This window comes from Meles meles, chromosome 19 (assembly GCF_922984935.1).
Source record: "Meles meles chromosome 19, mMelMel3.1 paternal haplotype, whole genome shotgun sequence".
In the NCBI taxonomy this organism is placed as follows: domain Eukaryota; kingdom Metazoa; phylum Chordata; class Mammalia; order Carnivora; family Mustelidae; genus Meles; species Meles meles.
In genome coordinates, this window is record NC_060084.1 from 46,082,794 (window position 1) to 46,219,956 (window position 137,163).

Below are 137,163 nucleotides of genomic sequence, written 5' to 3' on the forward strand. Positions count from 1 at the left end.
AGACATGGTTTGCCTTTTACTTCGAGCCAGGCCCACAGTTGTTACTCATAAATCTTTGCTGAATGAGAGAAGGAATGAAGGGAAAGAGGGAAGGAGGAGGACAGCTCTCCCAGGTGTCTAAGGGGAGAGGATGTGTGTGTCATGGGAGGGGGTCCCCGTGAATGTCCCCGGAGGGGAGCCAGCCTGGGGCGTGTCCTGGTGGGAGCACAGAGAGGCTCTGTGAAAAACCAGTGCCAGGGCTGGTGGCTCAGCTAGGAATGGTGTGGGCCCTGGAATCTGCTGGCCGAGGACCTGTGGCCTCTTGGGGTTGAGCCTGAGGGCGGAGGGGCACACTTGAGCCAGGGAGCCTGCACAATCATCTGGGCTCAGACAAGGGGACAGTGGGGTAGGCCCTCAGGCTTGAGCTGCTCATAAACCTGAGGGTTTCAGAGGGAAGGGACTAGTACTGATCTAACCCATATGGTGCTTTTATGCAAAAGGCCTGCCCCTTCCCCAAGGCACTTGACCTCCATCTGCTGGGAAACTGTTGTAGTAAATATGTAAATGAATGGTGCCTGAAACATGCATGGTAGCCCCTTAAATATGGAGTTTATGTTTAGTGCACAACCTGTGCAACCTGTCTGCAGAGGCTCTGGGGAGAACGGGGCATCGCTGGCCAAGCAGGCACGGGGGCAGATGGGAGCATCGTTGACAGATGGGTAGGCTGTCTGCAGCAGCATGTATCAGATTATCCCCCAATTTGGCACACAGAGACATCAGAAACAGGCTCCCAGAGTGTTGTAAACAGAGTGCACTGCTGACCCCACACTGGGGTACTCCTTGGCCACTGGACAGACCTCAAGGGAACCTAAGGCAGTGGCATCTCAGCCCCTCAGACTGAGCACCAGAGGGCATTGCTGAGCCCAACACCCGAACTCCCAAGGTCTGGGTCCGGGTCAAAACCGAGTCTGAGTCCCACTGCCCGGGAGCTGAAGTCACCAGGTGTTGGAGTCAGGCACCCGGAAGACCCTCAGCCACCGCCTCAGCTTGATTCGGGCCATTTCCACTCCGCCTCCGTGGGCCGCCTCAGCCACTTCCAGAAATGGGCACGACTTCCTCTCCTCCTCCAGGAAGCTCCACTCTGCCCGCCCCTTCCCGGCCCAAGGGGCCGCCGAAGCTGCCCGCCTCCCCCAGTTCCACCCCAGCTTCAGCCTCCCTGGAGCTTCCGGCCGGAGGGTAGGGCCTGGGGCCCAACGATTTTGATGTCCCCTCGCCGGCGTCTTCCCTAGTCGAGGCCCAGTGGGCCTGGCAGTTCACCGTCCGGCCCTCTGCTCCTCCCGGCACCCCCCCCTCCCTGCCTCCGCTCCCCGCAGCTTTCACTGTGCTCCTCCCCTCCCCCTCCGCCGCACCCCGGGCGCTGCCCTGCCCCCACGGCCGCCAGGAAGGACGCCGCCTGGGTCCCGTGCCAGGCCTCTGAGTGTGCAGCCCCTCCCAGCCGGGCCAGGAATGCGGCTGGACCGCGGGGGCGGCGCAGACACCCGGCGCTCAGGCCAGCCCGATCACATAAGCAGTCGGGCAGGTGGCCCTGGCTCACAGGGGCCTGGGTTTCTTCTAGAAGGAAAGCAGGACCGCCTGCCTTGCGGTCAAGCCACTAAACCGGGTGGCTTTATTTTGCAGCCCCCACCTCCAAGTTGCCCTATCCCCTGCCCAAATGCAGATTTGAGGCCCCGAGGGTTTTTTTTTTGTTTTGTTTTGTTTTGTTTTGTTTTTTTAACTTGCTGGAGTCTCCTTGTCTTTACCCATTTTCCTGGAGAGCTGGCTCTCCATGCTCTTTCGGGAAGCTCCATCCAGACTCCAGCTTTGGGCTTTTCTTTCTGGCTCGTTCTGAAATCTCCCTTTGGCCCCTATTCCCAAGACACAGAGGTAGATTCAAGTGGCTTGCCCCCCCCCCCCCCCCCCCCCCCCCCCCCCCCGCATTATGTACCCACTGGGCACATCAGGGAAACGTGGCTGAGTACATTCTGGGGAGTTTTCTCCAGTTACCAGAGCTAATCCATCTGCTTCTCAGACGGATATAAGGCAGTGAAGTTCATGGTCTGAAACCCACATCCTCAAGGGATGACATGTTGGAGCCTCAGGTTTCTGGGCTGTCAAGTGGGGATAGTAATCACGCCCATCTTGTTTGGGGGATGGCAAGAGTTAGCACTGTGCCAGGTGTCCAATTCCCGGCTCACTAAATGCTGGAAGTTACTATGTTGCCCTTAACCCAGATACAAAGCACACAGACTTGAAATTTCCCAGGACTGGTTTTAATTTCCACAAAATGGTGTGGTCTCTCCCCACATCAGGGAAAAGACTCCCAGGCTTCAGCCCCTGGGGTTTCAGTCCAGCACAGGGCCTGGTCCAAATCACCTTCCAGCCACCAGGCCCTGTCCTCCCATCCCCACGTCCAATCCCAGCTTCCCCCAGCCTCCCCTCACGAGTCCTAGACAAGAGGACAGAGGTGGAGTTGCTCAGGACTGGATTCTGTCTCTCCAAAGCCTCTCTCTCTGTTCTAGGGAAGCCAGCTGTGTCTTTCAGAGGAGAGCTGGTCTAGCCACCAGGTTCAGTTGGGACACCAGAGTACCATCCCCGCTGTGGGCGTCAGCGCCCCGGACCCGGCGGCCGCTCCAGGGCCTGTGTGCCCACCAACACGTCCAGGAGGTAGTCCAGCTCGGCCTCATCCAGCTCCAGAGCCTCCTCCTTGCCAGGTCCGTCCTCAGGGCCAGGTTTGAGGGCCTCGGAGGCTGGTGCCCAAAGTTCACTGTCATACATAGAGGTGTCGATGTCCTCAAACAGGCCCTCGAGCTCATCGTCCAGCAGACAGCCAGTGGCTGGGCCCAGCAGGTCCAAGGCACCCAGGCTGGGTGGGGATCCCCCAGCGGGACGGCCTGGGGGCCCCTCGTCCACCAAGGGCTGGGGGGCCTGGCTCAGGCCCTCAATATGGCTGAGGTCCTCCAGCAGGCTGGCCATGGAGGCTGAGAGGGCGGCGTCGGAGCTGGCCAGCAGGCTGTCAGCCACAGAAGGGGCCGCAGGGGGGATGGGCACCGGTGGCAGGGTCGGCTCGGGGGCCATGGATGCCTGGACGCGCCGCAGCGTGTTCACTACCAGAACCAGGTGCCGCAGGTCCGGCTCACTCTGCCGCAGGCTGTGGTGGAGCTTGAGCACGGAAAGGTCAAAGAGGGAACTGGAGGTGGCGGGTGGGGGGGCCTGGGCCACTGCAGGGAGGCTGGGATCCAGCCACCAGGTGTCCACTGCCAGGGTTTCCTTCTCCTGCTCCTCCTCCCGCTTGCGCTTCAGACCTTTGCTCAGCATCATCTGCAGAGAGAGAGGAGTCAGTCATTTCGTTATAGAAAGTCAATGTGAAGTTCAAACCCAGGCTCTGGTAACTGATGTGCAGGTGTGATCTTGGGCAGGCCATTTAATTTCCCCAGCCTCTGCTTTCTTAGGGAAACTTTAAGATACGAATGATAATAGTTATCTACTTCAAAGAGTTGTTTTATGGAATCAACGCGATAATGTACAAAAAAGCACTTACAACAGTGCCTAATACATTGTAACTCTTCTGATTAACAAGTACTCTGAATAGCTAGTATATTTCTTTAGCGAACCAGGTGAAGCGCCCAATATTCAGGAAATTTTTTTAAGCTGGGAAAGCAGCTGTTTCACATAGTTTGACATTTATTGAGTGTCTACCACCCATCAGACAAATAAATACAGGAAATGTACGGATAGTGCTAGGAAGACACTAACAGGTTCTCTGGAGAGTGGTCTGGGAAGGCTCCTGGGAGGAGGTGATATTTGAGCTGAGCCCTCAAGCAGGAGTCAGCCACGGAAGAACCAAGGGGAAAGCATTCAGGTAAGAAAGAACAACAACAAAGGCAAAGAAAGACTTGGAGGCTGGATGAACTTGAACTTAAAATAAAAATAAAATAAAAAGCACCAGTGTTGTCAGCGCACAGAGTGATGCAGGATGGGACCGGGTTTGGAGAACAAGCAGAGGCAGAGTTTGGACTGCAGTGTGTCATTGAAGGATTTTTTTTTTTTTTTAAGATTTTATTTATTTATTTGACAGACAGAGATCACAAGTAGGCAGAGAGGCAGGCAGAGAGAGAGAGAGAGAGAGGAGGAAACAGGCTTCCCGCCGAGCAGAGAGCCCGATGCGGGGCTCGCTCCCAGGACTCTGGGATCATGACCTGAGCGGAAGGCAGAGGCTTTAACCCACTGAGCCACCCAGGAGCCCCTCATTGAAGGATTTTGATCAGGGAATACAGTGGCGTTGTGAACTGGTTAGGTTTCCAGAAGATCCCCCTAAGCTGCTTCGAGGAAGATGATGCGGGAAGGAAGGGAAACCGGAGAAGAACGTGGATCCTCCGCTCAGAGGCTACTACTGCACTCTGGGGCGGGTGATGATGGTGGCTTGGAGAAGGGTGGCAGTGGACTTGGAAGAAAGTTGGTTGATTCAGGATTTATTTGGGAGGCAGAGCAGACAGAGCTTGCTGGGAAATCCTGACGGGCATCGGGGGTCACTGAGAGAACTTTTAAAAACCCACACTTTCCCCGGGGTAAGGGCCCCTGGAGTTCCGGACCCCAGGCTCAACTTGTTTTTTTGAGTTTGGTAGCTTGCAGAGTTCAGTCCCCGAGCCCTTGCCCAACAGGACATTAAGACTGACCCCCTCACACTACTCAAAACGGTCCTTGCCTCCTTCCCCGAAGACCCTGAGTCCAGAACTCAGGAATTCAGCCCCCACCCGGACTCCTCCCCCTGGTCCCGGCGCCCCCTAGCGGCGCCAGGACGGCTTCCCCCGGGGATTCCGGCCCCTCGGACCCCGGGATCCTCGACACTGCCCCCACGTTCTGCCTGTCATTCCTGCCTGCCTCCCAGGGCGGTGCGGGCCGGGATTCCTGGAGGGCTCCTTCTGCCCTCTCGGCCCGTGCTCGCTTCCGGCAGGCAGTGGAGGCGTTTCCTCCCGAAGCGGCGGCGGCGGGGGCGGGTGAGTCACGCAGCCGGAGCCAGAGAGCCGGCGCCTCCGCCCCCTTCCCGGGCTGCGGCGTGATTCACCCAACCCGGCCGGGCGGCACTTAGGAGGCCGCGCATCTCGATGCCGGGCAGCCCCGGTGCTCACCGGCCGGACCCGGGGATCGAACCGGCCAAACGACCCCGCCGCGGGTTTCCCTTCTCTCCTCAGGCCCCTTTACTTCATTTACATACCTAGCTGACCCGCTGCCAATCAGAACGAAGAGGGATCCACGCGCAACCAATCAGGAACCGGCGACGGCAGCATCGCTCGCTCGCTCTCCTTCAGCAACCGACGCTTGGGTCGGGAGACGCAGTTCTGACTTCGGCGCACGACTCCGTGCTCCTGACTCCCCTTAACTACCGCCCACTCTTGTAGTGGCCCCGCCTTCCACCCGGGGATTGGCCTGGGACTGTGATGGGCGGAGCCTATAGAAGGAAGGCTCGAAGGGAGAGGAGGGTGGCTTCAGGGCGCATGCCCAGCGACTGCGTGAGGGTACCCGGCCAGGTGGGTTGGCTGTTTCTGTTGCGGGACAGTTGGGCGGGGGGCGAGGGGCCCGGTGTTTCTTGCTTCTCGAGGTGCGGGCCCGCACACCTGCCCACACACTTGACAAAACCCAGCAACTGAGCTCCTTACAGACCTAACCCTAACGGGGATCTGCACTCTAAATCAGATAGGCATGGGTTCACATTCTGACCGCTCACTGGGTGTGCGATCTTGGAAAAATGCTTGGACCTCTCTGAGCCACAGACTCTGTTAAATGGGCATCTTCTTGCCTATTGAGAGTTAGAAAATTTAAAATAAGGTTGTGTCTGTAAGAGCCCTGTAGCACACTGAGCAAATAGATGCCTGGCAGCTGGACTCAATGGCGGTTACAGGAGCGGGAGGAGGAGCGGGCGGAGTTAGGAGTGGAGCCACGGGAGTCACATCAAGGGCTCCATTCCCTAAGTAGCTCTGCGACTTTGGGCAAGTGTTTTAATCCTCTAGGGTCTCCGGTTCATCACCTTTTAAAAATGAGATTATTTGGGGGATTAAAAAGAATAATCGCACAGGGGCGCCAGACTGGCGCAGTCGGAGGAGCGTGCGACCCTTGATCTCTGAGTTCTGAGTTCAAGCCTGCGATGGGTGTAGAGATTACTTAAAAATAAGCTCTAAAAGAAAAAAGAAAAAATAATAATTGGGGGAGCCTAGGTGGCTCTGTCGGTTCAGCGTCTGCCTTCGGCTCAGGTCATGATCTCAGGGTTCTGGGATGGAGCCCTCCATTGGGCTCCCTGCTCAGCGGGAATCCTGCTTGTCTCTCCCTCTGCCGGCCGCTCCCCCTGCTTGTGCGCAGGCTCGCGCTCTCTCCTCGCTCTCTCTCTCTCTCAGATAAATAAAATCTTAAAAACAAAAAAGAATAATTGCACAAAATGCTCAGAATGGTGCACAACATGTTCTTTTGTTGTTAGTAACAGCTGTTGTGGTTATGGCACAAGCAACTCGGTGGGGGGGAGGCGCACAGAGTGGGGTATAGGTAGACAGGAATTTAACACTTGTCTGATAAACTGACAATGGGACTTAGCTTCTCCAAGTAGCTCATTTGCTAACTTTTCTGGAGTTGTGGGAAGAACTGTCGGGAGTAAAGCTCCTGGCCAAAGTAAGCTCCAGAAAATTTTAACTATATTAGTTGATTCAGGCAGCAGTTATCAATGGATGTTCATTCAAAGCTTACAGTGAAAGGTTAACCGGATCTTGGCAGGCTCCAAGGCATTCCTCCACAGGTTGCTTGCTAACTGCCAAGAGGCAAATAGCCTTTTATGATGGGGAGATGTGCTGCTCACCATCTTAACCATGTGAGGAAACCCTGCACCCACAATCATGGGACACCCCGACACTGGGTGCCACTCCATGTGATGCGTTAGGAAGCATACAACATTCCCTTTGGGGTCTCCCTGTTAAATTTCATAGACTGAATCTTGTGAAGCCTCCAGACCTGAGCTTCAGTTTCCAGAAAACAGAGAGGAACAAATTAAACGTGAACACAATCAGACAAATACAGAATGTGGGACATCTATGAGCACAACTGGGCTGCTCCACCAAAAATTCAATTTTGAGAAAACAGAAAAAGGGATTGGTGGGTTTGGTAGTGGGGAAATTTCTGGAATGAAAGTTACTATATAATTTATTACGACTAAATAAGCACATGAACTCTCAATGAATCCTGATTTGGGGAAGAGGAGACAGCTACAAAAGATATTTGTGGCAGGGGGTGGGAAGAAGGGGTGAGGCCTGGGTGGCTCAGTGAAGAGGGAGCTCCATCCCAGGACCCCAAGATCACGACCTGAGCAGAAGGCAGACACTCAACCAACTGAGCCACCCAGGTACCCTGCCCCTATCTTTTCTATATGCTTAATTAAAAATTTTTTCCTAATAAAAAGAGGGTAAAATGCTAATTAGAACCACATAATTTCCCCTATAACCCATCCTTATGGCCTAGGAAAAAACGTGGCTTGCTCCAGATCACATGCTGGAGAGTCAGGAACCTCAAGAATTTGATGAAAATGTGTTTATTGAGCACCTACTATATCATGGACGCCGTTGTAGACACTGGGGGTACAGCGCTGGATAAGTCTCACAGTGGTCTCTCTTTTCATGGATCAGGGGAGGGGGTAAACAGAAAAGAAGTATGACAACAAAAACATTCATGGATTGAACATCTGTGCGCCAGATAGGGCAGTAATTATAGATACAAATCCCTGATGCGGGGGGGTGGGGTGGGGTTGTGGACAATACACTTAATATAATAAATAATTTAGTATCTTAGAAGGTGACAAGTGAAAAGGAAAAGAATAAAGCTGAGCGAAAGGAGAGGAATGAAAGGGTATGCGGTAGATTGGGCGGGTGCTGATGCTGGTAGAAAGTTCCTGGAGTAGACGTGATGAAAGAGAGAGGTAGTAAAGCTCTGGGAGAAGAATGCTCCAGCCAGAGGGAAGGGCCAATGCAAAGGGCCCGACGGAGTCTGCGGGGCAGTGAGGCCGGTGTAGCTGGACTGTATGTTGCGGAAGGGGCGGTCACAGGAGCTTTCGGGCCGCTTAAAGACGTCTAGAGAACGTTGTTTTATCCGTGTGGTTTGAGACCCTGGAAGATGAATAAAAGAGGAAGGTAATTTCGGCCTTTCTTCGGTGCCTTGAAGAAAACAAAATAGGACGGGATAATAGGGAGGCCTGTGGCAGGGTGGTCCGGGAGAGCGTCCCTGAGGAGGTGACCCTGGAGTTGGGACCAGAAAGTGCAGAAGGAGCCAGGAATTCAAAGGGCTGGGGGGAAGGGAGAGGGAGAGAGGTCAAGCCTTGGGAAATGAAACCAGAAGCAAGCCACCGGGGCCAGCAGGCCTGGGGAGGAGCCTCCGCCCGCAGGGGAAGGGGGTGGGGAGGGAAGCGCCCCGCCCCCAGCCGGCCGCCCCAGCCTGCTGCCCCACCCGGCCTCTGGGGAGGGAGCAGGCGCCGGGCAGGCTCCCGCCACCGCCGCCGCCTCCGGGGTATTCCACAGCCTGGCCAGCTCCGGGTGGGGGTGCAGTCTGGCAGGTGGGAGGGGCCTGCCCCGCCGGCCACGCCCCACGACGGCCGCGCCCCAGCCCCCCCACCACACCCCCGCAGGCCGGAGGAGGGCAGTTTGGGGAAGGTGGACTCTGTCCTCAGGCCCGGCTCGTCTGCGGGCCAGCCTTTACACTTCTCTCATCAATTCTTTAACCCGGCAGGAGCTGGGCCTCTGTTAGCGTTTGTTTATCTGGAAAGTGGGGGTATTCCTTATTCTGCTTTCATTGTGGTACTAGCAAGCTACAGGATTCCTTTTCACTCGGTTATCTGTACGGCAAAGAGGGCCTAGTAAAAGGTGAGTCAGGCCTCATCTCTCCTCTGCTCAGCAGCCTTCCACAGCTTCCATCAAATTCAGTAAATTTAGCTCACTCCTTCCCGTGGGACACCCATCTTGTTAACCTCAGCTCCTAGAATGCTCTCTTCTTGTACCCTCTGCTCCAGGTACACTGACCTGTGTACTCTTCAGGGTCCTGCAAACATTCCACTCGTGTTCTGACCTCAGGGCCTTTGCACAAGCTGTTACCTCTACCAGGATGGATCCCCCTCCCCACACACCCCCTCAACTGATAATGACTCACTTCTCACCTCCTTCAGATCTTAACTCAAATTGTCACCTTGTCAGTGAGGCCTTCTCTGGCCATCCCATTGAAATAACAATGCCCCACCATTTTCCTGCTTTCTTTTTCTCTACAGCATATATCACATCCTGAGGGACTGCACATTTTACTTTTTTTTTTAAAGATTTATTTATTTATTTATTTGACAGACAGAGATCACAAGCAGGCAGAAAGAGATGAGAAAGCAGGCTCCCCACGGAGCAGAGAGCCTGATGCAGGGCTCGATCCCAGGACCCTGGGATCATGACCCGAGCTGAAGGCAGAGGCTTTAACCCACTGAGCCACCCAGGCGCCCCACATTTTACTTATTTTTGTGTGTATTTCAGCCTTCCCCAAATGCATTGCTGTGTGAGAGCAGGAGCTGTCTATTTTATTCCCATGACTGGAGGAGTACCAGGCCCACAGTAGGCACCCAATAAATGTAAGCAATTATTGGAATCCTTAGGGTACACTGGGTCTTCCTTTTCACAGGTGACACAATCGCTGGGTGAGGTGGGTACTCCTGGAGGCCTGCTGGTGTGTTCGAAGAACTGGAGAGCACAGGAGTGGCAGGGTGGGTAGTGTGAGGAAGATGAATTCAGAGAGGTAAGAGGGGGGGTTGTCCATCGCAAGGTGGGAGTTCATTTTTTCAATAGGAAAACAAAGTTTGTTTTTGAGTGCACACCTGTACTGAGCATAGTTCTATGTACTGGGGCATACAGCTGGGGTAATACCAACAAAACCCCTCCCTCTCCCAGTTGCTAATAGACCAGAAGCCTAACAACCATAAATAGGTAATAAATAACTTGAGATAGAATAGGTGCTAGTAAGAAAATCAAATAGAGTGTGGTGGGGGAGATGGTGCACCTGGAGATCTGAGAAGGGGACATTTGGAACAGTGAAGCTGTGGGAGAAATGTCCTCTGGGCCATTAACAAGTGCAAAGGCCCTGGGGTGTATGAGCTTGATGTCAAATGAGACCTGTGTGACTCGAGGTGAGGAGTAGTGGAAGATTAAACTGCAAAGGTAGGAGCAAGATTGCCAGGTCTTACAGAAGTTTGGGTTTTATTCTGGGTGTGAGAAGTCACTGAGAGTTTTAAGTAGGGGTAAGGCACTGAGAGTTTTAAGTAGACTCTGATCCAGTGGGCATCCATATTGAGATGTGAAACACATGTGCCTTGAGGTTCTCATGACCATCTCCTCTCTCTCTTAACTGGCACCCACCCATTGGTCAGCTACCTCACTTTTAGGTGTGTGTGTGTGTATTTTTATTTTATTTTTTGCTTTTAGGTGCAAAGCCCCTCTTCGGGAGAGAATCTTGGCTTTAGGCCAGAGAGCACAGGCGAAATCCCCCTCCTTTCCTGGCCAGTGGACTCCACTCTGGTGTGGTTCCTCTTTGCAAACCTTCCAGAAAAGTCCCTAATGCTGTGTAAACTCACCTGGTGAGCCTTCAGAGATCTTTGCAGGCCCAGCCAGGGCAGCAGTGTTTCACATTCCATCTTCCTGGGCCTCCCCTCTTCTCTCTACTCACCAGCCTGGGCTTGTATCTCCCAAATAAATCCTTAGTACTGTAACTTCAGCCTGGTCAACAGTTTTCTAGATCTTTTTTAAAATGTTTTTTCAAGGAGGTTTTTTGTTTTTTTTTTGAGAGAGAGTGAGAGCACACAGCAGGAGGAAGGGTAGGAGAGGGGGAAGTAGGCTCCCTGCTCAGCAGGGAGCCCTACTCAGCTTCATCCCAGGACCCCAAGATCATGACCTGAGCTGCAGGCAGACGCCTAACCAATTGAGCCACCCAGGCGCCCCTAGAAAGATCTACACTTAATGCTATTTTTGGGCATCTTCCTTACCCTTTGGGTCTCAGCAATACATTGCATACAATGAAAGGGATGACTTTTTAAGCACTAAGAGTGACCGATCCTTTTGGTAATTCATGGTACTGTTTCTCCTCCTGTATGCATCCATGTGGCTAGAGATATAAGTTTACCAAGTAGCAAAGACACAAATAGTTAAGAACCAATGGCTAGAGGCCAAACTTAGTTTTGAGTCTTGCTCCCTGGTTCTTGCTTTTTTTTAAGTATTTTATTTATGTATTTGAGAGAGAGATTGAGAAACAGCATGAGAGGGGAGAGGGTCAGAGGGAGAAGTAGGCTCCCAGCTCAGTGGAACTTGATCCCAGGACCCCAGGATCATGACCTGAACCGAAGGGAGTTGCTTAACCGAGGCACCCAGGCACCCCATGGTCGTTGCTTTTCTTGCAGTGTGACCTGGGAGCAAGTGATTTAGCCCCTCTGAACTTGAGGTTCCTCCTATGTAAAGCCTGTTTACAAAATTCTATATAACCATTAAGATTAAATGACTTAATTCAAACAAAGTGGACAGAATAGTACTCTTAAGTACTCAGTAATTGTTACGTTTAATAATATGCCTGCCCCCACTTTGGCAGGTAAGGGGTGCAGGTGTCCAGGGAACTTACCGGGTCCCTCCCACTGACCCACTGAGGTTTAGAAACTTCGGGCAACACCAGCCCTTCCAAAATACTTTTATTAAAAAAAAAAAAAACAAAAAACAAAACACACACAACAAAAAAGTCATTACAAACAAGCAAAAAACAAACAAAACCCACCCAAAACCCGCCTTTCTTTTAAATAACGCGGCATGGAGCGGTTTGGTTTCCACCCTATTGCACGTGGTCCGGCCTGGTTATGAATCAGGAGACTGCTGGGATGGGGTCTTGCCAAAGAGGTGGGGTTCAACCTTGGGGGAGAAGGCCAGCCCCTCCTGCTCCCTTGAGGTGCAAGAAGCAAAGTCTGCGTTCCCATAGTAACCAGGCAGCACATCCCTGTCATCCTCTGACAGGCCCAGCTTTATCTTCCCTGAGGCCCCAATGGTCACAAGAGGAGTAGGAACTGGAGGGAAAGGCAGAAGCAATGTGGGAAGTGGGAAATCAGACTCCCAGAAACAGAGTCATGTTAAGGCATTTGGAACAGATAAATTAACTCAGGAAGACCCACCTTCACAGAAGGCTGCGGTAACCAGACACACACACACATGCAAGATGGTTTGTGGAACCCTGAAATGGGAGGAAAAGAGGCCACAGTCACTGCTTAGAGACCCCACCAAAACACACACACACACACACAGTTGCATCCAGGGATCCAGCCCACCGAGGCTGAGATGAGGAAAGAGCCCCCAAAGTTTTAGGATCCCAGAATGATTTCCATAATGTGATCTAGTTCATTCCATTCCCAGGACCCTGGGGCACAGAAGAGGTTGTGAGGAGGCTCCGGTGGGGCCAGGGCAGGCTCCTTCTCCACAGCTGATGTGTCAATGTCCAGAAAGAAGTCATCCAGACCAGAGTCCCCCAGGTACCGGGAGCTCAGGGCTTCTAAGAAGACTGGATCGGGCTGGGACAGTACTTCGTTCTGGGGACCTGGGGGAGCCACTGGATTCTGAGGGGGCTCTGTCTCGTCCATGGACGTCTCCAGTTCCCTGAGAATAGAACCGATCGTGGCTGACAGGGAGAAGTCCTCCTCGCCCAGGAAGAGGGGCTCAGGGGGCAGGGTGGGTGCCGGAGCCAGGCAAAGGGCGGCCTGGAGCTGCTGGAGGGTATTGTGTATGAGGACATGCCTGCGTAGGCTCGGGGCTCGGGGGCCCAGGCTTCTCTGGACTTTGTCTAAGGAGATTCGAAGCAGGGCTTGCTGGTAGCTCCGCAGGCCTGCTGGACCCCAGTCCCACTTCTCAACCTCCTCTTCCTCCTCCAAATCCGAGTGTTTCCTCTTCAAGCCTCCTACCATGGTGCCCTGAAGAGAGCAGAGGAGCAAGTCAGACATAGCAGGGCTAGTTCAAATCCCAAATCTATAAAATGGACATAGGAGGAATCCCACAGGGCTGCGGAGGAAAAAACTAGATCTGGACAGATACATAGCTGGCTTTGCATCCCACTTACTTGCCTGTGTGGCCTTGAATAGTGAATCTGCCTCCTTGAGACACAATACTCATTTCTTCAAAAGTGTCACATATAACAGGTGTGGAGTATGGGGACCTGGCCTGGAGGCAGGGAAATGGGTTTAAATTCTACCTTTGACACTGCTCAGCTGTTTGATCCTTTAAGTTATGTGATATCGCCTCTCAGTTTTTGTTTTTGTTTTTGTTTGACAGACAGAGATCACTGAGAGATGCAGAGAGGCAGGCAGAGAGAGAGAGGAGGAAGCAGGCTCCCCGCTTGAGCAGAGAGCCCGATGTGGGGCTCGATCCCAGGACCCTGAGATCATGACCTGAGCCGAAGGCAGAGGCTTTAACTCACTGAGCCACCCAGGCGCCCCCGCCTCTCAAGTATTTTATCAGGTCGCAGTTTCCCCATCTGTAAAATGAGGACTGTAAAATTTCTCACGATATTCTCAAGGAGATCCCACCTGTAAAATATGCATGGGGCCCACCTACAGTTAACTTTAACAAACGAGAATTTAATTGCCATTTATTCATTCAATAGTTTTATCTATTATATTCAAGCCACTTGGAGCCCCGTTAAGACACCTATCTGTTGAGACTCTTCTTTCACAGGAAGTGTATCTTCTTTTAAAAGATTTTATTTATTTACTTTAGAGAGAGAGGGCGCAAGTGGAAGGGAAGGGCAGAGGGAGTGGGAGAAGCAGACCCCCCACCGAGTGCGGAGCTATAAACGAGGTCCATCCCAGGACCTGGGGATCGTGACCCTAGCAGAAGGTAACCGCTTAAGCGACTAAGCCTCCCAGGCATCCCAGGGAGTATATTTCTTTCCACGTCCTCTTCCTAGCCCACTGGAAGCACACCCAAAAGCTGGGAAGGAGCCTCCCTCCTTCCCTCTTCTACTCCTTCGGCCTCTCCCAAAGCGCACTCCACAAGAAAATTTACTAAAACTCGACTCCTGCCAGGCTCCGCCCCCTCCATGGAACGCCAGTCAGCATCCAGGCAGGCAACAATTTAGCCCAGAGGCTTCTGGGAAATGTGGGCCAAGAGCTGCCTGGCACGGTCGCCAACGATGAGCGTGCACTACAATCCCCACAGGGCTCCGCACGCCGGAGGGCGCACCCTCCCCCCTCCTCCCCTAGGGCATGCGCACAGGGCCCGCGGCAGGTGGGGGAAGGGAACCCGGACGTCCAGCTGCCCGGCGCCCGCCGAGCCCCGCCCTCCGCTGCCTCTAGGGCGGCGGGTCTGAGCTCCACGCCTGGAACTCCCCTCCCCCACCCCAGACTCCGGCCCTACAACCGCTTTCTCCTGGTCCTTCGGACCCCAAGAAGGCCCCAGATTCTTCCCCCAAACTGCTCTCGGGTCCACAGACCCAGGCCCCAACACATCACTCAAAAACTACAAATGCGCTCCGACCTACTCCATTCGGGAGCCTAATTTATTACCCTCAGCCGTCAACTTTCTCCTATTCTCCCATCTTTCAAACGCCTTTCGACTTAACCCCCCAACTCTCCCTCTGACTCCAAGACCTGAACATGGGATTCTCTCCAGCACCTCCTCCACTGCGTCTCCCTCACCAATATTCCTTGCACGTAGTTCTCTCGCTTTTCCAAATGCCCAGAATCCCAGCCCCAACCCCTCACACCGTTTCCAGAACACTGGAGCCCCGAATTCAACCCGCACGGGACACGCGAATTGTCCCAATCTTCAGATTTCCTGCCCCAAAAGTTCCTTCCTTGATTCTCTCGCTTCTCCAAACACCCCAAGTCCCAGCTTCAAACTCCGTCCACTTGAAGATCCTGCCCTACCAACTTCGCCTTCAGTCCGGGATCTCGCATTCAGTCTCCAGTCCCCAAACCCCACCAACCCCATCAGTCACCCTTATCTGCACCCCCTACCCACGTCCAGACCCCGCCTCCACAACTCTCGGGGGGCGCGCCTCCACCTCCCCTAACTCAGGGCAAATCTCAAGCCGGGTGGCTTCACTCTCTTTCTCTCACCTTAGCTGCCAGGTTCGCAGTGACCAAGTCCTGGAACGTCCGCAGCTTCACGACCCACCAGCGCCGAGTAGGAGACTCACTCACCTCCCCAGGGCCTCTCGGTTTGGCCTCCGGCCCACCCAGCTCCGCCCCCGGGGCCGAACCGCGAGCCGTGATTGGCTGGAGTCCTGCCCGCCGCGGGGCAAGGATTGGCTGGGTGGAGCCACCGGCCGGTCGCCAGGAGACGCCCGACCGGCCCTCCCTTTCCTTACTCCCCGGACCTTTTAAAGGATTCCGACTCGCCCGGGGGCGGGGCCACGTCTCGAAGGCGGAGCGTGGCGAGGACGTCAGAACCGTTTCCTTCAACTCAGCCACTGTCCTCGCTCCAAAATCGTCAGCATTGCTCTCTGCGATACTTTTATACCAGGTGAGGACCCGGTCGGCCGGGAGGCGGGGGGGGGGGGGGGGGAGGGGGGGCGGGGCGAGGCTGCTTGGCACGCCCCTCCCCACCCCGCTTTCCGGGCGGGTGGGGCTGAGCCCCTCGCGGAGGCCGCGCCCCCGGCGTTCCGAGGGCGGACGCTGCGGGGCGGAGGATGACGCGGCTGAAGACCAGCCAATGGTTCGGCGCGGCCTGCGTTGCCTGGGCGATCGCCGCTCGCTTCCTGTCTTCGTGCCCGGCCCCCCAGCTCCGGCGGGCTCTGTACCCCGCGGCCCCTTTCTCAATCCTCAGGATTTCTCTGCAAGTCCTGGGGTGGTCTCTCCAGCTCCCCTCCTCTCGGCGCTCCGTCCTTCCTCTCAGGCAGGATGCCACCTCCACTGCTGGGAACTCATTCCTTGCTTGCTACTGCCCCGGGGACAAAGTCCCAGCTCCTCCCCTTTTGCCACAAAGCCCTTCACCGTCTGGCCTAATGCACACTCCTCCTGGCTCCCCAGGATCCGGCCACAGTGATTGAATTTCAGTTTTTACAAAATGACTTTATGTGCCCGCCGCCTCCATAAACGCTGAGATTTTTGTCTGTTTTCTTCCTGCCTAATCCCCAGTCTTTTATGTACCGTAGCAAGTACTCAAAAATGCAGTAGATGACCTCTGGATCTTTAAACTTGTTTCCCCACCCTGAAAATACACCTTCAGTTCTCCCTTGACGCTCCAGAATGGGTGAAGTGGCTGCCTTAGTGTCCTGGGCTTCCCCTGCCCTGGCCCTGACCCCTCTGCCCATATGCCTGCCATTCTGGCCCCGTGTGCACTCGCCGTTGGGACTGCAGGCCCCCCGGAGGGCCGGTACCAACCGGGACTTGGTCCATAGCGTCACCTAGCACATGGCTGGACACAAGGAAGGCACCGAGTGAAGTTTTGTAAATGCCCAATATGGCAGAAAGAGCAAGAGAGCATAAAACAAAACAAAAGAAAACAAAAAAAAAACAACAGCAAAACAGGGCTAGTGCCCAGAAAGCCTGAACCAGTAGTGCCCCACCCCCACAAGTTTCACCAAGAGGTGGGAGTAGGTTTAAGGCTCTTCAGACCAGTTCTCATCGGTTGGAATTTGTCAACCAGTCATCCTGCTGCTTGCAGAAACAATATAGGAATGGAATGGATTTTTTTTTTTTTTTTTTTGGAGGGGAAAGGAAAAGGTGTTGGGTGGGTAGGTAGGGGTGGTGGAAGCTGGAAGTAGGGAGGGAGGGGTGGCTCACTCAGAGGTGGGAAAGGTGCCTCTGGAGAACAAGGGCAGGGGACAGTAGATATCAAAGAGGGACATGATTAGGAAGGGGTCATTCCTCCCCCTCCCAAACCTGCTCCTTTTCCAGCCCCCCCGCACCCCCCTTCATGTTAGAGTGGCCCCACTGTAACCCTGTCTCCAGGTTCTAGCTCTTTGCTTCTTCCTCCATCTCTACCCCCCACCCCCATCATGGACTGTCCACTCTACTCACGCCCACTCTCTTGTCCGGCTCAAGGCCTCTGTCTTGGTATCCCTTGACCCAGCAGCCAAAGGCAGCTTTATAAAACACAAATCTGATTGTGCCCCCTCCCCACCTCTCTCCTGCTCCACTCCTTACACAGAACCTCAGAATAAAGCTCAACCTTTTTATAATGATTCTGCCTGGTTTAGCTTCCATGTAATAGCCTCTTGGGGCTGACCACTTCTCCCCTCTGAGCGGAGTATTATTAACTTGTTTGCTCCCCAAGCTTGAAATAGTTCTCTCAGCCATCTGGGCTTCCTCCTTTAGAGCTGTGGCCTCTCTGGGTTGTCACTTCGCAGGCCAGGGTGTCTTCCTCCCTGGACTGTGAGATCTGTGAAGCTCAGGTCCCCCCTGGGTCTTCATACTCCTCACCTGGTCTCTAGCACCGGGCCAGACAAATACATGAATGAAAACCTTCCCCAGAGGCAGATAGAGACCCCGAATCATCCACACAAAGCCAGACAGAGGAAGAGTTACAGAGTTGGGTCTTGTAGAATAATTTGAGCTCTTGGCTCAAGGTTTATTTACTTCTTTCCTCTGTACTCCATTTCCCAGAATGCTGTCCTCCTGGACAGGGTCACAGCCCTAGTCATAGTGGTGGGAGGGGTAGGTGTTGTGCCCGTCGTACTTATCGGTGGTGAGGCAGCTCAGCATGAAGTGGCCCAGGTCGTGTTTGGAGATGACCCTGGAGGGCCCTCGTCCATCCAGGGTCACCGTGTAGGCCCCTGTCAGCGGCTGGTCTCCTGCAAGGTAAGGACACAGGATGGGTGAAGCCCATGTCTTTTCCCATCCCCACAGCACATGATCATTCCTGGGTGCTTACAGCGTCCCCAGCCCAGAAGGTGTAAGAGTCAATGATGTATGAAACCCTTACAAACGTGGAGGACGCCAGTCTATACCCTTACTTCATTCATTCGACAAATCTTTATTGATGGCCTATTATGAGTCAGGTGCTGAGCAACCAGCAAGGGACGAAACATACTAGAACCCCTGCCCTTTGCATGCAGAGGTTCCCTGGGAAAAGGCAACAAATAAGAGTAAAATAGACAATATGTTACAAGGAGAGAAACAAAGCAGGGACTAGGCTAGGAACGATTAATAACTCAATGCTACCCATGAGCAAACTGAATCCGCCAGAGAGAAATTCAACCCGAGGGTTGCAAAGGGTGGCTTCCCAGTGGCAAAGGCTAGATTTGCTCTGGGTCCTTACATCTGGAGGCATAACCTGGCCGTTAGGAGGGCATCTGTTGGCTCCACTACGATAGTTAAAAAACTCTGACAGTGACCAACTTAACTGAGGGACTGCACTCAGCCTACCTGTGCAGGGGCAACCTGAAACCATGTGCACGAAAAAACGCACACCCTCTCTCAAGTAGCATGCCTGCCAACAGTGTTTAATCTGAGCCTCAGAGAAAACAAACAGAGAAATCCAGAACATGGCATATTTAGAAAGATACCCGGCTTGGCTAATTTTATGAGACATATTTTAAAAAAGAGATAGAGGACTGTTCCAGATTCAAGGTGACACAGCACACAACCCATGATCCTTGGTTGGATCCTGATTTTGTAGGGAGGGAACATTGAAGTATATATATATATATATATATATATATATATTTACATTTTTTAAGGATTTTACTTTTTTTTAAAAAAATATTTATTTGACAGAGAGAAATCACAACTAGGCAGAGAGGCAGGCAGAGAGAGAGGAGGAAGCAGGTTCCCTGCAGAGCAGAGATCTCCTAGGAGTAGAGTGTGGCGAGGTCTGGACCTTACTCTCAAATGGTTCGGCCAGAAAAAAAAATTTTTTTTAATTAAAATTTTTTTTTCAGGGCACCTGGGTGGCTCAGTGGGTTAAGCCACTGCCTTCGGCTCAGGTCATGATCTCAGGGTCCTGGGATCGAGTCCCGCATCGGGCTCTCTGCTTAGCAGCGAGCCTGCTTCCCTCTCTCTCTCTCTCTCTGCCTGCCTGTCTACTTGTGATCTCTCTCTGTCAAATAAATAAATAAATAATCTTTAAAAAAAAAAAAAATTTTTTTTCAGAAAAAAGTTTAAAAAAATATATATATATTTATACATATATACCCCCTTTTTAAACATACATATATTTAAATAGATATAATGGTACTATGTGTTCAATAATTTTTAGGCATGATGTCTTTGGGCTTCACGTCAAACCCAGGAGGTCAAGATATGCACAGATGCTCTGTAATATGAACTCTGTTCAGAGACAACAAAACCAAGGCCAGAGGCCATGGGCCCGAGGTCCACCTGGTGCCAGGGCTGGGATTTCGACCCAGCTTCACCCTGCAGCCTCGCCATCGCCGCTGAGTCAAAGCTTAGGATTCTGGTCCCAGGAGGGCCCTGAACTGAACCTAAACACTGAACTTTATTTGACTCTCTAGAAGGTGTGCAGGCCTCCTCCTGTCAGGGGTCCCAGGAGGCAGAGGGCAAAGTAGAACTGCTCAAAGCAGGGGCGCCTGGGTGGCTAAGCAGGTTAAGTACCTGCCTTCAGCTCAGGTCATGATCTAGAGGTCCTGGGATTGAGCCCCATGTCAGGTGCCCTGCTCAGCAGGGAGTCTGCTTCTCCCTCTCTCTACTGCCCCCTGCTCATATTGTGACTGTGTCACAAGGGCACACACTCTGTATGCAAGGGACATCTGTGAAGGGGCGCCTGGGTGGCTCAGTAGGTTAAGCGTCTGCCTTCGGCTCAGGTCATGATCCCAGGGTCCTGGGATAGAGCCCCACATCCGGCTCCCTGCTCAGCGGCGAATCTGTTCCTCTTTCTCTGCCTGCCTCTCTGCCTACTTGTGTGCTCTCTCTTTCGTCAAATAAATAAATAAATAAAATCTTTAAAAAAGAAAGAAAGGAATGATATGCTCTGTGTGGTAAAAGGGAAGTCCCCTTCCCTTGAAGATGGGCTAGCCCCAGTAACTCACTTCAAATAATAATAATAAGCGTTGTTTTACATTTCTGAACTTGGGGTGGTTGGTTCAACAGAGCAAGGCAAAAAAGGTGTCAGAAATGAGACAAAAGCAAGCAAGACGGAGAAGAGAAAGTGAAAGGGCAAGGCCTGCAATTTTAGAGCAGCTGGGGAAGCCCTGGCGGACCTCCGCCACAGACAGGAGGGGGCGAGCTGGTGGCGACCCTGCCACCAGGTCCCAGCCCCACTCACCTATGTGTGGTGGCATCACAGCCACGTACTTCAGGCCCGATTCCTGCAGCACCTTGTGCATCCGGATGTGGTCATCAGTCACGTCCTGCAGTCGTGGGGGCACCTTGGTTGGGTCCCACAGAAGGAAGGCTGGGGGGGGAGGGAACATAGGGCATGGTGAGCCAAAGCTTGAACACGGACTGCCCAGGCCATACAGCCTGCCAGCCTTAGGCCAGGACAAAACCCTACAGGGGCTCTCCATGGCCTTGCATTTGGCCCAGCCTCCTGGCTTCCTGACGGCCACCCAAGGGCTGACCACTTCTCTCCCCACCTGCTCCTGTCCAGTTACCTATCTGCCTCCTCCCTGGTCTGCCCACCCAACACTCCCTTTCACATACTCTGCCCCTGCCACGCTCCCACCACAGAGCCTTTGCGCCTGCTAATCCCTCTGCCCACCCCCCCAGGTTGCTTCCCTTCCTGGGGAGGATGAAACACAGGGGCAAGGCGTGGAGACCGTGGAGACACAGCCAGCCAGGAGCTGTACGAACTCAGCACAGCTGGTGGGCCTTCCTCTGCCTTCCATGCAACGGGGCATAAGAACTGCTTCTGGGGGCGCCTGGGTGGCTCAGTGGGTTAAAGCCTCTGCCTTCGGCTCAGGTCATGATCCCAGGGTCCTGGGATCGAGCCCCACGTCTGGCTCTCTGCTCTGCGGGGAGCCTGCTTCCTCCTCTCTCTCTGCCTAGTTGTGATTTCTGTCTGTCACATAAAAAAAAAAAAACCTGCTTCTGTTCACTGAGCACCTAGCATGTGCCTCTGTGAGCGTAGATACTCAGAATTTGGTGAGGATTAAGTGGCATTCCTACCTTAGGCCTCAGATGGTGCTTGGCACACGGTCAGAGCTCAGTAAATGCTGTTCGCTTTAGCTGTCCCTGTTATGAACCCTGTCCTTTGGACGATTTAAGGCAAGCATTTGTTTAATGTCCCTCTCCTCATAAATGGGGTAACTCTGTGAGAGGACAGACCTGGTCTGTGTAAGCCAGGCTCTGTCCTTTCCTGCAGAAGGCTCTCCCTGCCCCCCTCCTGGGGTGGGTCAGGGGCCACCTCAGGGTTTCTCCTGTTCGGGCCCTTTTCCCTCTGCCTGTGTTGCTCCATCCTGGCCCCGACTTCTGTGGCCTATCACTGTGCGGCAATGGGGCTGTTCACCACTTCCCTCCCACCTATGAGACCCAGGAGTACAGGGCCCAGGGATGTATTGGTCACCACTGCGTCCCCAGCATCACCCAGCAAGGTTCATGCACACAGTTAGTGCTCAATAAATGCAGAGTAACTTGGGATGGCTCCAATGCCACCTTGCAGAAGCCCCTTGGCTGCCTGTCCAAGACCTACCCCGGCCCAAACTTTCAGCCCCATCCCTATGACCCGCCACCCACCCGAGGTGCACGCCACGACCTTGTCCACGCCATGGGCCTTCATGGCCACCACAATGTTCCGGGCGCCTTCGGACATAACTGTGGTAGGACCTTAGAGGGGACAGAGAGTGGCTGTCACTAGCAGGCGGCGGTGGTGGCAGGGGTGGCAGGGGTGGGGCCGGGGGCGGGGGTGGTGCTGGGGGCCGAGGTCCAGGGGTGGGCCGTGGGCAGAGGGGGGGCCCAGTACTGAGGTCATTGCGGGTGCCCAGCAGCACGATGACGGCATCCTGCCCAGCCACGGTCTTGTCTACATCGGCCGCATGCAGAACGTCACCCACTACCACGTGGGCCGGCCGGGGCCCCTCTGGGGGCAGCCTGGAGGCGTCCCGCACCAGCACTGTCACCTCATAACCTGTGGGCAAAGAAGGACAGAAAGGCACGTCAGTAGGCTTGTGGGCTGTTACCCACAGGCTCCAGGAGCTGGGTCCTAGAGGGTGCCACGAACCCCCAAATCACCCCCCAGACCCCCTGTGAGGCTGCAATACCTCATGCCAGTTTGTAAACAACCTGCCTCCAAGGGCTTCCCCCCGCACTCCCAGACTGCTCCACTCTCCAGCAACTACAGGGTTAAAGCCTGGCATCCCACTGGTCTATGCCCCCTATCCTTGGTCCTGGAGGAAACTGAGGTATAGAGGAAAACATGAGTTGCCCAAAGGTTGCTCAGTGATGCGACTGGTCCCCCAGGCTTACTTCTGCAGGTCTGGGCTCAGTCTAAGTGGTCATTAAGACGGACATACCATCTCAGTATGTCCCCTCCCGAAGAATTTTTAGTAACTCTGTGTCCCCATACATACACATCCGTTTTATAATTTTTTAAAAGATTGCTCAGTGGGTTGGGCTGCTGCCTTCGGCTCGGGTCATGATGTCGGGGTCCTGGGGTCGAGCCCCGCATCGGGCTTTCTGCTCGGCGGGAAGCCTGCTTCCTCCTCTCTCTCTCTGCCTGCCTCTCTGCCTACTTGTGATCTATCTCTGTGTGTCAAATAAATAAATAAAATCTTTAAAAAAAAAAAGATTTTATTTATTGGATAGAGTCAGAGAGTGCATAAGCAGGAGGAATAGCAGGCAGAGGGAGAAGCAGGCTCCCCACTGAGCAAGGAGCCCAATGCGGACTCAATCCCAGGACCTGGGATCATGACCTGAGCCGAAGGCAGATGCTTAGCCAAGTGAGCCACCCAGGCACCCCAAAATAAAATCTTAAAGAAAAAAGAAAGAAAGAAAATAAAACGAATAAATAAAAAGAAAGTGGAAGAGAGACCAGCACTCTCTGTTCACCAGGTGAGGCACAGCAAGAAGACAGCTGTCTGGAATCCTGGAAGAGGGTCCTCACCAGAAGCCAGATCTACTGAAACCTTATCTTGGACTTCTCAGTCTCCAGAACTATAAGAAATAAATGTCTATTGTTGAAGTCACCAGTCTATGGTATTTTGTTATGGGCACCTGAGCTGACTGAGACCGCTCACTGGAAAAATCAGGGACAATATGATTTATCCAAACAAGTATGGACCACAAAGATCTGAAACACATGAAGTACTTAAAAATCTGTGAGTTCCTAATGATAATAACAAAGAAACCTCACGGGTCATCAGGACAGCCGTGAGAGGATTCATTCATTATCTGGAAAATGAGAAAAGGAAAAACAACATTGTTCCACTTCTGTCCTCATGTATTTCCTAAAAACAAATGACGGGAAAGGGTCGCATGTGGGATAACAGAGCCCCCCTGCACTGCTGTCACCATGCCGGACAGCTGGGACAAGGACAGGGACCCCAAGCCCCAGTGCCGATGCTCGCACCTCACCGCAGACCTTGCTGCCCAACCCTGTAACCTATTTGACGAAGGCCTTTGACCTCCTTGCAGACCTGCCCGTAACCCTAGTGAGAGTTTATAGAGAAGCGGCATGCAAGAAAACAGGTATTACTACTACCACTGAGAGGTCCACCATGTGCTAAACATCACTGGACGCTGGGAAGAGGATGTCCTGTGCATGTTTGAAACAGAAATGCAATGGAGGGGCCCCTGGGTGGCTCAGTTAGTTAAGCGTCTGCCTTCGGCTCCGGTCATGATTCCAAAGTCCTAGGATCGAGCCCTGCATGGGGCTCTCTGCTCAGTGAGGAGCCTGCTTCTCCCTCACCCTCTACTGCCGCTCTGCCTACTTGTGCTTTCTCTCTCTCTGTCAAATAAATAAATAAAGTCTTAAAAAATAATTAAAAAAAAAAACCAACATGTTTAAAATAAATAAATAAATAAATAACAAATGATGGGAGATTTGAACACTCTGGGGCAATGATGATGATAATAAGGATAATATTTATACAACTTTTCACATATATTAATTCATTTAATGCTCAAAGTAACCCTGGGTTTGAACTGTGGCCCCACCACTAGCTAGCTGTATAACAAGGGGCAAGTCACTTAGCCTCTCTCAGCCTTAGGGCCTTCATTTATAAAGCCACACTAATAATAGTCTCTACCTTACAGGATTAATGTAGATTTAAATAATGTATCAAGGGGCGCCTGGGTGGCTCAGCGGGTTAAAGCCTCTGCCTTCGGCTCAGGTCATGATCCCAGGGTCCTGGGATCGAGCCCCGCATCGGGCTCTCTGCTTGGCTGGGAGCCTGCTTCCTCCTCTCTCTCTCTCTGCCGGCCTCTCTGCCTACTTGTAATCTCTATCTGTCAAATAAATAAATCTTTAAAAAATAAATAAATAAATAATGTATCAAAAGGCTTAATGTGGTCAGGTGATTTTTGGCAAGTGTGCCGGGAAAGTTCAACGGGGAAAAGAATAGTCTTTTCTTTTCTTTTTTTAAAGATTTTATTTATTTACTTGACACAGAGAGAGAGAGGTCACAAGTAGGCAGAGAGGCAGGGAGAGAGGGGAAGCAGGCTCCCTGCTGAGCAGAGAGCCTGATGTGGGGCTCGATCCCAGGACCCTGGGATCATGACCTGAGCCAAAGGCAGAGGCTTTAACCCACTGAACCACCCAGACACCCCAATCTTTTCAACAAATGATGCTGGGGCAACTGGATATCCATCTGTAAAAGGAATGAAGTCAGATCCCTACCTCACACCATATATGAAAATTAACTCAAAATGACCACAGACCTAAATATAAGAACTAAAACCATAAAAAAAATCTTAGAAAAAAAAAAAAAAAACAAACACAGCTGTAAATCTTTGTGACTTTGGATCAGGCAATAGTTTCCTAGCTATGACATGAAAAACACAAGCCACAAAAGAAAACACAGACACACTGACATCATCAAAATTAAAAACTTGTTTGCTTCAAGGACACTGTCAAGAAAGCGAAAAGATAATCCACAGAATGGAAGAAAACTTTTGCAAGTCATACATCTGATAAGGAACTTGTATTTAAGATATATAAAGAAGGGGGCACCTGGGTGGCTCAGTGGTTTAAAGCCTCTGCCTTTGGCTCAGGTCATGATCCCGGGGTCCTGGGATCGAGCTCCGCATCAGGCTCTCTGCTCCGTCGGGAGCCTGCTTCCTCCTCTCTCTGCCTGCCTCTCTGCCTACTTGTAATCTCTGTCTGTCAAATAAATAAAAAAAAATCTTAAAAAAAAAAAGATATATAAAGAACTTCTACACCTCAGAAATGAAAAGTTAAACAACCCAATTAAAAATTAGGCAAAATATCCGAATAGAGACTTCTTCAAGGAAGATACACAAATGGCCAATAAATATGCGGAAAGATACTCAACATCACTGGTCATCAAGGAAATGCAGATCAAAACTACTGAGATACAACTCCACACCCACTAGAATGGGTAATAAAAAAGACAGGCCTTAAATATTGGTGCACACATGAGAAACTGAAACCCTCATACACTACTTATGGGTGTGCTGATGATGCAGCTGCTTTGGAAAAGTCTGGTAGTTCCTCTAAAGAATAAAAATGGAGTTATCTGGGGCACCTGGGTGGCTCAGTGGGTTAAAGCCTCTGCCTTCTGCTCAGGTCCTGATCTCAGGGTCCTGGGATGGAGCCCTGCATTGGGCTCTCTGCTCAGCAGGGAGCCTGCTTTCCCCCCTCCCCACTGCCTGCCTCTCTGCTTACTTGTGATATCTATCTCTCTCTCTCTGTGTCAAATAAATAAATAAATAAATAAATCTTCAAAAACAAAAACAACAACAACAAAAATACATGGAGCTACCAGATGACTCAGCCTTTCCTCTCCTAGGTATATGCCCAAGGGACCCGAAGACATACGTTCACATAAAAATTAGTAGGTCAGGGGCGCCTAGGTGGCTCAGTGGGTTAAAGCCTTTGCCTTCGGCTCAGGTCATGATCTCAGGGTCCTGGGATCAAGCCCCACGTCGGGCTCTTTGCTCAGCAAGAAGCCTGCTTCCCCCCTCTCTCTGCCTGCCTCTCTGCCTACTTGTGACCTCTGTCTGTCAAATAAATAAATAAAATCTTAAAAAAAAAAAAAAAATTAGTAGGTCAAAGTCCACAGAGGCATTATTCACAACAGCCCCAAGCGGAAGTGTCCCTCAACCACATGGATAAATAAAATGTGGTCTATCCATACAATGTACACAACAATATCCAGTGATGGAACGAAAGGACATACTGACACATGCTACAACACAGATACACCTTGAAAAAATGTTTTTTGCTAAGTGAAAGAAGCCAGGCACAAAGAACCAGATAGTGTAGGATTCCATTTCAAGATTTTATTTTTATTTATTTGTCAGAGAGAGAGAGAAAGAGAGAGCGAGCGAGCACAGGCAGGGAGAGTGGCAGGCAGAGGGAGAAGCAAGCTCCCTGCTGAGCAAGGAGCCCGATGTGGGACTCCATCCCAGGATGCTGGGATCATGACCCGAGCCGAAGGCAGCCGCTTAACCCACGGAGCCACCCAGGCGTCCCTGTGTAGGATTCCATTTATTCAGAATGTCCAGAACAAGCAAATCCATACAAACAGAAAGTAGATGAGTAGTTGCCCACAGCTGGGGGAGTGGTTGAGAAGAAAAATGGGTGGTGGTGGTGACACCTATAGGTATTTCTTTTGGGGCTGATGAAAATGTTCTAAATTAACTGGGAGGATGTCTGCACAACTCTGTGGTTAGGCCAGAAAGCACTAAGTTGTATACTTCAAGTGGGTGAATTATATGGGATGTGAAGGAAATCTTAACAAAACAAAGCTGTTATAAAAGTATGAAGCTTGGGCACCTGGGTGGCTCCGTTGGTTAAGCAGCTGCGGCCTTCAGCTCAGGTCATGGTCCTGGAGTCCCAGGATCGAGTCCCGCATTGGGCTCCCTGCTGGGCAGGAAGTCTGCTTCTCCCTCTGACCCTCCCCCGTCTCATGCTCTCTCTCTCTCTTGCTCGCTCTCTCATTCTCTTTCTCTCTCAAATAAATAAAATCTTTTTTTTAAAAATATTTTATTTATTTATTTGACAGAGATCACAAGTAGGCAGAGAGGCAGGCAGAAGGGTGGGGGAAGCAGGCTCCCTGCTGAACAGAGAGCCTGATGTGGGGCTTGATCCCAGGACCCTGGGATCATGACCTGAGCCGAAGGCAGAGGCTTTAACCCAATGAGCCATCCAGGCGCCCCTCAAATAAATAAAATGTTTAAAAAAAAAAAGTATGAAGCTAAGACAAATGAAATTTTAAGGGAGTGCCTGGCACAGGAATGAGTGATCTGTGGGTGCTGGTTGTTCCCACAATTTTTAATCATCTCAGAATGTTATTTCCTGGGGGCCTGGGTGGCTCAGTCAGTTAAGAATCTGCTTTCGGGGGGGGTGCCTGGGTGGCTCAGTGGGTTAAGCCGCTGCCTTCGGCTCAGGTCATGATCTCGGGGTCCTGGGATCGAGTCCCGCGTCGGGCTCTCTGCTCGGCAGGGAGCCTGCTTCCCTCTCTCTCTCTCTCTCTCTCTGCCTGCCTCTCTATCTACCTGTGATCTCTCTCTATCACATAAATAAATAAATAATCTTTAAAAAAAAAAAAAAAGAATCTGCTTTCAGGGGCGCCTGGGTGGCTCAGTGGGTTAAAGCCTCTGCCTTCGGCTCAGGTCATGATTCCAGGGTCCTGGGATCAGGCCCCGCATCAGGCTCTCTGCTCAGCAGGGAGCCTGCTTCCTCCTCTCTCTCTCTGCCTGCCTCTCCGCCTACTTGTAATTTCTGTCTTTCAAATAAATAAATAAAATCTTAAAAAAAAAAACAAAACAAAAAAAAGAATCTGCTTTCAGCTCAGGTCATGATCTCAGTGTCCTGGGATCGAGTCCTGTGTCAGGGTTCCTGCTCAGCAGGGAGCCTGATTCTCCCTCTCCCTCTGCTGCTCCCCCTGCTTGTGCACTCTCTCTCTCTGTCAAAAAAATAAATAAACCCTTAAAAAAAAAAAAAAAAGAATGTTATTTCCTGTCCTGGTCTAGGCCTCCATGGGTTCCTGGCCCCTGTCTCACGCCCTCCCATCCGTATTCCACATGGCAGCCAGGCAGAGCTTTCCATGGTTACACTAAAGTCCCCTCCTGCTCGTATCCCTCCCATGATACCCTTCCCCACAGCACCCTGAGATAAAGTCTATGCTCCTCATGACAGCCTTCCAGTCCCTCGGGGTCTGGCCTCTCCTCTCCAGCCTGCGCTGGACCCACTGCCCTCTTCACCCACTGCACCTCTTTCAGTTCCCCAAATCCATCATGTTGTTCCCTGCCTCCTGGCCTTTGCACGTGCTGCCCCCACTGCCTCGAGCACCCTTCTCCTTTCCCCGGGCCGCCAGATACTTGGGTGTCCTCTGTCATGGGCCTCTGTCACTTACACTGCCCTGGAGTAAATCAATGGCCCTGCAGTTCTGGGGACATCGTCATATTTGCCACCATCTCCCTGGGGTTTGATAAACACAAAAGTGCAGGCTTGGGGCTCCTGGGTGGCTCAGTGGGTTAAAGCCTCTGCCTTTGGCTCAGGTCATGATCTCAGGGTCCTGGGATCGAGCCCCGCATCGGGCTCTCTGGTCAGCAGGCAGCCTGCTTCCTCCTCTCTCTCTGCCTGCCTCTCTGCCTACTTGTGATCTCTGTCTGTCAAATGAATAAATAAAATCTTAAAAAAAAAAAGTGCAGGCTTTACTGCCCTATGGACCTGGGTTCCAACTCTGCCACTTACTAGCTGAGGAATCACAGGAAACACCTTCCTTGATTGGACCCCAGTCTCCCCTCTAGCGTGAAGATGATAAATCCCAGTATCCCCATCCCATGTGACCACCTTTCTTAAGGGAATGACACAAAACCTGTATTGTACTCACACACATTGGGAAGCCAATGTAGGCATTGGTTAACTACCAATGGTTAAAATGGACCCTAGTAAATTCCGGGTATTCTGGGGGAGAAAAATGTCCTCCTGGAGAGTGAGGACTTGGACACAGGCTCAGTACAAGGGTGCCCATTAGTGTTCTATTTTTGCTGACTAGTGACATTTATAGAGAACCTCTTAACCGGCCAAGTGCTGTGCTAAGCTCTTTCTATGGACGAATGGTATTTTTTTTTTCCAAAAAAATTTTTTAACACAACCCACATTTAAATGAAAATTTCAATAGCCACATGTGATTAGTGGCCACCATAGAAAACAGCAGTGTTTTAGAATTTACAGATTTTTACCCTTTAGAAAACAGAGTGTTTGGATGGTACTTCCAAACTTCTTCCTTCTTCTTCTTCTTTTTTTTTTTTTTACAAATTCCTTACTTCATGTTTTTCTCTTAATTTTTTATTTTGAAATAAATTTAGACACCTAGGAAAGTTGCAAGACCTCAGTTCTCATGCTTGCTTTTGCTTTATCTTTCTGTGTGTGTGTATAATATATAACATACATAATTGCATATGTATATATATACATTTATACATAAACACACATTTTTTTCCCTAACAATCTGAGAGTATGTTGCAGAGATCATGCCCCCTTTAGGCTTTTTTGATCTCAACCCTCAGTACAAAATGAATTTCAAAGCCTAACCCTGTATATACAAATCCACGCATAGGTAACCGAAAGAAGGTTCATAACACCAATATTCAACATGCGATACACTCTGACACATTTGTGACCAACTAAGTATATTTCAGAACTCGCTATCACCCACAGTTTGAAAAGCACTGGATCGCAACAACCCTAAATGGTATTATCTGCCCATTTTGAAGATGGAGAAATTGAGGCAATTTTAGGTAACTAAGCCGGGTTCACATGACTATGAGTTCACTTAGCCTATAGAAGGCTTACTGAGCACCAACTATATACTGAACACGGTTCTGCGCATTTTCCATATATTATCTCATTTATTCATTGCAAGCACACAGGAGCAAGCGCTACTAGTTTTATTCCCACTTTCCAGCTATCCAGGCACACAGATGATAAGGCATTTGACTATGTAGATGGTAAGTGTTAGAGCTGGGATTTGCATGCAGGCAGGCTAGAATGAGCCTCAAGGAATCACTGAGGTAAATAAAGTCCCAATTCAGTCAAGCTCTTCTTTTTCTGATGGGGACAGTGAGGCTCAGGGGTTCACTGTGGCTCTGAAGGGACTTGTCAGACCCACAGTGAGAAGGCAGGGCCTCCCCTATGGCCTCAGCTCTTAATTGCCTGGGGGTGCAGTCCCAATTGTGCCCAGCAGGGCGGACAGATGCAGTTCATGGAATTCAGGATTAAGGGTAAGGGAGTCACATGGGAATCTAGATCCTCACGGTGACTCAGCACCTCTAAACTTCTCCCTCTTACTTCCTCCCCCAGAAATGCTTAGCCACAAATTCCTTTCCACCTCCCCACAAATCAAGATCCTCACTAGGTCTTTTTGGAGAAGGGGTGAGCAGTGGGCATGACAAGGAACTCTCAGGCAGAGTGTGCAGAGGGTGGACTGGGCTATGAGACATCAGAGTGGGATCCTAGCAGCCTCCACCCCTTTGGGGGCACCCAGATAGCCAATATCTTCAGAGTCACGGAGGCCAGCAAGGGTGGGGCCCTATATCTGGAAGTCCCAGGCCCCACTGGGGGTTGGTGAAGTCTGGATGGTGGAGGCAGGGAGGCTGCGGGGTGCTTATCCCCTTTCTTGAGACAATTGTGAATTTCCAGCTCTCACCCACTTTCCCACGACCAGAGCCCAAGTCTTCACCTATGTCTCTACTATGCTTTTTCCATTAGGTGCTCCCAGCAACCGGCTCCCCCAGACATCTTCACTTCCAGCCTTGGTGCCCCGGCCAGAAGACCGTGGACTTTTGTTGGCAGTTAAGAACACAGGCTGGGTTCAAATCCCAGCACCACCACTTTCCAGAGGTCTGATATTGGGCAAGCCACTCTCTGGGCCTAAGTTTCTCTCTTCTGTCAAGTGAAGTGATACTGGTTCTCACCGCAGGTGAGGGCGGTGAGGACTTAACACTGGTGAAGATCGGTAGGTGCTGGGAGGCAAGCCGCTGCCTGGCTGAGGAAGCCCTCGCTGGGTGTGCTAACAACCACCAAAACTACAATAACAACGTTTCATAAGAGCACTGTATTTAAACCTGTCACTGGAGTCCCCCCTTGCCTCCCAGGGCCAATTCCTAATCCTTGGACTCACATAAAATTGGATCTCACAGCATCCCCCACTTCTGTCCCCATAGCCACCTGCCTTGCCCCTAGGTCACAAACCAAAGCACTGATGGCCCAAACAGCCTCAGGAGGCCCCTTCCTAACGCGCTGCACGTGCACCCCGTCGACATCCCCCGCCCACCCCAGCTCATGCCTGCTTGCACCGCCTGCGCCAGCGTGGTGAGCCCGGTCCTGCCCGTGGCGCCGAAGATGGCAATCTTCTTGACCGCCATTCTGCGGAGTCGTGGGGGTGCGAGGCCTCGGAGTTGCACGACGCGCGGGAATCGGGAATCTACTGGCTGCCGGGCCGCCCTCTCAGTCCTTCTCAGGCGGGAGAGAGGGGGCGGGGCAGGGACAGAAGGCCACGCCTCAGCTTGCCTCTGGGCCAAACAGGCCACGCCTCTAGCCAGGAAGAACGCGGCGGGCGGGACGTAGTAGGCTGCCCGCCTCTGCCTGCCCCCGGCACCGTTCTCTCCGCCTGTCACTTAGGCTGGGAGGCGTGGCCGTATCTGGCCAACTGGGAGGAGCGTGGGCGGACCCGGTGCCCCGCCTCTGCGCTCCAGCCGGAGGCGTGGCGAAACTCGGGCCCCGCCCACCGGCCTCGCCTAGCTCACGCCCCCTCTCCTAGGGCCTGAAGCTGACCTGGGATTTGCACTGTGCCCGATGGCTTTCTGGAAGCTACAAGGGAAGAAAGTGAGGGAGGGAGGGTGTGACCCTGTAACTGTGTGTATATGTGCCCGTGTGACTCTGTGGGACTGTGAGTAACCCCAAAGGAGAGCAAGTTTGTGGGTGACACCATGTGCCAACCTCTGTGTGTAGCACTATGTTACATTATGAGACTGCATGTGACACCACGTGTGGCAAGCCTTCATGCTGTTCTTTCGTGACCTTGTGGTGCCACTGCGGATGACACTGTGTCCGTCTGTGATGCTGTATGCATCCATGAAGCTGGGGGATTTGGTGTGGGACATGTGTGAGATGTGTTTTATGGGAGTGTGTGACTGTTAGACAGTGACAGTGTATGACACCCCACGTGTCACGTTGGGATGTGTGACCGTGACCCGATTTGAGTGTGTGACTGCGGGTGTTAACCGTTCTTGTGATGCTATTTGTGACTTCTTGTGACTGCATGACGTATGAGTGTGTGACAGTTACAGGATGTGTGACACGTGTGTGACTGGTGTGACAAGTTGGAGTGTGTAAAAATGTGTGTGACACTGTGTGATTGCGAAGCTGTGTGTGACCTGCTTGTGACTGCTTGTGACCCCATGGCAGTGTGCGACAGTGTATGACATTTGCGTGTTTGTGTGTGACACAGCGTGGGTGGTGGCGGCACTATTCGAGTGTGTCACTATGTGTGAGGCTGTCGGGCACTGTGCCAGGGTGGGACCCCATGTGAGCGTGTGACTGCGTCTGAGTTTGAATGTTTGACTCTGTGTGACCCCGTAGGGGGTGATACTGTGTGAGTGTGTGGCTGTGGGTCGTGTTTGCGACACTGTATGTGACCCAGTGTGTGTGTGTATGTGCCAGTGTGAGAGTGTGTGACCCCGTGAGGGTGCGTGGCTGTGGGTGACGCTACCTCTGGCCCCGCGAGTGCTGTGACTCGGTGTGAGACCGCGCGTGGGCCAGCGCTGCAGGCGGCCGAGGCGGCGGGGGACGGCGGGCGGGAGGGGGTCCCGGGGGCGCGCTGAGCGCGGCGGCCGCGCGAGTGGGGGAGGCGCGGCGGCGGCGGCGGCGGCGGCGCATGCGGATCTGGTCCAGCGGCGGGGCCGGCGGGGCCGAGCGGAGACGGGCCGGGCCGGGCCCCGAACGCCGACAGGGTGGGCGGTCGGGCTCTGCGAGCAGCGGAGACAGCGGCACCGGCGGCTGCGGGCCCAGGTGAGCGGCGTGGGGTGATAGCCCCTCCCTGCAGCATCTCCCCACCTGCCCAGCATCCCTCCCCCGCGCGCTGTGGGCATGGCCTGAGCCCCGAAGGTCCCCCCGGCTGGAGGAGGGATCGGGTCCGAGGCAGAATGCACCCCCACCCCTCAGCCCAGCCAGTCTCCGCGCCATGCGTGGGTCTTCCGCCCTGGCCTTTTCCTTCCCAGGCCCCCTCCTTGCGAGCAGTGACTAGACTGCAGGGAGAGAGAGACACGGCCTTGGAAGGGTTAAAGCGTCGATATATATTTTTTTTTTCCCACCCCCAGCCTCGAGCCTTTGCTGGGGCCGCAGGACACCTCTCTCCACCTCCCCCATCTCCTTCTCCTCCCTTCCTTCTCCATTCAGTCGGGTAATGGCCAGGGCTCTTCCTCGAGCTGACAGCTCACTAAGTGTTAAGTACCTCCCCATCCCCAAGTATCCTCCACCGAGGAAACAGCTGTTTTAACAGGGAGAGAAACTGAGGCAGAGAGACCAAGTTAAAGCGGAAATAAAGCAGGGCTTAAACTCACATTTGTCTGACTCCAACACAGGCACTTTGGTTTACTGAGATACGTGACCAGAGGAATAATAATAGCAAGGACCATGTATCAAGGGCTTGCATGAACCAGATACCATGTTTCCTGCATTATTAACTCATTTCATCTACAAACATCCTTAGGAAATGGGCACTGTTACCATTACCGTTTTACAGATGAACAAACTGAGGCCTAGAGAGAGGAAGTGACTGGCCAAGGTCACACAGGTGGTAAGTAGCAGCCATGCGCCGACTTACAGCTTTCCACAGAAGGAGAGAAGAATAACAGGGGATTTTGCAGTGTCCACCAAAAGGGACAACCTCCACAACCTCCAGCAGACCTGGGCCCTGCTTTCCTACAATCTGGGTTGTCAACTGTCTGAGTTTTTGAGAAGGACCGTGATCTCCCCGCCATTCCCTCCTTTCTTAGTCTTGGAATCAGCGAGCCTGGAGGGAGGAGGAGACGTATCTGATGTCTCCCACCCCCTTAAATTTCATATTTGCAATCTGGCAGTGTTCTAGAGCCTAGCTCTGGATCCGACAATATGTCAGCTTGCTGTTGCCACAATAATGCTGCCTAAGGAACCACCCCCAAACTCAGTGTCTTAAAACACTGAGCGTTTATTTAACAATCAAGTCTGAGGTCAGTGACTTAGGCTGCGCTCAGCTGGCCAGTTTTTCTGGGCTCAGCTGGCCTTATGCTCATGTGTGGGATGTGGCATTGGGAGCGGTGTTGGTGGCTGTAGCTGGCCTTGGCTTTAGTGACTGGGGCCTTAGACCGGGACTATGCAGACAACGTTTTCCTCACCCTCACAATCAAGCACAAGCAAAAACATGTGGTCTTCTGAGTTTTAGGCTCGGAATTCGCCGGCACTTCCCCCTAATTCTGTTTGTCAAAGCTAGTCATGGGGCCAAAGCCAGAGTCGAGGTTGTCAGGGGACACTCCTCCGATTTCCCCATCCCTACAGTAGAAGAATGGTCAGGAGTTATATGGCAAAGGACAAGGTTATAAGGATGAAAAATTGGGGCTGTTTAATGCAATTATTTGATCACAGTACCTGCATTTGAACTCTGGCTACCCATTAGCTTTGCGACCTCCTCTCTAAAATAGGCCAAAGACTAGCCTATCTTTAAGGAATTAAACTTGTGGGAATTAAATAAGATAACACATATAAAGTCCTGGGGACAGCACAAATGCTCGATAAATGTTAATTCTTATTCTTACTGCGTTGGAGAGTTCTACCAATAACGGTGTCGTCGTTCTAACAATGATACAGGGACAGTTTGCTGAGCCCCTGCCCTGCGCCGAGTGCTAAGCTGGGTGCCTTTGCCACAGCCCTGAGAAGTGGCCTGGGCGAACGTGACTGTCAGTAGTAGTCTGTCCACTTGAAAGACAGGGAAACTGTTAGAAACAGGACCTTGAGCTCAGGCTCTGTTTCTAGCCTAACACGCTTCTGCTCCTCCCCAGGCCTCACCTTTCCCGATGGCGCAGGTTCCAGGGGAAGTGGACAACATGGAGGGCCTCCCGGCCCCCAACAACAACAACCCTGCAGCCCGCTGGGAGAGTCCTGATCGGGGCTGGGAGCGGGAGCAACCAGCAGCCTCCACAGCGGCCGCCTCGCTCTTTGAGTGCTCCCGGATCAAGGCCTTGGCAGGTACCTGGAGGAGGTCTGGGTGAGAGGGAGAAGGGGTGGGAGGAAGAGGCTGCTGGGCTGGTGTCTGGGTACCTCCTTGGTCGAGAACCTTGGTGGCCTGGAGGATGGGAAAGAGAGTCACAGACCCTTTGCATGTGAATCTCTAGACCAGCACCATCCAATGAATGGAACGTTCCTCGGTAACAGGAAAATGTTCTCTATCTATGATGATGTCCAATATAAGAACCACTAACCACTAGTACTTGTGGCTGTAAGCACTTGAAGTGCGGCCAGTGCTTCTTGAGGGACCGAATTTTTAATTGTATTTCATTTTAATTAATTTAAATTTAAATAGCCACACGTGGCTGGTGAATACTGGCTGGGGCAGGGCTGCCTTAGAACCTTGGAAAAGTAGAGTTCAGAAATATAGGATTTTATAAGCATACTTCCTTAGAATCACAAGATGCCGAAATACTAGATTTTTGGACCTTGGAATGTCATGCTCAGGGATTCTTCCAACTTGAGGCCTTTAGAAATGAGGTTAAGCGTCTGCCTTCGGCTCAGGTCATGATCCCAGGGAACTGGGATGGAGCCCCGCGGCATTGGGCTCCCTGCTCAGCGAGGAGCCTGCTTCTCTCTGCCTGCCACTCTCCCGACTCCCCCGACCTGCACGCTCTCTCTCTGACAAATAAATAAATAAAATCTTTAAAATAAATAAATATTAAAAACAAAACAAAACTATGAGCAAAGACCCCGAGAACCTTCAGAGACATGTAACTTCATAATCATTAGCCTTAAGCCTTTAAAATATTAGACCTTTGGGACCTTTGTTATCTCGGGAACGTGGAATGTTAGAAACAGAAACTATAGATTGTAGTAATCACGAAATCTTAAAACCCTAAGGTCGGAATCAGTTCCATGAGAATCTCAAGAATTTTAGTAACTCAACATTTGACAATCATGGGATCTTTGCTACTAAATTTCTTGGAACTTCATAATTATAAGATTTTGAACAGTGATGTCCAACCCAAGGGCATCTGGGAAACAGGTGACAGGAATGAGAGAGTAGACTGGGGATCATGGTCAGCTGGAAAGCAGTGCCCTGAACACTAGCTCCAGCCATGGGGAAATGTGGGCCCCAGATTGCTACCTGTGATGTTTATCCAGAATTTCCCAATTGAAAAAAAAATCTATATGTGCTACAAAGTCTGAACTAATATTAATTCACAGATTGCCAGCTTCCTCTGATTGAGAAACTAGAATGGTATAAAATGTATTTTTGGAAACTTAAAATCATAGTATCAGATGGGGTCCCTGGGTGGCTCAGTGGGTTAATGCCTCTGCCTTGGGCTCAGGTCATGATCCCAGAGTCCTGGGATCAAGCCCTGCATCGGGCTCTCTGCTCAGCAGGGAGCCTGCTTCCCTTCCTCCCTCTCTGCCTGCCTCTGCCTACTTGTGATCTCTGTCTGTCAAATAAAATAAATAAAAATCTAAAAAAAAAAAATCATAGTATCAGACTCTTTGAGCCTTAAAAATTATGATCTCATCCACAAAATATTTATTCAGTGTCTGCTCTGTGCCTGACCTGTGTTGGACAATATTAGGGACATGAGGGTGACTGAGCCAGCCCCTAGGGCTCCCAGGCCACTGAGAGAGTTAGATCCACCCAGAGAGTGATGATCCTGAGTGCTCAGGGCCTGGATGGTCTTGAATGGGAAAGCTCGGATGAGATCCCTGCTTCAGTCCAGGGAACTGCCCTGGAGGAACCCAGAGGGATTCCTGGAGGAGGAGGTATTGAAGATGAGCCCCAAAAGGATGAATAATAGTGAACCCTGGGGTGGAGAGTGGAAGAGTATTCCAGGCAGAGGGAACAGCATATGTAAGACCTTCAAAACTTGGGAGTGGCGAGATTGAAGTAATGAGGAATTGACAGTGAGAAAGGAGGCAGTGGGAGTCAGAGTCTGAGGACCCTATAAGCCACCATGCAGTGTGTGAGGGCACTGGGGAGCTATGGTAAGAGTTTAAGCAGAGGTGGGACGTGGTAACAGGATCAAGGACTCTTTGCATCTGAGAAGAACATCAGTGCCGAATACCACAGACAGATAAACATCTAGTCCAGGGAAATAATTGGTTCTCTGTAAGAAAAAAAAAATTCTCATATACTCCCTGTGTCTACTTAAATTATTATATCTATAATTTTCCTAAATGCAAGAAACCCACAACTCTGTTTCTGTCTCACATGCCTACAGTTCTCTAAAACTAAAACACGTTATACTGGACTCCAGAACCAAGGTGCAAAATCAGTTAACTGTCAGCTTGAGGCGCCTGGGTGGCTCAGTTGTTAAGCATCTGTCTTCAGCTCAGTTCACGATCCCAGGGTCCTGGGATTGAGCCGTTTGTCGGACTCCCTGCTTGACAGGGAGTCTGCTTCTCTCTCTCCCCTGTCCCTTCACCCAACCCGTGCTCACTCTTTCTCAAATAAATCAATAAAATCTTTTTTTTTTTAAAGATTTTATTGAGGGACGCCTGGGTGGCTCAGTGGTTTGGGCCACTGCCTTCGGCTCAGGTCATGATCTCAGGGTCCTGGGATCGAGTCCCGCATCGGGCTCTCTGCTCGGCAGGGAGCCTGCTTCCCTCTCACTCTCTCTGCTTGCCTCTCTGCCTGCTTGTGATCTCTCTCTGTCAAATAAATCAATAAAATCTTAAAAAAAATAAAAAAAAAATAAAGATTTTATTGATTTATTTGACAGACAGAGATCACAAGTAGGCAGAGAGGCAGGCGGGGGTGGGGAGAAGCAGGCTCCCTGCTGAGCAGAGAGCCTGATGCAAGGCTCAATCCCAGGACCCTGAGATCATGACCTGAGCCAAAGGCAGAGGCTTTAACCCACTGAGCCACCCAGATACCCCAGTCAATAAAATCTTTAAAAAAAAGATTCAGCTTAAAGTAACTTCAGGATGCTGTTTATACTGTTTAAATGATGTTGCTGCTTGAAATTCTAACATTGTGACATAGATCGTTAGGGTGCATTTTCTTTTGCATCCGTTTCCCTATAGTTTTTCTCTCATGCTTTTTCTCTATTCAGACTATAAGTCCAAACCTTTGAGCAGAGTCCTGAGTAACACGCTTTTGTAGGAACACGTTTGAGAAAATTGTTTGGACCCCATGTTCAAGAGAGTTCCCTTAATGATGTCCCCCAGTTTATGGCTTGTTGTCCTCATCGGTCTATGGGAAGATCCTCTCCTCCTCTTCATCTGTTCCTTTACTCTCTTTGCTTTTTAACATTTTTTAAAAAGGAACCTCTAGGGGTGCCTGGGTGGCTCAGTGGGTTAAGCCTCTGCCTTCAGCTCAGGTTATGATCCCAGGATCCTGGGATTGAGCCCCATATCGGGCTTTCTGCTCCGTGGGGAGCCTGCTTCCTCCTCTCTCTCTGCCTGCTTCTCTGCCTACTTGTGATCTCTGTCAAATAAATAAATAAAATCTTAAAAAAAAAAAAAAGGACCCTCCATGCTCAACATGGGGCTTGAACTCAAAATCCCAAGATCAAAACTCTTGTGTTCTACCAATGGAGCCAGCCAGGCACTCCTATTCCCACATCTCACACCAATGCCTTCTCCCCTATGGGTAACCATTCTAATCATTTGTTTGTTTGATTGTTTGAAGAGCAGTCTATGTGCTTATTTTTTTAAATTTATTATTATTTTTAAAAAGATTTTATTTATTTATTTGACAGAGAACACAAGTAGGCAGAGAGGTAGGCAGAGAGAGAGAGAGGAGGAAGCAGGCTTCCTGCTGAGCAGAGAGGCTCTATCCCAGGACCCTGGGATCATGACCTGAGGCAGAGGCTTTAACCCACTAAGCCACCCAGGCGCCCCTATTTTTACTTTTTTTTAGAGAGAGAACATGTGTGCATGTGCTCTAGTGGGGTTGGAGGAGGCGCAGAGAGAGAGGGAGAGAGAACCCCAAGCTGGCTCCACTCTCAACACAGAGACCACCGTGGGGCTTGATCTCATCACCCTCAGATGAAGACCTGAGCTGAAATTAAGAGTCAGTCACTTAATTAACTGAACCATCCAGGCAACCCTCCCATTCTGATAGCTTTTTTTTTTTTAAGATTTTATTTATTTTTTAAAAAAAAGATTTTATTTATTTATTTGACAGAGAGAGATCACAAGTAGGCAGAGAGGCAGGCAGAGAGAGAGAGAGAGAGGAGGAAGCAGGCTCCCCGCCGAGCAGAGAGCCTGATGCGAGACTCAATCCCAGGACCCTGAGATCATTACGTTAGCCGAAGGCAGAGGCTTAACCCACTGAGCCACCCAGGCACCCTAATTCTGATAGTTTTAATGCAAATGATTATCTTTGCATGCCGATGATTTTGCAAAATGTGCATTGCTAATTAGTGTGCACGTATACATATATTTTAACTGTTCATTAAAGTATGACATGCACACAAAAAGGCAGATAAATCATGAGTGTCCAGCATTTCCACAGGTGAGCACCCTCTGGTAACCAACCCCCAGATAAGGAAATAGAATATGACTGCCCCAGGGAAGCCCTCCTCGGGCTGCCTCTCTCACTACATCGCAAGAGTAAACACTATGCTAACTTCTAAGAGCACACCCTGGTTTGGCTGGTGTTTGAACTTCGTATGAATAGAATCCTGAAGCATGTACCCCTTCGTGTCTGGCTTCATTCACTCACCACTGTGCTGATAAGATTCGACCATGTCTCTCTGTCCTTGTTGGGGCTAGATCCCTGGACCCTGGCAGAGTCTTAACCCACTGAGCCACCCAGGCACCCTGCTTTTCATATGTTTACTGACTATTTGGATAGCTTCCTGTGAAGTGCCTGGTCAAGTCGTTTGCCTATTTGTATTTTAATTTTCCTGCCTTTTTCTCATTGTTTTATGGGAGTTCTTATATATCCTGGGTACAAGTCCTTTGTCAGATAGATGTGTTGTGAATATTTTCTCCCACTGTGTGGCTTGTCTTTTTATTCTTTTAAGGTTGCCTCTTGATGAGCAGTGTTTCTTTTTTTTTTTTTTTTAAATTTTATTTATTTCTTTGAGAGAGGGAGAGCACGAGAAGGGGGAGGGGCAGAAGGAGAGGAGGAACCAGGCTCCCTGCTGAGCAGGGAGCCGGATGATGTGGGCCTTGATCCCAGGACTCCAAGATCATCACCTGACACGGAAGGCAGAGGCTTAACTGACTGAGCCACCCAGGCTCCCTGATGAACAGTATTTCTTAATTTAAATATAGTTTAATCGAATCATTAATAATTATTTCTGGTGTGGCTAACACTTAGTGTTTGAAGATATCTTTGCTTACTTCAAGGTCATAGAGTTTTTTTTTTAAGGAAACATTTTTTTTTTCTTTAAGATTTTATTTATTTATTTGACAGAGATCTCAAGTAGGCAGAGAAGCAGGCAGAGAGAGAGGAGGAAGCAGGCTCCCTGCCGAGCAGAGAGCTCGATGCGGGGCTCGATCCCAGGACCCTGAGATCATGAACTGAGTCTAAGGTAGAGGATTTGGCCCACTGAGCCACCCAGGCGCCCCTAAGATTTTATTTATTTATTAGTAGGCAGAGAAGCAGGCAGACAGGGGGCAGGAAGCAGGCTCCCTGCTGGGCAGAGAGCCTGATCTGGGGCTCGATTCCAGGAGCCTGAGACCATGACCTGAGCGGAAGACAGAGGCTAAACCCACTGAGCCACCCAGGCGCCCCTGGTGATATTTTTTGATGTTTTCTTCTAAAGGTCTTATTTGATCCTTTCACATTTAGACTTATAAGCCAGCTGATATTTGCTGTATTTATTACTGTGTACAGTGTGGAGTGTCAGTCAAGGTTCTTATTTTTGCCACATGCAAATCCAGTCGACTCCATTCCATTTATTGAAAAGACTTTCTTTTCCCTACTGAACTGCAATTTCACGGTTAAAAATCCGAGAGTTCTATGTACATGAATTTGTGCATGCAAACATTGATAACTGGTGAAGGTTTTAGCATATTCTAGATCGCAGGTTTTTGTTTTTAAGTAAGCTCTAGGCCCAACATGGGGCTTGAACTCCCAGCACTGAGATCAAGAGTCCCATGCTCTACCCACTGAGCCAGCCAGATGCCCCTAAGATTACAGGTTTTGCATTGTTTCCCCATTCAGCACTATGCCTTAAGACTCAGCCATGTGGGGGCACCTGGGGGCTTAGTCGGTTAAGAGTCTGACTTGATTTCAGTTTGGGTCATGATCTCAGGGTCCTGGGATCAAACCCCGGGACAGGCTCCCCATTGAGCATGGAGTATATTTGGGATTCTCTCTTCCTTCTCCCTCTGCCACTCCCCACTTGTGCCCTCTCTCGATCTCTCAAGTAAAATAAATTAAAAATCTTTTAAAATGGAAAGGCTCAGCCATGTGGCGGTGTGTGCATCGACTTTACGGCTCGTAACTGCTACATGGAGGCTATAGTATGAACTCACCATATCCGATTTCCCAGTGATGGACAATGATGAACCGCCAATCTGCCCCTACCCTCTACTCCCCGAATAACATTGCATTGGACATCCTCCTCCATCCTCATTATAAACTAGCATGGAAAAGTTTATAGGACTTAAGCACAGGGAAAGAACTGCTCTGTCATGGGGGTATGCCCTAATTTCATTTGACTCCAGTGGCTTCCAAGATGGCTGCCCCAGTGTGTAACTCCCACCAGCAGGCACATTTCCACCACTACTCATGGCTTCCTAACTTTTCTCAGACCAGTAGCCACATCATTGACATGCTAAGTGTCACTATAGCCTTTCCCCTTAACCCACAATGGATAGAAGCATAGTTAGTTATTCCTCAGCTCTGTGAAAGTCTCAGTGTATGAAAGAGAAGAACACGGTGAAGTCTTATTCTAAGGAAATGTGTTTCGCCATCTGACTAGTGACTACCACAGCAGAGAAGACATATAAATGACAACTCACGGGACGCCTGGGTGGTGCAGTTGGTTAAGCGTCTACCTTGGGCTCAGGGCATGATCTCAGGGTCCTAGGATTGAGTCCCGTGTCAGGCTTCCTGCTCAGGGGAAAGCCTTCTCCTCCCTCTGCCAAATAAATAAATGCAATCTTAAAAAAAAGTTATATAAAAAAATGACAACTTACTATGAACACAATGGCAGGGGTAGGACAGTTGTCATTTGCCTTGGAGTCGTGACAACCCAAAGGCATGGGTGCCAGCTAGACTCACGGCAGGAAGCAGATGGCCCCCCTCAAGGGGGTAAAATTGAGGAGAGCTTAATGAAGGGACTAATTACAGAGGTGTGACCAAGGCTATGGAAACCACAAGGCCAGTGGACACCCCAGGGACTGGGGCAGGACAGGGAGAGGTGAGGGCTCCCAACTTGGGGGTTTAGAGAGAGGAACCAGCTACTGATATAAGCAGGGAGGGAATAAATTTCTCAGCCCTTCCTTTCTCCTCTTTTTTTTTTTTTTTTTAATTTATTTACTTGCATGATCGAGAGAGACCATGCAGAGAGAGAGGTAGAATGTCAAACAGACTCTCAACCGAGCAGGACCCTGAGATCATGACCTGAGCCCACATCAAGAGTCAGACACTCAACCAGCTGAGCCACCCGCGTGCGCTACCCGCTTCTCCTCTAATCTCCTGCTAGCCAAACCCAACAGAGGATCTGGGGCCTTTGAGGGCTGTGGAGCCCATTCGTAACAGCCCCCACGGGCAGTCTCCCCAGGCCCAGAGCACATGCAGAACAGTAGAGGCAGGCACCCGAGGGGCAAATGGAAGATACTATGCATGGTAGCCAAACACACTCACCAGCACAGTAAACATTCAGTGTCATCTGAGGTCAGAAGGCACTTTGGGACATATCTGGTTTCACCTCCACTGTGGTTTTCCTTTTTTCTTTTCCTTCCTTAATTTAAGGTTTCTTTATTTAGGGGCACCTGGGTGGTTCAGTCGGTTAAGCATCTGCCTTCAGCTCAGGTCATGATTCCAGGGTCCTGGGACTGAGTCCCGTATCTGGCTCCCTGCTTCTCCCTCTCCCTCCGTTGCTCCCCCTGCTTGTGCTTTCTCTGTCAAAGAAATAAATAAGTAAACAAATAAAGAAATAAAATCTTTAAAAAAATAAAAATATTTATTTGAGAGAAAGTGAGCATATATGTGAGTGGAGGGAGGGGCAGAGGGATTGAATCTTCAAGCTGACTCCCCGCTGAGCATGGAACCTAGTGTAGGGCTGATCTCACAGCTCGTGAGATCCAGGATCGGAGCTGAAACCAAGAGTCCAAAGCTTAATTGACTGAGCCACCCAGGCGCCCCACGCACACTGTGTTGTGTTTCTTTTTTTTTTTTTATAGAGTTTATTTATTTATTTGACAGAGAGAGAGAACACAAACAGGGAGAGCAGCAGAGGGAGAGGGAGAAGCAGGGTCTCCGCTGAGCTGGGAGCCTGATGAGGGGCTCGATCCCAACACCCTGGGATCATGACCTGAGCCAAAGGCAGATGCTTAACTGAATGAGCCCTCCAGGTGCCCCCCAATCTGCACGTTTAAACAAACAAGATATTTCATATGGATTTACTATTAATTTCTGCATATTCACTTTATTTAAATAATTTTTAAAATTTTTTATAAACATATAATGTATTTCAAGTCCCAGGGGTACAGGTCTGTGAATTGCCAGGTTTACATGCATATTCACTTTCAAATGAGAAGTAAATATTCCAGATCTTGTCTGAAGTAAAAAAAAAAAACAAAAACAAAAAACAGGCCAGTCAGTGGGTATTTTCTAGCAATGTACATATGTTTTCACTGCCAGAATCACATGCAGTATTTAATATTACAAAAAGGGTGCCTGGCTGGCTCAATTGGTGCAACATGAGACTCTTGATCTCTGGGTCATGAGTTCGAGCCCCATGTTGGCGGTAGAGTTTACTTAATAACAAAAATAATATCATGGGGCACCTGGGTGGCTCAGTCAGTTAAGCGTCTGACTCTTGATTTCAATTCAGGTCATGATTTCTGGGTGGTGGGATCCAGCCACATGTCTGGTTCCGTGCTCAGTAGGGAGTCTGCTTGGCCCTCTCCCTCTTCTCCTCCTCTCCACTCCCTTGTTCGCACTCTCTCTCTCCCTCTCTCATAAATGAATAAATAAATAAAATATTTACAAAAAATATTACAAAAGGTAAATTTTATGAAAAGATAAATTATTAAGAGATTTCAAATGGTTAAAAAGGGAAACAGACTGGCTATTCAAATCTTGCTTCCCGCACTAATAGGAAACTTAGAAGTATGATAATTAAGTTATTTAGTAATGAAATGCATACCGTGCCTCTGAGCAGTTGCAACAGACCCAGCAATGCAATGCCTTAAAGGAGATAGAGGTTTATGTCTCCCTCCTGGGTAATTCTGACATGAGCAGCCTCGTGGGCAGGGGAGGCTCTGGTCCAAGCAGTCAGCCTTCTTCTGTCCTGTGCAGTGTGGACCTTGTGTTCAAGCCTGTGGGAGTCAGGGGAAGAGAAAGGAAGGCCAGGTAGTAGCTTCCTGATCTGGTAACACTTTAAATTGGGAAATAATCATAGATCCACACAAAGTTGCAAAGAAAGTACAGATGATAAAAAGACTCACTGAGGGGCGCCTGGGTGGCTCAGTCATTAAGTGTCTGGCTTTTGGTTTCATTCAGCTCAGGTCATGATCGCGTGGGTGATAGGGTCAAGCCCCACGTCAGGCTCCGTGCTCAGCACAGAGTCTGCTTGTCCCTCTCCCTCTGCCCCTCCCTGGCTTGTGCTCTCTCTCTCTCTCAAGGAAATACATAAAATCTTTTTTAAAAAATATAAAATAGGGGTGCCTGGGTGGCTCAGTCGGTTAAGCGTCTGCCTTTGGCTCAGGTTGTGATTCCAGGGTCCTGGGATCGAGTCCTGCATTAGGCTCCCTGCTCAATGGAGAGCCTGCTTCTCCTTTTCCCCCTGCCTGCTACTCTCCCTGCTTGTGTGTGCTCTCTCTGTCAAAAAAATAAAATTTAAAAATAAAAAATAAAAAGATTCACCCAATTTAAAAACGGGCAAGGGATTTGCATAGACGTCTCTCCAAGGAAGGTACACAAATGGCCAATAAACACATGAGAAGAGTTTCACCGTCATTAGTCACCAGGGAAATGCAAATCAGAACCACATTAAGAGACCAGTTCATACCACTCTAATGGCCATGATCAGATAGGAAATAGCAAGGAGCAGTAAGGATGTGGGGACACTGGGACCCTCATCCATTGCTGGTGGGAATGTAAAATGGTGCAGCCACTTTGGAAAACAGTCTGACAGTTCTTCAAAAGGTTAATCATAGAGGCGCCTGGGTGGCTTGGTCAGTTGAGCATCTGACTCTCGATTTCAGCTATGGCATGATCTCAGGGTCCTAAGATTGAGCCCCCTCTCCCACCCCATCGGGCTCTGCGTTGAGCAGGGAGCCTACTTGGTATTCTGTCTCTCCCTCTCCCTCTGCCCTCCCCCGTCTCTGTGTGCTCTCTCTCTCTCTCTCATAAGTAAATAATTATTTATTTTTAAAAAGGTCAACCATAGGGCGCCTGGGTGGCTCAGTGGTTTAGGCCGCTGCCTTCGGCTCAGGTCATGATCTCAGGGTCCTGGGATCGAGTCCCGCATCGGGCTCCCTGCTCCGCGGGGAGCCTGCTTCCCTCTCACTCTCTCTCTGCCTGCCTCTCTGCCTGCTTGTGATCTCTCTCTGTCAAATTAAAAAAAAAAAAAAAAAAAAAAAAAAGGTCAACCATAGAGTTAACATAGAGCCCAAGCATTTCACTCCCAAGTATATACTCAAGATAACTGAAAACATGTGTCCACACAAAGAGGTAGGTACCCAAATGTTCATAGCCACATTATTCATAATTGCCACAAAGTGGAAACAATCCCAATGTCCATCCGCAGGAGAACAGATGAGTAAAATGCAGGCTGTCCGCAGGATGGCTATGATTTAGCCGTCAAAAAGAAATAAAGTACTGACACACGCCACAACACGGACGAACCTTGAGAACATGACACTAAGCGAAAGAAGCCAGACACCGAAAAGGTCATATATTGTATGATTCCATTGATATGAAATGCCCAGAATAGGTAAATCCATAGAGACAGAAAATAGATGAATAGTTTCCTAGGGCTGGGAGAAGGGGGAATGGGGAGAGACCACTCCTGGGCACAGGGTTTTTTCTTGGAGGGATGAAAATGTTCTGATATTAGATGGTGATGTGGGCTGCACAACCCTGTGAAAATACTAAAAATCACTGAATTTATGCTTTGAAAGGGTGAATTGTATAGTATGGGAATTATAGCTCACACTAAAGCTGTTGTTAAAAAAAAAAGGATGGGCACTTGGGTGGCTCAGTTGGCTGTGTCTCACACTTGACCTCAGCTCAGGTTTTGATCTGAGGGTAGTGAGTTTGAGCCCCGTGTTGGGCTTGGTCGAGGAGCCTACCTAACCAGCTGAGCCACCCAGGCGCCCCTTGGTGGAGCCTACTTAAAAAAAAAAGGTAGTAGGAGAGGTTCCCAAGCAATGTCTTTGTCAGTGAGGCAGCAGTCGAGCAGCTGCACAAATTCCTCCACCCCCTCCTGTTGGCAGTCGCTTGCCTACTCTGCGCCCTAGGGATGTGGGAAACTCGGGGTCCAGCTGGCAGGCCAACTACCACACGGTGGGGGTTCGGATGTGTGTGACATGGTTCCTGTCCTCAGGGGGCATTCTTCTTAGCACATTCCTTCCTCTTCATCCCCCACACCTGGCCAGTCCCAAGTCTTATTTTTTTATCTGTGACTAACTCTCCAGTATGTCCCCTTCTCCCATTCCTAGCTTCTGCCCTCTCCGCTTGATCTCCCTCTCCAGAATTGCTTCCCCAGTCTCCCCCCTAAGCTGCCATTCTTGCCCTCTCTGACCTGCCCTCTCCACTCTCCATGGCAGCCACCTGAAACACAACTCTCATTCTGCCCCACCCCCTCCTTAACTTTCCATGGCTCCCTAGTGTAGTATCTGTGCCTCCGGTAAACTGAGCTCTGGGAGGGAAGCCCTGTTTGTATTTTAGAGCCTAGAACATAGTAGGTGCTCAATTATTGATTGACAAAATGAACAGGGCCAACTGGATGAGAATCCGGGAAGGCTTCTTGTGGGAAGTGGTATCTCAGGAAGGCTTTAAAGGACCTGTCTCCAGGTGGGCAGCGAAGAGTTTGTGCAAAGCCCTGATTGTTGCAAGCTGGGCCTAAACAGAGTTTGGGCCTGAGTGGAGGGCTGGGGAGAAGCTGCAAGGGGGAGGTACTGGGGATGCGGGATCTCCTCAGAGCCCGTCTTTCAGATGAGCGGGAGGCCGTGCAGAAGAAGACCTTCACCAAGTGGGTGAACTCGCACCTCGCCCGAGTCGGCTGCCACATCGTGGACCTCTACGCCGACCTCCGCGACGGCTTTGTCCTCACGCGGCTCTTGGAAGTGCTGTCTGGGGAGCAGCTGGTGAGGGGACCTGAGGGCCTGGGGGAAGGCCGCGACCCTGGGATCGGGGCTGGGTTATCACAGGGTCGGGCTAATGGATACCTGGAACGTCCAGGAAGGCCCCGCAGGTCAGCGGCCAACATACTCAGGTGGGTGGGGCTATGGCCCAGAGGTGGGGCTTGAGTGAGCCTGGGGGCGTGGCTGGGAACCGAAGTGGGGATTCGGTGGAAGGTGAAGGCTGTGGTTCCTGCGGCCTCTGGGTATGGGGTGGGGAGGAGCTCTGTTGGAAGGGGTGGAGCTATTGGAGAAGGGAGGGGCTTTATTAGAGGTCAGTGGCCTGCATAGCGCCATAGCAAGACTGAGGGCTGTAAAATAGGGACAGGACCCTGTTGCCAGGGGTCGATGGGTGAGGTTGTCATCGGAAGGGGAGGCCTAGGTCATGGAAATCTGGGGCACCAGACAGAACTCTGGTGTGAGTTTGGCTTGTGGTATGGGTTGTCGTTGTATTTCTGGGCGTGGATGAGGCTTCATCGCGAAGGGTGGGATTTTGACGGAACTAGAGATTTAGTAAAGAAGCTCAGAAATCGTTAAGTGGCAGGGCTAGAGAAGAGAAACAAAGGCCACTGGAAATGCTAGCGCTGTAAACAAGGAGAGACCTGGGGGAAATGGGCGTGACTCTTGGCAAGGACCTGATAGAGGGAGGCGATAGAGGGTGGGGGTGGGGGTGTGTAACCAAGGATCCAGTGGCCAAACCTAGGTGGCCTAGGGCAGACCTCCAGGGGGAGGGGCGGGAGTAGGGTTACTGGCAGTAATCCTACTGGCAGTAGGATTCTTGATAAGAGGTGTGGCTATCAGGTCAGAGGCGGAGCTTCAGCTAAATGGGTGGAAACGGGAACTAGAATGAGCCAAGAAGGGAACGGGCTCTTAAGAAAGGGTCTGGCTACGGGAAGAGGAAGGGCTTCTTTTAAAAGGATGGGGTCCCTGGTCCTCAAAAACACTGAAGGGGCGTGGCCCGAGCTTGGGTACCCATGGGGCGTGGCTATGGGGGCTGGCCTCTTTGGAAGGGGTGAGGCCGAGGGCCCAGTGTTCTTGGCCAGGCCGCCCCCCAACGCCCCTGCCACCCTAGCCAAGACCCACCCGCGGTCGCATGAGGATCCACTCTCTGGAAAACGTGGACAAGGCGCTGCAGTTTCTGAAGGAGCAGCGCGTGCACCTGGAAAACGTGGGGTCGCATGACATTGTCGATGGGAACCACCGGCTGACCTTGGGGCTAGTCTGGACCATCATCCTGCGCTTCCAGGTGATCCCCAAGTGAACCCGGCCCGGTCTGCTCCCCACCATGTGGCCTTAGGAGTGCGTCCCCCGTTCATTCCCTCCACTTATTCACTCATTCATTCCAAAAAATTTCCCAATACGATCCAGGAACCCTAATCCCGTGGTGGGGGGGGGTGAACATTATGATAAAAATAATAATCATTATCACCACCATCACTATGATCATTTACATATTTTTTGCTCTGTTCCAGGCACTGTTCTAAGCACTTGGGCTTTAAAAGCCCAACAACCCCATAAATTAGGTACCATTTATTATGTTTTACCATAAGGAAAGTGAAGCCCAGAGAGGTGAAGTAATATGTCCAAGGTCACACAGCTGGGGAGTGGAGCTGGAATTCAAATCCAGGCAGTTTTGCTTTAGTTCAGAAACAAAACCGACAAATTTTCTTTTCTTCTCCTTTTTTTTAACCAACAAATTTTCTGCCTCTGTGGAGCTTATATTGTGGTGGGGGAGAGACAGTAAAGAAACCCTTAAATACACAGAACAAGAGATGAATGAGAAAAGGATAAACTCTAGGTAAGAGTTATGCAGAAAAGATTGTGATAAAGCAGTAAAAGAAATACAAAACATCAGGTTGATGATGCTGAGATTTTAGACTCAATGGTCAGAGAAGGGCTCTCTGGGAAGCTGATCGCTACATAACATGAAGATGAAGGAAGAAAGCATTCCAGGCCAGAGGCACAGCATGTGCAAAGGCCCTGACTAAGTTGGGAAGGAGCTGGAATGTCAGAAGTATAGGAGGGCCACTGTGGCTAGAGGATGGGAGGCAAGGGGGAGCCAGGAAGGAGATGAGGTCAGAAGGGTTGACAGGGCCTAGGTGATATGAGATGAGCGGTTTTGATTTTATTCTGTTTGAGATGGGGAGAAATTAGAGAGTTTTATCAAGAAGACAGACATAGGGGGGCACCTGGGTGGCTCAGTGGGTTAAGCCGCTGCCTTCGGCTCAGGTCATGATCTCAGGGTCCTGGGATCGAGTCCCGCATCAGGCTCTCTGCTCAGCAGGGAGCCTGCTTCCCTCTCTCTCTCTCTGCCTGCCTCTCTGCCTACTTGTGATCTCTCTCTGTCAAATAAATAAATAAAATCTTAAAAAAAAAAAAAAAGAAGATAGACATAGGGATGCCTGGGGGGCTCAGTCGCTTAAGCATCTACCTTTGGCTCTGGTCATGATCCTAGGGTCCTGGGATCAAGTCCCATATAGGGCTCCTTCCTTAGTTGGGAGCCTGCTTCTCCCCCGCTTGTACTCTCTCTCTGAACAAATAAATAAGATCTCTAAAAAAAAAAAAAAATCAAGTGGTTGGTGAAGACCTCACTGAGAGGTGACCAATGAATCAAGACCTCAAGTTGGGGTGGAGCCATGTGGGCCCCTGAGGGAAGGAACAGGCAGTGCAAAGGCCCTGAGACGGAAGGACGTGGTGATTTAATAAAGAGGACAGCAGGTCTCTAAGACAGAGCAGAGTAGGCTGTTGAAGATGAGGTCAGAGACATAACAAGGGGAAGTTTACTTTTGCCGTGAGTGAGACCCACTGAGGGTCTTGAGGATGGGAGGGAGGCATGTGATCTGATCTGGGGGCTCACAGGGCCCCTCTCTGCCATGAGAACAGACTGTGGGGGCAGGAGCAGAGACACCAGCATGGAGGTGACTGCGCTAGCCCAGGCCCAGAAATGATGGTGGCTTGGATCAGGAAGTGGGCCAGATGCCAAAGTATGGAGGCATCCCTGGAAACTGACACCCTAATCCACAACTGCCTCCCCCAACTGTAGATGTCCCGGCCCACCCCAGCTCCCACTCTCACACTCCTGAACCCCCAGCCCCTGCCTGAAGCTCCCTCTCCCATCTCTTCTCTCACCTGCCACCCCCCTCACCCCCCAAAACAGGGTCTGCCCGTGTCTCCCAGGCTCATGCCCTCCTGGTCCCAGCAGCCGTGTTTTGTATCCTCACAGATTCAAGTAATCAAAATCGAGACTGAGGACAACAGAGAGACCCGCTCAGCCAAGGACGCCTTGCTCCTGTGGTGTCAGATGAAGACAGCTGGGTAAGCACACCCCCCACGTGGCGCCCCCACTAGGCAGGCAGGGCCCTAACCTAATCTGGAGGGTTCCTTCTGGGACAGGAATGCAAGGGGCAGCCCAAGTCCTCAGGGTAAAAAGTTACATCTGAAGTTAATGAACTTCTAGATAAAATATGTCCACTCTTCTGACCTTGACAATAAACCCATGTAACAATCTAGAAGGCCTGGTTCAAATTTAGAACTCAGGCTCCCCAGAGAGCAATGTTGGCGAGTAGTGGACTGCCCCCAGCTTGCTCCCCTCCGTCCCCCCACCTCCAGAGGCCTCATGTGCACCTGTTTGGACACCCTAGCCCTGTTCCTGAGCTGTGGCCACCCTCCTGACCCTGAAAGCAACCACCCTTCAGTCTAAGAGGGTCCACCCTGGGGCTCGGGCAGCTCCAGGGAGAAGTTCCAGCTTCTGGGAACCTTCACTGGGGCTGAGAAGGGAACTGTGCAGGCTCTGCTGGGAGGTGTCCAGGACGCTCAGTGCTCTGTCCTGTGGGAGGGGTGTGGCCTGGAACTTGGGCGCCCTCTGGAGAGCTGCCCCTGGGAGGAAGGGGAGGCAGGTATGGACCGAGACTGGGCTTTCTCTGATGTTCAGCTTTCTGGGGCTGGCGGGCTCTTTTGTAGTGCTGTCTTTCCTGGTGTCTTGTGTTTACCTCTTTGTCCGCTTTTCCTTGTTCTTATCTCTCCCTTCCATGACTCTCACTCCTCCTGCCTCCTCCCCTCCCTCCTTTCTTTCCCCGTTATATATCTTGTTTTCTCTCCCTCTGTCTCTTTCCATCTCCCCGCCTCAATGGATCGATCGATCAATTGATCCATCTATCGTCTATCCACCCACCCATCCATCCATCTCTGTCTCTGTCTCTTTCTCCCTCCCTTTTTTTCCTCCTGACTGTCTCCCTCTCTGCCTCTGTCTCTCCCTTCCATGCTGCCAGTTACCCTGAGGTTAACATCCAGAATTTCACCACCAGCTGGAGGGATGGCTTGGCTTTCAATGCTCTCATTCACCGGCACAGGTACTGCCCAGCCCCGCCCTGCCCTGCTCCCTACCCTGCGTCCTGTGGGTACAAGCCTGCATACATGTGCCTGTAGATGACCCATGTAGACTGGAGGACCCACCCCTTCACACGCACGCCCTTCACACTTGCACAAGGCACACGCCCCTGTGGAACCCTGTCTAGGCCACGTACTCTGTGTACATGTGGAAACACACGTGCCCTCACACAGATGTGTATACACACTCACACTTGTGCGCATACATGGCTTGCGCCTGTTGCTTCGATGCCCCCAGGGTGGAGAGCTCACTTCCCCAGGGGCTGTCCTCTCTGGTGTGTTCATGGGGGCCCCCCTCTCAGCAAGTCCTTCCTCTAGATGAGCCCCAGAGCCCCCCCTTCTGCCTTTCACCCACCTTTCACACCCCCACGCCTTGTGCTAAATTGGCTGAGGGGTTGGCACAATTTCAGCCTGGCGCTGAATTGGCTGAGGGGTGGGCATCCAGACAAACTGCACCCACATCGTGATCCTACACGTGGCAGATTAGGGAAACTGAGGCGCAGAGCCCGGGAAGGACTTGCTCTGGTGTGGTGGGAGTGGAACCCCAGCTTTTTCTGCTGTAGACATGTGTTCACTCTCAAGCCTTGCCTGTCACACGTACATACTCATATACAGGGGGACACCCAGCCCCACCCCCACAGCCAGAAACCCACCAGCTCTACCTGATGGCAATATTTACTGAGCGCTTCCTGTGTACCCACCATTGTTCTCAGTGCTATTCAATAAGTCACTTAATATGCAGTGAGCCCGTGAGGCAGATGCTAGTATTATCCCCATTTTATAGAGGAGAAAACCAAGGCACAGAGAGACAAAATAGCTTACCCAGCATGACAGCCAGGAAGTGGCTGAGCTGGGGTTTGGGCCCAGTAGACCGACTGTAGACCTCACACTTCGAACTGCTGTGTGCTACTGTTTAGAAACACACCCAAGTAGACACGTAAACCTGTGAATGCAGTCACGCACATGCCCTCATGCTGTTCTCACAGCCTCAGATAAATGCACAGACATGCACAGCGCACACAGCTTTCCCTGGGCCCAGGGGGTGCCCCTTCTGCCCCTCGCCATGGGTGGGGCTTAGACGAGGACGTCTTTCTGCCCCCTTGCCCACTGGTCCTGGAGCCTGCCTGCTGCCTGCTTGCTCTGTGCCCCTGCCCAGGCCCGATCTCGTGGACTTCAGCAAACTCACCAAGTCCAATGCCAACTACAACCTGCAGAGAGCCTTCCGCACGGCTGAGCAGCACCTGGGGCTGACGCGTCTGCTGGACCCTGAGGGTGAGCCCTGCACGGCCTCAGCTGGACTTCCTCTTGGGGGGACTCCTGACTCCAGTGCATCCCAAACTCCACTCCATCCTGCTGAAACACCATCAGAACCCAAGGCCTTCCAAGTCGCAGCTCCCTCCCACCCTCTGCCCTTCCTCATCTCCAATTCCTCCTCCTCCCCATCTTCCTGTCCCTTCCTTTGGCATCTCCATCTCTAACTTCAGCCTCATTCCCCTTCCTGTCTCCAGCTGAACTCCCTCCCCTTCCCAACCCCCTCCTGAATCAGCTCCCCTCAAGCCCAACCCCCTCTCCCTCCCTGACTCTAGTCCCAGCCCCAAAGCAAAGCCTGACCCCAACATGATCCCCATCCCCTGACTTCAGCCTTGCTCCTCATCCATGATCACGCCAACACCAGTCGCCCAATATCTGGAGTAACAGCTGTTCCCTTCTCTGAGCAACTACTCTGTGCCAAGCCCAGGGCCGGGAATTTAATGGAAATGTCTCCCCTTCATCCTCACACTGACCTGGTTGGATAGAACTTATCCATCCTGTTTTTAAAGAGAGAGAAATGGAGGCTCAGAGAGGTGGAGTCACTTGCCCAGCGTCACACAGCAAACCGGCAAACGGGACTTGTGATAGCTGGATTCTGTGCTCAGGGCCTGGCACATAGAAGGTGTTTGGTGACTCTCGGTTTCAGGAGTTGGTGAAGAGTAAAGACCAGGTGTAATATTGTGCATTCAGTGGGCAAATCGAAATGACAGTCGGAATTCGTGGAGTTTCTCCTCTGTGCCAGGCTAGTCTTTCTAATACTTATGGTGCTCCCGGGTGGCTGGTGCTGTGATTATCCTTCCTGTTACACTGGGGAAACTGAGGCTCAGAGAAGTGAGGTCTGTTTCCCAAGGACACACGTGAGGAAGTGGTTGAATAGGGATTTAAGCACATGCTGCCTACAAAGCCCATGTCCTTGAACTCTGACCTCATACATCATTTATATACTTATTAAATATTTATGGAGTTCCTACTTTGTGCTGGGCATGACTGAGACAATGGTGAAAAAAGACAGCCATAGGAGCACCTGGGTGGCTCAGTCAGTTGAGTGTCCACCTCTTGATTTCAGCTCAGGTCATGATCTCAGGGTCTTGGGATCAGGGCCCGAAGGGCTCTGAGATCAGTGGGGAGTTGGCTTGACGATTCTCTCTCCTTCTCCCTCTGCCCCTCCCCTCGCTCACATTCACTTGCACATGTGCTCTCCCTCTCACTCTCAGATAAATAAATACATCTTAAAAAAAAAAAAAAGGCATAGCCTTTGTCCTCCTGGTGCTTAAAGTCAAGCCAAGGACATGATCACATGAATGAATATTTAAGTGCAAATTATAAGTTCCAGGAGACAGTGATAAGATGCCATGAGGAAGACTAACAGGGATAACCAATTCTACACACGCTGAACAGGGAGGCTTATCTGAAGAAATATAAGTTGGGTTGAGACCTGGAGGATGAAAGGGAGCTAGACACACCAAGAGGGGACATTATTCTACCTAGTGAAAACAGCATATGCAAAGGCCCTGAGGCAGAAGGCAGAATGGTGTGAAATAATTATGGATCATTTCTCTGTGGTGGTTTGCATGTGTCAAATACTGTTTAATCCCATGAGACAGATCCCCATTTGGCAGATACAAAAATTAAGAAAATTAAAATTAAGAAACCAGAGAGGTTAGTTATCTTGGTCACACAGCTAGTTAAGAGTGGGTTCCCCCTCCCTCTGCCCGATCCATGTCAGAATGCTCACCATCATGCTCCCCCACTCTCCTTTAACCCCTAGATGTGAACATGGAGGCTCCTGATGAGAAGTCCATCATCACCTATGTGGTCTCTTTCTACCACTATTTCTCCAAGATGAAGGCCCTGGCTGTGGAGGGGAAGAGGATCGGGAAGGTTTGGGAGCTGAGGGATGGGATGGGTGGGAGCTTGGGAACCACCTGGAGGCATATCTGGGACGAGGCTGACCCCAGCTTCCTTTGCTGGGTCAGGTCCTGGATCAGGTGTTGGAGGTGGGGAAGATCATTGAGCGCTATGAGGAGCTGGCAGCCGAGTTGCTGGCCTGGATCCACCGCACAGTCGGCCTCATCAGCAACCAGAAGTTTGCCAACTCACTGAGTGGGGTGCAGCAGCAGCTTCAGGCTTTCACGGCCTACTGCACCCTGGAGAAGCCAGTCAAGTGAGGTCCAACTCAGGAGGGAGGGCGGCAAGTGGCGGTGTGGAGGCGGGGTTCCTGAGCTCCAGCCCCTTCAGGTTTCAGGAGAAGGGGAACCTGGAGGTGCTGCTCTTCAGCATCCAGAGTAAACTGCGTGCCTGTAATCGTCGCCTCTTTGTGCCTCGGGAGGGCTGTGGCATCTGGGATATTGACAAGGTGAGGCTGAGAATGTCGGGGAGAGGTAGGGTTGCTCCGTGCAGGTGTGTAGGTTGTGCACTGCTCAAGGCAGCCATCTACATTGTAGACACCACGGACTGGATATTCATCCTGACAGTTTTCCAGCAGGGAAGTGTCATGAAGGAGCATTTTTTTTTTTTTTCCAGTTTACACAAAGGTGACACAAAGGAGTCACCTCAGACAGAGAAGCCAGGGCCATTAAAATGTGGGATGTTGTTGGGGTCTGACTGCCTCCTCCTGTCTCCCTAGGCATGGGGCCAGCTGGAGAAGGCAGAGCACGAACGGGAGGCTGCTCTGCGGGCTGAGCTGATCAGGCAGGAGAAGCTGGAACTACTGGCCCAGAGGTTTGACCACAAGGTCGCTATGAGGGAGAGCTGGCTGAATGAGAACCAGCGCCTGGTCTCCCAGGTATTGCATGCAGGGCTTGGTTCTGGGGGAGAAGGAGGGAGGGCAGGGCTGGTGGCCCTGGGACCAGAGAGGGAGACTCCTTCTCCAAAGCAACAGAGAAGTGTTGGATTAGTCTCCTAGGTGGCAAATGAGGGTGGGAAGGGAGAACTGGTCTCCTAAGTGAGCAGTGGGGGAGGGGAGTGGGCCTAATCTCCAAGGTAACAGGAGTGAGGTTGGTCTCCAGGGTAACTAAAGACAGAATTAGTCTCTTCAGAAATAGGGAGAGTATTTAATTAGACTCTTAGTGACAGAAGAGGTTGTGTCTGGTGTCCAGGGTAACTCGGGAGGATAGAATCAGTCTCCTAAGTAACAGGATACAGTAGGTCCAGTCCCTAGTCTCTAGGGCAATGGTAGGATGGGGACTGTTTCCTAGGTGATGAGTTTCAGGCTAGAAATGTGATGGAGACGTGTGGGGCTGGTCTCCAGGGGAACAGAGGAAGATGGGGCTGGTCTCCAGGGTAACTGGGGATGCTGGGGGCAGGGGCAGGGTAACAGGTGGATGGCTGGGGCAACATGGGTAAGTGTCTGCCCTGCCCCACCCCAGGACAACTTCGGGTATGAGCTGCCGGCGGTGGAGGCCGCCATGAAGAAGCACGAGGCCATCGAGGCCGACATTGCGGCCTACGAGGAACGGGTGCAGGGCGTGGCCGAGCTGGCCCAGGCCCTGGCGGCTGAAGGCTACCACGACGCCCGGCGCGTGGCGGCCCAGCGTGACAGCGTCCTGCGTCAGTGGGCCCTGTTGACCGGGCTGGTGGGGGCCCGGCGGACGCGGCTCGAGCAGAACCTGGCCCTGCAGAAGGTCTTCCAGGAGATGGTGTACATGGTGGACTGGATGGAGGAGATGCAGGTGGGTGGGCCCAGGGGCCGACGATGGGCGTGGCGGGCCGGGAGGGCGAAGGAGGGCCGTAGTCACTGCAAGGGTTGTCAGGGAGCTGGAGAGGGTCGGAGAGAGAGAGAGATGCTGACAGGGATGAGGAGACTGAGACGGAGATCAGAGTTCATGAGATGGGTTGGAGGAGTAGAAGAATGACGGGCAGTGCAGGGGTGGGGCCAGCCTGACTCCTATGCCAAGCATGTGCTCAGTGCTGCCCCCTCTGGTAGGCTCAGCTGCTGTCCCGCGAATGCGGGCAGCACCTGGTGGAGGCCGAGGACCTATTGCAGAAGCATGGCCTGCTAGAGGGGGACATCGCGGCCCAGAGCGAGCGGGTGGAGGCGCTCAACGCTGCTGCCCTGCGCTTCTCTCAGCTGCAGGGTGAGTTTGGGCCCTGGGGGTGGGGGTGGAGACTGTCAGGACTGGTGCCTGTAGAAACAGAATGATTCCTAAGAGAGAGTAGGAAGGAGTGAGCTTCCTGTCTTTGAAGGCATCCAAGCACAAAATAGGATCACACTCCACTGGGGATATCATGGGGGAAACTATTGCATGGAGTGGAGGTTAGACCACATGACATTTTCCTGCTTTGAGATTCTGCAGTAATAGGTACATTCTTATCGAGCACTTATTTTGTGCCACACCCTTCACAGCTACAGGTCAGTGAATACCACAAAAAGACTGTGTAAGGTAATATAGAGTCAGGACCTGTTTGGCAGGAACTGACAGAAATATCAGTTCTCTCTCTCTCTCTCTCTCTTTTTAAGATTTTATTTATTTATTTGACAGATCACAAGTAGGCAGAGAGGCAGGCAGAGAGAGAGGAGGGGAAGCAGGCTTCCTGCCGAGTAGAGAGCCTGATGAGGGGCTGGATCCCAGGACCCTGAGATCATGAGCTGAGCCAAAGGCAGAGGCTTAACCCACTGAGCCACCCAGGTGCCCCAGAAATATCAGTTCTCTTAAGGAGAAAAGGAGAGTCACTAAAATGTCCAGAGAGGTGCAAGTTTGGCTTCAGGCATGGCTGGATCCAGGGACTGTCCCATGATGCTTTTAAGACTCCATCTCTCTCACTGTAGTGTCTATGTTTGTGTCACTGTTGGGCCGTCTCTCCCCTTGTGGTATAAATCTGGGATCATTCAGCCCTGTCTTTACATCCTAGCAACTGAGGAGACCCAGCAGGAGACCCTCCTCCTTATGGATGTTTACCCCAGGAGGCTCCCTCTGTCTTCTCCTTGTGAGATATTGGCACCTGGTAGCAGCCAGTGACCACACTAACAGCAAAGAGGCCGATGTGTGTGTGTGGGGGGGGGGGCGGTGTTGTCATGGTGATGGGAGGCTGCACTACTTGATATGTGGTCCAGAGATTTGGCCTCCCAATCTGCTACTTCTTAGCTGATCCTGGGCAAGTGGCTTCCCTCCCCAAAGCTCAGTTTCTTCATCTATAAGATGGGGCTAATAAAGATACTGCCCCAGAGGATGGCTGTGAGTTTGAAGCGACACTGGGCCAAGGCCAGAGTCTGGTCTGGATACACAGATGCCTGTTGCTGTTGATTACTCAGTTGGATGCCTTGGTATTCAGGTCAATTTCAGTGAATGTCCAGAATTCCAGAAATGGCATGGACCATCTAGGGCAGTATCTCTTACAGTGTTTTGACCCAGTAAGAAATACGTTTACCTCCTGACCCAGAGTTCACACACACGCATGCACACACAGGCAAAAAGGTTTTATGAAACAATGCTTCGCCTTGTCCTGTGTGTGACATCCTGATATTTTCTATCTGTTCTATTCTGTTCCATTAAAGGAATGCTGGCTATGAGCCACTAAGTTAATTTCACAATTCTCTCATCACAAACCAGAGGTCTGGGAGGAAGGCAAACTATTTGGAGAAAAAAGGGAGTTCAGATCATCCCTGGAGTTAAAAGATAAGGCAACAGAGGATGAGAGGGGGAACCCAGAAAATGGCTTAAGAATAGAGATGTTTCCAGTTGCCTGGCTAGTTCAGAGGGTCGAGCATGCAACTCTTGATCTCCAGGTTGTATGTTCGAGCCTCATGTTGGGTGTAGAGATTACTTAAAATAAAAATAAAAAGAATAGAGATGTCTCATTTGGTCCAGTCCTGAAGGAAATACAATTTACCCTAAAACATACAGATTCTAGGATTCTCTGAATCTGTTTCCAACCATCATTCAATCAGTAATAAGTCACCGTTTTAATTAGGTACTGCTCTGGGCTCCATTGCTCTGGGCAATGGTGGGGACACTGTGACGGAGACAGCCCCGGTCCCTGCCCTCGTGGGGCTCCCAGTCCTGTGAGGGTAAAATACAGGCAATGGTAGGCCACAGGGGTCAGTGCCAGGATGGGGGTGGGGGGTGGGCACAGGCAGAGGGGTCAGGTGTGGGATAGGGGAAGCAGAGAAGCCTCGGGGAATGGGAGAAGGCGCCTGCTCCAGACAGCGTGTCCGGGAAGGCTGCCTAGGGGAGGGGACGCGCACCCTGGCACCTGATGAACCCTATCTGGACAAGGACAGGGCAGGTGGCCTGCACCTGGCTCTCGGGCGCCCCCTGGCCCGTGCGTAACCGGGATCCTCACCTTCTCCCGGCCCAGGCTACCAGCCCTGCGACCCGCAGGTCATCTGCAACCGCGTGAACCACGTGCATGGCTGTCTGGCGGAGCTTCGGGACCAGGCGGCGCGACGGCGCGCGGAGCTGGAGGCCTCGCGGAGCCTGTGGGCGCTGCTGCAGGAGCTGGAGGAGGCGGAGAGCTGGGCCCGCGACAAGGAGCGCCTCCTCGAGGCGGCGGGCGGCGGCGGCGGCGCAGTGGGCGCGGGGGGCACGGCGGGCGGTGCTCACGACCTGTCCAGCACCGCGCGCCTCCTGGCGCAGCACAAGATCTTGCAGGGCGAGCTGGGCGGGCGGCGGGCGCTGATGCAGCAGGCCCTGCGGCGCGGCGAGGAGCTGGCTGCTGCCGGAGGCGCCGTGGGCCGGGGCGCCGAGACCGTGCATCTGGCGGGCCTGGCGGAGCGCGCGGCGAGCGCCCGGCGGCGCTGGCAGCGGCTGGAAGAGGCGGCGGCACGGCGCGAGCGGCGGCTACAGGAGGCGCGGGCGCTGCACCAGTTCGGCGCTGACCTTGACGGGCTCCTGGACTGGCTTCGCGACGCCTACCGCCTCGCAGCCGCGGGCGACTTCGGCCACGACGAGGCGTCCAGCCGCCGCCTGGCCCGTCAGCACCGCGCGCTCACGGGGGAGGTGGAGGCGCATCGTGGGCCCGTGGGCGGCCTGCGGCGTCAGCTGGCGACACTGGGGGGCGCCAGCGGCGCCGGGCCGCTGGTGGTGGCACTGCAGGTGCGCGTGGTGGAGGCAGAGCAGTTGTTCGCCGAGGTGACGGAGGTGGCCGCGCTGCGGCGCCAGTGGCTGCGAGACGCCCTGGCCGTCTACCGCATGTTTGGCGAAGTGCACGCGTGCGAGCTGTGGATCGGGGAGAAGGAGCAATGGCTGCTGGCCATGCGCGTGCCCGATTCGCTCGACGACGTGGAGGTGGTGCAGCACCGGTGAGCACGCCCTCGCGGGACTTTGCGAGAGGGCTCCCTTCCTCAATTCACGCAGTCTCGCTTCCTTGGTTCAGCAGTTCCCACTTCCGCTCAGCTGAGGGAAGGAGAATGATAGTAGTCCCCACCTCGCGGGTGACGTGTAATGAGTACTTGTAGGACACTTCGCAAATGCCAGGGTGCAGGGAGCATTTCCGGGGCGTTTGCTATTATTATGAGGCTTACATTCACCTGGCGGGAAGTTAACTGAAGCTTCTCCGGAGACACCCCAGCCTGGCCCTCCCCTGCGACTGCCACAGTTCCTGCACAGTCGTCACCTCCCTAGCTCATGAAGTAGTTCCAACCCTGTCACTTTCTCTTCCATCATTACCCTGCTTGCTGTTTCTTCACAGCACTTAGCCACCCCTTGATACGTGATATGTGAGATACTGACTCGTCTGTGGCTGACTTAGTAAATGAGAAATTAGTGGTAGATCCCTTTTATTCATCCATTCATTCGTTCAGTTGATACTTACTGAGCTGTCGCTGTGTTCTAGGTCTTGTGCTGACCATCGCTGACACATAGGCCCGGTCCCTACCCTTACTGTGCCCGCAGTTATCCAGCCACAGCTTTGGGCACTGTTTTAAAAGAGCGAGGGCTGTGCCCAGCTTTAAAAAGATCTCCCTAGTTGCCATGTGTTGGAGCAGTTGAGAATGGTGGCTGGGAGCCCAGAAAGGGGCCCCAGGTGGGGCCCCGGGTGGGAAGGGACAGGACTGGACCAGGCTAGGAGGCCAAGTGGAGAGGCCATGGGGGTCAAGAGTCTGGGGAGGGTCATTGTCCGAAACAGGACCCAGAGCTGTGGCCTAGGGGATGGTGGGGCTGCCTCTGAGATGGGGACCCAGGGGAAAACCAGTTTGGGGGAAGACACTGATGCTGGTTTGAGTCACAGTGGCTGGGAGGAGCCCCGTGGAGGAGTCCGGCAGCTTTGAGGTTGCGGACATGTTCCAAAGGAATGAAGTTGAGGCTGCAGAGAGAGATATGGGGGTCACAAGAGCAGGGTCACGAGAACTGAGACTGTGTGGATGGATGGGATGGCCCAGCAAGGTGGGAAAGAAAGCTAAGGGAGTTAGCTAAGAGTTAGAAGGAAACGCAGGAGAAGGCCAAGAGGTGGGCAGGTCCCCAGGGTCCAGGCCTACCTGAGCAGGACCATCTTCCTCCTACAGATTTGAGAGTCTGGACCAGGAGATGAACAGTCTGATGGGCCGTGTCCTGGATGTGAACCACACAGTCCAGGAGCTGGTGGAAGGAGGCCACCCCAGTTCAGACGAGGTGCGCTCCTGCCAGGACCACCTTAACAGCAGGTAGGCGGGGCCTGAGGCCTCACACCAGTCCTTACCTGTTCTTTCCATCATTCTTTTCCTCATTTACTCAACTGTCAGAAATCAAGAATGTGCAATTTCGACTCCCTGAGGTGGTAATGACTACCTAGGAAATCAGCAAAATCTTGGGGGAACATGGTAATACGTGGTATTAGTGATGATGTGATAAAATGAGGATATAATATATTTTAGTGGGTTATTAGTTTACTTGTATAGAAACAACTCACTGAGGATCTACTCTCTGCCAGGAATTTTTCTAAGCACTTTGTGTGCCTGGTTTTATCTTCCAATATCCCAATTTCCATAGTAAAGTTTCCAGAATTCAGAACTCTTTTAAAATGGTAACAAAGTAGTATCTTTCCCTCTAGAACACTACCAGCTGTTCTTCCAACATGGGTAGGGTTCATAGATGAAGACACTGATCCAGGGAGGTGAAATCCATAACGTGATTACTCAGTCCGATAAGTAGGAATCAAACCCAGTTCTGTCTGAATCCGGAGCTGGGGTCTTGAGCACTTATACTGAGTCTTCTCAGCAACCCTATGGGGCACAAATTGCCCCATGTCAGAGGGGAAGCAGGAGCTCAGAGATGTGAAGACACTGGCCTGAGGTCACACAGCAAATTACAGGCTCAAGCTGGGATGTGAAGTTGAATTTGTCTGACTCCAAAGACTGTTTTTAACTACTCTGCTGTAACATTCCAGTAACCAGGGATTTTAAAACCTCTCTACCTTTGGCAGTCTCAAAGCATCAGGCCCTTAAATGATAATAACATTAACGATTTGCTGCTTAGTAAAGGTATAGGCCAAGTGCTTTAGCCACATATCATTAAACACTCACTGAAATGGACATTATCCCCATTTTCCAGATGAGGAAAGTATGGATCAGAAGGAAATAATTTGCCCAAGGTCACATGGTGAATCTGGCCAAAGCAGATCTTGAACTTGGGTCCTTTTTTTTCCTTTTTTTAAAGATTTTATTTATTTATTTATTTGTCAGAGAGAGAGCACACGCACACACACAAGCAGGCAGAGTGGCAGGCAGAGGCAGAGAAGCAGGCTCCCTGCTGAGCAAGGAGCCTGATGGGGGACTTGATCTCAGGACGCTGGGATCATGACCTGAGCTGAAGGCAGTGGCTTAACCAACTGAGCCACCCAGGCATCCCTTCTTTTTCTTTTTCTAAAAATATTTATTTATTTGACAGACAAGAGATCACAAGTAGGTAGAGAGGCAGGCGGTGGGGGGGAGCAGGCTCCCTGCTGAGCAGAGAGCCCAATGCGGGGCTCGATCCCAGGACCCTGAGATCATGACCTGAGCCAAAGGCAGAGGCTTAACCCACTGAGCCACCTAGGCGCCCCTCTTTTCTTTTTTTTAAGAGAGAGAGAGCACAAAACAGGGTGGAGGGAGAGAGAGAATCTTAAGCAGGCTTCGTCCCCAGCACAGAGCCCAATGCAGGGCTCGATCCATCACTGGGAGACCATGACCTGAGCCAAAATCAAGAGTCAGACGCTTAACCATCTGAACTACCCAGGCGCCCCTGAACTTGGGTTCTTCTGATTTCAGAGTCCTAATCTCTGCCCTGTGGCATGTCCATTCTGGAGGGGACAGAGAGACAGAGAGACAAATAAACTAATAAATGAACAAGATCCTTAGAGAATTCTTGTGACCTGATAGAACATAACCAGGGGCCTGGAGGTGATTTTAGATCTTGTGGTCAGCCATGACATTTTGAGCAGGGCCCTCAGAGGGGATGAGAAGGAGCCAGCCACACACAGGAAGGGACTGGAGGGTACAGAGCATTCCAGGCAGGGAGCACAGCTGAGGCAGAAAAGAGTTTGATATTCTCCCCCAAATTGTCCCCAATCAATAATAGTAGTGCACAAGTCCTGTTTGACCCACTTCATAAATCATAACTCATTGGACTCTCACAACACCCATGAGGTAGGTGCTGTGCTATGATTGCGTCCATTTTACTGATAGGGAAACTGAGGCACAGGGAGGATTACTTACCAAAGGGCAGACAGGTCAGCTTTGACTCCAGGCAGTCCAGCTTGGACCACACACAACCTATGAAGGGGAACTGAGAACGAGAGAAGTATCATCACTTGCCTGAGGGCACAGAGCAATACATAATTTTTTCCCCATTAACTTATTTTGCTATAGAACACGTTTGCCTTTCTGCAGTTTGATCCTCAGCCCGTGGCTCATGGGACATGCTCAGTTTCTATTTGCTGGACCCAGCACCATATCTGATGTCGTAAGCCAGCACGTCTTACACTCTGGGCTCAACATCCCTCTTAAAAACTGTTAGGAGCCCCAAAGAGCTTGTTTTTGTGGGTTGTATCTATCAATATTTACTATGTTATAAACTGATACTGAGAAATGTAAAACTATTAAGTTTTACTGTGATTTTAAAATCACAGTCATGGGGTGCCTGGGTGGCTCAGTGGTTAAGCATCTGCCTTCAGCTCAGGTGGTGATCCCAGGGTCCTGGGATCAAGTCCCACATTGGGCTCCCTGCTCAGTGGGAAGCCTGCTTCTCCCTTTCCCACTCCCCCTGCTTGTGTTTCCTCTCTCGCTGTCACTCTCTGTCAAATAAATAAAATCTTTTTAAAAAACCACAGTCATATGCCTGGCTAGATAAGATTTAATAAACATATGCCTTCCTGAAAAAAAATAGAAATAAAAAAATAAAACACAATCATAAACCCAGGATGTTAATGTCACTAATGTTTTTGGTGTTTTTTTTTTTAATGAAAAATAACTACTTTTCAACACAAAAAAAATACAGCGAGAAGAGTGGCTTTGTGTTGTATTTTTGCAGATCTCTTTGCTGTCTGGTTGAGAAGGCAGCTGAGCTCTGGGGTGTGCTCCTGCGTTCATTCTTGGCCATGCTACCTCAGAATTACACTGGGCTCTGGGGACAGAATAGGAGAGAAAAAGCAAATAGCATCTTAGCACTATTATAAAGATGGTTTTGACCTAGCTCAGATTACATTTTGAGAACTGCTGCTCTAAGCAAGTGTGCCTTGTAGGGTTTTATTTTACACAGGCAGAAGCCGGGGCTCTGCGAGATAAAGTGACTTTCCAAAGTCACACAGTGGCCGGGTTCTATCCCAGGTCCATGGGCTCCCCAGGTCCCTGGGCTCCCCAGGCCCGGGAGGAGGTCCTCCTCAAGCCGCCCTTCTTACCCCCCGCCCCGCCCCGGGCAGGTGGAACCGCATCGTGGAGCTGGTGGAACAGCGCAAAGAGGAAATGAGCGCCGTACTGCTGGTGGAGAACCACGTGTTGGAGGTGGCCGAAGTGCGCGCCCAAGTGCGCGAGAAGCGGAGGGCGGTGGAGAGCGCGCCCCGAGCGGGCGGCGCCTTGCAGTGGCGCCTGAGCGGCCTGGAGGCGGCCCTGCAAGCGCTGGAGCCCCGCCAGGCGGCCCTCCAGGAGGAGGCCGCCCTGCTGGCAGTGCGCTTCCCAGCCCAGGCGGCGCGGCTGCACCAGGGTGCGCAAGAACTGGGTGCTGAGTGGGGCGCGCTGGCCAGCGCGGCTCAGGCGTGTGGCGAGGCGGTGGCTGCGGCTGGGCGCCTGCAGCGCTTCCTGCACGACCTGGACGCTTTCTTGGACTGGCTGGTGCGCGCCCAGGAGGCGGCGGGCGGCATCGAGGGGCCCCTGCCCGGCAGCCTGGAAGAGGCGGACGCACTGCTGGCTCGCCACGCCGCGCTCAAGGAGGAAGTGGACCAGCGCGAGGAGGACTACGCGCGCATCGTGGCAGCCAGCGAGGCGCTGCTGGCGGCGGATGGCGCCGAGCTGGGCCCGGGCCTGGCGCTCGACGAGTGGCTGCCACACCTGGAACTTGGCTGGCACAAGCTGCTCGGCTTGTGGGAGGCACGCAGGGAGGCCCTGGTGCAGGCACACGTCTACCAGCTCTTTCTGCGCGACCTGCGCCAGGCTTGCGCGGTGCTCCACAACCAGGTGGCCGCCTCGGGGTTCGCGCGGTGGGGGCTTGAGGCCGAGGGGGCTCACAGAGACAGGGAAATGTATGGAGCGGTGTTTGCAGTGGTCATCGGGTTCGTGGCTCCGAGGTCCGGGGAGGGTATCTGGGATGGCTGGCTGGTTTGTGGATCAGCCAGTGTGAACACGTGCGGGCGTGTGCGTAACAGGATTTGAGGATTATGATGGGCAGACTGGTGTGTTATCCCAGGCGGCTGGCTGACAACTTGTGGACTATCCCAAGTGAGTAAAGCACTTGGCTACACGTTACAGTGACTTCCCCGGGGTTTGTGAATTGTCTGGAAGGAAATAAGATCGCCAGGTTGATTGGTGATGGTTAAAGGACTTCAAAGATCTTGGGGTGGATGGTGGGGGATCAAAATTATGGAAATAGGTAATTCAGGCTCAGAGGTTATCCGGATTAGCAGTTGATTGTGGATTATGTGGTTATGGGTGCCCAAATGAGCAGATAATCTTACCTTTGGGGATGGCAGTTTACATGCTTTCTGCAGAGGGGAACCAACTGTGTATGGTTTAAGAAATCAAGCAAGGTGCTGTGGGTATCTGGGAACAGCTGATCTGGCTGGAGGTCATTCTGGGATGGGAAGCAAGTTTGAGGATTCGGACAAGGTAGAACATCCTGTTCTCAGATTGTCCAAGAGTACCCACAAGCTTTAGACACCATTTTAGAAAGGGTGACCACCTATGCTGGTTATCTCAGAGAAAGCCCACCCAGTTTGAGGATTATCTAGGGGGACAGACAGGGAGCCCCAGGAATTCTGAGGCTACTGAATATGGGAGTGAGGGGGCCTTAAGAGAACCTCTCTGAACCCCCTGTTTTACCAGTTAGAAAACTAACCTCTGAGAGGGAAAGAACTTCCTTGAGGTCACCCAGCACCCAGTTCAGGCTTCATGGATGAACTAAATCTTCACTGAATGCCTCCTCTGTGCCAGGCACTAGCCTTAGGAAACAAAACACAAAATCCCACCTTCATGCAGCTGACCTTCGTGTGTGTGTGTGTGTGTGTGTGTGTGTGTGTGTTTAGGGGGGAGAAGAGGATGAACAAGTAAATGCATACAAATATAATATCACGTTGGGTGTACACTATGAAAAATAATAAAGCAGGATGAGGGGATCTGGCTGGGGTGGAGGGTGGTATTTTTTGGCAGATGGTCAGAGACCTGAAGAAAGTGAAGGAGCCAAGCAGGGGGGATATCTGGAGGGAGGGACTGCCAGGCAGAGGGCCTGGCATAGGCAAAGGCCCGGAGGTGGGCTCCTGCCTGGCAGGTTCGATGCTAGAGCACGGTGAGCAAGGTGGGGAAGACAAAGGAAGGGGGAATGCCAGGCTGGCAGCATCTCCCAGGTCCTGGAACTGAGCAGGGCTGACCTGAGCACCACCCCTCCCTCTTCCCCCTCCCCTCTCCCTAGGAGATGGCACTGTCGGGTCCAGAGCTCCCGGGCACCGTGGAGACAGTGGAGGAAGCGCTCAAGAGACACCGGGATTTTCTCACCACGATGGAGCTGAACCAGCAAAAGATGCACGTGGCCGTGCAGGCGGCCGAGGGCCTCCTGAGACAGGGCAACATCTACGGGGAGCAGGCCCAGGAGTCTGTGACCCGGCTGCTAGAGAAGTAGGTTGCTGGTTGGGGGCACAGGGCAGGGAGGGAGCGGTCAGGGCTCCTCGCCTTTCCATCTGCATTTCCGCTTCTCTGCCCACTCTCCAGCGTCCCTTTAATTCCATACTGGCTTAGATTTGATGTAACTTGATGTTTTGTGAAAAAGTGACTAACTGGTGGTGGGAAACCCTTTTTGGGATATACAGGGAAGGTTTTTTTTTTGCAAGGCGGCCCTCAGCCCGGCGTAGCTGGTCAGGTGGTGAAAATGTGACCTTTTCTTAGATGCCCACCTCCTGCTGTGCTTGTCCCCAGATCCAGCAGCTAAAGGCCAGACACAGGTGCTGTTCTAGCTTTCCAGACAGGATGCCGCGCCCCGGCGTGCTGGGTTTTTGGAAACGGTGACTGAGCTCCTCGGGCAGGCCCCGAAGGCCCCGTTCCCTTGGAAGCACACAGAGCGTGTGTGTTTCTGTGTCCCTTTCATGCCTCCTTTGCATGTTATCGGCCACCATCTGTCTCACCACTGCCCTGTCTCTTGTCTGTCCTTGCACTAATTAGACAAAGACATTTACTGAATAGCCACTGGGTGCCAGGCACTCTTCTAGGCACTCCAAGCAAAACATTATTCTCTACCGGCCTCCCCGCCCAAATCCCAGCCCTCAAGTAGAGCCTCTCATAGGGCCTCTTCCAGGCTGATTTCGATCATCATCGCTGTTTCTGACTCTTGGGGTGAGTCAACGACGGCCCAGCACCCCTCTTTCTGTCCTTCCATCCTGATGGAAAACATGCCTGGTCTTTCCACTACCATCCACAGCCGGAGACCACAGCCCTTCCTCTGTCTGGGGCTCAGAGGTCCTTTTCCCCTAAATTCATCTGGGACAAGGCTGGAATTTTCTAAGGGGAACTTTCATGGGGAGTCTGATCCTGAGGGTGTAAACTCGTGAGCTGGGGCTCCCAGTGCCAGGCTAGACCTGCCCTTCCTTTACCCCACCTTTTTTTTTTTTTTTTTAAATTAAGATTTTACTTATTTATTTATTCATTTAATTTTATTTATTTATTTATTTATTTGAGAGAGAGCGAGAAAGAGAAAGAGCATGAGCAGGGGAGAGGGACAGAGGAAGAAGCTGATTCCCTGCTGAGCAGGGAGCCCGATTTGGGGCTCCATCCCAGGATCCCAGGATCACGACCTAAGCCGAAAGCAGATGCTTAACCCACTGAGCCCCCCAGGCGCCCTACCCCACATTTCATGAGTACCTGCTGTATGCCACGCTCTGCAGAATGAAGAGGTGAAGCCTGGGGGACTGCTCGTTCTGTGATTCCTCTTCCTTCCTTCCTTTCCTGTCATTAATTGCTCCTTTCATTCTATTATTTATTCAGCTAATTAAACAGGTACTGAGTCCATGCCCTGTTCCAGGCCCTGTGGGGCATATAGCAGTGACCAGGACTGCACACGATTCCTGCCCTCACAGAGCTCACATGCTGTCTGGCAAGGACGGCCTAGAATGGTCAGGACCAGGATGGAAGAAATACAGGGGGCTGTGGGAGCCCCGAGGGGGGCATCCGCCCTAGGCTTGTGCTGGGTGAGGCTGGGAACACAGCAGGAACAGAGACGGTCCCAATCCCTGCCCCCTTCACTCCCAGGCCGCAGTCTGTTTGTCTAGAGACAGGTTTCATACCCTCTGGAAGTCAAAAAACATCCATTCGCTGGAGGCAGCGGCTCACATGCTAGTCCCAGCTCTACCCCTCAACCCTGGAGATTGAGGGCCTGTCACTTAGTCCCTCCACGTGTCTCCCCTAACCTGGAACCTGGCCCCTTCCTGTGTGTGAAGTGCTCTTCTTTGCAGTCTAGAGGCTCAATTAAGGGAACTGACTTACCCAAGGTCACAGCCAGGAAGTGACCGAGCCTGGATATGAAGGATATGACCACTGTTGTTTTCTTGCCCTCCGTCCTCTGGGAAAAGAGGGATTTTCCTCATTCCTAGGACTGATGCTTGCAAGTTGGCTGGTAAAGACCTGAGGGATGATGTCAGTTCAATTTCAGAGGCATTTCCTATTTCCTGGCTCCTGAGCTGAGTCTGAGCAGAAGGGAATTAGTATTTTGCTTGGGTTGTCCTGTTCCTCCTTCCAGCTGCGCCCCTGGTGTTTGGTGACCTCTCTCCCTCTTTGCCTCCATTTATCTGTATATCTCTGTGTCTCCATTTCCTTCCATGCCTCTCCCTGTTTTTCTGTCCCTCCATCTGCCTCTCTCTGACTCTGTGTTCTCTTCCATTGTTTTCTCTGTCTTTCCAGATACTTTACCTTTGCTTCTGTCATCTCTCTTTCCCTCTGCCTTATGTCTCATTCATTCATTCATTCACTCATTCATTCATTCATTTGTTCATTCAAGAAATGTATACTGAGCACCTGATGTGTGCGAGACTCTTTATCTAGGCATTGAGGATACATCTGTGACCAAAACAGAGATTCCTGCCTTGGTGGGATGGCATCCTAGTGGGGAAGACAGACAAGACAAATAAGTAACATATAACACTGCTAAGTGCAAGAGAGAAAATTAAAGAAGAAAAGAAAGCCAGAAAGTGTTGGAGAGCAATCAGGAGGGGCCTCACTAAGAAGGTGGTATTTAAGTAGATGATGGGAGGCGGGAAGAGCTTTCCCAGCTGTGGGAGCAGCCAGTGCCAAGGGCCTGAGGTGGGAATGGCTTGTTCAAGGCAAAGGACAATGGGATGTCCCCAGCCCCCTCCACCAGGACTCTTGGGCACTTTGTACTGTGGGCAGGAGGCCAGGCTGCCTGGGGCTGCAGTCCCTGCTGGCTCCCGGGTGGCGGGGCTTGGGTCCAGCCAGGCCAGTTCACTCAGGCCAAAGGTCTGACCCTGCTTGCCAGTGCGCCTGCCCACCCTCTTTGCCTGTGCCCTACTCTCTTCCCTTTCTCCAGCTCTGCTGTACCCTCCCATCTGGCTAGCTGTGTTTTACTGGTATCATCTTGCCACCTTTCTGCCTTTTCCTCTCCCTTTTGTCCCTGCCCTGACTCTGTCACTTTCCCTCCATCTGCCTTCTTCTCTCTCTCTCCTTGTCTACTGCTCTTGGTCTCTGTCTGTCTGGCACTACCCTGATGCATTTCTTTCTTATTTTTTTCTCTCGCTGGGCTTCCTTCTCTTTGTCTGGGTGTCTCTATCAATCACTTCCTCTTGAGGTCTGTTTCTCCCTGTCTCTGGTCTTGTGTCTGTGTGTTTATCTGTCTCTCCGCAGGCCTCTGCACCTCTCTCTCTCTCTCTCTCTCTCTGAGTCTGTCTCCTCCTCCTGTTCTCTCTTTCTCTCTAGGTGTCTCTTGATTTCTAATTTACTGTTTCTTGGTATCGCTACTCTGCAAATCTCTTATCTCTCTGGGCTTGTGTCTTTCTGTCACTCTTTCTCAGTGTCTGTATTTCTTTCCAGGTCTCTGTCTGTCTCTCCCATTCTCTCTCTCTGTCTCCCTCTGCCCCTCTCTGGCTCATCCCTGGCTCTGCCCTCACCAATGTGTCTTTCCCTATCCCCCCATCCCCACCTTACTTTCTCCTCTTCCTCACAGTTACATATGCCCTCGGTTCCTAGCCCTGACAAGCCCGATGCCCGCACAGCCCTCCACCATTGTCCCCCACCCCCACCCAGGCTTGCCCCAGCCCCTCTCTCCTCATCCCCAGGAGCCGAGAAAACCAACTACGGGCCCAGCAATGGATGCAGAAGCTACACGACCAACTTGGGCTGCAGCATTTCCTCCGAGACTGCCACGAGGTAGGACCTCCAGCTGTGCAGGGCCGGTGACTTCTTTCCTAGGGAGGGAAATGCTCCAGGGCTGAGGCTCCTCCGGGCGGGGACGCCCCGTCTAAGTGGGTCGTGGAGCGATATTCATTTGGAGCCGCCAGGAGGCGCGCGGGTTCCAGCCTCAGTGCGCAAGCTCCGCAGCCCCCGCCTCCCGTCGCGCCGCGGGGAAGAGGGAGGGGCCCTGGGCGCCCCTGGCAACGGCGCGCGTTCGCGCCTACGGGTCCCGCGGGAACGCGCGGTGATCTCACCTTTCTCTCAGGAGATTTGTGAGAACCGCCTTGCTGGGAGAGTACTGGGAGACGGGCAGGGGCAGGAGTGGGTAGACCAGCTACCCAGAGCGCAACTTCGGTTAAAGACGGTCCAGAAACAAGCCTCCACCCCTTTAAAAGTGTCCAGGAATCAAAATTTACCCCTTTAGAGATGACCTACACATCTGGAAGGGTCGCCCCAAATCCTGAGATGGCTCAGGATTTCTTCCCCATTAGAGACGGTTCCGGAGGCATGCTACCCCCCCGCCCCCCGCATTCCATAGAAACTGTTCTGGACCACATAAAAGAGCGTCGCATTAGAGATGGCCCAGTGAACATTTTTGTAAACCCCAGAGATGATCCCGGCCTCATCCGTCTACCCAGGATCATCACCACCCCCCTTCATAACGATCCAGTGCCTAAGTTTCCCCCAAACAAAGATGGCTCAGAAACAGGCCCCAATTTCTCCTATTAAAGATGGTTTGACACCCTCCATGGTGACCCGCCATGGGAGATGGTTCTCTCCACATATGAAATGGACAAGGGCCTCCATACCTCCCACCTCCACATAACTCAAGCCCATTAGAGATGGGTCTGGGATTCAAGCCCACTAGAGATAGGCGTAGGAACACCTTATCTCCCTCCTTCCCAATGGAGATTATTCTGGCAGTCCCATTTTATAAGTCCATCTGGCAGAACATCTTATGAGATGTTCTAGGACCCCTCCCATATTCGGTATCTATATTCCTGAGATAGGCACAGGAATCTGAGTCCCTTCTCATTAGAAATGGTTTAGGAGTCCACCCCATCCCGTACTTCACAAAGCTGAGGTAGCCCAGGTCCCAGGCCCCCCTCCCTCCTGCCCTTCCATTAGGTCCAGGAGCTCCTTCTCCCTCTTGTGAGATTGTTCTGGACCAAGAAGCAATAATCTGAGATGGCGCAGAACTAATCCCTACCCCCCATGCTTTAGGGAGGTGCTGAATCCTCCTTCACTACCCCCCCCCCCCAAGCTGAGGCCGGGCAAGGAGGCGGGCACGGAGGCAGGCAGGGGGCGCGCGCGGGCGGGCGCGCTTCCGCGGCGCGGGGGCGGGGGCGCGCGTCCGCGAGAGTCTCAGCGGTCGCCACCGCTGCTGCCACCGCCGTCGCAGTGGAGGGGCGAGAGCCCGCCCGCCGCAGGGACGCTCCGCCAACGCCGCCGCCACTTCAGGTCCCCGGGGCGCCCAGAGGAGGGGGCTGACGCGCGTCCCCGCCGAGGCGTGCGGGGGAGGGGGCTCGAGCGCGTGCTCGCCCGGCGAGGCTGCGGGAAGGAGGGGCGCGGACGGCGCGGGGGCGGGCCGGACCTGCGCAGGGACCCCAGCCCTGGGAAGGGGCAGCGAAGCTGGGAGCTGTCCGCGGTGCTGGTGCGGGCGGGACTGAGGGGCCGGGTCCCAAGGGAGGGAATCGGAAAAGGGGGACTTCTGAGGCTACTCCGGAGGTAGTCTGGATTTGCCCTGGGGTTTAGGGAGGTCTTCTCTCTAGGGGGCTCTCCTCTGGGTAACGGGGGATCTGATTTTTTGCCCCGGGGCTGGGGGTTCTCAAATTTTAAGGGGTATCTTCCTTGGTTCTTGCGCGACCTGTATTAGCTTTAAATTATGGGAGCGAATCACTTTTGCGGGGGGGGTCTGCTTTGGGTGGTGAGGGACTTGGATCTGTTCTGGGTTTGGAGGCTATGATTTTGAGGGCCGTTTCCTTCGTTGTTCAGGACTCTAGCTTTGCCCTCGGTGGTGGGGGTCAGTCACTCTGGGGGGACTTTACTTTGATGACGAAGTACCGTCTCCTTTAGGGGCTTTGCCTTCACTGTGTGCTGTGGCTGCCATTGGCGAGCTCTTCCCTGTATGTCAGAAACCTGTGAATTGAGTTGGAGGGTTCAGCATTGGACTTGGCTCGTGTGTGTCTGTATGTGCGTGCGTGTGTGTATGATGGAGTCTGAAGCTGACCTGGACCCCTAGGGAGCACATGCTCCAGGGACACAGGGTGGGGTTTGGCCGGCTCAGGATTTGTCCTTGGTTATGACTGCATTTGCCTCTCAGATGGAGCTAGAGTCTTTTTTTTTCCCCTTTTTTTTTTTTTTTTTTTTTTTTTTCAGGAGGGAAGAAGAGGATCTTGTGACTTGGTGGGGGGAGGGGATGGGGGAGGAGCAAAATGTCCCAGGTGCCAGGTTTGGTCATGAGTGGTTGGGAAGATTCCGGCTTGGGGGACAAGCCTTGAAGGGGGCTCAGAAGGCAACCTTGTGATTGGTCCTGCTCAGGACAATGAGGGGAGGGCTATTCTGTGCTTGCATTTTGGATGACTGGTCTTGCTGGCCAGTGGGGGAAGTAGAACTGGCTTTAATTTGGGAAGGGGGCTGGCATAGAAAGGTTCTGTCTGATCCTGTTGAGGAGTCTGGGGCTAGATTTGGGGGTTGGCTCGTTTGAGGAGCCAGAAGGTGGCCCTGTTGCTTACCTTTGGGAGGTTGTTACCTTTGGCTGGAGGCTAGAACTAGTCATGGTTTGGGGACTGCAGTCTTGGAATCCCAGGCCTGAACATGGGAAGTCCTGTGGGCTCATTAGGGAAGCTGGATATAGGTTATGGGGGATGGGTTTACCCCAGATCGGAGGGTTGGTTTGGAGGGAATTAGACTAGGCTCCAGTTGGGAATTTGTTTAGGGGTTCAACTGGCCATATTGGGAGGTTAGCGCTAGATATGGGCTTCATTTGATACCCTTGGGAATGGTTTGAGAATCTTGAATTGGTCCTTATTGGAAGTGGTTAAGACTAGATGGAAGGGTCAAAGTGTTGCTGTTGGGAAAATGGCATGGGAGGCAGGGGCTAAATTGGAAGTTAGCTAAATTAGCTGAAGGTCTAGTTTTGGAGGGTTGATTTGTCTCTGGGAGGGAGGAGGCTGACTGGCCCAGAAGCTGTGCCTTTGGGAGCTTATGAGGAGTTGAGAAGGGCAGCCATGAGGATGGGGCAACTAAGAGATTGGGCATTCTGGGGGATGCCCATCCATCCTCCACCCCCTAGGAGAAAGCTTGAATGCCTCCCCCCACCCCCCAACAAAGACCGTACTTGCAAAGCTTCTTCCATCCCTTCCTTCCAACCTCCCCCTAAATCTAGCAGCCTAAGCTTTGAATCTGGGATGTTCTGGAATGGAGAGGGGTATGTGCCAGGCTGGGGGAATCAGCTGTGCTCCTCTCCCTGTCCTGCACAGCTGGATGGCTGGATCCATGAGAAAATGCTAATGGCGCGGGATGGTACGAGGGAAGACGGCCACAAGCTGCATAAGAGATGGCTCCGGCACCAGGCATTCATGGCTGAGCTGGCTCAGAATAAGGAGTGGCTGGAGAAGATCGAGAGGGTGAGGATGTAGAGCGTCCCTCTGCCCGTGTCAGGTGCTGGAGGCCTCCAGGGCACCCACATCTCAGTTCCAGAACCCACCACTGCTGTCCTGCCCTTCCTACCCCTCTGAACCCTTAACAGATGATTTCCATATCTGCTCCTTGCCATGGGGCCGTGAGCTATTCTTGTAACCTCTTTGAGCTTCAGTTTTGCCATCTGTAAAATGGCTCACATCTCTTCTGCATGGTGACCATACCTGTCTGGTTGTTCAGTATTTTACCCTTCCTCTAAACTCCCTCACTCCACATGGAGCACCTAGGCTGGAAGGTCAAGCAGACAGGCTGGAGCCGTCCTGGGAGACCCAGGGTTGGTGTGAACTTTGGATTCGTCCAACCCTGGGTTTTAATTGTGTTTATGCTTCTTACCAGCCTTGGCAAATTGTGCTAACCTCTTTGAGCCGCAGTTTGTTCTGCTTTAAAAGTAAGGAAATAGGGATGCCTGGCTGTTTCAGTCAGAAGAGCATTTGACTCTTGATCTTGGGGTCATGAGTTCAAGCCCTGTGTTGGGTGCAGAGATTACTTAAATAAATAAAACTTTAAAGAAAGACAATTAGATAAGGAAACAATGAACATTGCTACTTCCGTGGGCTCTTAAGTCATACATATAAAGTCTTTAATACAAGGCCAGGCACCTAGGAACATAATTGGTACGGTATTGTTATTTTTAATATGTACTGTACCATATGTAGCTCTAGACCACCAAAGAGCTTGACTTGAGTCTTGGAGGAACCCAACCTCAACCCCCAAAACTGATCCCTACTCTTGTTGGAGCCCTAAACCTACAGCCCTCAGTACCCCCATTCCCCTGACTCAAAGGGGATACCCACGTCAGTCTTAAACCCATTGATGCCCCATAAATGGTGGCAGGGGGCAAAATCAATCTTTGAGTTTAACTGAAGTTCATTCTTTCTGCTTTTTTTGCTCTCCCCCCGTCTCTTCTGTCTCCATCTCTCTCTCTCTCATCTGTCTTTCTTTGGGCCTCTTCCCATGTTTCTGACTTGATGGGCATGTCCCTGTGTCCCTCACTCTATGTCTATCCGTCTCTTGTCTCATCCTTCTTCCCATGTGTTGGTTCCTTCCATCTCTGGGCCTGTCTCTGTCTCCATGTCTCTCCCTGTGTCCTATTGCCCCCATACTTCTCTGTCCATCCCCACCACCTGCCCCCTCCCACTCCCTTCCTGTCTCCCACCTGTCTGGGGCAGGAGGGCCAGCAACTGATGCAAGAGAAGCCAGAGCTGGCGGCCTCGGTGAGGAAAAAGCTGGGGGAGATCCGGCAGTGCTGGGCCGAGCTGGAGAGCACCACCCAGGCCAAGGCGCGGCAGCTCTTTGAGGCCAGCAAGGCCGACCAGCTGGTGCAGAGCTTTGCCGAGCTGGACAAGAAACTCCTTCACATGGAAAGCCAGCTGCAGGACGTGGATCCTGGCGGGGACCTGGCCACCGTCAACAGCCAGCTCAAGAAGCTACAGGTATGGCCTGGCCGACCCCGACAGGGCCTCTGCGTGCCCCTGGGGAGCCTGAGTCAAGGTATTGCACACAGAGGGGATTTCATAGAGGGATTTGTTTCAGATGTGTTAGAAGGGCTGGAAGAGCAGAAAGGGGGTTCCGAGGGAACCCATTTAATGGTAACTCACTCCTTCCAGCAACCCTAAGAGATTGGTCCAGTGACTATCCCCCATTTTACCAATGGGGAAAGTGAGGCACAGAACGTAAAGCATGTGGCCCAAGAACACACAGCGAGCCAGCGGCTCCCTTAGGACGCAAGGAGGGCTTGGGGGATAGACATAGGGTCTGCATGGTCTCGGCTCCTAGCTGGCCGCTGGTCAGTGCTCAGGATCTGATCGCTTGACAAGACTGGCTGGAAGTTTGAAAGCAGATGTTGCTTATCCCCTCTCGAGGTGCAACAGCCCCTGCCTCCGAGTGCCAGGCATGCTGCCTAACCACGACAGGGAACGGAGCCTCCAAGAGGCAACCTTACTGGCCCAGGGGAGCAGGTGAAGAGCCTGGATTCAAATCCAGGACCTTGACTCTTCACCGCTCCTTTGGACATGCCCCCTGCATAGTTACGCTGCTAGAGGGCTCGGCATAGGGTCTGGGGGGGAAGAAGAAAAAAAGAAAGAAAAAGTTAGCTAATAATCAAAGCCTAAAGACGTTGATTAGAATCTATTCATTCATTCACGCAGCAAATGTTCACTGAGCACGGACTGTATGCCAGGCACTTTTCTCGGTGCTGGAGAGCAGCAGTGGGCAAAAGTGACCCAAACCTGCAGCCTTCACAGGGCTCACGTTCTGGTCGGGAGGACAGGCAAAGGAGCAAAGAGACACACAGAGCTGAGTCTGACGCCAGTGATGTCATTGCTTTATACACAGCAGTGGCCCCCACGTGTCGTCTCCAGAACACATTTCCACACTTAGAGATCATGGCGATCCCCAAAGAGCTTTGGTTCCGGTGCATTTTACGTATCAATACTTACTGCACTAAAACAAATAAATGACTCACATAAAAACAACGATAGTAAATCCATTCTTTATATTAACCCCAGAGCATTCTTTTATGAAGAATAACTCTTTTCTAAGCCAAAAAAAAAAAAAAAAATTAGGAGATTGGCACTGTTTCCAGTACTGCAACTCTTTCGTGTCTGGCTTACTAGAAGATTCTTTTTTTTTTTAAAGATTTTATTTATTTATTTGACAGAGAAAGAGGTCACAAGTAGGCAGACAGAGACAGAGGGAAGCAGACTCCCTGCTGTGCAGAGACACACATACCCCCCCATGCGGGCCTCGATCCCAGGACCCTGAGATCATGACCTGAGCCGAAGGCAGAGGCTTAACCCACTGAGCCACCCAGACGCCCTACTAGAAGATTCTTACCTTTGCTTCTGCACATGTTCTGTTTTCTGTGGCAAAAGCATGAGTCATAGGGTCCCCACAAAACCACACTATACCCTTGGGAGAGAATGAGAATAAAGGCAAATAGTGCCTTGGTATCTTTTTCAGATTTTTTATTTATTTATTTGACAGAGAGAGAGAGAGAGATCGCAAGTAGGCAGAGAGGCAGGCAGAGAGAGAGGAAGGGAAGCAGGCTCCCCGCCAAGCAGAGAGCCGGACACGGGGCTCGATCCCAGGACCCTGAGACCATGACCAGAGCTTAACCCATTGAGCCACCCAGGCACCCAGCGCCTTGGTATTTTTATAAAATAGTTGGAACCTTGCAGACCCCTTGGAAAGATATTGGGGATATGGTAAGCTCTCAAAAAATGAGGATCTGTGGGGTGCCTGGGAGGCTCCGTTGGTTAAACGTCTCCTTCAGCTCTGGTCATGATCCCAGGAACCCACATTGGGCTCCCTGCTCAGCGGGAAGCCTGCTTCTTCCTCCCCTGCTCCCCCTGCTTGTGTTCCCTCTCTCACTGTGTCTTTCTCTCTCTGTCAAATAAATAAATAAAAATCTTAAAAAAAAATTGTTTTGAGGGGTGATATATGAAATGTTAATAGAGTCCCAAAAGTTAGAAGGGCCTTCAGTTCATGTGATCTTGCCAAATGGCTTGCCCGAAGTCTGCTCCCAGTTAATGCTCTCTCCGCAGCGGCCTGTGACAGTTCCTGTTTCTGCCCATACTCGCCAACACCTGTATCATCAGACATTTTAGATTTTTTGCAGTCTGATTTTTCTCATGCATGGGTGTTTGCATTTGTATTTTTTCAGGTGACCGGTGAGCTTGAACATCCCTCTTTCCTCTGGGCGTTTAGGTTTTGGAGGAAGGACTGGGGGCCTCCTGTTCTTGCCTCCCCACAGAAGGAAGCCCTGTTGAAGCGTGGTTCCAGGGCAAGGCCGAGGCCCAGCGGAGACAAGGGTCTGGCTGGGGGTCACACAGAGATGGGAGGCAGGGGCAGGCCCCAGCACAGGACTTTCCCCAGCAGAGGGAGCCCAAGGCGGCGGGGAGTGTCTCAGTAGGCCTCCACCCCCAGATGGAGCCCAGCTGGGCCTCAGGAGCTGCTGTTGGGGAGGGGAGGAGCTGCCCAAGGCCCCCCGCTGTCCCTGGGGGCCGCCTGGGAGCTCAGATGCTGGGCACAGGCAGGAGGGCGGGCGGCTGCCATCCAGCCGGCAAATTTCCTGGCTGCCGCACCCCTCCAGCCCTGGGGCCAGGCCGGGCTGGAGCCGTCTGGTTCAGGCAGAAGGGGTGTGGATCTGTGAGTGGTCTGCCCCCTTGGCCTCTCTCTGAGCAGGTCTCTCCATCCTGGTCCCTGAGATCCTCTGTGTGGAAACTCTGCAAGTTGCCATCTCCTGTGTCCGTGTCTCTGCTTCTCTTACTTTCTCCCTCTCTTTTGGTTTCCATTCTTCATCTCTGCCTCTGTCCCTTGATCCCTTTGCCCTCCTGGGTCCTCTCTTGCATCCCCTGCCCCAGCCACTGCAGCAGGCTTCTGAGAGCCCACCTGAGATGGAGGCCATGTGACCCCGAGTCCGCTCTCAGAGCCTCCTGGCCAACTGGCCTTCTTGGCCCAGGGACCAGATGGCGGTGTTTCAGGCCCCCGCTTGCCAGTCCTCAGGGGCCTGACCAGCTGGTCTGGCTCAGCCATGAGCTCCTGCCTGGGGCGGGTGGGGGAAGCTGGGCTCCTGCCATCGGAGGGGGCCCAGCCAGGGGAAAATGCACTGGAGGGTTTGCAGCTGCTGGGCTGGGTCCCTGGGGACTCCTTACCACCCACTTCACCCCCGCAAGCTCCCCCCGCCCCAAGCAAGGCATTTTCTCTGGCTAAGGAAACACTCCCCCCACCCCCGCCATTCTTTGTGTCATATGTCTTCCTGAGCTCAGTGCAGCCTAGAGGGAGAATCGGGGTACAGCAGTGGCACAGCCAGGGTTTGAAGCCCCCCCCCATCCCACTTCTGCATCACCCAGGGCAAGTGACCCCTCCTTTCTGAGCCTCCATTCTAGAGAAGCAGAGTGACTAAGAGCCGCTAGGATTTTTGTGGTCACCTGGCTCCGGGTTCAAATTGTGGCTGTGGCAGTCTTTACTCTGGACCAGGGACTGCTTCTCTGAGTCTCAGTTTCCCCAACTGGAAAATGGGAAAGCAGCAAGGTGGATCCAAGTAGGGATGAGAATGATCTGGGGGTCAAAGCTTATGTATTCCTACATACCACGTGGCTAGTGACTGAGGCTTTTTCCCAAGTAGGCTCTTCTGCTTTTGCTTTTTTTTCTTACGTTTAATGTCTTTTCATAAAATTAAGATTTAATTCCATACCATAAAATGCATACTTTTAATGTGTAAAAGTCAGTGGTTTTCATGTATTTGCAAATCACCCCACCCCCTGAAATGCCATTCCCACTAGCTCCCTCCATGCATCTTCTCTTTGACTCTACAGATTTGCCCATTTCGGACGTTTCATATAAATGGAATCATATAATATGTGGTCCTCGGTGTCTGGCTTCTTTCCCTGAGCAGCGTTTTCAAAAGTCATCCTTGCGGTAGAATGTATCAGTACGTCGTGGCTCCTCTGGTTTTGATGTAAAGCTGGTTTCATTTTTTTTTTTAAAGATTTTATTTATTCATTTGTCAGAGAGAGAGAGCGCGAGAGCTAGCACAGGCAGACAGAGTGGCAGGCAGAGACAGAGAGAAGCAGGCTCCCTGCCGAGCACGGAGCCCGATGTGGGACTCGATTCCAGGACGCTGGGATCATGACCTGAGCCGAAGGCAGAGGCTTAACCCACTGAGCCACCCAGGCGTCCCAGCTGGTTTAATTTTTGACAATTCTTAATTTCTTTTTTTAAAAAGTATTTTATTTATTTATTTGACAGAGATCACAAGTAGGCACAGAGAGAGGAGGAAGCAGGCTCCCTGCTGAGTAGAGAGCCCGATGTGGGACTTGATCCCAGAACCCTGGGATCATGACCTGAGCCAAAGGCAGAAGCTTTAACGCCCCGACAGTTCTTAATTTCTAATACGGCCCAACACACCAGCCTGGGGATCAGTCCAACAAAGGCAGTTAGACCTACTCTGTGCCAGGTACAAGGCCAGGCACTGGGATCCAACCGTGAACGAAATAAACATCCTCCTCTTCCCCCAGCCCCTTATGCTGTGAGGATTATGTAAACTATTCCTAGTCCAGTGCTCAGAGCATTGGCCGGCTTGGGGGCAGGCACCAGGATGTGTTACCTAGTATTGTTGTTATGGTAAGAAATATCATATGAAAAGTGAAAAGGCTTTCTGCCCTCTCCACACACACATACATGGTCCCACTTCCCAGGGTGTCATTCTTTTTTTCTTTCTTTTTTCTTTTTTTAAAGATTTTTATTTATTGAGAGAGAGAAAGCACGAACTGGAGCAGAGGGAGAGGGAGAAGCAGGCTTCCTGCTGAGCAGGGAGCCCGATGCGGGGCTTGATCCCAGGACCCTGAGATCATGACCTGAGCCCAGGACAGGCGCTTAGCTGAGTGAGCACCGCCCCCAGTCACCCCATGGGGGTGTCATTCTTTTTTTATTTTATTTTTTATTTTTTTGGGGGGTTGTCATTCTTGTCATGGTTTCCTCTATGCCCTGAATATCTTCCATGTAGATGCACACATTCGTGTGACACCAAGGCAGACCATGCGGAAGCTTGCCCCTTTGGCTGGACCAGGTGTCCTTTCTTGTCCAAGAATGTATGGATCTCCTAGTTGCACAATATTCCATGGGGTGACTCAAGAGTCTCTCTTTAACCAGTCCTCTGTTGAGAGATGTCTGGGCTGTTTCTAATCTTCCACTAGTGAAAATAGCACCACAGTAGACATCCCCGTCCATATGCATTTGAGCCTATGTGCAAATATTTCTGTAGAAAAGAGCCTTCCAGGGGCACCTGGGTGGATGCCTTGGTTAAGCATCTGCCTTCAGCTCTGGTCATGATCCTGGGGTCCTGGGATCGAGCCCCGCCTCAGTCTCTTGTTCAGCAGGGGATCTGCTCCCTCTCCTTCTGCTCCCCTCCCTGCTTGTGTTCTCTCTCTCTCTCAAATAGATAAAATCTAAAAAGAAAGGAAAGGAGAGTCCTCCACAAGTACAATTTGTGGGCCCAAAGGTGTACACATTAAACTTTTTGAGAGATATTGCCTAGTGTCTCTGTGAAAAGGCTGTGGACACCCCTGCACGTAATAGGGATCCTCTCCCCGAGTGGTCCCCATCATTAGGCATGGTCAAGCTTTCTCACCTTTGCTAATCTGAGAAATGAAACATACTGTTTTGCAGTTATTTTCTTTTTTAAGATTTTATTTATTTGAGAGAGAAAGAAAGCACGAGTAGGGGCCAGGGAGGGGGAGAGGGAGAGGGAGAAGCAGACTCCCACCAAACAGGGAGCCCGATGAGGGGCTCGATCCCAGGACTCTGGGATCATGACCCGAGCCAAAGGCAGACACTTAACCAACTGACCCACCCAGGCGCCCCTGTCTTAAAGTTATTTTAATTTGCATTTCCCTTAACATTGAAGGAGGCTAAACTTCTCTTTGTACATTTAATGTCCACCGTCCTTCTGTTTCCTTTGCTCATGTTTGCAAAGAAGGATCCACATTAAATGGGCATTCAAAACATGGCATTCTTGCAGAAGTAGAAAAGTGTTAGTCCTGGAATTATTCCATCTTGGGTCACACGGCCTCTTGTGGGCATGTTATGGAGAGGTTTTCATCTAGCAGAGAACTGGAACTTAGTATCATTTCAGATTATGTTTAAAAGTTTCCAGGATTTGAATGCATTTTGATTTTCTACGCATTGGTACACTGATTTGCCTAGTGAAAAAGGTTTTGGAATGACTCTTTTATTTTTCTTTGATTTCTGCATCTTGTAATTGTGCCTTTTGAAAATTCCTTTTATGTGCTTTTGGCTTGTTACAACGTTTGTTTTTTACCATTTTCATGACTCCTACGGATTGTGAACTGTATCAGCTGGAACTCTTTGGGGTGCAGTTCATAGGACTTCAAGCCACATTGACTTAGGCTAATGGGGAGGTTCTTGGCTCACGTTGCTGAAAAACCCAGGCAGTAGGCGGCTTCAGGCGTGGCTGGATCAGTTCCTCAAATTATGTCCTCCTCAGCAATCTGTCTCCGTTTCTGGGCATTGCTTTCCTCTCTATTGGCCTCGTTGTCGGGAGCAAGTTGGCAAGTCAGCAGCAAGTTGCCCCTCCTCCCCACATCAGGCCTATGTTCTACCAACTGAGGAACCCCATGGGAAAGAGAGTATCCTCCTGAGTCACACACTTTTCCTGCAAAAGAGGGAAGCGTTTGGGGGCGCCTGAGTGGCTCAGTGGGTTAAATGTACAACTCTTGATCTGAGCTGAGATTTTTTTTTTATTTTTTAAAAATATTTATTTATTTATTTGAGAGAGGGATGGTGAGAGAGAGCATGAGCAAGGAGAAGGTGAGAGGGAGAAGCAGACTCCCCATGGAGTTGGGAGCCCGAAGCGGGACTCGATTCCAGGACCCCAGGATCATGACCTGTCAGCTCAGGTCTTGAGCTCAGGTGATGAGTTCAAACCCCAGACTGGGCTCCACGGTGGGTGTGGCGCCTACCTTAAAAAAAAAAAAAAAAAAAAAAAAAGGTTTAAAAGGTGGGCTTTCATTGGCTGATCTTAGGTCACATGCTATCTCTTACCCCATCCCCACCAGCCAGGGTGGTTTCAGTGTTTTGATTGGTTAGCTTGGCTCATGTGGCCACCCTTGGAGCTCTAGGGTTTTCTTAGTCGCTTCAGAGCTCAGGTGTGAGAGGGACGTTGGAGGTGCTGCGGAGAAGGGATGGACCTTGAGCTGGCAAAACAGTTCTGGGCTGCGAAACCTTGGAAGAACAGTCTTCACTCGGTTCTTGGATTTTGACTATTGAGTTGCAGTCATTTGCTGTAATCTGTTACCACTTAATTTCATTATTGTAATGTTGTTTTCTTTTATGGCTTTCCCCCCTTCTGTTTCGAGTCACACAAGTAATACATAATTATATTCTTTTGGTTAAAGATCTTACTAACGTAGAAGTCTTCAGTGAAACATAAAGTCTCCCTTAACCACAGCAGCTCCCGTCCCCACACCCCAAAAGGAACCTCAGCTATGATTTGGGGTGCATCCTGCTAGCTCTCTTTCTATGTGTTTACTAACTACCTATGTGGGTTGTTGTTTTGTTTTTTTTTAAGATTTTTAAAATGTATTTGAGAGAGAGACAGTGAGAGAGAGCATGAGCGAGGAGAAGGTGAGAGGGAGAAGCAGACTCCCCATGGAGTTGGGAGCCCGATGCGGGACTCGATCCCAAGACTCCAGGATCATGACCTGAGCTGAAGGCAGTTGCTTAACCTACTGAGCCACCCAGGCGCCCCACCTATGTGGTTTTTGAATAATCTTAATTTGTAATGTTTAATTTAAAATTTTTAATAATTACAATTTATGGCTCAGACATCAAACACTTTATTAAAAATCCTATGTGACAAGTCTCTCCTTCACCCCTGTCCCCATTCACTGAGTTCTCCTCCCCTGCCCATAGGTACCATCTGTGACTAATTTCTTGTTCATTCCAGGGAATTTTTATACATGCACAACCCATGACAAATATAATATATTCAAATGTATTTTCTAAGTTATTTTCTCTTAACAGCAAGTCTTGGCCATTATTCCGTGCTGATGCGGATTTGTTTAACCATTTCACTCTTGGTGGGCATCATATTTGTTTCCAGTTACTTCCCATTACAAACTCTGCTTGTGATCCTTAGGCAAACATCTTTATGCACATGAGCCAGTATTTCCTTAGTTATATTCCTAGAAGTGGAAGTGCAAGTGCTGGGTCAAAGCATATGAACTTTTTTGCATTTTGATAGGATCTGCCAAATTGCCTTCCAAAAAGGCTCTGCTAATTTCCACCACCACCGGCTGACAGCGGCTGAGTGTGCCTGTCCATCTCCCTGCATCTTTGCTAATAATAGGTTGCCAATCTGGTGAACAAGAAAGGGTAACTTGTTTTGATTTGTATTTTCCTGCTGATTAGTGAGACTAGGCTTTTTTTTCTTCCCCATGCTTTTTTTTTTTTTTTTAAGATTTTATTTATTTATTTATTTGACACAGAGAGAGATAGCAAGAGAGCACAAGCAAGGGGAGTGGGAGAGGGAGAAGCAGGCTCCCTGCTCAGCAGATGCGGGGCTTGATCCCAAGACCCCAGGATCCCAAGCCCGATGCGGGGCTTGATCCCAAGACCCCAGGATCACCACCTGAGCCGAAGGCAAATGCTTAATGACTGAGCCACCCAGGTGCCCCTCGTGCTTATTTTTATTTCTGTGTGTTGCCTGTTCACTGGGAGAGGTGCCTGTTCACACGGGGGCAGTCTTTTTCTTTGCCAGTGACATTCATCTGTGCGTTGATCGAATCACAACCAACGACCCATTACATGCCAGACACTGTTCTAGGTGCTCAGGAATACTGAGGTCAACCGGCACAAACCCTGCCCTCAAGAAGCTCCCATTCTAAAAAAAAAAAAGAAGAAGAAGAAGAAGTAGAAGCTCGCGTTCTAGAAGCAGGAGACCAATAAAAAAGCCACAAGTAAAGACAGAATTGGCTGATGGTGGTAAATGAAGACAGAGGAAGCAGAATAAAGGGAATTCTTTGATTATCAAAGAAACTAACTCCTTGTTCTAATAATAGGAGTTATGTTAAATATTTTTTTCAGGTTGTCATTTGCCTTCTCACTACATCTAGGAGTTTTGGTTAATGCAAAAGTATTTCATGTGGCCAAATTTATAAATCTTTCCTTTATGATTTTTTTTTTTTTTTTTTTTTTTTGGGCTGGAAAGATTTCCTCCATCCTAAGATTATAAAAGCATTTGCCCATGTTTTCTTCTGGGCCTTATGGATTTACTTTTCCATTTAAGTCTTTAATCCATCTGGAATTGTTTTCAGCATAAAGAGGGAGGAAGGTATCCAGCTAAATTGGCCCATGACCACTCACTGAATAATCCATCTTTTCCTTGGGGATTTGAAATGGCATCTATAAAATGCATGAATTCTCCAGGGTATTTGGGTCTGCTTTTGCACTCTGTGTTTATCCTTATGGCATACGCACCACTTAAATCACTATAACTTCATATTTATGACATTTGGAAAGGTTGACTCTTTGGATAAATTACCTAACTTCTCTGGGCCTCAGTTTCCACCCCTGTAAAATAGGGATATCACCAAATTTGAAGGGTCGTTCTGAGAACGAATGAATGAATGAATGGGTCACTTTAGCCCAACGGGCCAGGTAAGCCGCTGTGAGAAGATAATGTTTGAGCTGAAATCTAATTGACAAGGAAGAGCATGCCAGATAGAGGGAATAGCAAAGGCGAAGGCCCTGAGGCAGGAGTAGTTTAGCCTGTGGCGATATCAAGGAGGAGCGTAGAGCTTCTGGAGGGGATTGGGCAGGGGCCTAGTTGGAAATGGTGCGCCTTGGCGAGGGGTTTGGCTGTCACCATAAAGGCACTGGGGAGCCACAACAGGATGGAGAGGGAGGGTGGAGCCCTTTGACTGTGCCCCTGTCCCCACAGTCGATGGAGTCGCAGGTGGAGGAGTGGTACCGCGAGGTGGGAGAGTTGCAGGCGCAGACCGCCGCCCTGCCGCTGGAGCCGGCCAGCAAGGAGCTGGTGGGCGAGCGGCAGAACGCGGTGGGCGAGCGCCTGGTGCGCCTGCTCGAGCCCTTGCAGGAGCGCCGCCGCCTGCTGCTCGCCTCTAAGGAGCTGCACCAGGTGGCGCACGACCTCGACGACGAGCTGGTGAGGACGGGCGCGGGGACTGGGGCGAGCGCCCGGTAAAGCAGAGGAGATGGTTACGCGGCTGGGATGGGATGCGGGGCCGCGGGAGAGCCAGCGGGCCTGCGAGAGCGTGGAGGTTGGGAGTGAGGGCGGGACCGTGGGACCTTGGCGAGTTCAAGGGCGGAGCTGGCTGGGAGACCTTCCCCCTGACCCGAGGCTAGACTCAGTCATCCAGTCCTTCCCTCCCTTACTCATTCACTCGTTCACTTATCCACTCATTCATTCATTCATTCACTTTTTCGCATTTACTCACTTTCATTCATTCATTGGTTTATTCATGAAGTCATTTAGTTATTCATTGACTTATCTTTATTCTTTCCTCCACTGATTTATTGCTATTCGTTATTCACTCATCCCTCATTCATTCCTCATTCGGTCACTTGCTTCCTGATCTGCTCATTCATTCTTTCACTCACTAATTTGTTCATTCGCTTGATCCTTATGGGCCAAGCTCTGTACTTGGATGATGCTGGGATCACAGGGGGACCAAGACAGACCCCATTCCTGCCCATAGAAGGCTCCAGAATCCGAAGGGGAAAACGGACATATCTCCAGACAGCGACAACCCAGGGTGGTTTGGGCTGTTATGAGGGAGTTTAGGAGGCTGGGGGAGCCTAGAGGAGGCAATGGGCCAAAGTCAGGGAGGGTTTCCTAGAGGAGGGGATGTCTTGAGTTGAGACATGAAGGAAGAGTCCCCATTAGCCTACTGAGGGAGAGGTAAGGGAATTGCAAGACTCAAGACCATCCCGTGCCAAGGACAGAGGTAAGCAAGCCTGTATGGTGTGGCTTACAGCCACCTGTGCAGGTGGCTTACAGTTTAATTGGGATGCAGTGGTCTTTGGGTGCATTCTCCCATTGACTTGCTCCCTGCATCCTTTCCAGGCATGGGTCCAGGAGCGACTGCCACTGGCCATGCAGACGGAGCGAGGCAGTGGCTTACAGGCTGTCCAGCAGTACATCAAAAAGAACCAGGTGAGCAGAGCCAGAGGGAGGATGTGGGTTAGGGCACATTCGGAGACAAGTGAGAAAAAAACAGCTCAAAGTGGTTAAAAACAAAATTTGTTGGCTCTTGTGATTGAGAAGAGTGTGGACAGCAGGTATAGCTGCATCCAGGTCCTTCCATGATGTCATGAATCTTGCAGCTCCATTGTGTGTGTGTGTGTGTGTGTGTGTGTGTGTGTGTGTGTGTGTATTTCTGTGTTAGCTTTGGTCTCAGGTCAACTCTCTCCTCTCTTGATAGTGAAAGACCTCCAACAGATTCAAGTGTACATCCCACCAGCAGAACTGAAGGGGATTTCTCTCTCTCTCTCTCTCTTACTCTCTCCCTCTCCCTCTCAATAACTTCAGCAGTAGTCCCAGGAGTAACTGTTATGGACTCAGCTTGAGTCCCATGCCCATCCCTGAACTAATCATGGTGGCCAGGGATTTAGACTGCTCTGTTGTCCTGGTCTGGACTCAGGGGCCACTCCTGGTGGTGTCAGCCTTCACTTAATTACCTGAACTGAGATGGAGACGAGGGGGTTCCCCAAGGAAAGTCAGGGTCCCATGAGAAACAGTAAGGAGAATAGCTTATTGGAAAAGGAAAAGAACTCAAACCACCCACAGAGAGAAAGCACAGAGATGATCAACGAAAGAACCTTGACTCCTAATAGTGTCCATTCCGCCCCTGGAGGGGGAGCTCTTGAGCCCCTAAGATCTCTGGATCTCTGTTCCCCTCCCTGGGCCTCAGTTCCACATCTAAAGAAGCAGAGAGGGGCACCTGGGTGGCTCAGTAGGTTAAGCCTCTGCCTTCGGCTCAGGTCATGATCTCAGGGTCCTGGGATCGAGCCCCACATCAGGCTCTCTGCTCAGCAGGGAGCCTGCTTCTCCCTTTCTCTCTGCCTGCCTCTCTGCCTACTTGTGATCTCTCTCTCTCTCTCTGTCAAAGAAATAAATAAAATCTAAAAAAAAAAAAAAAAAAGCAGAGAGTTGGTCTAGAGCAGTGGTTTTCAAATCCTTTAGCAGAGGAACTTTTTGGGTGAAGCCACTCATTCACCAAATCCAGTGTAAGATGCATGAGAGAGGAATGAATAATACTAATACTTATAATTACAGGTTAATTAAAGACTTATTGTGTGCCAGGTACGGTCATAGGGGGTTATATGTGGGTCTTTAAAAATGTAATCCCCACAATAACCTTATCAGGTTGGTCTTCTCATTACTCCCCCTTTTTTTAAAAAAAGATTTTTATTTATTTTTTGACAGAGAGAGATCACAAGTAGGCAGAGAGGCAGGCACAGAGAGAGAGAGAGGGAAGCAGGCTCCCTGCTGAGCAGAGAGCCCAATGCGGGACTCGATCCCAGGACCCTGAGATCATGACCTGAGCCGAAGGCAGTGGCTTAACCCACTGAGCCACCTTTGGTAAAGGTGAGCACTTTACCAAAAAATGTGAGCTGGGAGAACGGGCACTGAAGGGTGGTAAGGAGGTGGGCTTTCAAATGATTCTCAAGGTCTGTGACCATGCTGCCCTAGATGGAGTTCTTTAAGAGGCTGGGGTTTTTTGGGGTTTTTTTGTTTGTTTGTTTTTAGCTTTCATTTTTCTGTTTTGCTGAAAACACTCTTGGCTGTGTGTTGTTTTTTTTTAAGATTTTATTAATTTATTTGCGAGAGGCGCACACATGTGCACGAGCATGGCACGAGGCAGAGGGAGAGGGAGAAGCCGACTGCGCTCATCCTGGGCTCTATCCTGGGACCCTGAGGTCATGACTGAGCCAAAAGACAGACGCTTAACAGACTAAGCCACCCAGAGACCCCGGAAAACACGCATGACTGTTGACAGTGTTGGGGACTATTAGAACTGGCCCGTCCTTTTCATTGTTGACGAAAGTGCTCAAGTGCACTTCACGCTTATCACTGCGGTGGAGGTGGGGGCACTGTGTGTGCACAGGAGCACCGGATGCTTCCGAGCCCTGGAGGGCTAACAGCAGCTAGTACTGACTGAGCACCTACTGTATGCCCGCTCAGCTCTGAGTGCTCCAGGACACAACAGCCTCATGAGGTGGACATTAAGCACCCCCTCCCACCAGCCACAAGGCAGTCTGGGAAGTTGGCAAGTTCCTCAAGCTCTCTGTGCCTCAGTTTCCCCATCTGTAAAGTGAGACAGAGAACTGGAGGGGCAGTGAGGACTGGAGGAGTGGCCACATCCTGCAAAGCCCTTGTTTAGCCAAGTGCCTGGCAGATGGCAGGCACTCAGGGTCGCCCCTTAGCACCTCTGTTTGCAAGTTGAGGAAACTGAGGCACAGGAGAAGCAAAGTAAGGTGTGTGCCAAGTCCAGGGCTGGTAGAGGGAACCTTCTGGGCTGATGGAAGTGTTCCATATCCCGACGTGGGCACACGGTGTACCCGCGCGTGAACGTGTTGAACTGTGCCCCCGAAGATGTGCACACCTCATTGCACAGGAGATACACGTGTACTGCCCCCCAGCAGCCTGATTCTCAGTCCTTTCGGCCATTAGAGGGTATCTTACACGACCAGGCGTCTTGATTGGGAGCGCAGTGTCTGGAGCCTGCGTGCTGTGTTCAAATCCTGTCGTCCCCTTACTAACTGCTTGTTCCCGGGCGATGAACTGCTGCTCTCCGTGTCCGTCCCCACCCCCACCCCCCCGTTTTCCCACCTACAGCAGGGGGTTGTGAGTGAGCTAGGAACAGCGAACTGCCTTAGCCTGGTGCATGGAGGCCATCAGTGGCGGGTTCCCTTGGTGGAATGTGCCAGTCTCGGAGGCGCAGGCGGGCTGCCCCGCTCCCCGGGCCTCGAAATGCTCCTCTCCACCACACCCCACCTCTCGTCCCCAGGGCCTGCGGCGGGAGATCCAGGCGCACGGGCCACGGCTGGAGGAGGTGCTGGAGCGCGCGGGCGCCCTGGCATCGCTGCGCAGCCCCGAAGCAGAGGCCGTGCGTCGCGGCCAGGAGCAGCTGCAGGGCGCCTGGGCCGGACTGCGGGAGGCGGCCGAGCGGCGGCAGCAGGTGCTGGACGCCGCCTTCCAGGTGGAGCAGTACTACTTCGATGTGGCCGAGGTGGAGGCGTGGCTGGGCGAGCAGGAGCTGCTCATGATGAGTGAGGACAAGGGCAAGGTGCGCCCGGGCTGGGAGTGTGGGGGGCCTGGGGGCGCTGGAGCCGGGGCCGGCCGCTGCCGCCTCATCGCGGGCGCCGTGTGCCCCCAGGACGAACAGAGCACCCTGCAGCTGCTCAAGAAGCACCTGCAGCTGGAGCAGGGCGTGGAGAACTACGAGGAAAGCATCGCGCAGCTGTCGCGCCAGTGCCGGGCGCTGTTGGAGATGGGGCACCCGGACAGGTGGGCGGGTGGGGAAGGGGAATTGGGGCCAGGCAGGGGCGGGGCCAGTTCTTAAGGAATGGTAGGGAAGGATCTGAAGCTTCACCTTTGGAAATTGGGACACGCCCCAATTGCACGTTGGAGTGGGAGGGGCGCTCGCTGCCTGGAGCTGGAGCCCTGGGATTTCAGCATGTGGGTGGGGCCGCGAATGGAGGGGCGGTGCCCAGGGATATTGAGAGGATGGGGCCAGGGGTATTGGGAGATGATGTCTCAGACTAAGGAGAGAAGGAAGAGCTCAGGACAGGGAAGGATCCCTTCCTACCCAGTGTCTGGGAGGACGGAAAAGCTGGGAGTGCTGTGATTGGGCATAGCCAGATACCTTCTGGTATGGGGCCTCCCTGAGGCCAGGAGTAGGGGCCATATCTGGGAGTCCTGGGCTAGGGGTGAGACCTGAGAGGGGGCACAGGGCTAGACCTCTGTCCTCCAAAGCCAGGAGATGGCCTGGAGCTGAGATGGGCTGGCTGGGGACCCAAGTAGGGAGTCAGCAGCCCCACCGAGGCCACTGGAAGGGCAGGGAATGGGACCACAGAGAGGCTGGGGGAAGAGGGAGCCTTGAACTTATCAAGCTTAGGGAAGCAAAGTTTACCAGAGTGCTCAGCTGCAAGTACTGGGTTCACTGAGTCCAAGCCTTGCAGGAAACAGAGGCCCCCATGAAGGAGTCTGAACTGAAGGATGAGAGGACACACAGCCTTACCCCAACAGGGGGTGTCCGGGGGGGGGGGTCACAGCTCTGTGCTGGAAGTCTCAGGGGGCTCCGTCCCTGCCCCTCCCTGTCCCCCATCAGCGAGCAGATCAGCCGCCGGCAGTCTCAGGTGGACCGTCTGTACGTGGCGCTCAAGGAGCTGGGGGAGGAGCGCAGGGTGGGCCTGGAACAGCAGTATTGGCTCTACCAGCTCAGTCGGCAGGTGGACGAGCTCGAGCACTGGATCGCGGAGAAGGAGGTGGTGGCCGGCTCGCCCGAGCTTGGCCAGGACTTTGAGCATGTCACGGTGAGCTTCGCCGGTAATAATATTAATACCAGTGGCTACTGCATATGCAACGAAGCTTCTCTGGGCCTCAGTTTCCCCAGCCATAATGTGAGGATAATAACAGCCCCCACCTCCTGGCTCTTCTGGGAGCCCCAAGATTCACCATAGTGTGAAGTGCTTAGGAAGGGTTAGTTACTATCATGTGCTTATTTTTCTTGTTACTGTTATAGCTACAGCGGGAGCACTTCCCTTTATATCGTCACCGCCATGGTCAGCATGATTATTATTACTCTTACCTGCTACAAAATGGCAGGCTGGAGGGGGCTTGGGTGCACAGGACCTTTGCCCATGCCGTGTACCCCGGGGGGGCAGGTGCTGCAGGAGAAATTCTCAGAGTTCGCCAATGAGACGGGCACCGCAGGGCGGGAGCGGCTGGCGGCCGTGAACCAGATGGTGGATGAGCTGATCGAATGCGGCCACACGGCGGCGGCCACCATGGCAGAGTGGAAGGACGGGCTGAATGAGGCCTGGGCTGAGCTGCTGGAGCTTATGGGCACTCGGGCCCAGCTGCTGGCCGCCTCTAGGGAGCTGCATAAGTTCTTCAGCGATGCCCGAGAGCTTCAGGGACAGATCGAGGAGAAGCGGAGGCGGCTGCCCCGTCTGACCGCCCCGCCTGAGCCGAGACCCAGTGCCAGCTCCATGCAGCGGACCCTGCGTGCTTTTGAGCATGATCTGCAGCTCCTCGTGTCCCAGGTGGGGTGCCGGCGGCCGAGGGGGGAGGTGGGAGGGCCTGGGTGGCATGGCCAAGGGGTGCTGAGCAACAGAGCAGGTGGAAATTAGACAGTGGAGCAGGTGAAAACAGACCAGAGAACAGGCAGAAGTGAGATGATGGGGCAGGTAGAAAACGCACTGATTGCGTGGTGCCCAGAAGTCAGACAATGTCTGGAAAATGTGGCTGAGTATGTCTGATAGAAATGGGACACTGTTTCCAGTGGAGACTGGGCAGGGCTTCTCCCAGAAACTGTGAAGGGAATCTTAGCCAAATCCAGATGGAGAGCCTAAAGGAAATTTCAGAGGCACTTGGCGGTGGGGCAGATAGAGATTAGATAGCAGGTCTCTGATGGAAATGATATGATCTTCCTGCAAAAAAATCGATGGGGGTGGATTTTAATGGACATGGCAACAGAAGCAAAAGAAATTGGGCTGTGGATCTGACAGGAGTCGGGAGGCAGATCTGAGAAATCCGATGGAAAAGAGGCTGTGGGCGGAATAGAGCTCCCATGGTCCAACTAGGGAAATTGGGCTGCGGGTCCAGCAGAAAGCGGAAACAGGACAATTACCTTTATGGGAACCATCCAGCTGACTGTTAGAAATGGGGCAGAGAGACTGACGGGGATTAGGTGGCGGGTCTCATAGAAAGGGCGGTCACTCCAAAAGAAATCAGGCAGTTGAACCAGTGAGCAATGGGTCTGCTAGAACCCAAGTGGCACAACCAAAAGAAATTGAGCAGGAGACCCAACAGGAACTGAGTTGAGCCATTCTGAAGGGAACTGGGCAGTAGGTAGCAGTAGGAGGGAGACTCAGCTGTGGGATCACGAGGGGGCGGGCTCCCCGCACCCAGCCAGCCAATGGGGGAAGGAGGGCGGAGCCCGGACCCCACGGAGGGGCTGGGGCTGGACCTGGCTTGCCCCGCAGGTGCGGCAGCTCCAAGAGGGGGCAGCCCAGCTGCGGACCGTGTACGCGGGGGAGCACGCGGAGGCCATCGCCAGCCGGGAACAGGAGGTACTGCAGGGCTGGAAGGAGCTACTGGCCGCCTGTGAGGACGCCCGCCTGCACGTCAGCTCCACGGCCGACGCCCTGCGATTCCACAGCCAGGCCCGTGACCTTCTCTCCTGGATGGACGGCATCGCCAGCCAGATCGGGGCAGCCGACAAGCCCAGGTGCCCCTCCTCCCACCGCGGGCTTCCTACTTGCCACCCCGCAGCCTGTCAGCCGTCCCCTGCCCATAAGAAATCACAACAGCCAACACCTGGGGGGGCCCTGGAGGGCACCTGGGGGGGGGGCAGGCACTGTACTAAATGCTTCATGTGTATTAGGACCCATTGTCATGCCTGGCCCCGGCGACTCAGAGCATAGGGTGTCCTCCTGCCTTCTGGCCTTCTCAGAGGCCCCGCACTGCCCTCCCCGTGGGAGGGGGCTGACCTTGGGATAGGGACGGCGACGTGTGGGGCTGTTATTTGTGGGTTAACCTAGCCAGTAGTGGGCACGGACTTATTGCTGATGTGACAGTCTGATGTGAACTGTCCAACAGTAATGGGGACTCAGGGTCTTTCTGTTACTTGGCCCTGGGAGTGACATTCAGCTACAGCGGAGGAAAAGATCACTTTTTGGGGAGCTTTCAGGGACTAAACCTACACCCACATTCTGTCAGCCCGGTAACCCTAACCTGTCTGCCTGCGGGGCTGGGGAACATAGGCCAGTGGTGTGTCAGGAAGACAGGAAATTTCGAGAGTGGTGGATACAGAGCATTCTTTCCATGACTGTGAGGACTTGCCTGTGTTCATTTACTCAGCAAATACTTACCGAATGCCCGCCGTGTGCTGGACAGGGAGCAAGGCCCAGCTGCTGTCCTGGTTCAGCTTACATTCTGCAGGGTGGGCACAAGTAACCCATAAATTAAAAAACAACTAACATTATTTCAGACAGCAATAAGTGCCCTGAAGGCAAATAAAGCAAAGTAAGGGGATGCGGGGCTTGTGGGAAAGGCCTCTCCGAGGATGGGATGTGGGCATGGAAACCTTGATGAAGTAATGTGAGTTGGGTGAAGTTTTGGGGGAAAGGCTTTCCAGGTGGAGGGACCAGTAAGTGCAAAGGCCCTGAGGTAGGTTGTGGTCATGCGTGTTTGAGGAAGAGCCAGACCATCCTTATGGTTGGATGGAGTGAGTGAGGTGGGGGGCTTAGCATGAGATCACTCCAGATGCCTTGTGGGAAGAGTACGGTGAGAAAAGGGTAGAAACAGGTGGACCAGCCAGGAGGCCACTGCTATAATCCCTGTGAGAGGTGGGGTGGCTTGTGGCTTGGTGCAGTCTGATAGTTGTAGAGAGAGAGAGAGAGAAGTGATTCATTTTAGGAATTAACATCTTTTAATTTTGAAAAATTTCAAATATAGCCAGAAGTAGCAAGAACAGTAGAATGACAGCCCCCACCCCCACATGCAGAGTAATCATCCGTCAATATCTGGTCCTTCCTCTTTCATCCGTATCCTCCCCGACTCCCCGCCACCCCTCGCTGAGTTCTTTTAAAACAAAACCTCAGGTTTCACATCATTTCACGGGGTGCTTTAATGTTATAAATATACAGTGTGACTGATGGATTAGCTTCAGGGGCTGAGAGAAAAAAAAAGACGAGTTATGGATGAATGATGGGTGAATTTACTGAGCTGGAGAACTTCAGGGGAGGGCACTTTGAGGAAATAGGAGAGAATCAGGGAGATCATTCTAGACATACCAAGTCTTAGGCAGGCATCTTATAATGCGGGACCTTCAGAAATAAGTTTGAACCAAAAAAAAAAAAAAAAAAGAAGAAGAAGAAGTTTGGACATAGTAAGTCTTATAATTATAAGCTATATTTGCTGCCTGGTGGAACCTTCAGGAATTTTGGATTTGTTTCGGACATATGAGAGCTAAGAACAGTCCAGTGGTTATATAGCACAAGCCACAAATGTGAGCCACATAGAGAATTTAAGATTTTCTTGTAACATTAAAAAAAAGTACAAAGAAGCAAGCGAAAATTAATTTTAGCAATTCATTTTATTTAACCCCGTATGTCCCAAATATGATCACTTCAACATGTAGTCAAAATTCAAATTGAGAGGTGCCTGCCTGGCTCAGTCAGTAGAGCATGTGACTCACTCTTGATCTTGGGGTCATGAGTTCAAGCCTCACGCTGGGGGTAGAGCTTACTTTACGAAAAATTAAAAATATTAAAAATTAAAGTTTTGAGATATTTTACAGTCCTCAAAATATGGTGTATACTCTACATATCCACATGTCTCAGTTCAGACCAGCCACAATTCAAGGGCTGGTTTGCTTACCCGTGTCTAGTGGCAACCTAGTGTTTGGTTAGCACAGATGTGGAATGCTCAGATCACTGACTGGTCTTCAGAGGCATAGCTTCAAAAAAATGAGAACAAAAATGGACCTTGAAGTCTGAGGTTAGAATCATCAAAATGTGACACTCTAGCCCCTCAGCAAAAGTTGGAATCCCTGAGAACCTGGTCCAAGAAGGTGGGTGTCCTGTCCCAAGATGCTCAGGGAATTGGGCTCCCCAGAAGTTGCATCTGTCATGGCGGCCGGGGGCGGCTACCTGAGACTCAGATTCTCGCCCCCCCAACCACCACCACCACCACCACAGGGACGTGTCTTCAGTGGAGGTGCTCATGAACTACCACCAGGGCCTGAAGACAGAGCTGGAGGCCCGGGTGCCCGAGCTGACGGCCTGCCAGGAGCTCGGGCGCTCTCTGCTGCTCAACAAGAGTGCCATGGCTGATGAGGTGGGAAGAGGCGCTGGGGGGTCCCCCTCTGCCCTCCGTGCCCATTGCAGTGGGAGCCCCCCTTGACACATTTCCTACCCGTGCGCCACTCACAGATCCAGGCACAGCTGGACAAGCTGGGAACCAGGAAGGAAGAGGTGTCAGACAAGTGGGACCGCCATTGGGAATGGCTGCAGCAGAGTGAGTGGGGACCCGGACACACGGGGCTCAAGGGCACAGGGACACACTCCATCCAGCGTGTTTGGAAAGGCCCGGAGGGTGACACAGCCTGCTTTGCACGCCACTCATGGGTGCCCCACCGCAAACATAAAGGCCTGGGAGGGTGGACAGGAGGAACGCCTTGCCATTGAATACATATATGTATTATGTATATGCATATGGCATACATATATGCCATTGAATACAATAGCGGCAGACACCTAGGGGAGAAGCCGGTCCCCTCAGAAATCCCCCCAGCCCACCCTCAGTCCTGCAGAAACCAGAATGGTCAGGGCTGGGATACAGAAACCCAGAGGGTATGGAGGACGAGAGAAGAGAGCCAGCGCCCCGTGAAGGGCACTCATCACTCTTACCCCCGATGTCTCCCCTCAGTGCTGGAAGTGCACCAATTTGCCCAGGAGGCCGTGGTGGCCGATGCCTGGCTGACAGCCCAAGAGCCAATCCTGCAGAGCCGGGAGCTGGGCAGCAGCGTGGATGAGGTGGAACAGCTTATCCGGAGACACGAGGCCTTCCGCAAAGCAGCTGCCGCCTGGGAAGAGAGGTTCAGCTCCCTGCGGCGCCTGACCACGGTCAGCACCCCAGATCCTGCCCCAGCCACCCCCACACCCATCCTTCTATGTGTGACTCAGCACTGTGTTGAGGCTGAGACAGATCCTTACTGGGCTCCCGGTCCAGTGGGGGAAGGGGGAAACTTGTCACCAGACAGTGACAGCCCAGGGCTGGGATGGGGGACACACAGGGGGCTGTGGGAGCGCAGAAGTGTTTGTCTTGATTTGGGAGCTCTGATCTGAGACTTGAAGAATGAGAGGAGGTCCTGGGTTGGGGGGACATTCAGGAAGGAGGTGATGGAGTCAGAAAGGCACCTAGAAAAAGTGATGATTTAGGCGATTTTTTTTTCTTTAAGATTTTATTTATTTGACACAGACACGGCAAAAGAGGGAACACAAGCAGGGGGAGGGGAGTGGGAGAGGGACAAGCAGGCTTCCTGTATTTGACAGGCAGATCACAAGTAGGCAGAGAGAGAGAGAGAGAGGGGTGGGGGGGACAGGAGAGGAGAGGAAGCAGGCTCTCCGATGAGGAGAGAACCCGATGAGGGGCTTGATCGCAGGCCCCTGAGATCATGACCTGAGAGGAAGACCCCCGATTTAGGCGATTCTTAAAAGAACACTATATGCCAAGGAAAATAGGAATTAAGTTCCCGGCAGGGAAAAAGCACGGCTCAGGCCCGCACAACCTTGCTTTTTCAATAATAGAAACTACTAAACTGGGCGAGAAGGCAGACAACCCACAGGGGTCTTCCCAGACCACCTCCCCCCCACCCCCGCCCCTCTACCTGACCCTGGCCCTCCATTCCCAGATAGAGAAACTCAAGGCGGAGCAGAGCAAGCAGCCCCCCACTCCCCTGCTGGGGCGCAAGTTCTTTGGGGACCCCACGGAACTGGCGGCCAAGGCAGCGCCCCTCCTGCGGCCAGGGGGCTACGAGAGGGGCTTGGAGCCCCTGGCTCGCCGGGCCTCGGACACACTGTCGGCGGAGGTGCGGACCCGCGTGGGGTACGTGCGCCAGGAGCTCAAGCCTGAGCGCCTCCAGCCGCGCATCGACCGGCTGCCGGAGATCCCGGGGAGGGTGGAGCCCCCCGCCCCGCCGTCAGTACCAGAGGATGTGGCGGAGACCCCTGGGGCCCTCGCGGTGGCGGAGCAGGTCCGGCCGCGACCAGAGCGCCAGGAGTCAGCTGATCGCACTGAGGAGCCGCCCAGGAGGCGGCGACCCGAGCGACAGGACACCGCCGATCAATCCGAGGAGACTGCGCGGAGGCGACGGCCAGAGCGACAGGAGTCTGCGGAGCACGAGGCGGCACACAGCCTCACCCTGGGCCGCTACGAGCAGATGGAGCGGCGGCGCGAGCGGCGGGAGAGGCGGTTGGAGAGGCAGGAGTCGAGCGAGCAGGAGATGCCGACCAGAGGAGAGCTGGCCAAGGGGTGAGGCCCCCCGTGTGCCCTGGGGAGTGAGGGAAAGGGGATGCAGAGTTCCTGGAGCCACGCAGGCCCAATGGAGAGGGGCTTACAAGGCTCAGAACTGCTTCAGATACTGTTGTGGTACGTGTTTTGCAGAGGGGTAAGCTGGGGCTGAAAGAGGTTAGGAGAGGTGACCCTTGTCTTACAGCTAGGTGGCCTGGGCAGGAATTTTGTCCTCTCTGCACCTCAGATTTCTCTACAGGGCTAGTGGTGGGACCATCTTCTCTCTGAGCAGAGATAAGACCCTTTATTGTAGTCCCTCTCAACCTTATAAACAGGGAGCTGCTGTCATCTCCATTTTGTGGAGGCTGGGAAAGGCAAATCACTCAGTTTGGGTGAAGCAGGACTGGAACCCAGGCCTTTCAGACCTCAGTGTTAACCAGTGTGAGGAGCGGATTGAGCCAACCGGTGGTGTCCCCAGAAAGAGGCATTTGGTCAGATATGTTTTGGAGACAATGACTTCTTGACTCCTTTTTAATTTTGTATATCATGAGCAGTTGCCAGACATGGCCCAATTACTTAGGGTGTATAAGGCAAGCATCTCAGAAAGGCAACTTGCCCAAGTGGCCAGGGGCCTTGCATCTCAGGCACCTCCAGCCAACCAGGCTGGTCCCTAGGAGAGGGCATCCCAGTTCCATTGGGTCTTTTGGTCTCCCCCTCCCAGGAAGGCCACCCTAGCTGACATTGTGGAGCAGCTGCAGGAGAAAGAAGCAGGCCCAGGGCTCCCTGTTGGGGTAAGTTGAGCCTCAGGATGGGGGGCGGGGGTATGGGGAACCCTCTCCACCGAGCAGGAATCAGGACCCAGAAGCACCAATGCCTAGGCCTGCTTTCCCCAAATCTGAGCCCTGCAGAGATTCTCAGGGGATGATGGGGAGATCCCCCAGATGCCTCCCACAATCTGAAAATTTCTCCTTTAGAAAGAGAACCAGCAGCCTAAGGAGACTCCTACCCCCCTCTACACACAGACAGACTGCACACTCTTCCCACATCTGTCCTGGGGTCTCAGATATCGTCACAGACACACAGACACACACACACACACCTGGGACACCAACCTCTCTGCATCCCCACCCCCGTAGATTTAGTGCTTTCCTCCCCAAGCTTGAGAGCGCTTCCAAACCTGGGAGTCCTGATAGTCCCACTCCCAACACCGGTGGGGCCCCTAAAAGTTAAGCCTCCAGCCCTGAGGTCCTCCCATACTCGCCTCCAAGACAGATGGGACCCCCAGACCCAAGAATCCCCCGGAGAGATGGCCCCAACAGCCCCCCCATGCACAGCACCCCTCTTCCCCCTCCCTTCACACAGCCGTCGCTGCCTCAGCCTCGCGAGCTTCCCCCAGGCCGCCTGCCCAACGGGCTTGAGCCGCCCGAGCGGACACCTCGGCCGGACCGGCCGCGGGCCCGCGACCGGCCCAAGCCGCGACGGCGGCCGCGGCCCAGAGAGGGTGGTGAGGGCGGGGGAAGCCGGCGCTCGCGCTCCGCCCCGGCCCAGGGCGGCTCCGCCCCCGCACCTCCGCCACCGCCCACTCACACAGTGCAGCACGAGGGCTTCCTGCTGCGCAAGCGCGAGCTCGACGCTAACCGCAAGTCGTCCAACCGGTGAGCGTGTGGGCGGGGTTTTGGAAGGCGGGTCCCAAGCTCAGAGTATCCAATAAGTGACTAGATAGGGCCTTGAGGTGGGAGGTGGTACTAAACTTCAGGGAATCCAACGGGTGGTGGGAATAGGAGGGGCCTGAACGGGGCGGGGTTAACATCAAACGCTCAAATTTATAACTGGAGGCGAGGGACCTAAACTTAGTGTGTCCAGTGGGCGAGGGGGTGGAGCTTAGATGGGAGCCGGATCGGAAGAAAATGTTCCGAGTGCAAATAAGCTGCAGTCCAAACTCATAGCAATAAATTCAGGATTTAACTAGAAATAAGAGCAAGTTGGATCGTGGGGTCCAGTCTACATAGTTCCAATGACTTGTGAGGTGGAGCCTGGAGAGGTCATCCAACCAATGAATGGCGTGGGGCCATCCTCGAAATTTCAAATTATTGGAGTGGACGGAAGAGGTCTGAAAAGGGGCAGAGCCCGAGGTCTGAGGTCTGAGGTCAGGGGCACATGTAGATGTCCAAAGAGAGCCCAGCTCATGGCTGTCCAAGCCTTTTAATTGGGAGGCAGAATCTGGGGAGAGGTGCAGCCAAAATGGGAAGCGCTGACCAACGAGCAGGAGGCCTAGATATATGCGAAATGGAAGGAACAGGTTAAAATTTTGCCACGAGGCAGTCTTTCTTCCTTGCGGCAAGGCCAAGGTGGTAATAAAGAGGCACCTTCGGTGTATTTATTTCACTCTCGAGAGACTCCCTCCTCCGCTGAGGCTTTGGCTGAACGGGGAGACAGGAATTCCTCATTCCAGACACTGGACCAATAGATCTCCTTTCAGGGAATTCTGTAGTGGCAGGGAGGAGTGGCAAGAAACATGCCCAAGCAAAGTCTTATGGAGAATATAGCTAAAGTCTTGTCTTCGGGAAATTTCAGCATGGGGTGGGGCGGGGGGGGGGGGGGGGGGGGGAGGGTATGGAAGGGCTACCCTAGCAGGCTTGGAACCAGAAGTCTTAGATTCTCCCCGAAGCTCAGGAACAGACATAGGAATGGACCCCAGACATAGGACCCGACTAAGACAAAGACCCAGAGGAAGGAAGGGTCAGGCCTTTTCATCCATGAAGTATGTTAATGAAGAGTTCCCAGGCAGAGTGCTGTGACTCTGTCTTGAGCCCCATATCGTCGCCCCAGGTCGTGGGTGAGCCTGTACTGCGTGCTCAGCAAGGGGGAGCTGGGCTTCTACAAGGACGCCAAGGGCCCGGCGTCTGGGGGCACACACGGCGGGGAGCCACTGCTCAGCCTGCACAAGGCCACCAGCGAGGTGGCTAGTGACTACAAGAAAAAGAAGCACGTCTTCAAGCTCCAGTGAGCCCCCCACTGGGCAGGAGGGAGGGATCGGAGGCCCAACTTCCCCCTCCCAGCAATACCCTGCTCCCCTGGAGGCTAGCTGATGGACGGGTGGGTTGGGCTCCTGCCCCAGATTCCCCAAGTCCTGTTGTCCCCTCCTACAGGACCCAGGATGGCAGCGAGTTTTTGCTCCAAGCTAAAGATGAGGTGAGATCTGGTCCTTTCTCTCCCCTGTCCAGACCTCAAGAACTACCTGGTTAACTGGTTCCTGGCCCAGAGCAATGGAGCTGTGAGCCAGAAACACAAACCAGAGTCACCAGGCTGTGATAGGAAAGCCCACTGGGAGTGAGAACCCAGAGGAAGTTCCTAACCTATATAGGGAGGGGGGACAAGGAATGGGAAGGCTGCCTGGAGGCCCCAGAACAAAGTCCAACCTCCTTGCCTCAGCCTCTGAGAGGACACCAGACAGATAAGAGATGGAGTTAGCTAAAAAGGGATGATACAGGCAGAGAGAACAGCCAAGAGCAGAGAACCCGAGGTGCAGAAATACAAAGCATTAACTGTGCTGGTGGAGGGTTCAAAGAAGAAGGATCCCCGGAAGGTTCCCAGGGGCTGAATCTCACAGAGCATTGTGGGCCATTTGAAGGAGGTTGGAGTTTGTCTTAAGGGCACTGGGGAGCCAGGCAGAATTTTGAGCAAGATTGGGGAGGGGGTGGTGGAGTTTACAGTCATATATAAGATCTCCCTGGTAATATGCAGAGTAGACTAGGGGAAGGGAGCCAGGACAGTGACCCACGTGGGGATAGCACAAGGCTGGACCCCAGCTGGCCTGTGGGAGGGGAGGAGTTGGCTGAGGGTGAACCTTGGGACTGGCGCTAAGGAGCGAGGTCAGGGGAGGAGGAGCAGGCATGGCGGTGGTTTAAAGAGACGTTGAAAATAATAATGCTTGTTATTCATCCTTACAAGAAGCTCTGGAGTAGGCCTGTATTCTCTCCATGCCTTCTTATTTTTAAAATGGGAATAAAAATAGTTTTCCATTCTAGGGTTCTTGTGAGAAGTAAGTAAGCTGATACATACAGAGCCACTTCTGTGGCCTGGTGAATGTCAGTGCTCTGGAAATGTCTGCTGATGTTACTGGTTTTTTGTTGTTTATCTCTATAGTGGGAATATAATCCTATTGCCTAAGATTAAGTGAATCAATCCACAGAAGCACTTAGAACAGAGCCTGGCACATATTAAGGGCTATGTAACTGTTCGCATTATTATGATTAACCGATGTAAGACTGGAAAACTGATGTTCAGAGGGCGGTCCAATTCCAGGTCCGTCTATTACTCAGTCTCCCTTCTTCCAAGTCCGAATTCTGTGCCCTGTTTCTCTCTCTAGGAGGAGATGAACGGCTGGCTGGAGGCTGTGGCCGCTTCCGTGGGAGAACACGCTGAGATCGCCCGCTGGGGACAGACACTACCCACCACGTCCTCCACAGACGAGGGCAACCCTAAGCGAGAGGCCGGGGAGCGCAGGGCCAGCGGGCGCCGGAAGTGACTTCCCAGCCCTTGGGCCTGACACAGTCCCCGCCCCTTCTCTCCACACTGTGGGCACAAAGACACTTTCTCTTCCGCAGGGGCGGGAGCCCCTAGTTCCACCGACACTGCGGAGGGACGCGCCAAGATGGGCACTGGAAAGGAGGGGACTTATGCACTCCAGGAAGTGGTGGGGGGATTGCTGCCCCTATAGCCATATCTCGGGCCCTTCCTGCTCGCCACCCCACCCCAGGTGCTGGGGCTCCATTATTTTTATGCAATAACCGAGTTGGGGGGGGCGGGTAAAGGGGCCAGTTGAGCCAAGCCCCCTGCCTGGATCTCCGGATCCTGCCCCAAGAAGCTGGGGTGGTAGGGGCGATAATTCCTGCCCCCCCCCCCCCGCCCTAGGGATGGGCACGGGGCCGCTGGTGAGGTCCCCTGGACCATCCAGGGTGCTAGGGGGTGGGGAGGGGACGCCTCCTCCCCGCCTTTACCTCACTTCCAATGCTGCCTTGATCTCTGTCTGGATAGGGGGAGTGAAGGGGCCTTGGCCCCTGCACTCCGCCGTCTCAGAGCCATGCGGTTAATTCCTGACTTAGTTTATTTTTGCAAAACGTCAACCTTCTCCTCCCCCGCCCCGCATCCGCGAAGGCTTTTAATGGGAGGGGCGTCAAAGCTTAAAACCGTCTTCCTCTCGTCTCCCCCCTCCAGCTGTAAAGGCCACCTTGTGAGGGGAGGGGCGAGGGGAAGCCCTCCCCCCGCCCCCCCCCCGCATGCTTCTGGCAGGAGCACCTCCCTAGGGAGTGGGGGAACCGGGTTGTGGGCAGCCCCCATGGCCACCTGGAGGAGCCGCTGGGGCCCGGGGGTGTGGGGCGGTGTGGCAGACGCACACTGTATGTACCTATAATAAATCCTTTGGCTTTGACGGTCTATGCGGGTTTGTTCGCGTTTCATGGGCGGCGCCTGGGAGGATGTGTGGGGCGGAGTGGAGGGGGCGGCGCAGGGAAAGACTGGCAGCAGAGAACAAATAGATATACTCTCCGTGTGTACTCATTTAGGGATCTAAATACAAGTCCCCGAAGAAACACCTAGATTCTATTCTTAAAATGGGAACCAGAAGGATAGCGGAATGTTTCGCTAACCCTTGTAGCTAAACTTCCCCAAAGGGGCCTTGCGGTACGCCCCGTCCAGCACAGGAAAGGCGAGTCCCTTTAAGGAGGTGGAGAATTTAACTGCGACGGGTGAGCTCTTTGTCCAATCGCCGGCGGCTCCGGAGTTTCCAGGCCAATGAGCAGGCGGTGGGGGCGGGGCCCGAGTACAGACCCGGAAGCGGGTGCGGGCCGGCCGGCTCGCCCGGGGGCCATGGCAGCAACGGCTCCGGCAGCCGAGGGGGTCCCAGGTCGGGGGCCTCCCGGGGAGGTGATTCATCTGAACGTGGGAGGCAAGAGGTGAGTGTAGGAGATTCCTGAGACCCCCCCACCCCGGGGGCGGGGAGCGGAATGGGAGTACCCGCCTCTCCCGGGGGGAATCCTTGTCCATCAGGGATTGCTCCGCCTCTTTCTGAAGGCGCGAGTGCCTGGACTGACGCCTTGGGTTTAGGAGCCGCATTCCTTACCCTTCCTCCAACCCCTCACATCTGCTTACTTTCCCCGCTTAGATTCAGTACCTCTCGTCAGACTCTCACTTGGATCCCAGACTCCTTCTTCTCCAGGTGATCGGGAGAGTGAGTTTGGGGCGGGCTGTGGGGTGTCGGGAAGAGACAGTATGGGGAACACTAATTCCTCCACTCACCCTCCCCACCGCCCCTTCCCCCCCAAAACACACCGTGGCCCGTGACACCTGCTCTGTGTTCCCCTCCCTGCAGTCTTCTGAGCGGACGCATATCAACACTGAAAGATGAGACCGGAGCCGTGAGTAGGGCATAGACCTGAAACCGGGCAGCGGGGGTAGGAGGACGGACAGGACCCCAGCTCAGTCGCGCTCTTTGCCCCATCCATCCTCTGCCTCCGTTCCCGCAGATCTTCATCGACAGGGATCCCACCGTCTTCGCCCCCATCCTCAACTTCCTGCGCACCAAAGAGTTGGACCCCAGGTTTGCATGGGGTAAAGGGACCCCACCGTCTTCACCTTCTTCCCCTCAGAATGTTCACTTAAGCTCTTCCATCCTACTTAAATCGCATCCTTAGAATTTCCCCCAAACACACACACACACACACACCCATTTTCATTGCCCACATATATCATCACTGCTTAGAATCTTGATCCAGTCAAAATTTGCTCCCTCTTGGGATTCTCTGGGCAGTTTTGAAAACTTCCCACTCAGAATTCACTACCCATTCCCACTCCCCAGACTCTGACTCTTAGTCAATTCTGCTACCCAGGGGTGTCCACGGTTCCAGCCTCCTCCACGAAGCCCAGTTCTATGGGCTCACTCCTCTGGGTAAGTGGGGACCCCATTAGCATCCTCACTGCACAGAAAACGAGCCCCAGCTCTCCTGATGCTCCCTCTCCCCACTCTCCTGAAGGAAGTTTGGGTTAGAGCTGAGAGCACTGGAATTGGTCCTGGGTCTCAGGGAGAGTGGTGGACAATGACCTAGGGGAGGAGGATAGGATCTGCTTTAGTACTCTCCAAGTCCCAGCTTTTGAGTTATTCCACCTCAGTTCGCCGCCTGCAACTGCGGGAGGAGTTGGACCGGTCTTCTTGTGGAAACGTTCTCTTCAACGGTTACCTGCCTCCACCAGGTGGGCACAACTAAAGGATGGAGGGGTGGGAGGGTGGACTAAAGACTACATTTCCCATAAGGTCACAGTCCTTGGGGGCCTGTGCTGGGAGCCCTGACACACTATGGGAATTGTAGTCCTATATCACAGGCCAGACCGATGGAAAGGAAGTAGGAAACAGCCTTTCCAGTGAGGCAGTGGTCCAGCTAGCCCCACGGAGGCATAGAAGTATGCCTTAAATCTGAAGGGGGTTTCAGTCCAGGTTTGATTTCCCTGTGGGGAAGCTTAGGAAGGGCTGGGGTCCTTTGCACAGAGAGGAGAAAAGGGGAGTTATTGGCTATAATCACCATGGGACCTTGGATAGGTGGCCCCACTGGGCAGAGAAAATATGCCCCAGTGGTTATCAGGAACTGCAGTCCACTAGGCTTTGCTGAGGAGTAGAAGGAACAAAATGGGGAAGTTTGATTTATGACTATTTCCCTAACCTCAGTCAATACCGACCTTCATGAAGTTTTCCAAATGTGAAGATCTCTGCTTTTGTTTTTTTTTTTTTAACTTAGTTTTACTGTGTTGTTTTTAAAAAGTCATTGTTTAAAGTTTATTTATTGATTTAAGTAATCTTTACACCCCACATGGGGCTCAGACTCACAAACCTGAGATCAAGAGTCCCATGCCCTCCCAAATGAGCCAACCACAGTGCCTGGCATAAGAGTCATTTTACATAGAAGTTGTATATCACTGCCTTTATACCATGAATAAGTAAACAGGAAAATGAAACCCCCCAAATACCAGTGTTGTGATGCCGTTGCCTGCCGAGAAGATAGGCTTCCATTTCTTTTTTTTTAAGATTTTATTTATTTGACAGAAGGAGCAAATGAGAGAGACAGAGAGCAAGCACAAGCAGGGGGAGGGGCAGACAGGGGAGAAGCAGGCTCCCCACTGATCAAGGAGCCTTATGTGGGGCTCATCCCAGGACCCTGGGATCATGACCTGAGCCAGAGGCAGCTGCTTAACTGGCTGAGCCACCCAGGCACCCTATGCTTCCATTTGTTAAAACAGATTAGCAAACACTGAAAAGGCAGCCTGTGAGGGCAGCACCAAACTGATTCATCCTTTGTGATGGGCTCAAAGGAACCTGAAAGGAAGTAACTTGCTGTGTGATTCAGTGTCATTGAATGCAGTATCCCCACACCACCTAAAATCTTTTCCCGGGGAGACTCTGCCCCACCTGGGGGGGAAATCAGTATCTGGCATATTTTAAGTGCTCACCACGTGGCCATTAGTACGATTGTTACCATTATTGTCACTCTGCTCTTGTCTCTGCCATAGTGTTCCCAGTGAAGCGGCGGAACCGGCACAGCCTAGTGGGGCCCCAGCAGTCAGGGGGACGCCCAGCCCCCGTTCGACGCAGCAACACCATGCCCCCCAACCTGGGCAATGCGGGGCTGCTGGGCCGCATGCTGGATGAGAGAGCCCCTCCCTCCCCTTCGGGTACGTTGCTGTCCCCTGGGAGGCTGGGGCAGCCAGTGGGGCCCCTTGCGACCCTGTCCCGATCCCCGTTCTTCCCACTCCCTCAAGGGCTTCCGGAGGAGCCAGGGATGGTGCGCCTGGTGTGTGGGCATCACAACTGGATCGCTGTGGCTTACACCCAGTTCCTTGTCTGCTACAGGTGCTCGGGGAGGGTGGTGGCCCGAGGCTCCAGCCCTGTGGATTGTGGGGGAGGGGTCACGGTGACCGTTGATGATATCCCCCCATCCCCCAGGCTCAAGGAAGCCTCTGGCTGGCAGCTGGTGTTTTCCAGTCCGCGCCTGGACTGGCCCATTGAGCGACTGGCGCTCACGGCTCGGGTGCTCGGTGGGGCTTTGGGTGAGCATGACAAGATGGTGGCAGCGGCCACGGGCAGCGAGATCCTGCTGTGGGCTCTACAGGCCGAAGGTGGTGGCTCCGAGATAGGTAGGATACCAGCACTTTTCCAGAACCTCCCGCCCTTTAGAATTATGCTTCAACCTCTGGTCTGTTAGAATTCTCTACCCCACTGGAACCCTGTGGCCTGTTTAAACAACCCACTGCATATGGTTTGCATACCCATAAAGATTCTTTGCATTATTAAGATGTTCCTACCCTTTAGAATTCCATATCCTGTTAGAATGCCTCAGCCTGTAGAAAAATCCTCCCACATACGATCCTCCCCTCTGTCAGAATTCCCTGCCCTGTTAGATCTCCATGCTGATAGAATCCCTGGGCCTTGGGGCCCCTGGGTGGCTCAGTGGGTTAAAGCCTCTGCCTTTGACTCAGGTCATGATCTCAGGGTCCTGGGATCCAGCCTCCCATTGGGCTCTCTGCTCAGCAGGGAGCCTGCTTCCCTCTCTCTCTCTGCCTGCCTCCCTGCCTACCTGTGATCTCTGTCTGTCAGATAAATAAATAAAATCTTAAAAAAAAAAAAAAAAAAAAGAATCCCAGGGCCTGTTAGAATCAGTATTCCCATTAGAAATCTCTATTTGGGGGAAAAAAAAAAATCTCTATTTGCCATGTTGAAAACCTCCACCGTGTTAGAATTCCACGCCCCATCAAGAATCTGGCCCGTATAATCCTCTGTAATTCCTGCTGGAATCCTCTATCCTGTAAAGATTCCACGGCCCAGCTGAAGCCTCTGGGCCTCGGAATTCTTCCTGCCCCCTCCCTTCTCCCTCATGAAGCGGGGTCCCGGCTGAGTGCTCCTTGCCCTCCGCAGGCGTCTTCCATCTGGGGGTGCCTGTGGAGGCCTTATTCTTCGTTGGGAACCAGCTCATCGCCACAAGCCATACGGGGCGCATCGGGGTGTGGAATGCCGTCACCAAGCACTGGCAGGTCAGGGTGCTGGCCGGCCTGGCTGCCTCTTGCCCTAGTGTCCAGACCATATAGACTCAGGGAGGGGTGCCTTTCTGCTCTGCCCCGCCTGGAGAGAGCCAGAGAACCCAGTGGCGGGCCAGATCCTGGTGGGAGTGCTGGCAGGAGAAAGGACTAAGGGATGTCAGATCAGGGAGGCCTTCTGGAAGAGGGGCTGCTGAGACGACAGGAAAGATGATGGATTTGCAAAGGAGGAGAGTGGATTCTCCAGGCACTGAACAGGGGAGCGGGTGAGTGGAGACGCTGTAGGAGGCAGAAACCCAGAGGGAGACGTGCAAATGTCTGTCATTCCCTCTGCATCCTCCCATACCCTGTCTAAATGGAAAGAAAAATACATCTCCAGTGTGGCTTTCTCCTGTCCGGTGTGTTTGGGAGGGACAGACAGAGATAGAGGGAAACAGACAAATTGAAATAGAGGAACTAGAGGAAGTCGGAAAGAGGGGACAGAGAGCGGGAAGGGTAGACAGAGGGAAGGGCGATGTGGTACGTGAAGGGATGCAGAAAGATAGACAGAGGGGACCAGAAAAAGCCAGAAAGACAGAGTCAAAGAGAGGCCGAGAGACAGAGGCGCTGACTCAGAGATTTCTAGAGATGGAAAGACACAGATGGAAATAGGCCTGGAGTAGGTAAGGCTGGAGAGAAGCAGGCCTAGAAACCCTGGGAGGGTTCTGGAGTTGAGGGGCGGATGCCCTGAGGGGTGCTGTGCCCAGCCCCCAACCACAGCCAGTCCCGCCTGCCCCCAGGTCCAGGAGGTACAACCCATCACCAGCTATGACGCGGCGGGTTCCTTCCTTCTCCTGGGCTGTGACAACGGCTCCATCTACTATGTGGGTAAGCAGCAGCCAGTCCCCCTCATGCCCCAGAACTTCCTGGGGAAGCGGAAAAGGAGAGGAAAGCCTGGGTGGCTTGAACAACCCCTCCCAACCCTCCCCGCCCACCCCAGATGTGCAGAAGTTTCCCCTGCGCATGAAGGACAACGATCTCCTTGTCAGTGAGCTCTACCGGGACCCAGCAGAGGATGGAGTCACAGCCCTCAGCGTCTACCTCACCCCCAAAACCAGTAAGCTCTGATGGCCTCCCCGCTCTGCCTCAACCCCTGTCCCCAGCTGGCTCCCCACCACGTATGTAGCTTGACCCAGTGAGATTTGGCTAGGGGCAGGGGTGGGGGGCGGGGAGGGAGATTCAACTCTCATTTAGTCATTCATCAAACACTCACTGGGCACCACTTGTATGAAAGCACTCTTCCAGGGGCTGGAACTGGAACCCCTCCAACTGGGAGCAGAACTGGCCACTAGTAGTTCACCTTTGGGTTTTTTTTTTTCACCTCTGCATTTAGGGCATGACGCCTGTGTGCTCGTAAAACAAAGAAGGTGCATGTTTTCTAGTTTTTTGTTTCTTGACTTCAAATCCAGAGCAATAGGTTCCTTTTTGTTTGTTTGTTTGTTTTGAGCTGTGAGTCACCTAGAGGAGCGTTCCCCGTTGTAAAGTGTGCACTTCAGTGATTTTTAGGAGATTCACTTTGTTGTGCACACATCAGTACCGTGTCATTCCTGAGCAGGACTTTTATCACCCAAAAAATGAACCCTGAACTTGTTAGCCATCATACCCTGTTCTCCCTCCTGACAGCCCCTGGAGACCTAATTGACTTTCTGCTTCTGTGGATTGGCTGATTCTGGACATTTCATGTACACGGGACACGGGACCATAACAATCTGGCTTTTTTCACCTAGCATAATGGCATAAATTTATTTTTTTCTTTCTTTCTTCTTCTTCTTTTTTTTTTTTTTCCATGGGGAGTGCTTTCTGGATCTTGAGTCCTGGCCTATTCCCAGAAAACCAGAAGGTTTTCCCCTCTACTTTCACCTAGAGGCTTTGCAGTTTTAGCTTTTTTTTTTTTTTTTTAAGATTTTATTTACTTATTTGACAGACAGAGATCACAAGTAGGGAGAGAGGCAGGCAGAGAGAGAGGAGGAAGCAGGCTCCCTGCTGAGCAGAGAGCCCAATGCAGGGCTCAATCCCAGGACCCTGAGATCATGACCTGAGCTGAAGGCAGAGGCTTAACCCACTGAGCCACCCAGGTGTCCCCAGTTTTAACTTTTTATACACAAGTTTCCGCTGCCTTTCCCATTACCTTTTATGTGTGGTATGAGGTAAGGCTCAAGGTTCATTTTTTTCCCCCAGCAGCAGTAAATGAGTAACACACCTAACTTCCCCCCAGTCATCACCTTTCCTCCACAGAGGTCCCCTTGCTGATTTCATGTATTTATCCCTTTCTTCTCCAGCCCCCACCCCACCGCGTGCCACCATGCTGTCATTTCTCTCTTCATTTGTTTGTGTCCTTATAAGATGGGTGTTGTCAGCAGGCTTTGAAATCGCAGAAATGGGCCTGGGTGTATACGTCACTTGTTCTCTTCCTTTTGCCCACCCTGCCTTAGGCTTGATGTCTATCTGTGTGGCTGTGCACGATCCTAATCCAAGGTTTTGAGCTGCGGCACAAAATATAAAAACCACGTTTTACCTACCCACATTCCGTAAGATGGTCCATTAAGTCTCCGACCGTTGCAAAATAATTATTCCTCTCTGGAAGGTGGTGAGGGTGGGCAGTCCCTCAGACACCGGGTTGCGTTTTCTTGTCTTGCTGTCTGTCTGCTTATATGTCTCTGTTTTTCAGTCTTTTGCTTTGTAACCCCATCTTCTTCTGTGTCTGTCGGTCATTATAGCCCTCTCCGAGATCCAGTCTTGGTTCCCTTTGCCTCCCTGTTTCTCTGTTTCTCTATATGAGCTCTGTCTCTGTCTCTCTCTTGTTTTCTATCTCTGCTTCTCTCTCTCTCTCTGATGGGTCCCTTTCTTCGTCCTTGGCCCCTCCCCAGGTGACAGTGGGAACTGGATTGAGATCGCTTATGGCACCAGCTCCGGGGGTGTGCGGGTCATCGTCCAGCACCCTGAAACCGTGGGCTCCGGTCCCCAGCTTTTCCAGACCTTCACTGTGCACCGCAGCCCCGTTACCAAGATCATGCTCTCGGAGAAGCACCTCATCTCAGGTGGGCCTCACCGGGCTGCCCCCACTGCCCATCTCCCGCAGGATGGTGGCCCAGATCTGAGTATGAAACCAGGGGGTGGCAGAGAGAATTTTAACCTGGAACAGTAATTGCGGAAATGGGAGAATCCTGTAAGGGGACCCATCCAGGCGAGAGCGAGTAATTCCACAAACATTGCTCGAGCACCTGTCATGGGCCAGGCATGGGGGATACAGTGACGGACGAGACAGGCCAAATCCCTACCCCTGGGGAGCTCATGTTCTGCTGGAGATGGCAAATGATAAACAAATACATCAGAATAGAAACCACCAGCAAGCAGTGATGAAGACCATGAATAAAAAAAACAGCCATGTGCACGGCTAGAGCACAGTGGGGTCACTGGGGAAGGAGTTGGGAGCTGAAATGAAGGAGTGAGCAGGGCAGCTTGATGGGGACAGCCATTCCAGCAGAGGGAACAGGCATTGCAAAGCCTCTGAGCTGGGAGGATGATGGATGGATCTGAGCGGGGAGCAGGGAGCCCCTGTGCCTCGAGCGGCGAGGGCAACGGAGCCACGCAGGACTTTGTCCTTGACCCTGAATGGGAAGGAGTCTCTGGAAGGAATGCTGTGAGCAGAGGAGGGCCGTGTGTTCACAGGGTCCCTCTGGCTGCGTGTGGGGACAGACCCTGGGGGCAGGACAGGAGCAGGGAGTCCAGGGAGGAGGAGGTGACAATGGACAGGACTAGGGTGGGGACAGTGTCAGGATTAGGTGAGATCAGGCTCGGCAGAGCCAAGGGGATTTTTTTTTTTAAGATTTTATTTATTTATTTGACAGACAGAGATCACAGGTAGGCAGAGAGGCAGCCAGAGAGAGAGAGGAAGGGAAGCAGGCTTCCTGCTGAGCAGAGAGCCCAGTGTGGGGCTCGATCCCAGGACCCCAGGATCATGACCTGAGCCGAAGGCAAAGGCTTTAACCCACTGAGCCACCCAGGTGCCCTGCCAAGAGGGCATTTGGCGTTCTGGGGCAGAGTGAATTCTCTAAAGGGGAGGAATTCGTAGGGGCCCGCATTGAGACACCTTCATGGGGGTCCTCCTGGGGCTCGAAAGTATGGGGTGGTGGGGATGCCGTAGCTGGCCTGACCTGCTGCCCGCCCCCTTGCTCCTCAGTCTGTGCCGACAACAACCACGTGCGCACGTGGTCCGTGACTCGCTTCCGGGGCATGATTTCCACCCAGCCTGGCTCCACCCCGCTCGCGTCCTTCAAGATCCTGGCACTGGAGTCGGCCGACGGGCACGGCGGCTGCAGCGCCGGCAATGACATTGGTGCCTAGCAGCCCCTGGCCCCATGCACCCTGCCTGACCCCCACTGGCCGCCATTGGCCCTTTCCCCGAGCCTGGTGGACCTCCATTCTCTTCCCGCCACCCCCCACCTGGTTGAATTCTGTCATCCCATTGTGTCCTCTGACTGCCTCCTGACCCGGGCCCCCCCACCCGCATCCTTGAACTCCACTGACTGTTGCTAACCCTCCGGCCCTCTCTGAGCTCACCCAATTCCAGAAACCTGGGAATGGGGACCTAGGGTCCTGGGAGGGTCTCATCCGCGGGGAAGGAGGCAGAACCTGGGAGTCTGGAGTCCCAGGGACCCCTGCTGGCCCTGACTCCCCACTCCCAACCATCCTGGTGCAGGCCCCTATGGCGAGCGTGATGACCAGCAGGTGTTCATCCAGAAGGTGGTGCCAAGCGCCAGCCAGCTCTTTGTGCGTCTTTCGTCCACTGGTCAGAGGTGAGGACCTTCCTATCAAACAGGGTGTGGGGAGTGGTCAGAGGAGAAGGCACAATAACAGCTGGGGCGTGGAGGCCAAAAGCCGAGGGACCCCTGAAGGAGCAAGGGCTAGGAGGGAGCCCGAGGCCTGGCCTAGGTTCCAGGGCTGGAGGAAGCAAAGGTGTGACACGTATGGGTGGCGGTGACGCAGGAGAAACCCCAGGTGCCTGTGCTGGACGTCACGCAGGTGGCCCAGGGTGGTCAGGGCCTGGTGTGGGGGCAGGAGGCACAGGCGTGGTTGTCCGGGCCAGGGGATGGGGTGCGGGCTGCGGGCAGCTTTAGGAGCCCTGAGGGGATGCTCGCCCTAACCTGGGAAGGGGGTCTGTGAGGCTTTTCTTGAGGAGGGAGCCCTGAGGTCCTCAAGGCTAAAAGTGGGGCATCCAGTGGGGTGCAGCATGGTCCGGGGTCTGGAGCAGTGGCCAGGTTGCAGGGGGGCAGGGCGATCCGGTGGAAGAGTGGAGAGAGATTGCCTGAAATGCATGTTAGGTAGCCGTGGCCACTGCGGGGGCTGGACTGGAGGTTGGCTCGGAGCCGCAAAGCCCAGGGAGGAGGCTGGGACAGGTGCCTGGCCTGAGCAAGCAGCGCTCGACTGGGTCAGACAGGAGGGGAGGAGGGCGCCCTGGGAGAGGTGCTGGAGGCGGAGGGGACTGGTTGGGGGGAAGGATAGGAGATGAGGGAGGTTCTCAGGATTACTCAGGCCTTCCCTGCAGTGGGACCAGGAGAGAGTGGCCGATGTGAGAGAGAATCGCACCTGAGGTAGCAGCACCTGGAGAGAGAGCATGGGGGGGGGGGGGATATGATAAGGAGCCTTGGGATGGTGGTTGCAAAGGCAGGAACTGAGGCCACAACAGTGGGGTCTGAGCCCCTGGAAGGGTGTAAGGACAAGAAGACTAGCCACGGCCAGGGTGACTCCCTCCCCTCTGTCTCAGGGTGTGCTCCGTGCGCTCCGTGGACGGCTCCCCCACCACCGCCTTTACGGTGCTCGAGTGTGAGGGCTCCCGGCGGCTTGGCTCTCGGCCCCGACGCTACCTGCTCACCGGCCAGGCCAACGGCAGCCTGGCCATGTGGGACCTCACCACCGCCATGGACGGCCTCGGCCAGGCCCCTGGTACTTCCTGCCCTGCCTCAGTGCTGGCCCAGACGTCTCCAGCCCCTCTCCCCAGCCCCCTTCATCAGTTTCCCTTGGCCTCTGACCCCTTTCCTCTGCCTTTGAACCCTACCTTGCCCCCGCGTCACCACCCCGCCCTCTTAGCTTCTGACCCCTGTTCCTGGACCTCTGCCTTTTTTCTCCCATCCTGACCTCAGCCCTTGCACATGACCCTCGTCCCTTGCCTGGTGATCCTTGTCTTGCCCCCCTGACCCACTTCCGTGCCCCCCAGCCGGTGGCCTGACGGAGGAAGAGCTGATGCAGCAGCTGGAGCAGTGTGAGCTGGCGCCCCTGTCTGCCTCCAGGAGCTCCCTCCGCAGCCCCTCCCCCCGCACCTCCGTCACCAGGTAGGCCTGACTCCGCTTCCCCTTTGTGTGGTGGGGGAGGGGGGTTGCTGGTGAGCAGCCCAGGATGACCCACCCTGACCGTCATCACGGCTCCCTCACCCCCCCAGTCTTCACTTAGCCTCCAGCAACACCTCTCTGTCTGGCCGGCGTGGGAGCCCGAGCCCCCCACAGGCTGAGGCCCGGCGTCGTGGGGCAGGTAGCTTCGTGGAACGCTGCCAAGAACTGGTGCGGGCTGGGCCAGAGCCCCGCCGGCCACCAACACCGGCCCCTCGGCCCGCCACAGGTCTGGGAGCCCCCCTTGCACCCCCCAAGGTGAAGCTCAATGAAACTTCCTTCTGAACACAGCTACCATGGTGCCTTTGGATACCCAGATCCGGGGGGTTGGGGGGTTGGGGGGCCTCTGGTGCCTCCCTGCTTCCTGTCAGAGCCCTGGGTTCAGGGCCAGGGCCTTCTTGGAGTGGTCACTGTTACTAAGCCCCCACTGCCCCCCCTTTTCTGGAGCCAAAGCCCCCCTCCCCTAATAAAGTTCTCACTGCCAACACCTTGCTGACATTCTTTTTTTTTTTTTTTTTTTGACACAAAGACAGAGATCACAAGTAGGCAGAGCAGCAGGCAGAGGGAGAGGGGGAAGCAGGCTCCCTGCTGATCGGGGCTCCATCCCAGGACCCTGAGATCATGACCCCAGCCAAAGGTAGAAGCTTAACTCACTGAGCCACCCAGGCACCCCAACCTTGCTGACATTCTTAGAAGGTTTGGGGACCCCCAGGGAAAGGGTGGGAGAGATGTGGGGACCAACCAGATGTCTGGCTATAGATTCAGGAACATCTGGCTGTCTTTCGGTTTAAGTGAAGAAGGGAAACATAATGGTTTACCCCTGGCTTCAGGCATAGTTGGATCCAGGGATTCAAAAACCCATCCAGAATGTCTTTCCATCTTTTGGCTTTGCTTGCCTCTGGATGCATCATTCTCAGTCAGGTTTTCCCCTCTGGGTGCCAAGATGACTCCAGGTACCTCCTTAGCAACTTTTTTCCTCTCTAGCATCAGCAAAAAGAATCACATGCCTTATTCTTACTGGCTTGAATATAGTCAGATGACCACCCCTGAACCAATCACTATGCCCCATGTGATGGAGGCCTTCCACTGTTCCAAGGGTCCTGTGCCCTCACAAGCCAGGAGGTGAGATCATTCCTCCCCTCCAACGGGAGGAGGAGTTCCTGAAAGGTGAATCAGGGTACTGTTCCCACAAGCAGGGATGGATGGCAGCAGGTCAACAGAAACACAGATGTTGGCTAGACAATTGCCACATCCTTAACATTTGTACCCTAAACCTAGCCATGGCCAACACCTTGCCCACATCCCTGGCTGCCCAGTCTCATCCCTTTCCTGCCCCAACCAGAGAAGTTATGTGGGATACGTTCCACTCACTCCAGCTTAATATCCTTGAGGTTTTCCCCCAAATAATACCTATTCCTATGGCAACTTCTCAGGAAAGTTTTCTGCCTCTTTTCCTTGGGCCAATGAAGAGGAGAGGGGGCCAGACTCGGGACAAGGGGTTTTAGAATATTGCTAATTTGAGAATCCCAGAGTTTCTGGAATGCCAGAGTTTCTGTAACAGTGGAGAGGGTCCAGAATGTAAGGGAATCTTCTAGAATGCTAGTGGATGAACAGCATTAGGGTTCTCCCCCTCATTTCAGAGAATGCAGTCTGTAAGAGGTTTCTTGGCAAAAGGACCTGGAAGTCAATGATTCCAGAATAGGGGAGTGTTCTAGAATACATATGAATCTACACTTGTAGGACTATTTTGTATGCCAGAGTTTCTGGAATGCTGACAATTCTAGGACACAGAAAGCTATCTGGAGTACTAGAAAATCTAGAGCCAGGGGCATTCTGGAATGTCAGCTTCTCTAGACCAGTAAAGGATTTGTTGGCATTCCGAGAAATCCATAATGGCAGGGGGATCTGGATTGGCAGAGAATCTAAAATATGATTGGGAGATGAGTGATTCTAAAACGTGAGTGTTCTGGAATACCTGCAAATCTCAGACTCTGGAAATGTTTTTACATGTTGGGACATTCAGAATTCTGGGGGGTGTTTGCATGTGAGGAAGTCGAGAATGTTAGGACGTCCAAGCATCTAGAAGGTGGGATGTTTTATAATGCTCCCAGATCTAGAACATTGAGATAGTTTTTCCTTGCCAGGGAATCCAGAACACTTGTTTCTGGAATGCTGGTGATGCTAGAACTGAAAGAGAGAGAATTAAAAAATCTGGAATGCTAAGGAGATTTATCTGTTTGTTAATACTAGGGATAAAACCCTGGGTGTGAGCACATGATGGAAGGAAGCTTCCAGAATGCCATGGCTCTAGAACTCTGAGGGATTCTGAAGGGTTGAAAGCAGATCAGGATCCAAGAGGTGACATAGAAAGGACCCTGGGAGATACTGGCACTCTCAGGGAGGGATTAGGAGCCCGGGGGAATCCAGAGGCAGGGGGGATGGGAAGCCAACACCATCCCCGGAAGTTGTAGTGGTGAGCCAGAGGCTGTTGCCTAGCAACAAGCATTGAAGATGCCCCGGCTCCCAGGCAGAAGGGAGAAATTTCGGCAGCGCCCCCAGCAAATGCTCCAGCCACGGGGTAGGAGGTGAGGAGGAGGGCAAGGGGGGGGGGGGGGGGATTGTCAGGACACGCTGTCCTGCCGGGCCATGTTAACGAGATTGCGGGGGCTTCACAAAAACAGGGACACAGCACAAATTCAGTGGGCAGTCAGGCACTCCATCATCATGCTAGGACTGCCCATGGATGCCCGCGAGTGGGGCCCGAGTGTCGCTGTTACTGTTCTAAAGAGCTGCGTGTCCCTGGATGGCGGGTGGGCCCAGATTCTGGCTGTCAGTGTGGGATGGAGGCGTGCATTGCTGTAGGTGGCAGTAACACTGTGTGTGTGGCTGTGTGAGTTACCGGGGTGCCACGCTGTAATGGGGGGGTGAGGGGCCCGTCCATCCTGCACACCCTCCACTGGAAGAAGGAGCTGGAGTGGGGGGGTGAGGATGAAGCTGGATCGGTTGATAATCTTAGCCTAGGATGGGCCCTATATGGTCAGGGCCCGTGGCCTCCTATCCTGTGGGGGTGGAGCCTGTGACCCACTGGGGGCGGAGCTAAGTTTCCAGAACTGGAAATCTTAAGACTCAAACTGCCTCCCCCCACCCCCCCCCACCCCGAGGCGGGGCAGACATGAAAGGAGTAGGTATTGGGATGCTAAGTATAGGGCTGCGCGCGAATTTGCTGTGGGAAGGGCAGTGACCTGAAACTCAGAGGAGAAGGGGGCAAGTAGGGATTCAGATCTGAAGGTGGTGGGGGTGGGGGGCGGTGACTTTAGAAGGGAAGTGAGATGTGTAATTGTGAAGACAAAGGGTGGGGCCTTGAATTTATAATGAAGGGAAGGGGCTGGGCTTGAGATCTACCACGTCGAGGGGGGGTGCTGTAAGAAAGGCTTGGAGCCTGGAACTCCCTAAAGAGAGTGCAGGTGGGGCCTAAGGCCCCCTGTGGCTTGGGGCTCCAGAAGGATGGTAGAGGACCCTAGGAGGGGGGAGGACTGGATTTTCCAAAGGGAGTGTCAGTTGGGAGGTGCGCTCTTGGGAATCTTTATAAAGGCTCAGGTTAGGGAAAGAGAGTCTAATAACCTCTCGGGGCAGCGGTGGAGAAGAGGTGTATGAAGAACAGCTCTCTGGGAGCCAAGTCTGGGGGTCAGGGGCGGAGCCTGGGTCCTATAAGGGACAGAAGTTACAGCGTTCTGAGGAACAAGCTTTTGCTTGTTGGACCTGGAACCCCTGAACCACAGGGCCTTGAGAAAAGGAAATCCTTTGGGAAGGTACAGAGTGGGCCTGGGGCCTCAGAGGGCCAGACTTGGGGCATACTGTAGGATTAGCACTCTCCGCCCCGCCCCCGCCCCCCCCCCCCGCATGAGAAGGGGACACTTCTGGGGGCTTCCAGCGTTTATCCCAGTCAGGGAGCGAATTCAGATTAAATTCTCCCCCAACCGAACGAAGGATGAGGCCTGTGCATGAGAGTCTAGTTTAGGGGAACCTACCCACTGCCTACGCATCCCTCCCAGCCGTAGGGAGGGGTCCCAGCATCTCCACTCCTCAGCTTCTCCTTCCGGAGTCGGCACCTGACTCCCGATTTCCCCTCCAGCACTGAGAACTCCGGGCCCCAGCGCCCCCCGCCCGGCACCTGTCCCTCTTAGCCCCTCCCCTGCAGCCTTCCGATTGGTCAAGTGGGCAGCGCCCCCTGGCGGCATCGGGCTCTGATTGGCGGGAAGTTCGCAGCCGCGGCAGGGACTGTGGAGAAAATGAGTCGGCCTCGGGCGGGGGCGGGGGGCGGGGCCGCGCCGAGCCGGACCCGCTGGACAGACAGCCCGCTGGAGCCGGACTCCACGCCGGACACGATGCGGCGGCCTGGCCCCAGCGGCCGCCGCCCCCTTCTGCTGGTGCTGCTGCTGCCGCTCTTCGCAGCCACCGCCTCCGCCGCCAGCCCCAGCCCCAACCCCAGCGAGGCCGTCGAGGTTGCCGGGATCCCGGGCCGCCCGGCCGGGTAAGCCCCGCTGCGACCCCTTCTTCCCTGTGCCCCCTCCACCCAATAAGATTGGTGGTCCAGAGGCAACAGGACTTGCGGATTTGGGGGGATGACGAACCCAGTGTTTCGGGGGTAGTGATGAAAGAGCCAGACCCCTTGGATTTATTAGGACCCTCTATTTTGCAGGGCTTAGAATTGGGGAGTACTGAAATTTGGAGGCGAGGGATTCGCCGCTGGTGTGGTAGATGGAGAATATGGCCCCAGGGAATTCTAGGGTCTTTTCAGCGAAGGGTCCCAGCTTCTATGGGGATGGAGTTTTGAGTTTTCCCACGATGATAGATGGGTGGGGCCCTTCAGATGGGATGAGGTTCCCCAAGCTTCTTGGGTGCTTGGAAAGAACAGGAGTAGCGGAGGTTATGAAGGGACTCTATGGTGGGGTTGAGATGCCCTGGTTTTCTAGGGTTTGGGAACGTCTGGATGAATTAAAAGGGACCCTTGGATTTTCCTAATTAACTTAGGAAGACATGGACTTCGGGCTTGATGGCCGAGGAGCTTGCAAGGGGGGTTTGTGCGGAGGAGGTTCCTCGGATTTCATGAGGATTGGGGATGCTCTGGTTTCCTAGAATTTGAGGATCCCGGGCTTGAATGAGGGACCTGTGATTTCGCGGCATGCGATCCAAAATTTCCTATAGATATGGGGTTTATAGCTATTCTTCCTGTCTACGGGTGACGAGATCGAAGAAAGCAGTCTGCCCAGCACCCCCACCCCCAGCCCTGCGGCCCAACGCTCGGTTACAAAGGCCCCGGGCTGCGCTCCCGCCTCGGTCTCTGCGAATGCGTTTAGTAACCCGAGCCGCGCCGGGGGCGGGGCCGGGAAGGGGTTAACCCGGAGAAAAGGCGGGAGGGATAACGGCAATATCGGGGGTCCCGGAGGCTCCCATCTGGGCGGTCTCCTCCCTCACTGGGCCCTACCCGTCTGGAAAGAGTCCTTGCGCCCGACGTCCCCTTCACAGCATCTCCCCACGGCCCTTTACTCGGGGCCTGCGCGCGCATCCTCGTCTCTCGTCCCCCTTAGCCTGGAGATAATGGATTTGTCTGGGGGGCCTCCTGGTTGCGACGCACTTGCGCTGGAGCTGAGGACTCCGATATCCAGAATCTGAGACCCTCTAGGCGCAGAGATTTCTCGAAGAACGACTCCTTCCTCCTGGTCAGGCGGGAAACTGAGGCCCAAAGACCAGGAGATGCTGGCTCAAAGACACAGCTCGTGGAAGGGCAGGAACGGTCTAGAACTCAGGCCTTGGGATCCCCAGTTCTGGGCTGTGGTTCCTTCGGTAACCCCCTCCACCTCAGCACCCTGCTGGACCCACAGTCAAAAGGACCTCCCTCCCCAGCTGCGGAGGCCTGTGGAAGTGGCGCCACCTGCCGGCCTTGCTCGGGATGACGGCTGAGTCAAAGACAGGGATGAGCGGGGAGGGCGGGGTTCTAGATTCCCAGACAGTCGGGGGCTTGGAAATGAGCTTAGAAAACCTCTTTGCATCTTTTTAAAAAACCCTTTAAAAAAAGACTTTAAAATGTCCTTACCAATGAGACTTTACCACTAAACACTTCAGAAAATAAGTAAAAGTAGGGTTGCTGTGACCTCCATCCCTGGAGAGTCTATGCCAATTTGCCTCCCAGGGTTCAGATGGGGAAACTGAGGCTTCCAGCATGGTGCTTCAGACTGATCAAACATCGATTTCGAGTGCTCTCAAGCCTTCTCTTGGCTTTCTCTCCCCTACCCCTTGTTTCCCTCTCTGGGGAGTCTTAGAGAACTGGGGGCCTGAGTGACTTCCACCCCTGTTTATAGTCTTGCTGCTTGTCGGTGCTGCCCAGGCCGATCGCCCAGGAGAAGTCGCTGCCTCAGAGGTGGGTTCTTCTAGGTGGGGTATGGGTAGGGAGTGCAAGGGGGTAAGAGCAGAGGGGTGGGGTCTCCCCTCCCCACCCTGTCTCCCAGCTGGAATGCCGGATGCACTAGGTGGAAAGAAAGACTTGGTCCTGTCCTTCTCCACTTAGTCCCTGGCTGTCTCCGAAGCCTCCTGCAGGGTCCAGAGCTGCCCACCTGAAAAGTGTGCAGGCCCTCCGCAGTGCCTGACCCCCGTGCCCCTCGTGCTGCCGAGCCCCAGCCCCAGTGTGAGGAAGAGACAGGTGTCCCTCAACTGGCAGCCACTGACGTGAGTGTGCAATCCCTCCCTGCCCAGACGCTCAGGAGCTCCCAGCTCCACCACTAGTCCCCACACACCTTTCTCTCTGCTCCCTGTGTCTCTTCTCCCTTCTCTGTCTCTCTCTCTCAACTTGTATTGCTGTTTCTAGCTCTCCTTTTCTCATCTATCCCATTCTCTGCATCTTTGAGTCTCCATTCCTCTGCCCCTGTCTCCATGCCCTCTGTCTGTATGTGTTCTTTTCCATTTCTGGCTCTGTTTCTCCCATCATTGTCCTCTGTGTGTCTCTGACTCTCTCTCTCTCTCTTTCTGCCTCTGTCTTCTCTCCTCTTTCTCCCTTCCTCATCTCCATCTGCCCCCCCCCCATCTTTGCCTCTGTTTCTCCCCAAGCCTGTGGAGAGCGCTCAAGGTCTGGTCCCTGGAAAGGGATTGGTGAGGGGGTGGGGGGGCGCGGTTGGAGAGCAACTACTGGTAGATCCCCTGGCACAGAAGGCCCCTTCCAGCTGAGGGGGAAGGGGGTCTAGGGGGGAGGGAGTGTCCACCTAACCTCGTTTGTCTCCTCGGCCCTCTCCTACCCAGGCTGCAGGAGGCCAGAGCTCTGCTGAGACGAAGACGGCCCCGGGGGCCGGGGGGCCGGGCACTGCTGAGAAGGAGGCCCCCACAGCGCGCCCCTGCCGGCCAGACCCAGGGTAAGAACATCCGCCCTTCCTCTGGCGAGGGGCAGGGGGTGGGTTCCGGGCCAGATAAAACCGTCTGGTTCCCACGGTCCAGCCGCCGCCTAGCTGCCCCCCATTGTAGCTCAGCCCCCGCCCCCCCAGGCCCCCAGGACACCGACCCTCTAGGGACCCTGGCGTCCCGCTGCGCGAGGTGAGCCCGGGACAGGACCAGACGCCGGCCAGAGGCGCTGACCCGCGAGGGTGGGGCTGGGAAGCCAGGCGTCCGGGCTCCCTGCGGCCAAAGAGGGGGGCGCTGTCCCGGCAGAGAGCGCAGCCGAACTAGCCCAGACAACAAAAGCGATTGTGCGGGTTGGCGCCTGCCCGGTCACCGAATGCCCAAAATTGTGGGCCGGCCGGGAGCCAAAGCCCTCCCCCTGCTTCCCCGACCCTCCCTCTGCCCTCCTCCCACTCCGGCGCTCGGCCCCTGGGCTAGCACACCCCCTAGTCTCAACTACCCTCTAAAGTCCCCCTCCTGCTGTGGCCTTCAGCCCAGATGTGTCCCCTTCTCCCTAAAGTCTTCCAGATGTGGGCATCCGGCCAGATGTGAGGACCCCCGCCCACAGCCTCAATCCACCGTTCGCTCTTATACATTCTGACTTCTCCTACCAGGTGTGGGGGATCCTGGCCAGATGTGACTGCATCCTCAAATGTGCCCCCCCCGCCAGCGTCCTGCCCACAACCCAGACCCCCAATTCCTTCACGTTCCCAGGTGCACCGACCCTTCTCTCCCCCAGATGGGCCACCTGGCTGCCCAGATGTGCCATGACAGCCCCCTATCCAGATGAAGCCTCCTTCTGTGTGTCTAGGGCGGGGAATTAGCCTTTACCGGCCTCCCCAAATGCGCCCCCACTACTCTTTTCCTCTTTATGGATTCAGCCCTGTCTGGGGGGGAAACCGGCCCGCCCCCACCTGTTCCCTTCCCCGCAGCTCCCTTGCGGGCCCCATTCACTTGTTGGTGCGAGGCGGGGGCAGACGGGGCACCCCCCTCCCCCCTGTGAGTCTAGCGCCCAGCCTGCGCGCCTCTGGCTGCGCGCCCAGCCCCACGCGCCCCCGCGCGGCCGCCGGGGAGGGAGTGGTGGGGAGGGGGGGCCTGAGCGGGGGCGCGGCCGCCCTCCCCCGCAGGCGGGCGGGCGCGGCCGGGCCCCTCGGGCGGGCTGGGGCGGCGGCGCGGCGGAGCGCGGCGCTGCAGCCATGGCGGGCGGCGCGCGGGTGTCGCTATTGGTGCTGCTGGCGCTGCTCGGGCCGCAGCCCGTGCTGAGCCGGCCCCGAGAGCGCCTCCGCGTGCGCTTCACCCCGGCCGTGTGCGGCCTGCGCTGCGTCCATGGCCCCACCGGCTCCCGCTGTACCCCGACCTGCGCGCCCCGCAACGCCACCAGCGTGGACAGCGGCGCGCCCGGCGGGGCGGCCCCGGGGGGACCCGGCTTCCGCGCCTGTGAGTGCGGGGTGGTGGTCCCGGGGGAGGGGTTCCCTGGGGGAGGAGGGTCCCTGGGGATGGGCGAGACAGTCCCTCAGGGAGAGGGAGCCCAGATTCGGTATGCAGGAGTGCTGGGGAATCCCTGGGGTAGTTAAGGAAGGGGGACTTAAATTCCTGGCGTTTGGGGTTGAGCTCTGAGGGTCCCGATTTTGCAAGCAATGAGGATTCTCAGGGACCTGTGGCGTCCCACGTGAGGGGACTGGGGCCAGCTTTCATGCCTCTGAGTTAAAGCGGGAGGTACCAGAACTGAGGGGCCTGGAGCTTGGGGGAAGGGGGCCCCAATTCTGAGGTTGTACGGAATCCCTGGAGACCAAGGGGGGCTTCAGGGCCCTGAGGGGTGTCCCAGTTTCTGTCTTGGGTGGGAGGCATTATTAAAGTCCAGGGTGAGAATGCCCGTGAAGAGGGGGATTGGGGTGAGGAAAGTTGATCCCAAAAGCTGAGAGGAAAAGGGTCCCTAGAAGGAGGATCTCTGCAGGCCACTGAGTTGCAAAGGACCCACGTGGGAGAGAAATCCAGATAGGAGGCCTGGAGGAAGGGGCGCCCCCTGGGGGGCAGAGGGGACAGGAGGGTGTTCTCCCCGCACCCCTACAGTAGGAAGCCCCCCCCCTCAGGTGAGGTGGGGAGGGCCAGCCACCTGTTGGCCCCAGGATGCCGGGATGCGCGGGCTCTCAGGGTCGGGGCCTACCTGCCCCCAACCTCAGAGGCCCTCTGGAGTGGGGAGTGGGGGCCCCTGGCTCTGAGAACTCGCCCAGCCTGGCCCCCAGCCAATCCAGCCCTGGCCGGCGTGAGCTCATCTCCCGCCTCAGCCCCCGCCCGCTGCCACTCCCTCCCTCCTCCCCTCCCTCCTTCCTTCACTCACTCCCGGCCCAGCCCCAACGCGCCCGTGCCAGGCGCCGTGCCCAGGCGGGTGCCAAGCCCCTGGAGGCTCAGGAGGGGCATGTGAAGGGGGGCTGACCCTGGCAGGACCCCGATGTCCTCAGCTCCTTATTCCTCCAGAGGCGTGGGGCATGGAGTTGGCTGTACCCATGTAACCAGCCATCCCGGGTGTGGGAGCCCCAAGGGAGCTGGGTGGTAAGGTGGAGAAATGCCGCTGGAGGCTGGAAAATGCCCTGAGACCTAGCTGGATTACCGTGACCACCACCAGAGACCCTTCCTATTCTGGAACCGTGATTCCTAGTTAAGTTTCTCCTGCTACTCAATTAAGGACCCTTATTAGAGCACTCTGGAGTCCTGGGCCAACTCCCTTAAGTAGGGGAGCTCAGCATCTCAGCCTTCAGACCTTAAGCCTCCTCCCCACCCCATCAACAGACTCCAGAGACCAGCCCCTCCAGTAAAGTTCCCTCCCATTCTTCTGATGTAATCCCCCCAAACTGTGCCCCTCATCAGAGAAGTCTGTAGTATTGTCCCTCAGCTACTCCTCCCTACTTCTCAGAGAAACCCCAGATTACAAACCCTGTACAGCGATAACTCCATTCTCTCGCTGAATTCTCTTTCCACAAAAGACTACCATCCTCTTGTATTTCCAACTGAGTGCCATCAGATTCCTGATTCCTGTCTTTCCAAGCCCTGCTTTTCCAGCTGACCCCCTCCCCGGGAACTTCTGATCCATCTGTCTTCAGAGAACCCCAGAACTGCTCTTAGTCAGCTGGTTCTCACAAGAAGACTCTGCAGACACTGTACCCTTTATGCAGCCATTAATCCAAAAACTTGGGCACCTAATCCCTTAGCTGGGAGGGGATGGGGGACCCACAGTATCTAAGAATCTTCCCAGACAGTTGAGGCTCCTGTGTGCTGGGGACTCCCAGGGAATCCCACTTCTCCATGTAAACCCTGTTCTCAGCACCCTCAATTTGGCTGTCCCCCAGAAGGCACTAGAGTCCCGTTTTCTAGGTAACTCTCCCCCCCAAATTTAAGACTTCTAATGAAAGGGAGCTTTAGTTTCCTCTGAGCTAGGCTCTCTTTCCACTCTAGAAACCTTGAGCCATCTTTGAATCCCAAAGCACTGCACTCTTATCTGATCTTCCAGGAGTCCAGTCTCTACCCTTCTAAACAGAAGGGTCTCCCTCTCTGCTTTTCCCCTCTCCACTGTGTGGCTCAGAATCCCACACACGCCTTCCTGGACGGCCCCAGCCGCCTGCCCCCTTCCTCCCTCCGCACAGCTGTCTCCAGCTGTTTTCTGCAGCCCCAGGGGAGAAAGGGAGGGGGTGCCCTCTCAGGGTATGTCCGGCCTTCTTTGGCGCAGAGGACTCGGGGCTCCCCAAGGGTCCGGAATGCGGAGCCGCCGCCCTACCCCCGCCGCACCCCTCTCTTTGTTTACCCCGCCGCACAGCTGGCAGTGCCCCGCCCAGAGGTGGCCAGGGGCCCAGCGAGGGCGCGCAGAGGGGAGAGAAGGCGCGTCCCCGTCGCGGCCCCGCCCCGGGGCTGCAGGAGGCGGGAAGGCAGAGCGAGAACTCTGCAGCCAGAGCCGGAGGGGACGTGGGCGGAGACAAAGCGCGGTGGGTGGGGCTAGGACGCCCCGATAGCCAGGGAGGTGGGGCGGGAGGAGCGTGAGCTGGGGGGAATCGGCGTGAGGAAAGGCGGGTGGGCGGGGCTAAAGGCAGCTGGTTAAACACCTTGACAGCCGAGGTTTAGAATCCGGTGGATAGAAGGTAATGTGGGCGAGTAGCTTAGAAGGGGACGCACAGCCAGTAGACGGAATCTGAGTGCCGTGGACCTCTGCAGATGGGATGTGCGTGTGCCTAGAATGGTAAAGAGACAGAGTTGGGAGACGGGAGTGGTGCCAGGGAGGTGGCCAAAATGTCGATTTAGTCAATGGAAGAAACCAGCGCCAGGCCTGCGTAGCTAAAGACCCAGCCAGATGATTAGATGGGCGGGGCTAACTGCTTAGGAAAGAGCGAGAGTGGTCCGGGCTGAACCAATGGGCGGGGACAGCGCTGTCTGGGTGGGGCTGGAACGCCTGGACCCGGCCTCAAAGTGGGACTGGAGAAGAAGGGCGGAGTGACCTGAGAGTGAATGAAGAGCGGGAGGGCCTGGGGACCTGATCCAGGGGGCGGAGCTATACCAAAGGGCTGGACGACGGGACCCAGCCAGTGCAGGTGGCCAGGGTTGGTGGGGGTGAAACAAGACAGCTCAAGGCAGAGCGACTTATAACGATGTCGTACTTTGAATATAACGTTAAGGTCTGAGCTAGCCTCTCTCTCCCCCCAGTCCTGTGTCCCTTGATCTGTCACAACGGCGGTGTGTGCGTGAAGCCTGACCGCTGCCTCTGTCCCCCGGACTTCGCTGGCAAGTTCTGCCAGCTGCATTCTTCGGGCGCCCGGCCACCGGCCCCAGCCATGCCGGGCCTCACCCGCTCGGTGTACACCATGCCACTGGCCAACCACCGCGACGACGAGCACGGTGAGGAAAATGAGGCCCGGGTCCCCTCTGCCCCATCTGTTCACTATCTCGCCGTTTCTCCGACCCTTATCTTTCCTGCCTTCCCCGGAGTACCCTTCTCCAGCGCGCCCTTCTCCGCATTCCTAGTCCCAGTCCATAAGAACCCGTGGCGACACCCCTTTGCCCTGCCGTGCCTCCCTCCAGGCGTGGCGTCCATGGTGAGCGTCCACGTGGAGCACCCGCAGGAGGCGTCCGTGGTGGTGCACCAGGTGGAGCGTGTGTCCGGCTCTTGGGAGGAGGCGGACGCGGAGGCAGTGGCACGGGCGGAGGCGGCGGCGCGGGCGGAGGCGGCGGCGCCCTACACGGTGCTGGCACAGAGCGCGCCGCGCGAGGACAGCTATTCGGATGCCTCCGGCTTCGGTTACTGCTTTCGGGAGCTGCGCGGAGGCGAAGTGAGACGAGGCGGGTGGGGAGGGGCCCGGAGCGTGCCACCACGCGGGTGTGCGCTCACCCAACACTTTTCCGTAGTGTGCGTCCCCGCTGCCCGGGCTCCGGACGCAGGAGGTGTGCTGCAGAGGGGCAGGCTTGGCTTGGGGCGTTCACGACTGTCAGTCATGCTCGGAACACCTGGGTAAGCCCCAGGACGTCCCTGAGGTGCTCGGAGCTGGGGAGAGGTGATAACCCCGTGGCTCTTGGTACTCTGCCCACAGACAAACCGTATTCACAAAATCAAGCCACACCTGCCCAGCTGTGGGGATCATTTCCAGTCTAGAGCTATTCATACCGCTCTGGGACTGCCCACTCCACTTTCTAACTTTGGCTATTCTGTTCTCACCCCACCTTTATGCCACGGCCCCACTCATGCATGTCTGGAGCCTCCCAAGTTGCCTTCTGTCCCACCTCCGACCCAAGGCTCTTGCTGCACTGAAGGCACCCTCAAGTCGCACCCAACATCCTTTAACCCTTCCCATCCCTCTTGTCCCCGCCCACCTATTTTCGCTCCTCCCGCCCCTGGCCCACCCCTCTCTTCTCTCCACAGGGATTTCAGACCGAGTAGGCACCCCGGATGGACCGTGTCCAACCGGCTTTCAAAGGGTTAATGGGTCCTGCCAAGGTGAGCTGGGGGGTGCGGAGGGCACGGGGCAGGAGTGGGAAGGGTTTGGCTCAAGAGCTGGGCTGGCAGGGAGCTCAGCCCTGAAGCTACTGAGACCACGGCATTCCTGGCAGATGTGGATGAGTGCGCGACCGGTGGGCGCTGCCAACACGGGGAGTGCGCGAACACACACGGCGGGTACACGTGCGTGTGCCCCGACGGCTTCCTGCACGACTCGTCCCGCAGCAGCTGTATCTGTGAGCCACCGGGAGGGGGCTGAGGCTGTATCCCGAGTCTGTCCTCCCAGCCCTCAGACCCATTCCAGAGCATTCCTGGGCCTTAATTCCCTTAGACTCCCCAGGTCCTCCCAGACCCCCGCCCCATCACTCTTACTACACCCCGCTCAGAACGTCTCAGACTTTTACACACCCTCGGACTCCCTAGACCTTCTTCAGCCCCTCTAACCTTTAGGTCTGTATCCCTTCAGATCTTCAGATTTTCTTCAGCTCCTCTCAGGCCCCGAATCCCTTCGTCTCCCTCCAACACCAGACCTTCTGCAGACCCCGAGATCCTTCTCAGATTCCCTCATTCCCTCCTCAGGCCCCAAACCTTTCTCAGACCTCCAGACCCCTCACCTCTCCTTCTGACACTCTCAGACCTCTTCGGAATGGCCTTTACACCCATTAAAGCCTCCCAGGGGCTATCCTGTCTCCCAGATCCCCTACTTCCGCTACACTCCCAAGCCCGCCCTGAATAATTTTCACCCCTACCGCCAGCCCAGCACGTGATCTCAGAGGCCAAAGGGCCCTGCTTCCGCGTGCTCCGTGACGGTGGCTGCTCGCTGCCCATTCTGCGCAACATCACCAAGCAGATCTGCTGCTGTAGCCGCGTGGGCAAAGCCTGGGGTCGAGGCTGCCAGCTCTGCCCACCCTTCGGCTCAGGTGAGCGTCTCCCGCCTTGGCCTGTCTCTAGACTTGACTAACTTGGTGCCCACTCTAGGCCCCGCCCCCGGGCCCTAGCCTTGGCCACGCCCCCAGCCCCTGAGACCCTCCCACTAGACTCGGGCCGGGCCCCACCCCACCTTTGGTCACACCCACCCCTGAGACACACCCCTGAGTCACCGCCAGACTTGACAACCCCTAGCCCCTTGGATATGCTCCTTGCCCAACCATGTCCCCAAGCTTTGGCCAGACCCGAAGTTCCTGAGACCCTGCCTTCAGCCTAGGTTCCTTCTTGGGCTCCACCCCAGACATCCTCTTTCCTGAGACACTTCCCCGGCAGTCTGCCTTCTGCTTAAAGCCAGACCCTTCGACAGACTCTCAACCCTTGTCCCTGTCCCTATCCCAAATAAGGAAGAACACCCTTGGTCGCACCGTTAGCCTCTGAGATGTCCCATTCTTTGGCCAGGATACTACCCCAAACCAGCATCCAACCCAAACCCCTGACCCAAACCTAAAGCCAAGCCCTGCCCCCAGTCAAGGCCAGATTCTAGACTCCTTTTCTCATTCCCTCCTACTTTCACATTCTGTCTCTCTCCATCCCTTGTTCCCAGAGGGTTTTCGGGAGATCTGCCCTGCTGGCCCTGGCTACCACTACTCGGCCTCTGACCTCCGCTACAACACCAGACCCCTGGGCCAGGAGCCACCCCGGGTGTCCCTGAGCCACAGGGCTCCACCCTCCACCCCTAGGCCACCCACAGGTGAGCTGGCTTCTGGAGGAGGAGATGCCATCTCCAAGGGGAGGCCTCAGCCTCATAAGGAAAAGAGGAAAGAGAGGAGGGGGGGCACCCAAATCTAGGTCTCCATTTACTGGTACCCCTTCTTTGCCAGGCTTTCTGCCCACCCGCCGTCCAGAACTCCCACCTGAGCACAGGCCGGGCCCTGAGCTTCCCCTGCCCAGCATCCCTGCCTGGTCTGGTCCTGAGATCCCTGAATCAGGTGCAGTAGAAGGAATCGAGGGCATCGGTGGGGTATTACAGGTGGGGGTTCTAGGGGGGAGCTCCAAGGTGAAGATCTCAGGATAGGGATGTTACAGCAGGAGGAGTTAAGGAACGGGTGAGAAGACAGAAAGGTTTCGACGGTCAAGTGTTGGGTAACATTAGGAGCTGGTGTCATACAGGCCTGGGTTCAAGTTCTCTGTCAATTAAGCAAGTCATTTAACCTCTCTGAGCTCAGAAGTGGACTTGCGGAGGGACATCCATGAGGGTGCCTTAGGCAGAGGATGGGAGGGGACTGTACTGGGATGAAGGGGACAGAAGATTCAGAGATGGGGGAACCCTGGCTGTCTGGACCGCGCCGCCCCCCCACCAGGTTCCTCGGCAGGCGTGTGTCAGCGCAATCCCCAGGTGTGTGGCCCGGGACGCTGCATCCCGCGGCCCAGTGGCTACACCTGCGCGTGCGACTCTGGTTTCCGGCTCAGCCCGCAGGGCACACACTGCATCGGTGAGCCTGGCAGAGGGGGTGGATGGAGGCGGGGCGGGGGGGGGGTGGCTCTGCCAATCGCCTCCTGACCAGCCCCGTCCATGCCCTCAGACGTGGACGAGTGTCGCCGCGTGCCCCCGCCCTGTGCTCCCGGGCGCTGTGAAAACACGCCAGGCAGCTTCCATTGCGTGTGTGGCCAGGGCTACCGAGCGGGCCCGCGGGCTTCGGAGTGCTTGGGTGAGGAATCCGCCCCGCCCAGCCCCAGGCCCCACCCCTGCCCGGGTGGCCCTCCAGCAGTTCCCTCCCTCCCGCGATTCCCCACGCTTCTGCTCCGGTCCCCCACCCCGCCCCCGCGATCTGTTCCCGCTCTCCCTTTGGCCCCACCACTGCCTCTTCGGCGCCCAGCCCGCTCTTCCCGTCGGGACGGGCCCCTGCTGTACAAGCGCCCGGCTTCTCTCCCGGATCCGGTCCGGCTCCGCTCCTCCCCCGGCCCCGCCCCCTCCATGTTCCCGACGGGCTCCCGCCCTCCCCCCGGCTCCGCCCCTGTTCTACACCCGCATCCTATCCCCTGACCACGACCCACGATTCCCACCCTGCCGCACCTCTGCCCCGTCCTCACCCCGCACAGCCCCTTCCCTCGCTCCTGTCTTCCCTTTGTTCGGTCCCCAAAGCTGCCCTTCCCGCCCTAGCCCTGCCCAGGTCCTGCCCTCCCCAAATTGCCCCCCTCGCAGTTCTTCTCTCCGCCTCTGCCCTGGCCAGGTCCCCAGTCGTCGAATGGTCCTCCCCTCTCACCTGCCCTCCTCCCTCCTTCCCCGCCTACTCCTTAAACCTATCCACTCCCGGCCGTTCTACTGCCGCTGGCTCCCGCCCCAGTGTGGCCCCGGCCCAAGTTCGGCTCCGCCCCTGCCCTCCCCACCTCCCATCCTCCCTGAGCCCTCTGAAGGCGGGCGTCGGGGGAGTGAGGGGGAGTGTCTGCCCCAGTCTCAACCTCCGGGTTGGTGCCTGCAGACGTGGACGAGTGCCACCGCGTGCCGCCGCCGTGTGACCGCGGGCGCTGCGAGAACACGCCAGGCAGCTTCCTGTGCGTGTGCCCCGCTGGGTACCAGGCGGCTCCCCACGGTGCTGGCTGCCAGGGTGAGGAACTGGGAGGGGCTGAGGGGAAGGGGGTGTGGGGGAAAAGGTAGAGCAGCAGTGATGAGGGATAGAGAAACTGAGCAATGAGGCAGGGGGAGACTGATTGCTGCGAGACGGAGGGGCCAGGTTCTAAGAGCCAGGCAGGCAGCCTAATGGCTGTAGAGACAGACTGACATGGGGATGGAGAGGCCGGGTGGTCAGAAACAGAAAAGCTGAGTCATGGAAGATGGAGAAGCAGAAGGATGGAGGATGGAGATGTCAGTTACCGGGGAAAGGGGTAGAGTTACCAATAGTGCAGAAAGAGACCAAATGATGGGGACTAGAGTTCTAGGAGGGCGACTGGAAGCTTAGGGATTGAGAAGGTAGAGGGATGGAGGATGGAGAATTTGAATAATGGAGAAGAGGAGGTAGAATGAGGCAGACAAGGAGGCGGAGTGATGGGACAGGAGGCAGAATGATGGAGAGGGGAAAGTGAAAGTGTTGGAGGTCAGGGAGGCAGAACAGAGTGTGGGTGTGGGGGGGCATAAAGGTGTGACTCTGGCTGGCCCGTTGCCCTGGCAGATGTGGACGAGTGCACGCAGAGCCCGGGCCTTTGTGGCAGAGGGGTCTGTGAGAACCTGTCCGGCTCTTTCCGCTGTGTTTGCCCGGCTGGCTTCCGGGGCTCAGCGTGTGAAGAAGATGTGGATGAGTGTGCCCAAGAGCCACCGCCCTGCGGGCCAGGCCGCTGTGACAACACAGCGGGCTCCTTCCATTGTGCCTGCCCTGCTGGCTTCCGCTCCCGAGGGCCGGGGGCCCCGTGCCAAGGTGAGGGTGCTGGGTCCAGGTCCATCCCACCCCCACTGGCTGTGGGGACTGGAGAGAGACATGGTTGGGGAGTAGAGAGACAGGGTGGTGGGGCTTGGTGATAGAGAACAGGGGCACAGGAGTGGCGGTACCGAGAGGGTGGGGAGGGTTTGACTTTAGAGTCTTCTCCCCTTTCTCCGAATGTGACCGTGCTCTCCATTCCTCCTCCCTTTTGGAATGACTCATGTGCTTGTCTGGGGAGGGGACCACCCTGAGGTGGAGAGGGCAACACGTAGGAGGTGGGGTCCTACTAGCTTCCCCATGGCAGCTGGAAGGACCATTGATGGGGGTCCGGGAAAGGTGTCTGTTCTCCTGGGAGTGGGATGAACCTGGGCAAAGTCCAGGAGACTGCCTCCAGCCCGGAATGTCGGAGTAGATGGTGAAAGCAATGGAGATGATTGGGTCCAGGCCCCTTTCTCAGTCCCACTGGTCCCCTCTCCCCCAGACGTGGATGAGTGTGCCCGTAGCCCACCGCCCTGCGCCTATGGCCGGTGCGAGAACACAGAAGGCGGCTTCCAGTGTGTCTGCCCCACGGGCTTCCAACCCAATGCTGCCGGCTCCGAGTGCGAGGGTGAGGCCGGGGAGGGAGGGAGGAGTGTGGATGGGTGAGGTGGGCTCTGAGCTGCTCCTTCAAGGCCACCTTCTTCCCTGCCCCCCAGATGTGGATGAGTGTGAGAATCATCTGGCCTGTCCTGGGCAGGAGTGTGTGAACTCACCTGGCTCCTTCCAGTGTAGGGCCTGTCCTGCTGGCCACCACCTGCACCATGGCCGATGCACTGGTGAGACCAAGCCCCGGCTATGACCTTAGACCTGCATCTTGATCCATACCCTTCTAACCTGGACCTCAGTTTCCTGGACCATGACCCCTAGAGTCTGACTGTGACTCTTGACCTAGATTATGGGCCCCTGACCTGTATTGCAATTCCTGATCTGGACCATGAAACTTGATCCTGAATGCAACATCTAATTCTGTGACCCATGAACCCTCAACTTGGCTGTGACATTTGACTCTAACCATTACCCCTGCTGATAAACACTCCCTACAACCCTGATAGCAATTGTAACCCTTTTAATCCTGACTGTCCCTTGACCCGGAATGTGACCTGTGACCCCTGAAACTGACTGTGACCCCTGACTCTCTGTGGCCTTTGATCCTGTCTCTCACTGCCCCTGCCCATTCTCAGAATTCCTTCCCTGGGGCCTGCTAGGGTTCATGACCCCTGACCTGACCCTGAGTAGAGGCAGAATTCTGGACCCTGACTCTCACCCCTGATCCGAATTGGTCTCAGATGCCAATCACTGACTCGGACCCCTGATTCAGCAGAATGGCTTGTAATACCTGGCCTCTTAACCTAATTAATTTCTGACCCCAGTCCTAGTCCAGAGTTCCTCCCTGACTCCAGGATCCTAGCACAGGGAATTCCCAGAAATCCAGGTTCACAGGATTATGGTCCCTAGAATCACAGAGTCTTGGTGTCCCCCACTCACTTCTGCCACAGAGCCTTCACCTCCTATCCAACCTGAGACACTACCCACCAACTGCTCCAGACCCCTCAGCCCCAAGGGGATCCTTGCAGTGTCCCTAGACCAGACCCCTTCTGAAACTTGCGTTCCCACAGATGTGGACGAGTGCAGCTTGGGTGCTTCCTGCGGCCCCCATGGCCACTGCACCAACACTGAAGGCTCCTTCCGCTGCAGCTGCGAGCCGGGCTACCGCGCGCCCTCTGGTCGGCCTGGGCCCTGCGCAGGTGGGTAGAGCAGGGGAGAGGGCGGAGACGGGTCGGAGAACTTGGGAATCCAGGGGTCTGCCTTTCTAGGCAAACGCTGTTGGAGAGGTGGACGCTGGACTACCAAGCTGTGGGTGGGGCTTGCGGGCAGAGTTGCTCCTTGGAGTCCCATCTCTCCCCGTATGCTAGACGTGAACGAGTGCCTAGAGGGCGACTTCTGTTTCCCCCACGGCGAGTGCCTCAACACAGATGGCTCCTTTGCCTGCACTTGCGCCCCCGGCTACCGGCCCGGACCCCGTGGAGCCTCTTGCCTCGGTCGGTACCCAGGCTGGGTCTGGACCGGGAAAGGGTGGGCTTACACCGAGAAAATCAGGACTAGGAGAGGGCGGAAGGCGGAGTCTGAATTTTAAGACTGCGGTCGCAAAGCTTTAACCCACTGAGCCACCCAGGTGCCCCGGTCGCAAAGCTTTAAAGCCGGGATTGTGGAGCCTCCTGGTGGTGATCAGGGAGGGGCGGGGTTTGGAGGGGAGAGGGGTGGAGTCGGAATAAATTGTGCCTTGATTGGAGAGGGCGGGGCCTGAACCCGTCGGAGGGGAGGGGCTTGCAGGAAAAGGAGGAGCCTAAGGCGGGCAGGGAAAAGAGTCGGAGGCCTCAGTCAGAGGGGCGGGGCCTGCAATGCTAAGCGGCGGAGGTGGGCGGCGGTTTCAAATGTGGTCCCGCAGACGTGGACGAGTGCAGCGAGGAGGACCTCTGCCAGAGTGGCATCTGTACCAACACCGACGGCTCCTTCGAGTGCGTCTGTCCTCCCGGACATCGCGCCGGCCCAGACCTCGCCTCCTGCCTGGGTGAGAGGCGCCTTCCGGCCCAATCCCTGCCCCTTCTCTCCCATTAGGCTCTCCTCCGCTGCTTCCTCCCTACCCCCCCCCCCCCCCCCCCCGCCGCTCACCTGTTCTTCTTTGCCTCCCAGACTCCCCTGCTTCCCCCATTTCACTGCTCTGCCTCCTTCCTCAGACGTGGACGAATGTCGGGAGCAGGGCCCTGCCCTGTGTGGGTCCCAGCGTTGTGAGAATTCCCCGGGTTCCTACCGCTGTGTCCGAGACTGCGACCCTGGCTACCACGCGGGCCCTGAGGGCACCTGTGATGGTGAGACTACTCTCCTTCCCCACCCCTGCCCCTAGGACAAGTTGCTGGAATCAGCTCTCTCGGGGACTTACGGAGGAGCACCCTGCCTTCGGGACTTGAGGGGAGGGAAGGAGCCCCCAACCCGTGCACTTAACCGTGTCTCCATCTCTGTGGTGGAAATAAGCCACCAGTGTGCCCTTGCATTTTCTCGTGGAGGTGAGGTGGGAGGATTGGGGGAGCAAAAGAAATGACTTGGGCTCTCTGGCTACCAGACCTCTGATCCGTGGAAGCCTAGTTTCAGGGGACCTCATTCGAATTCCACAAGAATTCATTAAACACCTGTGTGTCAGGCACTGAGGGTGCAAAAGGCATCGAGTCAAACAAAGTCCCTGCCCTCATGGAGCTGATGGGGGATGGGGAGGGGGTGGAGAGAGATGGGCAGTAAATACACAAATAGATTCAGGTTCATTCAGCAAACACTTTGGGGGCACCTACTGGGTGTCAGGCACAGTTCTACACCTTGGGGATACGGGCTGGGGGAGGGGGTTGGTGGCGGAAGCCAGACAGACACAAGTCCCAGCATGGTGGAGTTTGTAGTCTAGGGAGGGGACAGTTGGTATGCCAAGAGACACATGGATAATATAATATCTAGTTTAAGAAGGAAAATAGAGCAGGAAAAATGGGCATAGATGATAGAACAGTGGGGGAAGGGATGCTAGGAGGGCTTGACCTTGACACCTGAATGAAATGAGAGAGGGAGCCATACAGAGAGTTGAGGGAAAAGTGTTTCTGATGGAGGGAACAGCGAGTGCAAAGGCCCTGAGGTGGGACCATGTTTGAACTGTGTGAGAAATGGCAGTAAGAACTTAAGAGTCTTTAGAAGCTCAGACTCCTAGAATACCAGATTTATAGAGACTTCTCAGCCACAGGAACTGGAAGCAGCATCAGGAGCTTGTGAATCCAGTCCTGTGACTCCCCTCCCCTCCACCCATGCCACTCTTTTTTGCAGATGTTGATGAGTGCCAAGAATATGGCTCAGCGATTT

At 53.6% G+C, this 137,163-nt stretch overlaps 6 protein-coding genes and 1 long non-coding RNA gene across 16 annotated transcripts in view; 4 read left to right on the top strand and 3 right to left on the bottom strand.

The window, feature by feature from the left end:
* Window positions 1–2,282: 2,282 nt before the first annotated feature.
* SERTAD1 (SERTA domain containing 1) lies at window positions 2,283–5,380 on the bottom strand. Its single transcript, XM_045986910.1, has 2 exons — window positions 5,231–5,380; window positions 2,283–3,336 (listed from the first exon to the last, which is right to left on the bottom strand). The coding sequence occupies exon 2, from the start codon at window positions 3,334–3,336 to the stop codon at window positions 2,623–2,625; it is 714 nt and encodes a 237-aa protein (XP_045842866.1). The 5' UTR covers window positions 5,231–5,380; the 3' UTR covers window positions 2,283–2,622.
* Window positions 5,381–5,435: 55 nt separating this feature from the next.
* LOC123930692 lies at window positions 5,436–10,738 on the top strand. The gene is made up of 3 exons (XR_006816127.1): window positions 5,436–5,543; window positions 9,697–9,810; window positions 10,494–10,738. It is a non-coding gene; the product is annotated as an uncharacterized LOC123930692 (long non-coding RNA).
* Window positions 10,739–11,429: 691 nt separating this feature from the next.
* SERTAD3 (SERTA domain containing 3) lies at window positions 11,430–15,828 on the bottom strand. 3 transcript variants are annotated; one of them, XM_045989497.1, is made up of 4 exons: window positions 15,149–15,828; window positions 12,831–13,003; window positions 12,215–12,273; window positions 11,430–12,109 (listed from the first exon to the last, which is right to left on the bottom strand). In XM_045989497.1, the coding sequence occupies exons 2-4, from the start codon at window positions 12,995–12,997 to the stop codon at window positions 11,904–11,906; spliced, it is 432 nt and encodes a 143-aa protein (XP_045845453.1). In that variant the 5' UTR covers window positions 12,998–13,003; window positions 15,149–15,828; the 3' UTR covers window positions 11,430–11,903. The 3 variants fall into 3 exon arrangements, 2 of the variants coding, with proteins under 2 accessions (XP_045845453.1, XP_045845452.1); XR_006816311.1 differs by having other exon boundaries at window positions 11,442–12,109; window positions 12,215–13,003; window positions 15,149–15,821; XM_045989496.1 differs by having other exon boundaries at window positions 11,448–13,003; window positions 15,149–15,821.
* A 1,741-nt stretch (window positions 15,829–17,569) lies between these two features.
* On the bottom strand, window positions 17,570–31,589 carry BLVRB (biliverdin reductase B). The gene is made up of 5 exons (XM_045989603.1): window positions 31,408–31,589; window positions 21,894–22,058; window positions 21,668–21,757; window positions 20,259–20,387; window positions 17,570–17,826 (listed from the first exon to the last, which is right to left on the bottom strand). Exons 1-5 carry the CDS (start codon window positions 31,484–31,486, stop codon window positions 17,669–17,671), a joined length of 621 nt encoding a protein of 206 aa, XP_045845559.1. The 5' UTR covers window positions 31,487–31,589; the 3' UTR covers window positions 17,570–17,668.
* A 1,418-nt stretch (window positions 31,590–33,007) lies between these two features.
* SPTBN4 (spectrin beta, non-erythrocytic 4) lies at window positions 33,008–104,414 on the top strand. 7 transcript variants are annotated; one of them, XM_045987767.1, is made up of 37 exons: window positions 33,008–33,131; window positions 33,832–33,918; window positions 35,156–35,342; window positions 47,644–47,795; window positions 48,901–49,074; window positions 51,052–51,143; window positions 52,097–52,177; window positions 53,371–53,486; window positions 55,294–55,406; window positions 55,502–55,689; window positions 55,764–55,881; window positions 56,152–56,310; window positions 56,894–57,196; window positions 57,451–57,601; window positions 59,823–60,765; window positions 61,966–62,103; window positions 65,334–66,084; window positions 67,532–67,734; window positions 71,394–71,484; window positions 74,991–75,137; window positions 76,380–76,643; window positions 86,675–86,899; window positions 87,821–87,910; window positions 90,768–91,046; window positions 91,137–91,267; window positions 92,091–92,295; window positions 92,647–93,027; window positions 93,970–94,214; window positions 96,688–96,826; window positions 96,922–97,006; window positions 97,418–97,614; window positions 98,403–99,022; window positions 99,723–99,792; window positions 100,364–100,656; window positions 101,831–102,004; window positions 102,151–102,193; window positions 103,371–104,414. In XM_045987767.1, exons 3-37 carry the CDS (start codon window positions 35,171–35,173, stop codon window positions 103,527–103,529), a joined length of 7,692 nt encoding a protein of 2,563 aa, XP_045843723.1. In that variant the 5' UTR covers window positions 33,008–33,131; window positions 33,832–33,918; window positions 35,156–35,170; the 3' UTR covers window positions 103,530–104,414. The 7 variants fall into 7 exon arrangements, 6 of the variants coding, with proteins under 6 accessions (XP_045843723.1, XP_045843725.1, XP_045843726.1 ...); XR_006816218.1 differs by lacking the exon at window positions 100,364–100,656 and having other exon boundaries at window positions 103,371–103,460; XM_045987769.1 differs by lacking the exon at window positions 33,832–33,918 and having other exon boundaries at window positions 33,112–33,131.
* Window positions 104,415–104,823: 409 nt separating this feature from the next.
* On the top strand, window positions 104,824–115,987 carry SHKBP1 (SH3KBP1 binding protein 1). The gene is made up of 18 exons (XM_045989338.1): window positions 104,824–104,955; window positions 105,165–105,218; window positions 105,372–105,417; window positions 105,526–105,599; window positions 105,889–105,947; window positions 106,169–106,249; window positions 107,558–107,719; window positions 107,807–107,897; window positions 107,991–108,181; window positions 108,960–109,075; window positions 109,858–109,945; window positions 110,058–110,174; window positions 111,985–112,155; window positions 113,298–113,453; window positions 113,817–113,913; window positions 114,882–115,060; window positions 115,332–115,446; window positions 115,554–115,987. Exons 1-18 carry the CDS (start codon window positions 104,870–104,872, stop codon window positions 115,783–115,785), a joined length of 2,115 nt encoding a protein of 704 aa, XP_045845294.1. The 5' UTR covers window positions 104,824–104,869; the 3' UTR covers window positions 115,786–115,987.
* An 8,074-nt stretch (window positions 115,988–124,061) lies between these two features.
* LTBP4 (latent transforming growth factor beta binding protein 4) overlaps window positions 124,062–137,163 on the top strand; it is a 22,341-nt gene continuing 9,239 nt past the window's right edge. Inside the window, exons 1-20 of one of the 2 annotated variants that reach the window (XM_045988122.1) lie at window positions 124,062–124,359; window positions 127,609–127,800; window positions 127,984–128,231; window positions 128,308–128,410; window positions 128,819–128,893; window positions 129,007–129,129; window positions 129,649–129,813; window positions 130,425–130,571; window positions 130,702–130,809; window positions 131,182–131,313; window positions 131,404–131,529; window positions 132,301–132,426; window positions 132,988–133,230; window positions 133,715–133,840; window positions 133,929–134,048; window positions 134,889–135,017; window positions 135,186–135,311; window positions 135,719–135,841; window positions 136,008–136,139; window positions 137,128–137,163. The exon at window positions 137,128–137,163 is cut by the window's right edge and continues 96 nt beyond it. In XM_045988122.1, the coding sequence (XP_045844078.1) occupies window positions 124,119–124,359; window positions 127,609–127,800; window positions 127,984–128,231; window positions 128,308–128,410; window positions 128,819–128,893; window positions 129,007–129,129; window positions 129,649–129,813; window positions 130,425–130,571; window positions 130,702–130,809; window positions 131,182–131,313; window positions 131,404–131,529; window positions 132,301–132,426; window positions 132,988–133,230; window positions 133,715–133,840; window positions 133,929–134,048; window positions 134,889–135,017; window positions 135,186–135,311; window positions 135,719–135,841; window positions 136,008–136,139; window positions 137,128–137,163 (2,821 nt within the window). In that variant the 5' untranslated portion in view covers window positions 124,062–124,118. The remainder of the gene's footprint in view (window positions 124,360–127,608; window positions 127,801–127,983; window positions 128,232–128,307; window positions 128,411–128,818; window positions 128,894–129,006; window positions 129,130–129,648; window positions 129,814–130,424; window positions 130,572–130,701; window positions 130,810–131,181; window positions 131,314–131,403; window positions 131,530–132,300; window positions 132,427–132,987; window positions 133,231–133,714; window positions 133,841–133,928; window positions 134,049–134,888; window positions 135,018–135,185; window positions 135,312–135,718; window positions 135,842–136,007; window positions 136,140–137,127) is intronic. The other variant, XM_045988121.1, reaches the window with a different exon arrangement.

What these genes read in the sequence shown, in the direction of transcription:
- SERTAD1 (XM_045986910.1), bottom strand. Translation starts at nt 3,336, where the DNA reads ATGATGCTGAGCAAAGGTCTGAAGCGCAAGCGGGAGGAGGAGCAGGAG.
- SERTAD3 (XM_045989496.1), bottom strand. Translation starts at nt 12,997, where the DNA reads ATGGTAGGAGGCTTGAAGAGGAAACACTCGGATTTGGAGGAGGAAGAG.
- BLVRB (XM_045989603.1), bottom strand. Translation starts at nt 31,486, where the DNA reads ATGGCGGTCAAGAAGATTGCCATCTTCGGCGCCACGGGCAGGACCGGG. An exon ending in GGTCGTGGCGTGCACCTCGG is followed by an intron (nt 20,388 to 21,667) that starts GTGGGTGGCGGG and finishes CTCCCCCCCCAG; the next exon opens with CCTTCCTTCTGTGGGACCCA. An exon ending in TGTGATGCCACCACACATAG is followed by an intron (nt 17,827 to 20,258) that starts GTGAGTGGGGCT and finishes CTTACCTTGCAG; the next exon opens with GAGACCAGCCGCTGACAGGG.
- SPTBN4 (XM_045987767.1), top strand. Translation starts at nt 35,171, where the DNA reads ATGGCGCAGGTTCCAGGGGAAGTGGACAACATGGAGGGCCTCCCGGCC. An exon ending in GCGCTTCTCTCAGCTGCAGG is followed by an intron (nt 57,602 to 59,822) that starts GTGAGTTTGGGC and finishes CTCCCGGCCCAG; the next exon opens with GCTACCAGCCCTGCGACCCG. An exon ending in ACGACCTCGACGACGAGCTG is followed by an intron (nt 86,900 to 87,820) that starts GTGAGGACGGGC and finishes CATCCTTTCCAG; the next exon opens with GCATGGGTCCAGGAGCGACT.
- SHKBP1 (XM_045989338.1), top strand. Translation starts at nt 104,870, where the DNA reads ATGGCAGCAACGGCTCCGGCAGCCGAGGGGGTCCCAGGTCGGGGGCCT. An exon ending in TGAAAGATGAGACCGGAGCC is followed by an intron (nt 105,418 to 105,525) that starts GTGAGTAGGGCA and finishes CCGTTCCCGCAG; the next exon opens with ATCTTCATCGACAGGGATCC. An exon ending in CGGCCTCGGCCAGGCCCCTG is followed by an intron (nt 115,061 to 115,331) that starts GTACTTCCTGCC and finishes CGTGCCCCCCAG; the next exon opens with CCGGTGGCCTGACGGAGGAA.